General features: G+C 37.3%; 3 protein-coding genes across 5 annotated transcripts; all 3 read right to left on the bottom strand.

Moving 5' to 3' along the window:
- Positions 1–25988: 25988 nt before the first annotated feature.
- Golph3l (golgi phosphoprotein 3 like) lies at positions 25989–70184 on the bottom strand. 3 transcript variants are annotated; one of them, XM_046421922.2, is made up of 6 exons: positions 70004–70182; positions 69428–69564; positions 67968–68162; positions 42268–42399; positions 39910–40024; positions 25989–28129 (listed from the first exon to the last, which is right to left on the bottom strand). In XM_046421922.2, the coding sequence occupies exons 3-6, from the start codon at positions 68148–68150 to the stop codon at positions 27702–27704; spliced, it is 858 nt and encodes a 285-aa protein (XP_046277878.1). In that variant the 5' UTR covers positions 68151–68162; positions 69428–69564; positions 70004–70182; the 3' UTR covers positions 25989–27701. The 3 variants fall into 3 exon arrangements, with proteins under 3 accessions (XP_046277878.1, XP_046277877.1, XP_046277879.1); XM_046421921.1 differs by lacking the exon at positions 69428–69564 and having other exon boundaries at positions 70004–70180; XM_046421923.2 differs by lacking the exons at positions 42268–42399; positions 69428–69564 and having other exon boundaries at positions 70004–70184.
- Positions 70185–71322: 1138 nt separating this feature from the next.
- Hormad1 (HORMA domain containing 1) lies at positions 71323–92607 on the bottom strand. The gene is made up of 14 exons (XM_046421479.2): positions 92575–92607; positions 91297–91441; positions 89499–89562; positions 88100–88136; positions 85593–85613; positions 85292–85318; positions 82579–82646; positions 81955–82106; positions 79578–79837; positions 77781–77847; positions 77630–77706; positions 76670–76753; positions 74131–74202; positions 71323–71709 (listed from the first exon to the last, which is right to left on the bottom strand). Exons 1-14 carry the CDS (start codon positions 92605–92607, stop codon positions 71629–71631), a joined length of 1188 nt encoding a protein of 395 aa, XP_046277435.1. The 3' UTR covers positions 71323–71628.
- Positions 92608–99269: 6662 nt separating this feature from the next.
- Ctss (cathepsin S) lies at positions 99270–125842 on the bottom strand. The gene is made up of 8 exons (XM_046421945.1): positions 125741–125842; positions 123557–123683; positions 114506–114628; positions 112815–112964; positions 110538–110765; positions 108899–109064; positions 104880–104982; positions 99270–99707 (listed from the first exon to the last, which is right to left on the bottom strand). The coding sequence occupies exons 1-8, from the start codon at positions 125764–125766 to the stop codon at positions 99608–99610; spliced, it is 1023 nt and encodes a 340-aa protein (XP_046277901.1). The 5' UTR covers positions 125767–125842; the 3' UTR covers positions 99270–99607.
- Between the last annotated feature and the right edge of the window lie 15390 nt (positions 125843–141232).

Below are 141232 nucleotides of genomic sequence, written 5' to 3'. Positions count from 1 at the left end.
CGGATGTTGTGTCCGCCGGAAAAACTAAAAAATAAATATTAAAATTTAATCTCTCTCTCTCTCTCTCTCTCTCTCTCTCTCTCTCTCTCTCTCTCATAAAAAAAGAATTCTCTTTCTGTCTCTCTTTAAAAAAAAATTTGTGGGGGCTGGGGATGTGGCTCAAGCGTAATGCGCTCACCTGTCATGCGCGCAGGGCACTGGGTTGGATCCTCAGCACCACATAAAATAAAATAAAGACATTGTGTCCACCGAAAACTGAAAAGTAAATATTAGAAAACTCTCTCACTCTCTCTCTGTCTCTCTGTCTCTCTCTCTCTCTCTTTCAAAAAAAAAAAAAAATTGTGAACTGGGATTGTAGCTCAGTGGTAGGGTGCTCACCTAGCACATGTGAGGCAGTGGATTCAATCTTTATTTTATTTTTTTTTTAATATTTTTTTTTTAGGAGAGAGAGAAGAGAGAGAGAATTTTTTAATATTTATTTTTTAGTTATTGGCGGACACAGCATCTTTGTTTGTATGTGGTGCTGAGGATCGAACCCGGGCCGCACGCATGCCAGACGAGCGCGCTACCGCTTGAGCCACATCCCCAGCCCAAGATTGGGTATTTCTTTTCTTTTTTTTTTTAACTTTTGTTTTATTTATTTATTTATTTTATGTGGTGCTGAGAATTGAACCCAGCACCTCGAACGTGCTAGGTGAATGCTCTACCGCTGAGCCACAACCCCAGCCCCCAATCTTTATTTTATAAATAAATAAAATAAAGGCATTGTGTCCATCTACAACTAAAGTTATTTAAAAAAAATTGGCCTAATAAGGCTGCACGATTCACATTAATTTTTTTCACATTAAATTTTATTTATTTATGTATTTTTTTGGTGGTCCTGGGGATCAAACCCAGGGCCTCCTGTATGTGAGGTAAGGAGGCAAGCATGCTACCAACAGACCTATATCCCTAGCCCTAGATTTTAATTTTTTAGACAGCTTCTGTGACAGCTTTGGGGCTCTCTGTTCATTTTTCTATATAATTTTGTGCACTTCTAATGCAATAGTTTGAGAAACACTGGAATACACAGATTATTACCATAATTTATTGCCATAAAGCAAAATCTGGTAATCATAGAAATAAAAGTGTGTATAAAGTTCTATAAAGGTTCAAAGGAAGACTAATATTCAGTTTAAGGTCCTGTTGAACCACAACCACCAACTCCAATTTTAAATCAAAATTGGAGTATATTGAAAAACCAGCCTCTATCTCAGAGCAAAGCCTGTCCAAGGAAGGAACATGGCCTTTGTCCTTGGAAAAACCCACAGAGCACTCCTAAGCACATTTCCACCCTGCTAAGTTGTTTATCTACAAATAACAGATCTGCTGCACCAGGTGTCCCTGACTCAGTCAGGCTAGGTGGGGACCCATAGCAGCCCCCTAGCAGCCACCAATCAGCATGAGACAGGGAAATACCTGGGATGCCAGATGACCCTCCCAGTAGTTTATGGTGGTTGATAACATATTGGGAAACCATGTAGTTCAGCATGTACACCCCTCTTGGCTTAAACCAATCAGTTCAAATGAATACCCCTTTTGTACTGACCAATCACCCCTACCCAACTTGTTCCTGCCAGTGAATGTGCTAATCATGTTTTAGAGTTGTTATTTGATTTTCCGCGGTGTGTGATAATTTGCTAAAAGAGGCTATGATGTATGTGAAGTCCCTGCCCTCTCCAAAAAATGTATAAAACTGCTGCAAACCCTGGGCTCTGGGCTTCTCAGCGTCACCAGTTGCTGTGTGCACAGAGGACCAAGCTAGCTTGCAATAAATGCCTCTTTGCTGCTTACATCAATCTTGGTCTCTGGTGGTCTTTTGGGGGTCCCGAATTCGAGCATAACACAGGAACAAGGTTTTATTGCACAAAAAGTTGCAAAGGGGGGGGTGTCTTGAAAACTTACAGATAACAGGATTTTGATAAGTGTAATACAAAGACAGCTAGCAGGTTAAAGATCTACATAGCGTGATATTTCAAGATAGAAGTAAATTCAGATCCCAACATCAGAATTTATGAGGCGCCACTGAAGTTTCAAGGAGGGTTGTTATCTTGTCAAGGAAAGCCAGACATGGGTGAGTTCAGAGCATGGGCAGGACTTCCAAACAAGTGTAGAAATCTCAGTAATTTACAGTAAAACAGAAATTAACTTTTTATGGCTTTGTGATGCGATGGCTCTCAATCTTAAAATGGATTAGGCTGGGTTCATCAGTCCCCAAAAACACTTAATGACAGAAGTGATATTAAAAATGAGCTTTAGGGGTTAGAGTTGTGGCTCAGCAGTAGAGAGCTCACCTAGCATGTGTGAGGCCCTGGGTTTGATCCTCAGCAGCACATTAAATAAATAAAAGATATTTTTTTAAATGAGCTTTTAAGAAATTTAGGCATTTTTGGACTGCGGATGTTGCTCAAGTGGTAGCGTGCTTGCCTGGCATGCATGCGGCCTGGGTTCGATCCTCAGCACCACATACAAAGATGTTGTGTCCACCGAGAACTAAAAAATAAATATTAAAAAAATTCTCTCTCTCTCTCTCTCTCTCTCTCTCTCTCAAAAAAAAAAAAAAAAAGAATTTAGGCATTCTACAGATAAAGACAAGGGAAGAAAGAAGGGTATTCCCAGACATAAGAAAGAAAGAAAAAAAGAAAGAAAGATGTAAGGGTTCAGCGAAGCGTCGGAGGAAGAGACCACAAGAGACTGGCTTCACGCAATAAGCAGGAGGGAGTTTATTGAGGATCCAATTCAGCCCTGAGGCTCCGGGCAGGCTCGCTCAAGAAGGGAGGGCAGCCCAGAGCCCAGAGCAGAGGTCAAGCAGTGCTTAAGTACACTTCTTGGGGAGGGGGGGGGGGCTTTGTATACATCAGAACAAATCATCATGAGGCGCGGAAAAACTGAACAACAACTCCTAAACATGATTAGTTCATTCATTGGCGGGAACAGGTCTGATGGGGGTGATTAGTCACTCCTAAGTGGGGTACACATTCAAACTGATTGGTTTTAGGGCCTAAATGACTACGTGACAAGTTACACAGAGTCCCAGGTTATTAGACAACCAGGGAGTCAGTGGGAATATTTACTGGGCAGTTCCAGTATTGTCCTAACAGCTACAGGGATTTCAGGTTTTGCAGGTAGCATAGAAACCTAACAATACCTAATCCTTTACATTTTAACTCAGACCTTGCAGCTTAGAAACTTTACAATACCCGGTCTTTTACCCTTTAACTTTTACACTTTAACTTCAATTTCTTTTACCCTTACAAAGAGAGCTACAACTAAAAAAAATATTTTAGAGGAAGACCATGAGAAGAAGATTAACATTAAACAGGGAGGGAAAGGGAGAGAGAAGGGAAATTGCATGGAAATGGAAGGAGACCCTCATGGTTATACAAAATTACATACAAGAGGAAGTGAGGGGAAAGGGAAAAAAAAACAAGGGGGAGAAATGAATTACAGTAGATGGGGTAGAGAGAGAAGATGGGAGGGGAGGGGAGGAGAGAGGGGGATAGTAGAGGATAGGAAAGGCAGCAGACACTAGTATGGCAACATGTAAATCAGTGGATGTGTAACCAATGTGATTCTGCAAAGTTGTAAAAATGGGGGTTCATAACCCACTTAAATCAAAGTGTGAAATATGATATGTCAAGAACTATGTAATGTTTTGAACAACCAACAACAAAATTTAAAATATATATATATTTTAAATAACCAAAACAAAACATACTTGAGGCCAGAACAAGGAGGGTTTAGAATGCCAGTAAAGAACTTGTGAATACTTCAATAATCAATGAAAGATAATGTAGGACAGAGATTGGCAAAACAGAACTGCCCTTTAGGAGGATTACCTTGGTATAATGAATTTGAGAAATATTTAGAATTCCAAGCACGAAAATACTAGCAATAGGCAGCCTAGCCTGGACTCTCCTGCAAATTTTAGGTGGGAAATAATTGGGATTTTACTTAGAAATACTGTTGTTAGGAATACAAAACAGTAAACCTAATTGAGAGTGTCTGTGACAATGGGACCTACAAGATAGCAGCTGATTGAACATAGAAAAGTTGTTTGCCTCTAGGTGACTATTTGTGAAGCCAGATTTACAGATAGGTAGTTAGTGTGGTTAGGTAAATTGGGTCTAAATCGGGTAAAATAAATAAATAAAATGGAGGCCATTATTGAGATTGGAATCCAGGAAACCAGAGCAGCACTTGGGGAAATTGAAATGTTAATGTCCCCAAGGCCCCAGCCCATCCTAAGGAATTGTTAATGAAGCAGCTGCCAGCAAACTGGAGATGCTAATCCAAAAGCCGCCCCAGGCCCTTCTGCCTAGATTACTGCTTCAGCCCACCTATCCCCACCTACATTTCCATCACTGCAGGATAACGGAGAACAAAGGACAGGAATGTGGGGAAGCTGAAAGCAGACCTTAGCTATAAAAGAAGGAGACCTCCCCCTTCCATGAATCCCACCTCTTGGGTTCCCTTCTTCCTCCGGGTAGAAGTCTTTTCTGCTGTCCTTTAATAAAGCTTCCACTCTACACTCTACACTTGCCTCCGTGTGCTTCTCTGGTGTTAAACTTCAGCATTGGGGAAGCAAGGACTCATCACCCGTAAACAGGGGTAACATTTGTAGAAACAAATTGAAAAGGAGTTAATTTGGAATGGAAATGGACACAGAGAAAATGAACATCTCAGTTTCGAAAGCACTGATTCATTAAAAGACAATGACCTTGGTCAGGTGAGGTGGTGCAAACCAGTAATCCCAGTGGCTTGGGAGGCCAAGGCAGGAGTTCAAAGCCAGTCTCAGCAAAAGCTAGGTGCTAAGTAACTCAGTGAGACCCTGTCTCTAAGAGAAATACAAAATAGTGTTGTAGGGACAAAGGAGGCAAGGCACCGAAGACAGCAGGAAACAGTTTTATTTGGCTGCAGCCAGGTTCAGGGGGCACAGCTTTTGCTGTAATCAATCAATCCCCTGAACCCCATATTCAGGGAGTTTCAGAGTTTTATACCCAGTGTGTAAGGGGAGGGGCTCAGAAGTTCACAGTCTGCAGAAGTTCACATAAAAGCAGCTTTTTCTTTCACTGTTCTGGGCAAGTTAACTCTGAAAGGACCACACCTGAGAAGGGGAGAGCTTCTTCTCCCCTTTCTTTCCTCCCCCTGCCAGCTGTTATCATGGAGCCCAGTTGTAATTTATCTTAAAAATGCAGACATCTCTGTGAAGCCTTGTTTGCACATTTCTACAAAGTACTATACTGGATACATTTGTGGAAAACTAGTAAGTGGTGTCCAGCACCTGGAGTGCTGGTATCTTCCCGGCCAGTGGCCCAAGTAAACAGGGCAACACAAAAATAGGAAGTTTATCTCCATTGAACTCTTTTGCAGGGACTCTTTTGCTGACCTAAAGTCAGCCATGGTGAAGAGGGCTTTTCTGTGTAGAAGGGGGTGCCACTTCAATACCAGTGTCTTCCTCACAAAGTTCTGGTAACAGGGCAAGCCAAGAATAGGACAGTGAATGAGAGTGCTGGTATCTTCCCGGCTGGCCAGTGGCCCAAGTAAAAGGGCGACAAGAAAATAGGAAGTTTATCTACATTGAACTTTTTTGCAGAGACTCTTTTGCTGACAATCCTAAAATCAGCCATGGTGAAGGGGGCTTTTCTGTGGAGAAAGGGGGTGCCACTTCAATAGGGCTGGCTATGTGTCTCAGTGGCTGAGTGCCCCTGAGTTCAATCCCTTGTACCAGACCTTTTGGTGGAGATAATGAAGCAATGAAGACTTAGGACACATGGCCTCTGAGATCTCTTCCATATCTGAAATTTTAGGGTTGTAGGTGAAAGGGTAAAAGAAATTGAAGTTAAAGTGTAAAAGACGGGGCATTGTATAAAGTTTCTAGGCTGCAAGGCCTGAGTTAAAATGTAAAGGATTAGGTATTGTTAACCTGAAATTCCTGTAGTTGTTAAGACAATGCTTGGAACCGCCCAGTAAATATTCCCCCTGACTGCTTGGTTGTTTAATAATTCAGGGCTCTGTGTGATCTTGCAGGTAGGCATTGCAGGGTCTAGACCAATCAGTTTGAATGTGTACCCCGTTTAGAACTATCCTATCACCCCCGCCCGACCTGTTCCCGCCAATGAATGAACTAATCATGTTTAGGAATTGTTGTTTGATTTTCCCACGGTGTATGATGATTTGTTAAAGGAGACTGTGATGTATGTAAAGTTCCCGCCCTCCCCAAAAAAAGTGTACTTAAGCAGTGCTCAGCCCCTGCTCGGGGCTCTGGGCTGCTTTCCCTTCCTGGGTGAGCCTGGAGCCTCAGCGTGCTGAATCGGATCCTCAATAAATCCCCTTCTGCCAATTGCATGAGTGGTCACTTGGTGGTCTCTTTCTCCGACGCTTCGCCGGACCCTTACATAGGCAATGCAGATGTGGACTTTAGGAGAAAAGTAGAGGCTAAACGTGTATAAATTTTGGACTTTCACATGAATGTAAATAAAGTCATAGAAATAGATAGGATCACAATGGAGAAAGTTGAAGAAAGAGATCCCAAGACAGGAAGACTGGGAAAAGTTGGCAAGTGACACAAAGAAAAATAATCAGAGTGCTGAGGAGATAAACAAAAGAGAACAGAAGCATGGAACACAAATAAAAAAGAGGGGAGGTTGTCAATGTTAAGTGACATAGAAGGTTCAAGATGGAGAGGACAGGACTGGGGATAAAACTCAGTGACATAGTGCTTGCCTAGCCTGTGCAAGGCTCCGGGTTGGACCCCAGAACTTGTTTCCTGAAAAGGAGAGGTCAAAGGTCAACCAGAAGGGTTAAAGAGTGAGGCTGTATGGAGCGCTGAGGAAGAGCACTTTGATCGCCAGCACTATAGGAAAAAAGGGGGAAAAAGGCAGCAGATTTTTTTGGTGGGTGGGGGTGGTTGTCAGGACTGAAGCATGTTTTCAGAAAAATGAGCTGATTGAGAAAAACTAAAAATGAAAATGTAATTATCTACTTTAAAGAGGAGATGCCAAAAGAATTAAAGTCTGAGAGGTCATTGGTAGGTTGATCAAGAGGGAGAGAGGCAGACAGGTCGAGTTGCCAAATCTAAAGAAAGAGTGGGAAGGAAATGTATTGGGAGATTTTTAACTGACTAAAAATTCAGGGAAGTCACATTGAATGGTCTTGTTTTCCTAGGTAGAGCCAATCTTTTGAGAACAAAAATTGTGGGGGGCTGAGCGGTAGTGTATGCCTGTCATCCCAGTGAGGCCAGAGGCTGAGGCAGGAGGTTCACGAGTTCAAAGCCAGCCTTGGCAAAAAGCCAGGCGCTAAGCAACTCAGTGAGAGCCTGTCTCTAAATAAAATACAAAAACGGGGCTGCGGATGTGACTTAGTGGTTGAGTGCCCTCTGGGTTCCTAGGAAAGAAGGGAGGGAGGGAAAAAACAGCAAATTCATCAACAAAGTGCCCCTGGGTTCAATCTCTCGAATTGTTGCAGAAAGTTTGATCCTTGTCCCCATGCCAATCCAATAACAAGGACACAGTTTTGAGAAAAAGGAAAAAAAGATTTATTTGCTTTGCTAGCAAAGGAAAAACACAGAGGACTCCTGTCCCAGAGGCTGTGATTCTGCCCCTCAGCAGGAATGGGGCTGTGGTGGGGGGTATGGATGTGCTTTTAAAGAGGTGATTCAAAGGCTACATTCCACAGAATAGAGTTGTAATACACTTGTTAACTTGGGAGATAGTCATTTCTGAGATCTTCTGGAACCATCCTCAAAGTCTTATATTACTTCATTGGTATGGTGGGTGTGTACTTGGGTACTGGTAATTCTGTCTAGGATGGGGAAGAAAGGTATTCCTGTTTCCCCTGAGATTAGGGAGGGGGAGAGGTGAGAGAGGAGCTGGGAGAGAAGAAGAAAAATAAATATGTCCACTTTAAAAATGATTTGTAGGGCTGGGGATGTGGCTCAAGCGGTAGCGCGCTCGCCTGGCATGCGGGCCGTGCTGGGTTCGATCCTCAGCACCACATACAAACAAAGATGTTGTGTCCGCCGAAAACTGAAAAATAAATATTAAAAAAAAATTCTCTCTCTCTCTCTTAAAAAAAAAAATATAGATTGTAGTGTAAGGGTCCGGCGAACCTTGGAGGAAGAGACCACCAAGAGACCGGCTCATGCAACAGCAAAAGGGGATTTATTGAGGATCCAATCCAGCGTGCTGGGGCTCCAGGCTCACTCAACAAGGGAGAGCAGCCCAGAGCCCTGAGCAGGGGTTGAGCAGTGCTTAAGTACACTTTTTGGGGAGGGCGGGGGCTCTGCATACATCAGAGCAAATCATCATGAGGCGCGGGGAAAATCAAACAACAACTCTCAAACTTGATTAGCACATTCATTGGAGGGAACAGGTCGGGCGAGAGTGATAGGTGAGTTCTAAGGAGGGGGGTACATTCAAACTGATTGGTTTGGGCCCTGAGATGCCTACGTGCCAAGCTGCTGTCACAGGGTCCTAGGTTATTAAACAACTAGATGGTCAGGGGGAATATTTACTGGGCAGTCCGGGAATTGTCCTAACAGCTACAGGAATTTCAGGTTTTGGGTCCTTTACATTTTAACTCAGGCTTTGCAGCTTAGAAACTTTACAACACCCGGTCTTTTACACTTTAACTTCAATTTCTTTTACTCTTACAATAGGGCTGGGGTTGTGGCTCAGCTGCTCGCTTAGCATGTGCGAGGCCCTGGGTTCGATCCTCAGCACCACATAAAAATAAATAAAGATATTGTGTCCGACTAAAAATATAAATATTAAAAAAAGATATTGTAGATTATAGATGAAAGATTTTGACTCCATTTTGCTGCGTTCTATTAAAAAAAAAACTGTTACATGAGCTGTTTCTGAGAAACTGAAATGAAAGCTGTCTTATAAAAATTGTTTTTCTGTACCCCACAGAATGTACCCGACTCAGGATATATGGTGGTGGTCGTGGTGAGCTACATCCTGGGTTTGGGTACATTTATGGGTCTACAGGACTTTGAAATAGATTATTGCCCCCACTCAGCTGAAACTCAGGATATGGTTGTCCAACACTTGTTTGGACCAAAGTTGTGATTAAGCTAACTGCTTTTTTAGCCTCTGTAACTTGCCAGCTTGCATGATGCTGAGGAAAACCCCTGAGTTGTGATGTTTTTCATCCTTAAATTCCTAAGCCACAGGCCAGGAAGCTGAGTCCTCTCACAGAGCATCAGTCTCGACCGCTGGGAGAGAGTCCCTGGCCAGGTAAACAGAGCTCTCTTTTGTTTGTTTTCTGAGGGGGCTCCCCATGACAGCTATCATCCAGTAGATAGGAAGTCATGAGTGTTGCAGTCCCAGAGCACAATGAGGAAGCCGGAATGAGACGGACAGTCAGTATAGACAGGTAAATCTGGTTGATCTAGGAGGCCAATGTAAATCTGGGAAGTTGGAGCCTGCCCCCTGAGGAATCGAAATGCCTACAGAGCCCTTCCTGCACCCTTATCTAGATACCTGCCCTGCTCCAACCTGTTGCTAAGGTCACCTGTCCCAGGGATTGGCCCTCCTTACAGGGAGTTATAAAAGTTGTTAATTATGCCCCCTTCCTGCCTAGATCACTCCACCAAGGCCCCTCCTGCCCATCTGCTTCTCACATCTGCGCCCTCCCGCTGAACATCGCCTGGGCGAGTCAGGTAAGCAGGAAGGAGAGAGGTAACAGGAAGAGAGCAGGAGAACTAAGGACCCCAGGACACATAGAAAGGGCAGGATGCACTTACTGGTGGCACACCAGGACACGAGCTGTGGCCCCCTCCTCCCTCCCAGGAGGGAGATAAACCTGCTTTATAGGCTGGCCTCGGCTGCTGCTCTAATGTCCTACTTCAACATGTGGGGAGCAGGACTGTCACCCACAACCAGCTGTTTCGATGAAGCCACCGTATGACACTTACCACAGGAGTTGCATTGTAAGGGTTGAGAGGACCTTTCTAGCTGAGGAAGTGAAGGAGAGAGCAGCTAACCTGGGACTATGTCATCATTTGGATGTGAGGTGTCCCCTAAAAGCTCCTGTGTGAGACAGTGCAAGAAGGTTCCCAGGAGAGATGACTGGGTTGTTGAGTCTTCACCCAGTCAAGGGTTTAGTCCCCTGATAGGGATTAACTGAGTGGTAACTGAAGTGGTAGGGGGTGGCTGAAGGGGCTGGGAACTGGGGATTGGCTTTGAGTGTCTGTTTGTATGTGGCAAGAGGACTCTCCCTGATCACCCTGATGTGAGCTGCTTCCCTCCGCCACCTCTTCCCACCATGATGTTCAGCCTCACCTTGAGCCCCGAGGAATGGAGCCGGCCTTCTACGGACTAAGACCATGAGCCCTCAAATAAACTTTCCTCTTCTTCAATTGTTCTGGTCAGAGCCTTTAGTCACAGCAGCGAAAAAGCTGACTGAAGGAGCTGGGGTGGTGGCTCAGAGGTAGAGCGCTCACCTCGCATGCATGGGGCACTGGGTTCCATCCTCAGCACCACATAAAAACAATCTAATGTGCCCACCTAAAACTAAAGATACATACATAAATAAATATTTAAAAAAAAGCTGACTGAATCAGACTGTAAGGAGGAATGGGAAGGTTGGAAATTATCAGAGAGAGAAAGGAAACATTTAGAGGACCACCCTGTATGTAAAAGGCCAGAGAGGGACCCCTGACTGAGGATAATAGGAAAGAGAAAGAAAAACTTTGGCAGAATCACAATCCTCTAAAGGAGTGAGATCCTGCTAGCCACTAAACAAGCACTCATTATGCGTTATTATTTCTGGACACTGGTTGCAAAGATCAAGGACAGAGTAGTTTGTAGATGGGTGAGGAGACAAGAGATCAAGATTTGTACTGGAAAGTGGTATCAAAGGCAGCTTTCCGGAGGAGATTTTTTTTTTTAAATACTTATTATTATTTTTTTTAATGTGGTGTTGAGGATCGAACCCAGAGCCTCACACATATTAGGCAAGTGCTCCACTACTGAGCCACAATCCCAGCCCCTGGAGGAGAAGATGTTTGAAGGAAGTAATAGTAATCCTTAAGATTAAAAATAGAGGGCTGGGCTGGGGCTCGGGATGTGGCTCAAGCGGTAACGCGCTCGCCTGGCATGCGCGGGGCACTGGGTTTGATCCTCAGCACCACATAAAGTAAAATAGAGATGTTGTGTCTATCGAAAACTGAAAAATTAAAAAAAAAAAAGAGGGATGGGTTAGTGGCTCAGTGCACGCAAGAGCCACTCGGTTTGATCCTCAACTCACATAAAAATAAAATATTGTGTTCACCTAAAACTAAAAATTAAATATATATATTTTTAAAAGATTAAAAAATGAGGGTGGAGCAAGGCATGGTTGGGCACACCTATAATCACAGCAACTCAGGAGGCTAAGGCAGCAGGATGGCAAATTCAAGGTCAGCCCAGCAATTTACCAAGGCCCTAAGCAAATTAGTGAGATCCTGACTCAAAATGATGATGATGATGATGATGATGATGATAATAATAATAATAATAATAATAATAATAATAATAATAATAATAGGGCTGGGATGCAGCTCAGTAGTTAAGTGTCCCTGGGTTTGAAAGGTGGAGAAGCGCCTTTCAGGTACCCTTTCAGGGCTAAAGGAGCCTCCTCTGAGGACACAGAACTATAGAAATCTCCACATAATGGATCCCTGCGTGGTGGTTGTGAGGTACTCTACCACTGAGCTACATCCATGCCCTATGTATTTATTTATTTTTAAATTCTGAGACAGGGTTTCATCTGGGTAAGTTGCCAAGGTTGACCTCAAACTTAAAATCCTCCTGACTCAGTCTCTGGGATACAGGCATGAGTCATTCCATTTAGTATTGGGTCCCTGATTCTTTTTTGTAAATTGTTTTGGGGGTGCCAGGGATTGAATTCAGGGGCACTCAGCCACTGAGCCACATCCCCAGCCCCATTTTGTATTTTATTTAAAGACAGGGTCTCACTGAGTTGCTTAGGGCCTCGATTTTGCTGAGGCTGGCTTTGAATTTATGATCCTCCTGTCTCAGCCTCCAGAGACTGGGATTACAGGTGTGCGCTACCATGCCCAACAGGTCCCTGATTCTCTCTCTCTCTCTCTTTTTTAAAGAGAGAATGAGAGAGGGAGAGGATTTTTAATATTTATTTTTTAGTTATCCACGGACACAACATCTTTGTTTGTATGTGGTGCTGAGGATCGAACCCACTGCATGCATGCCAGGCGAGCGCACTACCGCTTGAGCCACATCCCCAGCCCTCTCTCTTTTTTTTTAACCCCTGTGGTGAGGGGGGGATTGAACCCAGGGCCTTGTGAATGTATGTTAGGCAAATGCTCTACATTGAACCACATCCCCAACCCAGAATCCCTGGTTCTTAAACCTGATTGATTGAATGTTCCCAGGGAACTTTACAAAAACAGATTTCCTTGGCCCTATTTCATTCCAGTAGTATTAGCAACTCTTGACTAGAGCCTGCAAATATGTATTTTTGTTTGTTTTTATATTTTTGAGATGAGGTCTGGCTATGTTGCCTAGGCTAACCTTGAACTCCTGGGTTCAACCTCCCAAGTGGTACTACAGGTGTGCACCACCAGGTCAACTGGGAAATATATAATACATATATATATATATATATATATATATATATATATATATATATATAATTTTATATACGGGTAAGTGAGAAATGAAACCAGGAGGCAGAGATACACACAAGAGTTTACTTGTCAGAGCTGACAAATAACGGACATCTGTTTATAGGAAAGAGAGGCAAAACAAGCTTGAGTTTGGGGACTTTTATGGGGGGAAGCTCAGGAATCAGAGCTGGGCGGGTCCTAAAACAGGCAGTTGGGGTGGGGTTGGTACAGGGAGTGGTGAGCCTTTCTAAGAAATGCCCTTGGGCAGGAAAGTGTAACTTTTTCCTTAAAATGGCAGCTGTCACTGAAGATGGCTGTCCAGATGCTAAGCAAGGACCTTATATATATGAATGACTTTTTTTTTCTTACAATGCTGGGGAATCAAAGTCAGGGCTTTGTGCATGCTAGGCAAGTGCTTCCACTGACCTATATTCCCCAGCCTGGAAATATGTATTTTTCAAAAGCTTCCTAAGGAAAGTCTGACAATACGTGATCTGGAAACCCCTGTGCATTAGTGGTACATGAGGTTTTCAGGTTGCTGGAATCTTGAGATTTATAAGTCACACTACAGTATTGGAGATTCATGAAGGCGAGAGGAAACTGCAATTCTAAGTAGGAAAATTATATCCTTAAAATTTGGGATTCAGAAACTTTTTTTTCTTTTTGTTTTAATTAGTTACACATGACAGTACAATGACCTTGACATATCATACATTTGAATCAGATGGGATATAATTTCTCATTTCTCTGAGTATACAGGTTGCAGAATCACATTGGTCATGCAGTCACCTATATACCCACAGCAATAATAATGTCTATTTTATTCTGCTGCCCTTCCGCCAATGAATGTACTAATCATGTTTGAGAGTTGTTGTTTGATTTTCCCTCGGTGTATGATGATTTGTTAAAGGGGACTGCGAGGTATGTAAAGCCCCTGCCCTGTCTAAAAATATGTATATAAACCCTGCACAAGTTGCTCTCGGGGCTCTTGGCCCGCTCTCCCTTCTTGAGTGAGCACGGAGCCCCAGCGCGCTGGATCTTCAATAAACCCCCTTTTGCTGTTGCATGAGTCGGTCTCTTGGTGGTCTCTTCCTCTGTCGTTCGCCGGTCCCTTACACCTTCCCCACTTCCCCTCCCCTCCCCTCCCCTCCCATCACTTCTCTCTACCCAGTCTAATGTGACCCACTTCTTTTTTTTTCCCCTCACATCGTCATACCTGTATTCTGTAAAACGAAAGGGGTCTCCTTCCCTCTTCCATGCAATTTTCCCTCTTCCATGCAATTCCCACTCTCCCTCCCTTTCCCTCCCACCTCTCTTCCCTATCTAGAGGTAATTTTCTTCTTATGCTCTTCCTCCCTACCCCATTTTGAGTTACCTTGTAAGGGTCCCGCGAAACGTCGGAGAAAGAGACCACCAAGTGACCACTCATGCAATTGGCAGAAGGGGATTTATTGAACCAGCATGCTGGGGCTCCGTGCCCACTCAAGAAGGGAAAGCAGCCAGAGCCCCGAGCTGGGGCTGAGCACTGCTTAAGTACACTTTTTGGGGAGGGCGGAGGGCTTTGTATATATATCAGAACAAATCATCATGAGGCGCGGGAAAATTGAATAACAACTCCTAAACATGATTGGTTCATTCATTGGCGGGAACAGGTCAGGCTGGAGTGATAGGTCATTCCTAAGGAGGGGGTTACATTTAAACTGATTGGTTTAGGCCCTGCAATGCCTTCGTGCGACCACACAGAGCCTTTATTAAACAACCAAATAGTCAGGGGAAATATTTACTGGGCAGTTCCAAGCATTGTCTTAACAGCTACAGAAATTTCAGGTTTTGCAGGTAGCATAGGAACCTAACAATACCTAACCCTTTACATTTTAACTCAGACCTTGCAGCTTAGAAACTTTACAACACCCGGTCTTTTACCCTTTAACTTCAATTTCTTTTACCCTTACAACCTCCCTGATATCAAAGAAGATATTTGGCATTTTTTTTGGGGGGGGGGGAATGGCTAACTTCACTTAGCATAATCTGCTCTAATGCCATCCATTTCCCTGCAAATGCCATGATCTTGTTATTTTTTAGTGCTGAGTAATATTCCATTGTGTTGGAAAGGTTTAATGGTGGAAGAGTGTAGAGATTGGACAAGAGAGGATAAGCAGAAGCTAGATCTCTGTGACTGATGATCCACTCAAGATTTGGGCAGCCTAACCAGAGGTGGAGACTGGGGGAATGAATAAGAACCTGAGCCAATATGATAATGGAGGTGATGATGTTACCGCTGTTGGCAGGTGACGAGTCCTTGCCGAGTCCTTGCTTCCCCCATGTTGAAGAATAACACCAGAAAAGCACACGCCGAGGCAAGGTCAGAGTAGAAATTAGAAGTTTATTAAAGGACAACAGAAAAGACTTCTCCTGGAGGAAGAAGGGGACCCAAGAGGTGGAATCCGTGGAAGTGCAGTTTTATAGTTTTGGTGATGGAATGTAGGTGGGAAGGCCCAAGGGGTGGGACACAGGTGGGCCAAAGAAGTAATCTGGGCTGGAAGGACTTCATTAACACTTCTTTGGGATGGGCTATCTTCAAATCTGCTGGGGGCTGTTTCCTGGGTTTCATTAACATTTCTTTGGGATGGACTTTGGCCTAGGGCCTTTTCGGGACTTTATTAACATTCCGTGAGTTGTCCTGCCTTTCCGGGAATCATTCTCAGCATGGCCTCCATTTTAGATTTCACTTGGTATTAGACCGATTTACCTAACTACACTGACTATCTAATTTTAAATCTGGCTTCAATGATAATGGTAAGGAGAGCAGTCATAAATCCTAGATTCCTGGGAGAATACCATTCACTGCAGAGCAAAGAGGATTGAGGGGTTAAGGAGAAACAAAGAACCTGAACTTCTTACATATTTATTTTCAGTCTTTTTCCTTTTTGTGGGCAGTGGGTAGTAGGAATTGAACCCAGGGGTGATTTACCGCTGAGATACACTCCCAGCGTCCACCCTTTGTTTCCCCTTGGCACAGGAGTTAAACCCAGGGTGTGTAACAGTGGTCCACTTTATGCTTTGAATACAGCCCTTGCTGCTCTGCCGCTGCACTGTCACGTGTAACTTATTTTTTAAATGGACATGTTTCTTTCTCTTCCTCTCCCTGCTCCTCCCTAATCTCTCCTTGTCCCTAATCTCAGGGGAAACAGGATTACCTTTCTTCCTGATCCTAGGCCCAGTTATCTGTCCCTGAGCACACACCCACCGTGGGAATGAAGTTATCCACACTTTGGGGAAGGTACCAGAAAATCTCAGAAATGACTATCTCCAAATTAACAAGTGAATTACAACTTCAGACAGAGAACAGGTGGAATGGACCCTCTAAGTTACCTCTGTAAAAGCCCTCTGTTCCTGCTGGGTTTCTCCTTTGCTAGCAAAGCAATAAATGTTTTTCCTTTTTAAAAAATATTTTTTAGTTGTCAATAAATCTTTTAGTTGATTAACCACTGAATCATATCCTGAGCCCTTTTTTAAATATTTTATTTAGAGGGAAGGTCTCAGTGAGTTGTTTAGGGCCTTGCTAAATTCTTAGGCTGGCTTTGAACTTTCAATCCTCCTGCCTCAGCCTCCCTGAACCGCTGGGAATACAAGCATGTGCCTGGCTCCAGCCCTTTTTATTTTGAGACCGGATCTCATCAAGTTGCTAAGGTTCTTGCTAAATTGCCCAGGCTAACCTTAAACTTTTAATCCTCCTGCCTTTCAGGCATGTGCCACCGCACCAGTCTTTCTGAGCAGATTCTAAATTATTCCAAGTTATAAACTGAAATATCTATAAAATTCAAGTAGCATTCTGCAGAAAAATGGCCATGAAAATAGTCATGCAGGGCTGGTGTTGTGGCTCGGTGGTAGAGAGCTCGCCTAGCAAGTGCGAGGCCCTGGGTTTGATCCTCAGCACCACATGAAAATAAATAAATAAAATATAAAGGTATTTAAAAAATAGTTATGCAGCTTCAGAAATAGCTGGGTTTAAACATCATTAGTTCCCTCTGGTGGGCCAGACTGAGAATACAAGGAAATTAACCAAGCTCTGTGCTGTCCTTGTCTCCTTCACAAATTTACACTTAGGTCTGGCTTTAAGTGTAGCCCAGGCTTTAAGTGTAGCCCAAGAAAATTAGTTTATATAAATAAGAGAACAAGTACCATGCTAAACTGGCTCAAAAGAGAATGCAGATGTATGCAAGGGATCAGAAGGCTGAGGAAGGAGGATCTCAAGTTTAAGGTCAGCCTGGGCAACATAATGAGCCCTGTCTTTAAAAAATGAGGATAGAGATGGGAATGTAGCTCAGTATTAGGGAGTCCCTGGGTTCAAATCCCAGCACTAAAAAAAAAAAAAAGGATAAATCAGTTTTCTAATATATGTGGTGTAAGGAACGGTGGAAAAAGCTCCGTAAACTCAACAAGCCAAAACAACCATTTACCTGTCCGAGATTTTATTAGCAGAACTGTAGCGGCCAGTCACAGAAGAGAAGGGGAGAGGGGGAGGGGGAGAGTAAGAGAGGGAGAGTAAAAGAGGGGGAGAGGAGAGGGAGAGTAAGAGAGGGAACAGGAACAGGGTATTGATATTTATGGGCTTAACGAAGGATGAGGAGGAACAGGGCGAGTGGGCTGCTACTTCTTCATTGGCTGAGAGTTCGTGCCACTTCAGGGATTGGAGGTGACGGTTTGCATGCCATTCAGTGCATCATGGACCTGAGTTCCTGGAAGAGAAGCGCTCCAGGCGCCGTGTTTACCAACATGTGGTCAGTATGTACAAGATATAAACTGTAACATTTAGGGGATGGGCACTCACCTAGAAAGTAGGAGGCACTGGATTCAATCCTCAGCACCACATAAAATAAATAAATAAAATAAAAGTATTACGTCCGGGCTGGGGATGTGGCTCAAGCGGTAGCGCGCTCGCCTGGCATGCGTGCGGCCCGGGTTTCGCTCCTCAGCACCACATACAAACAAGATGTTGTGTCTGCCAATAACTAAAAGAAATAAATAAATAAATAAAAATTCTCTCTCTTAAAAAAAAAGTATTATGTCCAACTACAAAGAGTGTGTGTGTATGTGTGTGTGTGTAACATTTATCTTTTACAGTGTGAAAATCAATTGTTTTTCACTTGACAAAATAATCTGTCACCATGTACAAACATCATTTGCATTGATCAGTTTTCCAGACCTAAGAAGTTAGTTTAACTGCTGTAACATCAGCTAACTCCTTGTTATTGCATTGTATTTTAAAAGCATTCAAAGGAGGGGCAACTATTACCCCCCAATAATGGATCACTTATAAAATTAAATGTGCTATCTAAAACACAGGAAGAGTTGGAGTCAAAGGTTTGCCACTTGAAAATCCTGTTAAATGGGGAGAGGTGGGAGGCTGATGGGGGTGTGAGAGAGACAAGCTTAAGAAGAATCACAGTTGGCATCTGGGGCAACCAACCAGGTAACATGATTCTCTCTTCTATTTATTCTCCCTCCCTTCCCTCATTCCCTTTGTTCCTCCTTCTGTTCTTTTGCTTATTTTTTTTTTCCTTCAGGCTTCTAAGAAGCACTTTTCCTCAATTGTTTGCCATCTATATCTTTTCCATTTACCTCAAAAACTGTTAAGGTAAGCTGTGTTCAGGTAAACACTGCCAAAGTTGTTAGAAGTAAGAACGGCTGGCCTTGGAGGGTAGTGACGGGAAGGGACAAGATGGGGTTTCTGAAGTTCTAGTAAGTTCTGTTTCTTACCTTGGTGCTCATTATGTGGGTGTGTTTAGTGTGCACAAATTGAGGTGTACACTTACGTCCATTTTTTATGTATATTTCAATAAAGGCTTAAACTAAAACAATACAATATAAAACAAAAATCCCATCAGTTTAAATTTCATCTCCTTCAAGGAAGTGAGTAGATGATAAAAGGAGGCATAAAGAATTGTAGGAAAAGATCTTCATATTTTGGCCCAGTATCACCAACTTCTGCTCATTTTCCATGGTCTGGTAACTCACCCCGGTTTTGGGTTTTGGTTTATTGACAAGGGCATTGGCAGTGGGAAGGGAAGGGCACAGAAGGATGAGGGATAGTAAGAAAGGTTGGCAGAACTTGATAACTGGTTGAATGTATGGCTATAGGAAAGGGATAAAAGAAAGCTGTTCAAGACAAGTTAAATGAAAAGAAAATGGAAACTATTAGTTGAATACAAGTTTAGGCAATTATGGTGAAAATATATATATTATGAGGGCAGGGGATATAGCTCAGTGGTAGAGTGCCTGCCTTGCACACACTAAGGACCTGGGTTCAATTCCTAGTTAAAAAAAAAAAAAAGTATACACACACACACACACAAACAATATGTTTATGAGTTTAAATGTTTAAAAGAACAATTCTTGGGCTGGGGTTGTAGCTCAGTGGTAGAGTACTTGCCTTACATGCATGAGGCCCTGGGTTGTTCCTCAGAACCACATAAATAAATAAATAAAATAAATAAATAAATATATTGTGTCCATCTACAATAACAACAAAAAATATTAAAATAAATAAAAGAACGATTCTTTTGGGACACACTGGCATAATATAAGCTGAGAATTTTTTTCCCCCAGTCCTGGGAATTGAACCCAGGCCTCCTGCTTGCTAGCCAAGTGCTCTATCACTGAGCTACATTCCCCAGCTCTTTTTATTTTAAGACAGGGTTTGGGTAAATTGCCCAGTCTGGCCTGGAACTTGGGATCCTTCTCCTCAGCCCTCAGGTAGCTAGGATTACAGGCATGCACCACAGGGTCCAATTTATTTATTTTGTTTTTATTCTGGTGCTGAGAATTGAACCGAGGGGCACTTTATCACTGAACTACATCCCCAGCTGTTTTTCCTTTTTGAGACAGGGCCTCACAAAGTTGCTGAGACTAGCCTTGAACTTGCCATCCTCCTGCTTCAGCCTCCTGACTCTCTGGGATTACAGGTGTATGCCAACCACATCCAGCCAGGGCCTAGTTTAAACTAAGAAACTTCTCATTCCAACTTTGCCTAAGAGTAATATTGAAAGAGTTGGATGCAGTACCTAAGGGGTTGGGGATGTAGCCCGGTGGCAGAGCTCTTGCTTAGCATGTGCAAGGTCCTGAGTTTCATTCCCTGAATTGCAGAAATATAAAATAGAGTAATGTATAACAACTACAATTGCTAAGGGAATGATTTATTAAATTATAAGCTAGGTGTGGTGGCACACACCTGTAATCCCAGTGGCTCAGGAGGCTGAGGCAGAAGGATTGAGAGGTCAAAGCCAGCCTCAGCAACTGGAGAGGTGCTAAGCAACTCAGTGAGACCCTGTCTCTAAATAAAATACAAAAATAGGGCTGGGGATGTGGCTCAGTAGTCGAGTGCCTCTGAGTTTAATCCCTGGTACTAAAGTAACTAAATAAATAATAGATTTATACTTGACATAGTTAGGAAGGATAGAACTTAGAATATAATAAAGCCAATAAAGAAAAACAGGAGTTTCACAAAAACTTGCACAATGTCTGGAGCATTAATTATTCTATTTGTGACTGAGTGATTAGATAGATTAGGAAAGACCTGAGATGTGTAATCCAACATCTGGGTGGTATGTGATTCAAGCAGTTACCTGGAGGAAAAATGCTCCAGGCAGAAGGGAACAGGAAAAGCAAAGATCCAAAATCAGGAGCAGTTTTTTAGGGTACAGTTGCCCTCCAACTCCCTTATCTGTAGTGGGTATATCTGAGTCAATTAGTGGATACTGGAAACTGAAGATTGTACCAACACTACATATATAATGATATATTTTCCCCATATATTTCTATGATAAAATTTAATTCATAATCTAAGAACATTAAAAGATTAATAAGGGGGGCTGGGACTGTGGCTCAGCGGCAAAGTGCTTGCCTAGTACGTGTGAGGCCCTGGGTTCGATCCTCAGCACCACATAAAAATAAAATAAAAATATTGTGTCCAACTACAACTAAAAAATAAATGAAAAAAAAAAAGATTAATAAGGACTGGGGTTGTGGCTCAGGGGTAGAGCACTTGCCTTGCATGCATAGGCTACTGGGTTCAGTCCCCAGCACCACATAAATAAAATAAAGGTATTGTGTCCAGCTACAACTAAAAAAATTTAAAAAGAGAGATTAATAAGTAGCATTAAAATCAAACAATGTATGGTAATGTAATTTATTTAAAATTTATGAAGAGGATGGGGATGTAGCTCCAATGGTAGAGTTCTTGCCTTGCTTGTGCATGGCTCTGGGTTCCATTTCCCAGCACTGCAAAACAAAAAACTTATGAATTATTTATTTCTGGAATTTTTCTTTCTTTCTTTCTTTTCTTTTTTTTTATGTAAGTAAATGTTTATTAGATAAAATTGTTAGCAGCAGAAAAGCAGGTCATAATCATTTATTACACTCAGTACAATCTCCTTTTTTGTTCCTCCTGATGCTTCAACCTCACCTTCCACAGAATGCTCTCTTTGTGCAGAGCAACAATACCCTGAAGGCATAACTAAGAGTCACCAGGCCAACTGATCATCCAAGGGCAACTCCAGGCCTGACCCTAACCCTCAGCACCCTTCTGAAAGGCAGAGGATGCAGAGTTCCCTGGATCTTACGCCTTGATCACAGGGAGGGGACTACTTCACACAGTTCACATCTGCCAAATCCCGTGATCTTTCTGATGAAATGCCCGCTGAGCACCCCAGATCAGTAAATAACAATTAGATTTGAGTTTAATACCGATTAGATTTTTAAAAAGAACAGCAAAGACCGAACAATCTCTACAAAGGAAAGAATTTTTGCCTGGCCTACAGCTATGTTTAAAATGCTGCGGCCAAAGAGGAGGGCTCTGCAGGATGAGTAAATATCACACTGTCAGCGGAGGTATTCAAGTAAGTTACAAGCATTATGAAAGCAAATGTTTTGGACACAAGCATACCTAATACAATAATTAAAAAACAAAAACAAACAAACAAACAAACAAAAAACAGGCTTGAAACATTCCTATTTCAGGGTACAGGCGGGCTTTCCACTATCTAATGCCATCTCCTTTGTGATCCTCACCCACAGGCATTTCAAAGGTCATGAAAAGACCATTTAAAAACTAAGCATGTGTAGAGCCAATATGTGGACTCTATTGTGTTAGTGACAGCCTCTACACAATCTCAGAACACCAATCCTTTTCTCTCTCCTGAATAACTTTGGGTTACAACTACCTCACCTCACCTAGTTACACACCCCCTTATGTGACTGAATTAAACCCAGACCAACCCTTACAACAGTAAAGACATTGCTGTCTTCTTGGTGAATATGCTAAGCTTTGAAGTACAAATTTTACTTCTACACTAGCCCGTATAAAGACATCAGGTGTTTGAAAAGAGTTTAAATGTGAAACACTGCATTTAGGTTTAGGAACTTGGCTATGAATGAGATCACTATTCATTTAGTAGTTCCCCAAATGAGTTAGAAGAATATGTAAAAAGAAAGGAAGATCCCTTGGAGACTTGGAATTCTGCAGTAGCGCAATCCCATCTTCTTTGTTCAAGAAGACTGTAGTTCATTTTCAGAATTCACTCCACAATCCAGTGATCTTGGGATGTCAGCAAACCCATCAGGGCAAGAGGTACACGAAGAGGAAGAGCAGCACGTCCAGGAGCACGAAGAGCCACAGGTCCAGCCAGCACGAGTGCTTCGGCAGCCCGTCGGTCCCGGCCTGCGGGGCCCCGGGCCCGCGCCGTCCCCGGCCGCCGTTCGCCGCGCGCGCCTCCATCCTGCCGCGAGCTCAGCGACCGTCACTGCCTCGCGCCACCGCTCAGGAAGCCCGACGCGGGCGGAACGCGGGACCGCGCCTCCGCCCAGGGAGGCGAACCCCCTCTTTTTTTTTTTTTTGAGAGAGAGAGAGAGAGAGAGAGAGAGAGAGAGAGAGAGAGAGAGAGAGAGAGAGAGAATGAATCCTTTTTGTAGATGGACACAACACAATGCCTTTTTTTTTATGTGTTGCCGAGAATCGAACCCAGGTCCGCCCGTGCTAGGCGAGCGCTCTACAGCTGAGCCACAATCCCAGCCCCAATTTCTGGAATTTTTCACTTAATATTTTCAGGCTAGGTGCAGTGGTACCCTCTTGTAGTTCCAGCTACTTGGGAGGTTGAGGCAGTAGGATTGCTTTGGCTTGGGACTTTGAAGCCAGCCTGGCCAATATAGGGGAACAATCTTAAAAAAAAAATCTAGGGTCTGGGGCTGGGGCTCAGTGGTAGAACACCTGCCTAGCGTGTGTGGGGCATTGGGTTCAATCCCCAGTACCATACAAAACAAAATAAAGGTATTGTGTCCATCTACAACTAAAAATTAAAAAAAAAAAATCTGGACTGCAGATGGTTGCAGGTAATAATTGAAAAACTATGAGTAAGGCAAGGACCACTAGCTAGAATAAGGGGAGGTATAGCTAAGGATGAGGTTGCTTTTGGCTTCTTGTGTGATGAGCAGCCAGGAGAGGGTGCTGAGGAGGGTAGTGACACAGATGAATTAGATATTAAAACAATCACTTTGGCTGTTGTAGAAAACCAAGTAGTCCTTTGCAATAGTTCAGGAGATAGATGATAGTGGCTTGGACCAGGATGTAATATGTATGCAGAAGGTTGAAAATGAATGCAAAATCACTGGGCACAGTGGCACACCCCTGTAATCTCATGGCTTGGGAGGCTGACAGGAGAATCACAAGTTCAAAGCCAGCCTCAGCAATGGCGCACAAAGCAACTCAGTGAGACCCTGTCTCTAAATAAAATACAAAATAGGGCTAGGGATGTGAATTTGCTGTAGTGAGAGTTGAGGATGATTTCAGCTTTTGGCCTGAACAACTTGGGGGAATGATGGCATCATTTACTACTGATAGTAGTATGAAGATGGAGAATATTTTGTTTTGGACACATATATTCTGTATAGAATTCATTTAAAATACCAAGTCCACAAACTCATAAATAAAATGTAGTATACCTATACAATGGAATATTTTTTGCTAATAAAGATAAATGAAGTACTGATGTATGTTCATCCATACAACATGGATAAACTTTGAAAACATGCCAACTGAAAGAACCAGTCATAAAGACCACATATTGTATGACTCCATTTATATGTCCAAAATTGTCAAATCTATAAAGAATGTACATTAGTGTTTGCCTACAGCTGGAGAAAATGAGGAATGACAGGGAACATGTATGGGGTTTCTTTCTGAGTTGATGAAACATTTATAGTGATTATGTAACAGCATAGTGCTATGAATATACTAAAAGTCATTTAATTATTCCTGTTGGGTGTAGTGGCACACACCTGGAATCCCAGCAGCTCAAGCTAAGGAATGGGGCTGGGGTTGTGGCTCAGTGGTACTGTACTTGCCTAGCATGTATGAAGCACTGGGTTCAATTCTCAGCACCGCATATAAATTAATAAAATAAAGGTCCATTGACAACTAAAACAATATTTTAAAAAAAGAAGCTGAGGCAGGAGGATAACAAGTTCAAAGCCAGCCTCAGCAACTCTGTCAGACCCCATCTCAAAAAAAAAAAAAAAAATATATATATATATATATATTTTTTTTTTAATTTATTTTTTTTTCTTTTAACAAAGGGATGAAGATGTAGCTCAGTGTTAAACTGCCCCTGGGTTAAATCTCCAGTAAACCTCCCATTAAATAAATGGACATATTGCTTGGCTGAATTTTATGTATGTCAATAAAGCCATTATAAAATAGCTAGTGCCAGGTATTGTAGCATATTTGTATCTCAGAAACTTTAAGAGGTTAGTGCAAAAGGATTGCAAATTTGAGGCCAGCCTCAGCAATTTATCCAGTCCCTAAACAACTTAGTAAGACCCTGTCTCAAAATTTAAAAAAAGGGGCTGGAGGTCTAGCTTAGTGGTAAAGTGCATCTGGGTTAAATCCTCAATACTCTCCACCAAAATAAATAAGACTGAAAACGTAGCTCAGTGGTAGAGCATCCCTGGCATTAAACCCCAGTATCTCAAAAAGCAAAACAACATAAACAGAAGGCATCACCTAGCAAAGCCTGTAATCCCAGTGGCTCGGGAGGCAAGGCTGGAGGATCCCACGTTCCAGGCCAGCCTGGGCAATTCAGTGAGACCCTGTCTCAAAATAAAAATATAAATAGGATGGGGATGCAGCTCAGTACTTTTGGATTACTGTACTTGGAGTAATTTTGGATTCAATCCCTAGAGCCACAAGCAATACAGTGTTCACTGTTTTAAATGTTCATAATGTTCCTGAAAAGAAAAAAAAAGTTCATGATTTCCTTAGTCAACTATTTTATTATGTTCTTTCTTTACCAGTTTCCCTTACACTATCATAACTACCTCTTCTTCCCTTTTTCCATATGCAAAGAAATCTAATTTGTATTATATAAATTGGTTTAAGCTAACTTTTTGGCCTTTATAAACTGGGAGTTCAAGAGACATGTTGAGGTAATAGAGCTGGAAAAAACAGTTATTAAGGCTAACCCACAAATATTTTGAGGTATTATGAATTTAAATATCCATAAATCTTCGAAAATATGGTTGTCTTCAGTTCAGGAGGAAAAACTTAAAATCTCTGAAATCCAAGAAAAACTGTGGCTTTAATTCCACCTCCCCATAAAAATCAGTAAAATTAAGTACTTCATTGTTGGCCTAGCTCTATGTGGTGAACATGTGAATTCATTCAGGGAGCCCTTATGAAGGGGTAGAAATCCCAAGATTTCAACTGTTTCTAAAAAAAAATTAGATAACATATGCTATTATACTTATGGAGGTTCAATTAGGTTAAGAAAAAAATGGTGGCCAGACTAATTATATTCAAAGGAAATAATCCTACATAAAATATATCTATTTGAAGAGCTTTTAGAGAGTATTTGCTCCCTCCTCCCTCAAGGTGAATATAATATATATATATATTTTACAATCTAGATGTAAAGGAAAATCAACAAAGCTGAGCTGTTAGAAAAAGTTTCCTTTCTCACTTTTTTTTTTCTTTCTTTTTCTGGTAGTGGTTTCTGAACCTGGGGATGCTCTACCACTGAACTACATTTCTAGCCCTTTTTTAGAAAATTTACTTTGAATGAGGGTGTCACTTAAGTTGCTCAGGCTGGCCTCGAATTTGTGATCCTCCGGCTTCAGCCTCCCAAGTATATGGGATTATAGGTGTAAAACAGGGACTGGCATGGTATATAAAGGGAGAGGCATTATTAGCTTTGTGTGAAAAGTTATTTTTTCTAACTAAAACAAATGAATACTGCTATTATATTATGCACAGAAAGACGAGAGATATAATAATTGATCTTTATTATATAGAAATGTGAAGGTCATATGAATTAAATAGGAAGGTGTTTGGCAATGAACATTATGCAGATTTGAACTCAAGACATCCTCATTTTATTGAGATACAAGATAAAAATAAACACTAAAGAGTCGCAAAGAAAGAACTCAACTTCTACCCCACAATCACACTGAAACATTCCACAGGAAAACGTGGTTTCAATTCATGCCGAATTGTTAATTAGAGAAAGAAAAGTTACTTCAGGTGGTACATGACTAGCTTTTGTAATTTTGGAGAGACAGACTGAAACTCTACTTAGCCTCTCATTTAAAATTTGTTTCATATTACAATTAAATCTTTATGCACCTAAGAAAAACCAGAAGTGAAAACAAAGTGTTGAGTTGAGGAATTATTAGGAATTTTACATTTGAGGGAGGAGATAAACTTTTCAATTTGTGTAGAAACCCAAAAAAGGGAACAAGAGCATGTGGAGTTTGGATATACAGCCTGGATTCAGAGTGCTGCTATTTGGTAACTGAAACAATTTCTCAGTTCAATCAGAGCAGAGACATATATACATTCATTTATTTGTAGTACTGGGGATTGAACCTAGGGCCTTGTGAGGCAAGCACTCAACCACTAAACTTTATCCTCAGACCACTACTTTGAGACAGGATCTAAGTTGATTAGGCTGGCCTTGAACTTGCCATTCTTTTACCTCAATCTCCCCAGTGTCTGGGATTACAGGTTTGTGCCACCATGTCAGGCTTATAGCAGACTAAGAGGAAATAGGACAGTCCTGTGCTAAAGGATGGAAATTCTTAGGCCACCTCTATCCTCTTCAAATTATAATGCTGATTCCATGAAGGTGGTGGTTGTGACACATTTTTTCTTTTCTTTTTTTTTTTTTTTAATATTTATTTATTTATCTTTTTTTTTAGTTATCGGTGGACACCACATCTTTGTTTGTATGTGGTGCTGAGGATCGAACCTGGGCCGCACGCATGCCAGGCCAGCGCGCTACCACTTGAGCCACATCCCCAGCCCCCACATTGAGTGAAGGAGCATGATTTCTAAAAGGGTGTATAGGATATATTTCTGGCTATAGGAGTGTAGGACCCAGGTAATCAAATGTGGGAAATTTTCATTAGGTTAGAAAAAGGAAGATAAAAAAATCAATGGCAGGACATACAATCTCAGAAACCATCTGCTTAAAAATTAGTTTGGTTTCCACTGCTACTCATTCAAAGACAATTAATTCAATAAGCTATATTATTTAGCTGAATCTGAGAGATAAAAGACTATGTAACATGTATTTAAGATAGAAAACAAACCTAGAAAAATATAATAAATGGTTTGCTCTTCATCTCATTCACATTCTGCTGTAGAAGAACATGAAACCCCACTTAGATATTCATAACCCTATTTATCCAAAAGTACAATGGATGAAATTAAACCAAGAAATGGGAGAAAAATGTTTATTGGGTGTGTGTGGGCTCACCCAGTGTATTCATCTATAGAGTGAAAGTTTAGGGAGAAATAACATCTGCTTATAATGGTCAAGGCATATGGAGAAGCCCTAAAATTGCTCTCCCCAAATCATGAATCTGACCAAAAGAAGGAGTAAAAAATGATGAAAACATTTCAGGACACCAAACTCAGTGATGGGGTCTCTGAAAGTCACCAGACAGCAGGTAAAATGAAAAAACCCATTGGCTGGCTCTAGGATTTATTGAAGGCAGCCAGCACAGCCCAGATCATCTCTGTAGCATTGTGCTTTGTCCCCTCCACTTCAGGGTCCAGTTCTACTAGGTCCTTGGCTCTATTCATTGCCACATCATATTTGTCATCTGTCAGAGAGGAGAAGACATTCTCTAGCACATCAGAGGAGTGGGCTAGCACCAGGAGTGCTAGCGTTCGTCTGTCCATCCGCTGAGGGTCATTTACCCACCGCTCTAGTACACTATCTTGAAGTTTTTTCACTAGTCGCTGTTTCTCTGTTGTATTGGTCACAGGATGAGTAGTCATGTCAAATAGCAGGAAATTCTGCTTCTCAGTGGTTAAAATACCCTTCTCTACTAGGTTCTTTGCAATTCGCTCTCGTACGTTTCTCAGCTGGTACTGTAATTTGAAGGGGTTCCAGGTCTCACCTATGGGGAAAAGAAATAGGACATAATGACCAGAAAAAGGAAAATAAAATGAAAAAAGCAAATTAGTTATTTGGAACTCTGAATGGTTAAAAATTTTAAAGTATAATTTTCACTTATTCATGAAGGAATAATCTTCCTTCCTCAATCTATTTTATCACTTGTCCTTTATACTATGTTTTTTTGTTTTTTACTCCAACTGTATTTCCCATTAAACCACCTTTTAAAAATATCATCAAGGGGGCTGGGGTTGTGGCTCAGTGGTAGACTACTTGCTTAGCACGTGTAAGACCCTGGGTTTGATTCTCAGCACCATATAAAAATAGATAAATTTAAAAATGTCATCAAGGACTTCCATATTGCTAGTGTTTATGAACTTTATTTCTATCCTTTTTTTATTTTTATTTTTTTGTACTGAGGATTGAACTCAGGGGAGCTTTACCACTGAGTTATATCCCTAGCCCTTTTTATTTATTTAAAAATATCTTTTAGTTGTCAATAGACCTTTATTTATTTATATGCAGTGCTAGGCAAGTACTCTGTACCACTAAGCCACAATCCCAGTCCTAATTTTTTTTTTTTTGGGGGGGGGAAGGATATGGCTAAGTTGCTTAGGTCCTTGGTAAGTTTCTGAGGCCAGCAATCTTCCTGCCTCAGCCTCCCAAGTTGAAGGATTATAGTATGTGCTACCATACCTGGTTTTATTTCTATTCTTATATGACTTCTCTGTGACACTGTTAATTATTCATGTATTTTTGAAATCCTTCTAGGCTGGGTGCAGGGGTGCTTGCCTAGAATCCCAGCGACACCCATGTTTATTGGGTGTGTGTGGGCTCACCCAGTTTATTCATCTATGGAGTGAAAGTTTAGGGAGAAATAACACCTGCTTATAATGGTCAAGGCACATGGAGAAACCCTAAAATTGCTCCCCTCAAATCATGAGTCTGACCCAAAAGAATGAATAAAAAATGATGAAAATATGGGAGGCTGAGGCATGAGGATCATAAATTTAAGGTCAGCCTGGGCAACTTAGCAAGACCCTTTTCAAAATACTACTGTTCATCCAAGAATAGTTACCCAAGAGCTGGTTACCCAAGAGCTCTCATGGAGATGTACAATGAGATTAATGTTGCTTTCATGCTGGCTAATACAATATTCATTCTGAAAGCCTATGGATCAAAGAGTAACTCTGACTTTCAAGACTTATTATTTAAGAATCATAATTATGTGGCTGGGTGTATACCTCAACAGTAGAGTGCTTGCTTATCATGTGTGAGGTCTTGGGTTTGATTCCTAGTGCTGTCAAAAAGGGGGGGGGCACTTTACCACTGAGCTACACCCCCAGCCCTTTTTATTATTAAATTTGAGACACAGTCTTGATAAATTGCTTAGGCCCTCACTAAATTTCTGAGGCTGGTCTTGAACTTGCAATCCTCCTGTTTCAGCCTTCTGAGTTGCTGGGATTATAGGCATGTGCCAATTTGCCCTACTAGGAAATGTATTCCATAAGACTATAGCTGCTACTGATAGTGATTCCTCTGATGATCTGGACAATTTAAATTGAAAATGTTCAGGGAAGAATTCACTATTCTATATGCCATTAAGAACATTTGTGGGGCTGGGGCTCAGTGGTAGAGTGCTCGCTGAGCATGCATGAGGCACTGGGTTCGATTCTCAGAACCACATAAATGTTAAATAAAGATATTGTTAAAAAAAAAAAAAAAAAAAGAACATTCGTGATAGATGGGCCTGGTGGTACACACTTGTAACCGTAGCAATTTGGGAGTCTGAAGTAGGAGAATTGTAAGTTTGAGGTCAGCCTTAGCAACTTAGTGAGACCCTGTTTCAAAATTAAAAAAAAAAAAAAAAAAAAGTGGGGGAGGCTAGGGATATATTTCAGTAGTAAAGTGCCCCTGGGTTAAATATTCAGTACCACAAAATAAAACAAAAACAACAGCAAGAGAAACAAACTCATGATTCATGGGAAGAGATAAAAATGTCAATATAAACAGAGTTTGGAAAAAGTTGATTTCTTTTTTTTTTGTTTTTTAATATATATATATTTTTAATCTTTATTATTTATTTTTCAGTTTTCGGCGGACACAACATCTTTGTTTGTATGTGGTGCTGAGGATCGAACCCAGGCCGCACGCATGCCAGGCGAGCGCGCTACCGCTTGAGCCACATCCCCAGCCCGAAAAAGTTGATTTCTAATGAATGACTTTGAGAGGATCAAGACTTCAGTAAAGGAAGTTGGGGCTGGGGATGTGGCTCAAGCGATAGCGCGCTCACCTAGCATGCATGCGGCCTGGGTTCGATCCTCAGCACCACATACAAACAAAGATGTTGTGTCCACTGAAAACTAAAAAATAAATATTGAAATTGTCTCTCTCTCTCTCTCTCTCTCTTAAAAAAAAAATAAAGGAAGTTAACCGCAGATGCAGTAGGAATAGCAAGAGAACTAGAATTATAAGTGGAGCCTAAAGATGTAACTGAATTGCTATAATTTTATGATAAAACTTTAATGGATGAAGAGTACCTTCTTGTGAATGAGCAAAGTAGTTTCTTCCTCAGCTCTCCTTTATTTTGTGGTGCTGAGGATTGAACCTATGACCTCACACATGCTAAGTAAGTGTTCTACTACTAAGCTAAACTCCCAGCCCTCTTTTTCTGTTTTCATCTTTCTCTGTCTCCTTTCTTTTCCTCTCTCTCAACTTCCCTCATTTCTTTTCTCTATTTTGGTACTGGAGATTGGGCCAAGGGGTACTTTAGCACTGAGACACATTCCCAACCCTTTTTATTTTGAGACAGGTTCTCACTAAGTTGCTTAGGGCCTTACTAATTTGCTGAGGCATGCCTCAAATGTGCCACCACATGCTACTGCATCTGCTGTTAACTTCTCTCTCTCTTACATGGGGTGTTGCTAAGTTTCCCAGGCTGGCCTTGAACTTCTGTGCTCCTGTCTCCCCCTCCCAAGTAGTTGGGACTAATATGCAATATGCCACTGTGCCCAGCAGAGAATGGTTTCTTGAAATTGAATCTGTTCCTGGTAAATATGCTGTGAACTTGTTGAAATGACAACAAAGGATCTACAACAATATGACATTAACTTGGTTGAGAAAGCAGCAGCAGAGTTTGAGAGAACCGACTCCAATTTTGTAAGAGGTTGTACTGTTTATTACACACTAACAGAGAAATCTTTTCATGAAAAGAATAATTAATTAATCAATGAAGCAAACTTTATTATTTTAAGAAATTGCTACAGCTAACCCAACTTCAGCAACCATCACCCTTATCAGTCAGCAGTCATCAACACTGAGGCAAGGCTACCAACAAAAGATTAAGTCTCAGATTATCATTAGCATCATTAGTGATTTTTAGTCATAGTGATGTGTTTGGGTGTGTGTGTGTGTTTGTGTGCGATATATATATATATAAATTTTTTTTTTTTTTTGGCCAGGCTGGGAATTGAGCCCTGTGTCTTGCACATGCTTGGCAAGTGTTCACTCATAAATTCTTTTTTGGTACCAGGGATTAACTCAGGGACATTTAACCCCTAAGCCACATCCCCGGCCCTTTTATTTTTTATTTTGAGACAGGGTCTTGCTAAATTGCTTACAGCCTCACTAAACTGCTGAGGCTGACTTTGACTTGTAGTTCTCCTCAGCCTTCCCAGTCACTGGGATTAGAGGCATGTACCTCCATGTCTAGTCCATAAAGTATTTTTAAAATAAGGTATATAATTTTTTTTTTTTTTTTTAGACATGATGTTAAGTGCTGGTGTCACTCAGTGGTAGAGCCTCTTCCTGGGATGTCCCTGGGTTTAATCCCTCTGCATTTCCCTGAGTTTGATCCCAGTACTACAAAACAACAACAAATAGTCATAATTCTATTGCAAACTTTTTTTTTTGTACTAGGGATTGAACCCAGGGTGCTCTCCTCTGAGGTACATCCCCAGATCTTTTGATTAATTTTTAAATTTTGAGATGGGGGGCTGAGACTGGGGCTCAGTGGTAGAGCGCTTGCCTAGCACATGTGAGGCCCTAGGTTCGATCCTCAGCACCAGACATTTAAAAAAAAATTTGAGACAGGTTCTTGCTTAATTGTTTAGGACTTAACTAGGTTGCCGAAGCTGTTCTTGAACTTTTGATCCTCCTGTCTTTTTTTTTTTTTTTTGTGATGCTGGGGATTGAACCCATGGCCTTGTACATGTGAGGCAAGCACTGTACCAACTGAGCTAGATCCTCAGACCTTAATCCTCCTGTTTCAGCCTCCTGAGTTGCTATGATTACAGGCATGTGCCGTTATGCCTGGCACTGAAAACTATAGCACAGTGCAAACTTTTGTGTGACTTTTTTTATTTAATTTTTTAAATAAAATCTACAACTAAAAAAATTTTTATTTATTTTAAGAAATTGCTACAGCTACTCTAACTTCAGCTGTAGATGGGCACAATACCTTTATTTATTTATATGTGGCACTGAGGATGGAACCCAGTGCCTCACCCACGCAAGGCACTCTACCACTGAGCCACAACCCCAGTCCCTATGTGACTTCTTTTATTATAATATTCAATTTACTGTGGAGATTTGGAAAGATAGTAAAGGAGATAGACCTATCGAAGGAAAATATAAGATGTAAATTGAATCATCTCAGTAATAATATTAGATATGAATAAATCAAAATACTCTAAGCAGCCTGGGGCAGTAGAATATGCTTGTAATCTCAGCAACTTGGGCAGGCCCTAAAAAACTTAGTAAGACCCTGTCTCAAAATAAAAAGTAAAAATGGCTGAAATGTAGCTCAGTGACAAACTGCCCCTGGGTTCAGTACTCAAAAAACCCAAATCAAACCAAACCAAGAAACAATAAAAATAACAACAACAATCTAAGCAAAGATAGAAACTGTTAGATTGAATGATAAAACAAGATGCAATTGTGCGCTAGCTACTTTCTACAATTTTTTAAAAAATATTTTTTTTAGTTGTCTATGGACCTTTATTTTATTTATTTATATTAAGTGTAGAGAATTGAACCCAGTGCCTCACACATGCTAGTCAATCGCTCTGCCACCGAGCCACAACCCTAGCCCAACTTTCTATACTTTATATTCAAATATAAATAGGATGACACTAAAAGGATGAAAAAAAAAGTGTTGTGTAAACAGTAACTATAAGAGAGCTGGAGTGACTAGATAGGCTTTAAAAAGTGCTACTAGAGGTGCTGCGGTTGTGGCTCAGTGGTAGAGTGCTTGCTTAGCATGCATGAGGATCAGGGTTCAATCCTCAGCACCACATAAAAATAAAGATACTATGTCCACCTAAAACTAAAAAATAAACATTAAAAAAAAGAAGCGCTACTAAATTGGAGGAATATTATCTTAATAATTCAAAGTTCAATTTCTCAGAAAGACATAAAGATTATAAATGCATATGCAACTAATGACAGTCCATCTTAAAATATATGAAGCAAAAATGGTGAGAACTCACAAGAGATGATTCAATACTAATCAGAGAATTTGATATGCTATTTTCCATACAACTAGGTAGAAGATCAACAAGGAAACAGAAGACTCGAACAAAAGTATAAGCCAATAAAATCTAATGAGACATCTTTTTTTTTTGTGTGTGGGTTTATATGATCATGAGTATCAAACTTGGGGCCTCACACATGTCAGGCAAGCGCTACACCACTGAGTTATACCCCTAGCCCTCTAACAAGACATCTTTACAACATTCTACCTCCAGTAAGACATGTCTTAAATTGCATAACATTCTGAGCATAACCTTCCTGTGCCATCCCATTCCATGTTTCAGGTCTTTGTCTAGCATACCCATACTGTAATACCACCCACCCATTAGTCACTTAATAGCCATTTTAGTTGTCAGACTGACTGTATCACAGTGCATGTGTTCAAGCTTAATAGAAGCTTCATGCTATGTCACAATGCCAATGTCATTCACTTCAATTCATCTCATCAGGTGGGCATTGTATTATCTTTAAATGATCACAATGAATGAGTACAAGATTTTTTTTTTTTTTCTCATGGTGCTGGGGATCAAATGCAGGCTCTCTCACATGCCAGGCAAATGCTCTACCACTAAACCACATTTGTAGCCCACATTAAGAGAAACATACCACATGTTCAGTAACTCAGCACGACCTTGTCTCAAAATAAAAAACTGAAAAGGGCTGGTGATATAGCTCAGCGATACAGTGTCCCTAGATTCAATCCCCATACTTCCAAAAGCCCCCAAAATATAAAAACAAAAAACATCAAAACAAAGAAATGGACAAATTCCTGAAAAAACACAAATCACCTAAACTGAGTGAAGAATAAAAAAATTTCAACAGGGCTGGGGATGTGGCTCAAGTGGTAGCGCGCTCGTCTGGCATGCATTCGGCCTGGGTTCGATCCTCAACACCATATACAAAGATGTTGTGTCCGCTGAAAACTAAAAAATAAATATTTTTAAAAAAAAAAAATCTCAACAGATGGATGACAAGAGACTGAATTAGTAACCAAAAACCTCCTGACATAGAGGACCAGATGGGTTTACCAGTGAATTTTACCTAACAGTGTGTTAGTCTGTTTTTTTTGTTGCTGGGACCAAAATACCTGACAAGAACAATTTAGAGGAGGAAATGTTTATTTTGGCTTATAGTGTTTCAGTGGTTCAGTCCATGGTCAGCTGACTCCATTGCTCTGGGCCCAAGGTGAGGCAGAACTTCATGGTAGAAGGGTATATGGGAGAAGCACTGCTTATCTCATGGCAGATAAGAAGCAGGTAGGGTAGAGTTTGGGAGCACCACAGGATAGATGAACCCTTCTAGGAAAGGCCTTCCTCCAGTGACCCACCTCCTTCAGCCATACCCCAACTGCCTACAGTTACTACCCGGTTAGCCTATTCAAACTAGAACGGACTGATTAGATCATAACTCTCCTAATTCAATCATTTCACCTTTGAACATTCCTGCATTAACACAGGAGCTTTTGGGGAACACCTTATATACAAACCATATAAAGAATTAACACCAGGGCTGGGGTTGTGGCTCAGTGGCAGAGCACTTGCCTAAGCATGTGTGAGGCACTGGCTCAATTCTCTGTACCACAAAAAATAAATAAAGCTATTGTTCCCATCTACAATGAAAAATTTTTTTAAAATCAAATAAAATTTATCATAGGAATTCAGCATAAGAAAATGAAAGAAAGTAATATATCACGTTAATTAGCAAAAGGAAAAAAACACTCACATACATAAAACACCCTTTCTTGATAAAAATTCTCAGAAAATTAGGAAAAATTATATTTATTTATGAAGAACCCACACCTGATAGCATATTCAATGGTGACAGAAAGCTTTTTCCAAAGGTCAGAAAAAATACAAGGATGCTTGCTTTTATGATTACTACTCAATAATGCAGTAGAAGTTTTAGCCAGAGGTATTAGAAGATCAGTCAATAAATAATTGAGTAAATAAATAAATAAATAAATGCATCCAATTTGGAAAGGAAAAGGTCAAACTAATTCTATTTAAGATGACATAATTCTATATATAGAAAATCCAAAAGAAACATGGATGAAAAAGTACCAAAGCTAATAAATTCAGCTATGTCTGTAGGGTACAAGATCAACACACAAACATCAATTGAATTTCTAAACATGAGATTTGAACAATTTGAAAAGGAAATTAAGAAAGCAATTCCAGAGCTGGGATTGTGGCTCAGCGGTAGAGGCTTGCCTAGCACATGTGAGCCCCTGGGTTCGATCCTCAGCACAACATAAAAAAAATAAATAAAATAAAGATATTGTGTCCAACTACAACTAAAAGACAAATATTAAAAAGAAAAAAGAAAGCAATTCCATTTCCAATAGCATCTCAAAAAAAAAAAATGCTTAGGAATAAGCTGAACCACAGGGATGAAAGATTTGTACACTGAGGGCACGGTTGTAGTTCAGTGGTGGAGCACTTGCCTAGCATGTGCGAGGTACTGGATTTAATCCTCAGCATCACATAAAAATAAATAAAAGTATTGTGTCCATTTATAACTAAAAAAATAAAAAAAAAGATTTGTACACTGAAAACCACAAAACATTGCTAAAAGAAATTAAAGAAGGGCTGGGTTTGAGGCTCAGAGGTAGAGTGCTAGCCTAGCACGTGTGAGGCCCTGGATTCATTCCTCAGCACTACATAAAAATAAATAAATGAAATGAAGGTATTGTGTCCAATTGCAACTAAAAAATAAATATTAAAAAAAAAAAGAAATTTGGGCTGAGGATGTGGCTCAAGTGGTAGCGCGCTTGCCTGGCATGCGTGCGGCCCGGGTGAGATCCTCAGCACCACATACAAACAAAGATGTTGTGTCCACCAAAAACTAAAAAATATTAAAATTCTCTCTCTCTCTCTCTTAAAAAGAAATTAAAGAAGACTGAAAAATGGGAAGATATCCCATATTAATGAATATTAACATTAACATTATTAAGATATCAATACTATTCAAAGTGATCTACAAGTTCAACACAGGTCCCATCAGATTCTAAGAGTCTTTTCTGAAGAAATGGAAGAGCCATTCCTCAAATTCATTTAGAATTGCAAAGGGCCCAGAGTAGCCCAAACATTCTTCAAAAAGAATGAAGTTGGTAGAATCACACTTCCTACCTTAGAAACTTACTAAAAAGCTATAGTAATTAAAACAGTATGATACAACATTCAGACAGACATATAGACCAAAGCAATATAATACAGAGCCCAGAAATAAACCTTCACATATATGATTGATTTACTTTTTTTTTTTAAAAGCTGGGGTCTTGCTATGTTATGTTGCCCAAGCTGGCCTTGAACTTTTAGACTCAAGCATCCCTCTGCTTCAGTCTCCTGAACAGCTGGGACCACAGATGTCTGACACCACATTTGGCTTGGTCAATTTTTATTTTATTTTTTTCCTTTTTTGGGTAGTAGGGGCATTTAACTACTGAGCCACATCCACAGATCTTTTTATTTTTTATTATTATTATTATTTTTAATATTTAAGATGGACACAACATCTTTATTTTATCCTTTTTTTTTTTTATGTGGTGCTGAGGATGGAACCCAGCGCCCCATGCATGCCAGGCGAGTGCGCTACCGCTTGAGCCACATCCCCAGCCTTTTTTTTTTAGTTTTTATTTTGAGACAGGGTCTTACTAAATTGCTTAGGACCCCCTGAATTGCTGAGTCTGGCCTCAAACTTGCAATCCTCCTGACTCAGCCTCCTGAGTCACTGGGATCATAGGCATGCACCATCACACCTAGCTGATAACTTTTTTTGTTTATTTTTTATTCAGTGCTAAGGATTTGCCTCACACCTGGTAGGAGAGCACTCAGATACTTAGCTACAGCCCCAGACCTTGATCACTTGGTTTTTAACAATGCTGCCAAGACCATTCAACAAGTACAGTTTTTTTTTTTTTTTTCTCAATAAAAAGTGCTGAGAAATCAGAACGCAGCTGATATCCACATGCACAAGAATGAAGATACACCTTTATTTTGCACCATATATGGTAATTTTTATTAACTTAAAATGAAATCAGTGAATCTGGCGATGGAGCTCAGTGATATAGTGCTTTTTGCCTAGCACACATGAGGTACTGGATTCAATTCCTCGGCACCAAAACAAACAAACAAAAAAAGATCTCAAGGACTAAAATTTAATACTCTTAGAAGAAAACAGGAAAAATATTCTTTAAACTGAATTTAGCAATGATTTCACACAAGCAATAAGAGCAAAAATAATTGATCTTTATCAAAATTAAGAACTTTTGTACATTAAAGGGTATAATCAAGAAAATAAGAATATTGTCATCCATGAAAATATCTGCAAATTATACATTTGATAAAGGATTGATAAAAGAACTTCTAAACTGGGTATGATGGTGCACGCCTATAATCCCAGCTAAGGCAGAAGGATCACAAGTTCAAAGGCAACCTTAGCAAATTTGAAGGCCCTAAGCAACTTAGTGAGACTTATCTCAAAAAAAGAGAGAGAAAAAAAAAAAAGCTGGGTGCAGTGGGTGGCACATGCTTGTAATCCCAGTGTCTAGGGAGGCTGAGATGGGAAGATCACAAGTTCGAGGCCAGCCTTAGCATATTAGTGAGGCCCTAAGCAAGTTAGTGAGATCCTGTCTCAAAATAAATAAAAAGAGATGGGAATGTAGCTCAGGGTTAAAAGCATCCTTAGATTCAATCTCCAGTACCAAAATAAAAATAATAATAATTATTATAATATAGTAATGTAATAAATAATAAGAGCTGGGGATATAGCTTAGTGGTAGAGTGTCTCTGGGTTCAATACCCAGCACCATTAAAAAAAAAAAAATGTAAAGAGCCTTTAAAACCCAATAACAACAACAACAACAACAAAAACAATTTAAAAATGAAAAAGGGGACTGGGGCTGTAGCTCTATGATAGTGCAATTGCCTTGCATGTGTGAGGCACTGGGTTCGATCCCCAGCACCATAAAAATTAAGGTACTGTGTGTCCATCTACAACTTAAAAAAAAGGGCTTGAATAGATGTTTTTCTAAAGAAGTTGGACACATCCAATAAGCACATGAAAAGATGCTCCATATCACCAGTCATTTGTCAAATGCAAATCAAAATCATAATGAGATATTATTTTAAACCAATGGAATGGCTATAATAAAGGGGGGGGGGAATAAAAAACAGAAAAGAACTAGTATTGACCAGGATATGGAGAAATTAGAACCTTGGTACGTTGCTGGTGGAACTCTAAAATGGTAGAGTTTGGTGGTTTCCCAAAGGTTAAACATACTCATTCCTTTTTAAGACTGATTAATATTCCTTGGTATGTATTCATTCATTTTTGTTTATTCATTCATCAGCTGATGCACATTTGTGTTGTTCTCACCTTTTGACTACTATGAACATGCTACTTTGAACATTGGGGTTCAAATACCTATCAGGTCCCTGCTTTCAGTACTTTTGGATATATACCTAGCAGTACAACTGCTGGTCATATAGTATACATTCTCTTGCCATAAGTATTGTATGTTCACAGCAGCATTATTCACAATTGCTAAAAAGTGAAAATACCTCAACTGTCCATCAGCTGGTGAACTGATAAATAAATGTGGTATATTCATACAATGAAATACTATTTGGCATATTTGGCAATAAAGAGAGTCAAGTTAAAACTGGGAAAAATTCCCTGACCATGGTGATGCATACCTGTAATCCCAGTGGCTCAGGAGGCTGAGGCAGGAGGATTATGAGCTCAAAGCCAGCCTCAGCAATTTAGTGAGGTGAGAAGCAACTTAGTGAGACCCTGTCTCTAATAAAATACAAAAAGGGCTGGGGATGTGACTCAGTGGTTAAGCATCCTGGGTTCAATCTCTAGTACCAAAAAAATAAATAAAACAAAACTGGGAAAAATTCAATTTTGGTGGAGTGTATCAATGTCAATATTCTGATTATCATCTCTTTTTCTTCTTTTTTTTTTTGTGGTTCTGGGGATTTAACCCAGGGCTTTGTGTGTGTGAGGGAAGTACTCTACCAACTGAGCTATATCCCCAGCCCTCTGGTTATCATCTTAATAAAGATGTTAGAAAAATTTCTTGTGAAGAACACTGTTAAAAGAGCTTTTCAGAGGAGGGTGGCAGAACATAAGATGAAGCTTTGTATGTATCTTACCCAGCACGTTGAATTTCTGTACTTCTTATCTCAACCTTAAGAGAAGGACAAAGATAATCAAGTGTGGAATTGTGATCATTTTGAGTAATTTTACCAGTGAGAAGCTCTATCCATGTTTGGACAGTTTCTGTGGGTTCGGTTGCTTTGATGTGTTTGAGAGTTTCATCCAGTAAAACATCACCTGTTGGGCTGTCTGACTTTAGCAGCACCTTTGAGAAAAGAAGAAACAAAAAACCTTGAGTTGTTTACTTCATTTAAATTAAAATCTTTCAGTACTATAGTTTCATAATACACTTTTCCCTGTCCTGAGAAAAGGTGGTTTTGGTTTTTTGGGGGTACCAGGGATGAACCTAGGGGTGCTTAACCACTGAGCCACATCCCCAGCCCTTTTTATTTTTTTATTTTGAGACAGGGTCTTGCTAAGTTGCTTAGGGCCTTGCAAAATTGCGGAAGCTGGCTTTGAACTTGTAATCCTCCTCCCTCAGCCTCCATAGCCACTGGGATTATAGGCTTGTGCCTCTGTGCCCAGCCTGAAGAAAGTTTAAAATATGATGTGTTAGGGAGAAGAGAAAAATAACATTTGAAGTGGACCCTAGAGACAAAAGAGATATAAATAATAACGAAGGGAAGATTTAATAATTTCCTTGAGTCTGAACAACCACCTGTGAAACTGTTAACAAAGGTAGGAAAAAGCCAGGAAAGAAAGCCAGTTTTGGAGAAAAGCTGATTTTTAAAAAAATTTTATTTTTAATTTTTACAGTGCTAGAGATTGAACCCAGGGACTTGCTCATGGTAGGCAAGTACTTTACCACTGATCTATAGCCCTGGACCAATAAATCTGGTTTTCTTTTTTTAGTACCAGTGATTGAACCTAGAGACAGACCCTTAACCACTGAGCTACCTCTTCAGCTCTTTTTATTTTTGGAGATAGTCTTGGTAAGTTACTTAGAACCTCACTGACAAGTTAGTTAAGTGAGGCTGGCTTTGAATTTTGATCCTTCTGCCTCAGACTCCCAAGTTGCTGGAATTATAGGCATGCACCACCACACCAGGCTCAATAAGCACAGTTTTAACTGATATTGGACAGCCAAGTGGAATTGTCCAGACAAACCAGGCATGGCAGCATATATCTACAACCCCAGCTACTTGGGAAGCTGAGGCAGGAGTATTGCAAGTATGAGGCTACCCTCAGCACCTTAGTAAGGGTGTCTCAAAATAAAATTTTTAAAAATGGCTGAAGGGCTGGGGCTGTAGTTCAATGGCAGAGTGCTTGCCTAGCATGTGTGAGGTACTGGAGTCAATCCTCAGCCCTGCATAAAATAAACAAATAAAAAAAAATGCATGTTGTCCATATACAACTACAAAAAAAAAAAAAAAAAAGGCTCAGGATGTAGTTCAGTGGAAGTTTAGAGCACCCCTGGATTCAACACCTAATAGTAAAACAAAAAGAAAGAAAAAGGTGGGGGATGAGGAGGAGGTAAAAAAGCAGTGGAGGACAAGAAGGAAGAAGAGGAAGAGGAGGAGGATTTTCCTGGAGGATGAATAAGACATGCCTAGAAATTTGGGAGTTAATTTCACGTAGGTGATAGATACAGCTGCAAAGTTAAGTGGTATTTTCAAAAGGATAGAAAATCATATAACAGAATACAAACTGAGACTTTTATGCTAAGGAATGGAGAAGTAAAGGAAATGGGGTATAGTACAATATAAAGAAAGACCAATAATGGTGAAAGTTTCAAGTAGGAGGGGGTGCTCAAAAATGTCAAATGCCACACACAGGTTAAAGGAGAAAAATAAAGAAAGGAAGCTGGTTCTACCTAAGGATGTAGGTTTTAGAAGAGAGCTTAGAAGTTGTAAGCAGAAAAAATTAGTAAGAAAATGAATACAGAAATATAATTCCGGAAGAAAAAAAGGAATATAGTTTTTATGTTGGAATAGACTTGTAGTATATGGAAGAACTGAACACAAAATAACCAAAAAAACTGACCCACTCAGATGATTCCCTCTGCTATATAATATTATATTTCATAATGTTATAACTATAGAAATAGAGGGAGAAATAACACCATTCTAAATGTAATTTTCTGTATAAAAAAGACAAAACTCATGAGCTTTCTATGACTTTTTTAAAAAAATATTTTTAGTTGTAGATGGACACAATACCCTTATGTATTTAATTTTATGTGGTGCTGAGGATCAAACCCAGGGCCTCCCATGTGCTGGACAAGCACTCTACCATTGAGCTATACCCCCAACCCCCTATGACTCTTTAGACTAAGGTTAGTTAGGTTACTCCCTCTGCTACAGGAAAATTAAACCTGTTTATTCATGGGACAGCTGAGTCAGAGATATTTATCATGTCTTACTATTCAAATCTTCTTATTCTTCCAAAATGTACTCTTGGTATTTGCCTTTCCATAAGTTTAGAGGATGTTCATAGAAGATGCTGTACCTTTCTGTCTAGTAGTCGCTTCTTACGCATGGTGGGGGGTTCCAGAGAGATTCGACCCCGCATGGCTAGTTCTATCAGGATGCCCCCTCGCAGGCCAGATGATATACAGTCATTCCAGAAAGATGTATAACCCTAGGAAAGAGGAAAAGAACAGAAACAGTGTTCTGAAATGGGTACTGACTTCTAGCCAGCATCCTAAGTATAAGATGTGGTTTTTGTGAATCATTTCAAATCACTTGAACTTAAAGCAAAGTAGACAATGGAATGTTTCTTTAATCTCCTTAATCTAAACTTCCCCAAATATTATTTTCTGTCTAACTTCAAGCTCTTTAGTGAATTCCTATAGCTTGGCTGCTAATTAACTGGCATGCTAAATTTTAATTTTTGAAAAGAACTTTGACTTTTTTTTTTTAGAATTTTTTTTAATATTTATTTTTAGTTTTCGGCGGACACAACATCTTTGTTTGTATGTGGTGCTGAGGATCAAACCCAGGCCGCAAGCATGCCAGGTGAGTGCGCTACCGCTTGAGCCACATCCCAGCCCTGGCTTTTTTTTTTTCCAATATATTTTGTTTTTGGTACTGAGCTACTTCCCTAGCCCTTTTTATATTTTACTTAGAGATAGGGTCTCACTGAGTTCTTAGGGCCTTGCTAAGTTGCTGAGGCTGGCTTTGAACTCTTTGTCCAACTTATCTCAGCCTCCCAAACCACTGGGATTATTATAGGTGTGTACCACCACACCCAGCTTTTTTTCTTTTTTTGGTATCAGGAATTGAACCCAGTGGACCTTTACCACTGAGTCACATCTCCAGCCCTTTTTAAAAAAAGTATTTTATTTAGAGACAAGGTCTCGCTGAGGCTGGCTTTGAACTTGCAAAACTACTGCCTCAGCCTCCCAAACCACTGGGATTATAGGCATGTACCACTGCATCCAGAGAATTTTGGCTTTCTAGAAGTGTTTCCATGATACACTAAATTTCAGACTAGGGTAAAAATACGACATAAAGGAAAAAAGTTAAACCATTTAGGTCTTTTACTTCCCCTAAATATGCTTTATATACAATTTTTGTTGTTGTTGTTGTTTTTCCAGGGCTGGGAATGGAACCCAGGACCTTGCACATGCTAGGCAAGCTCTCTACCTTGAAATTACATTTCTAACCAAGCAGGCTAATCTGACGGGAAGCTACAGAAACCCCACTGACTAGTTAAGGTGTCTTGGATATGTTATTTTAACCTTTCTTTCTTTCTTTCTTTTTGAGTTTGGTAAGTGTGGTTTTATTTTATTTTATTTTTTGTTACTTAACCTTTCTCAAGTGCAATATCCTCATCTGAAAAATGGGGACACTAGTATCCATTTTCATGCTTGCTGTGAGGATTAAATGAGATGAAATATATGAGAAAGCATTTAGCATAGTGCCTAGAATATTGGAGGTGTTTAAATGCTAGTTCCTCTTCCTTAGAAGCTACAGGGAATATATAAAAACATAAGAAGGGTTGGGTTGTGGCTCAGTGGTAGAGTGCCCGCTAGCACATGCAGGGCCCTGGGTTTGATCCTCAGCACAACATATAATAGATAAAATAAAAGTATTTTGTATAACTATAATTTAAAAAATAAATAAACATTTAAAAAAAACAGAAGAAGTTATTGTCTTAAGAAGCTAAAAGTCTAGCTGGAAAACCATGTAAGCTTGATGAAAATTGTTACAATATAAAGCAAATAAAAATTCATTTGAAAAAGCAGTAGAAGAGAGGCATAAATCACTTTTAGAGTAGTTGGGAACTCCTATAGGACTTTTACTGGGGGACTGAAGAATAAATAGGTTGAACCTGGCAAAGAGGGATGGTTTTCCAGGTGGAAGAAATCATCCAAATTCTACTTATTTTTCTTTTTTTTTTTTTTTTTTTAATTTTTTATTGTGGGTTGTTCAAAACATTACAAATTTCTTGACATATCATATTCCACACTTTGATTCTAGTGGGTTCTACTTATTTTTCAAAATGGTATCCTTAGCAAAATGTCAAGAAGGGAGATCACAAATATGTTTATAGACTCTAACTCAAAAGTTTAAAGAAAAATTATCAGATCAAGTTGGTTGGGATCAAGTGTGAAAAGCTTTGATGTTTTGAACTTTTAAATGAAAGGCAGATAGTGAATTCTGAAGATTATAAGGAAAGGGTTATGATTAACACAAGGAAGATCTATCAGTTATCAAAGCTGTTCAATATTTTCTGGTACTGGGGATTGAGCCCGGGGGCTCTACCACTGAGCTACATCCCCAGAACTAATTAACTTACTATCTATCTATCCATCCATCCATCTATGTTTTTCTTCTTCATTTTGTTATTATTATTATTTTGGTACCAGGGGCGCTTAGCCATGGAGCCACATTCCCAGCCCTTTTTATTTTTATTTATTTATTTTTTTTGAGACATAGTCTTGCTAAGTTGGTTAGGGTCTCACTAAATTGCTGAGGCTGGCTTTGAACTTGCAATCCCCCTGCCCCAGCCTCCTGAGTTGCTGGGATTACAGGTGTGCACTATAACACTCGGCTTTATTTTTTTTAATTTTGAGACAGGGTCTTGCTAAGTTGCTGAGGCAGGTCTTGAACTTGCAACTTTCCTGCCTCAGCCCTCAGGCATGCACCACTGTAACTGGCTCAACTTTTCAATACTCTTTAGCTGTATTTGGCTGTAGCTTTGTCCTTGGAGAGAAGCTGGGTGAAAGGTTAGCAGGTAGGGTCTAGCATGATTTTACACATTAGCAAGAGTTGTCCTAAAATAATCTTTTATCAATAGCAGTCATGTCTAATATTTATTGAGCATTTATTTATTGAATTACAAAGCTAACTTTAATACTTTGGGTTGTGCCCCACAGGAATAAAAACTACTGTGAAGGGGGCTGGGGTTGTGGCTCAGTGGTAGAGCACTTGCCTTGCATGTGTGAGGTACTGGGTTCATTTCTCAGTTCCATATATAAATAAATGAATAAAATAAAGGTCTATCAACAACCACTCCCCCAAAATTAAAAAAAAACAAACAAAACAACACTCCGAAGGGATAAGCCTCTCATTTCTAGGAGTGGCTCAGGGGGAAAGAGGCTACCTTAGAGACAGGAAGCATAAAAGGGATCAGCTGCAGATTCAGGGGAAAGGGAATGTCATGGATGATGAGACCTGTGAGCACTACCAGAGGAAATATGAGCCTGGTGGAACTGGTTCCAGGCACACAGACAGAGAGCAAGAGGGTTAGATATGCAGCCACAAAGTTATTTGGGTTCCTTCTTCTTGTTTGCCTTTTCTGCTTCTTAATGATCTCCAAGTTTCTCTGCTTGAAGACAGTCGCGAAAAGCTCTGGGCACCTTATATGAATCACTCTGCTTTTTTATATTCTTCTGGTAGCGGGTGGTGGCAAAAGAAGGAGCCTCACTGAACAATTTTTACGTGTGAGATTGTGCTAAGCTTTCTTAATCCCTTACCTGATTATATCTTCATAACAACCCTGTAAGAAAGGTAGTAGTAACTACTACTAACCCACAACTTAAAAATGAGGAAACTAAAGCTTACAGAGGTTATTTAGCAAAACAGAGGTAAATAAAAATTAAAGTGGCACAGATTTCAAAATCTTTTAAAATTCTGTTTTCCCTTTTTATTAGCTTAGAAGTTATGCATTTGTTTATTTTTTAAAAATACCTTTTATTATTTTTTCATGTGGTGCTAAGGATGGAACCCAGTGCTCTACCACTGAGCTACACCCCTACCCCTGCATTTGTTTCCCATTGATTTATTTACTGATACTGGGGAGTGAAAACAGGGGTGGCTTAACTACTGAGCCACATTCCCAGTCATCTTCTGTATTTTATTTAGAGACAGGGTCTCACTGAGTTACTTAGGGCCTTGCTAAATTGCTGAGGCTGGCTTTGAATTCAAGAACCTCAGCCTCCGAAGCTGCTGGGTAGGTAGGATTACAGGTGTGCACCACCATGCCTGGTGCATTTGTTTCTTTCAGAAGTTACCTGGTGACATTTTATTATGCATGGCAATTAATTTAAAATTAACATAAAATCTAGCCAGGCATGGTGGCTCACACCTGTAATCCCAGCAACTCAGGAAGCTGAGGCAGGAAGATCGCAAGTTCAAAGTCTCACCAATTTAGCAAGGCCCTAAGCCACTTACTGACACCCTGTCTCACTATAAAAACAAATAAATAAAAAAGCTGGAAATGTGGCTCAGTGGTTAAGTGCCTCAGAGTTCAACCTCCAGTACAAAAAAATTAAAAATAAATGAAATTAACATAAAATCTAAATATGAAAAACTAATATATTTACCACTCTCCTAGTTGTCCAATACTTTATCTTTTTTAAAAAAAATATTTATTTTTTAGTTTTAGGTAGACACAACATCTTTGGTTTTTTTTTTTTAACGTGGTGCTAAGAATCGAACCCAGTACCTCATGCATGCTATGCGAGCGTGCTACCACTTGAGCCACATCCCCAGTCCTACTTTATCTTTCTTTATCTCACAAATAAGATATTAATGATCATCATTATTATTTTATAAGGGTAGCAATTGTTTAGATTTACTCAGATGATTACCATCTGAGTAAATACTCATATGATTACCATTTTTTTTCTTTTTTTAAAATGTCCTTTTATTAACTTTTTTTTTTTTTTTAGAGAGAGAGAGAGAGAGAGAGAGAGAGAGAGAGAGATAATTTTAATATTTATTTTTTGGTTTTCGGCGGACACAACATCTTTGTTTGTATGTGGTGCTGAGGATCTCACCCGGGCCGCATGCATGCCAGGCGAGCGCGCTACCACTTGAGCCACATCCGCAGCCCCAATTACCATTTTCTTTGCTCACCATTCCTTCTTGTATATCAGACCTCCTTTCTCATACTACTTTCCTTGTATCTAAATTTGAACTTTTAAAAAATATTTAATTTATTTTTTGTTTTTAGTTATAGGTGGACACAATGTCTCTATTTTTTTTCTTTCTTTTTAACGGACTTTAATAGAGGAATCAGGAGTATAGAAAACAAAAACTGCAATGATTTCCCACACAATCAAAAATGTCTCTATTTTACTTTATGTGGTGCTGAGGATGGAACCAAGTGCCTCACACATGCTAGGCGAGTGCTCTACCTCTGAGCCACAACTCTAGCCCTAAACTTGAATTTCATTAAGTGAAAGTCTGCTGGAAGCAAATTCTACTTTATCTGAAATGTCCTTATTTCACTACTATCATTCCTCTTTTTGTTTTTGGGGTATTTGTTTGTTTTTGGTACTGGGATTCAGATGTGTGCCACTGCTTCTGGCTCACCTATTAGATTTCAATTTTTGTGTTTTGTTTGGGAGCCCTTGGAAATTACCTTCTACTTTCCAAGGTTCAAGAATATATTATAAATTAAGGTTGTTCAAGATTTAAGGTCTGACCACCATACTGCTGGGGTAGGGGGCCTCTAATTCCAGTGTTCCCACTATAGCTAAGATGGTCTTTCAGATCAAGTATAATTCTTTATCTTTCTGATGTTCCTCCCAATCTTCAGGATTGAGTCTAAGTGGCATAGTATAGTATTCAACTCTCATCTTTCCTCCAGAACACTATGCTTAGATATCCTGAATTATTTTAAGTGCTTTTAATGTATTATTTTGCTATTGGCCTTTGTACACACTTTCTTCTAGACCTGGTAATCAATTCTCCTTCTTGTGATTAAGGATTATGTACAGAGGTCACATCTTCCATGTAACCATTGTTTCTAGCTCCACTTCACCCTCTGGGTATGCCTATATATACTTTTCTCTCATATCATCTATTGTATCACCTTGCAATCAACTGTCCTCATTAGACTATAAATTCCATTAAGGAGAGAGTATCCCTTATGAAGACTCATAGTATCTACTCAATAACTATCTCTTCTCTCTGTTTCTCTCTCTCTTTGGTACTAGGAATTGAGACCAGGAGTGTTTTACCACTGAGCTACATTCCCAGTCCTATTTATTTATTTATTTATTTGAGGTGATGGGGATTGAGCTCTGGCCTCATGCACTCTAATACTAAGCCACATATCCAGCCCTTTATTTTTTGAGATAGGGTGTCACTAAGTTGTCAAGGTTGGCCTTGAACTTGAAATCTTCCTGCCTCAGCCTCCTGAGATGACACAGGCATGCACCACCATGCTGTTGCTCAAAAAGTATTTCTTGAACACATAAATGTATAAGTGAAAGTAAGTGACAGGCATGGGGCCACACATTAATCCCAGCAACTCGAGAGGCTGAGGAAGGAGGCTCGCAAATTTGAGGCCAGCCTCAGCAACTTAGAGGCCCTAATTGGTGAGAAGTTGTCTCAAAATAAAAAAATCAAAAGGGCTGGGGATGTGTCGTAGTGGTTAAGCACGAGAGAGAGAGAGAGAGAGAGAGGAAGAGAAGAGAAGAGAAGAGAAGAGAAGAGAAGAGAAGAGGAGAGGAGAGGAGAGGAGAGGAGAGGAAGAAGACAAGAGAAGAGAAGGAGAAAGAGAAAGAGAAAGAGAGAGAGAGAAAGAAGTAAAATAAGTTAACCTGGCAAAAGCTCAGCTTGAGCCATAAACATCCCTTAAACATCTCCAAATTTCCTGAGGGCCTGAACATAACACTAGGATTAGTTTCCTCCCCTCTCTGACTCATGGGCTGCTTGAAGAGTCATATTTGTGACTCCTCTTTAAGGAGGAGATAGATTTTTTTTTTTGGTTTAATATTTGATTTCGTACAATTCAGCTGCCCAATTAAGGTTAAACTATAACTTACTTCAGAACATACAATTTATTCAGGCACATAACATACATATTCCGGGTAACTATAAATTTCCACAGGTGTGCAAACATTTCAGCCAGCATTAAAACATTTGGAGGAAAATTTCCTTTGTTTTTTCATTTCTTCCTGACATAAAACTTCTGTTTCAGTGATGTCAGATTGTCAACAGAACTGTAAATGAGAAGCACTGTAAATAAAGAAGCAATGAAGACCAGGATGTAGAAACTATGATTTTGAATATTACCCTTTCCCATCATAGCATCTTAAAACAAGTAAAACTCTACAAATGAGTTTTCAAACTTTTTTTTTTATTGAGTAATATCCAATAATAGGAAGAAGTATAACAACACATGTAGAGGGCTGGGGTTGTAGCTCAGTGGTACAGTGCTTGCCTACAACATGTGAGGCACTGGGCTTGATCCTCAACACCACAGAAAAATAAATAAAAAAAAGGTACTGTGTCCATCTAAAAATTATATACATATATGTATATATATGTATACATACATATATATATATGTATATATACACACATATATTAAAAACATGTAGAACTTAAAAAATAATTATAAAATAAATACCTTTACAACTTTAAGAAAGAGACAGGAGGGCTGGGGTTGAGGCTCAGTGGTGGAGCACTCGCTTGGCACGTACAGGGTGCTGGGTTCAATCCTCAGCACCACATAAAAATAAATAAATAAAATGAAGGCATTGTGTTCAACTACTACAACAACAACAACAAAAATTAAATAAATAAAAAAGAAAAAAAGAAAAGAGGCAGGATTTAGAAAAAGATAATCACTAAGAAAGAGATGACAGTACATAATAGTAATGTTTCCCGTGCACTATGGCTACAGATGACCAATAGAGGCTTGATGCTGTCATCTAGGGTAGTATCTTAGAACAGATTAATGATATGAATCCAGGTATAGAATAGCCTGCAGGCAAGGGAAGATAAAGAGTTATTTAATTTTCTAAGTTTCTTTTTCTATATGTCTAGCTTGTGAATTCTCAAACTATTCTCAGGCACTCCAAATAGTAGTAGTTTTTATCATTTTCTTTCTTACAATCTGTTACTTAGGAGAAAAAGGAATTTTCATTGTTATAACTGTCCAGGGCTATCTCCCTACAACTACTTAATTGAATTAAAATTTATTTATTTAAAATTTAAAATTAAGGAGTCTGTTAAAGGGCCAATAGTTTGGTATATCTGAGGAAGAAGTCCTAGCACAAACAGAGAAATATTTATCATTCAGTCACTAAATTTCATTATCAGAGGTTATATATATGAGGAAAAGTATATTTTCGGGCCTACTAAAAACAGACTTTCACATTATCTCATGAGCAACAGTCTTGGAAGATTGGTAGAATGACATCTTTGGATAGTGGATTTTGTTCTGCCTGATTTAAAAAATATGACTATATAAAAAAGAAAAAAAAAGATCACATTAGAGAATGTATAATTTATACAGTGAAAAACTCCTGGAATCTTATGTCCTCCAGATGACTACTATAAACAGCTTTGTGGGTATTTTTCCTAGATTTTTATTATATTTATATTTATATATATATATTAATTCAGATTATATTTAGAAATGAAATTACACATGATGGGTTTGGTGGCACATTCCTGTAATCCCAGCAGCTCGGGAGGCTGAGGCAGAAAGATCACAAATTAAGACCAGACTCAGCAATTTAGTTATTCCCTATCTCATGAGTTACTCCAAAAACAAAACAACAAAACAAACTGACAACAAAAAGCAAACTGGGATGTAGCTCAGTGGTAAAATGCCCCTGATTCAATCCCCAGTACCCAGTACCAAAAGAGAAATGAGATTATACTGAATGACAACATTTTTCACTTACCCATTATTTTGCATATCTTTCTTTTTTTTTTAACTTCATATTTTTCCACATTTTTTCATCAATGCATTATAGCTGTACTATTTTACATATATTTCCACATTAGTAAATACAGATGCACTATAATTTATCTAACATTCTGTTTATGTATATTTCAGTTAATAATAATTTTTTGTTATAAAAAATACTCATTTGTATGTGTTGAATAAATTCCTAAAAAAAATTTTTGGGTCAAAGATTATACATATTTGGGGCTGGGGATGTGGCTCAAGCGGTAGTGCGCTCGCCTGGCATGCATGCGGCCCGGGTGAGATCCTCAGCACCACATACAAACAAAGATGTTGTGTCCGCCAAAAACTAAAAAAATAAATATTAAAAAATTCTAAAAAAAAAAAAGATTATACATATTTTATGTGTAATAATGTCATTTTTCTCTTGTAAAATGTTGGGCAATGCAAATTCTATGAATACAGTCAGTCAACACTTTATACTGAATTCTTGCTTAGTTAAGCATTCAAAGTGTTCTTCCTTATTTGAACTTCCTTGAAGACATACCTTAAAACAACTTTGAACACTGACGATCATAAAGTTGGCTGCTTGGGGTAAAAAGAGGAAAAAAATCCAGGTGCAGTGGTGCATACCATACCTATAATCCTAGTGATTAGGGAGGCTGAGACAGGAGGATCACAAGTTCCAGGCCAGCCTTAGCAACTTAGCAAGGATCTAAACAATTTAGTGAGACCCTGTCTCAAAATTAAAAATAAAAATTGCTGGGGATGTGGTTCAGTGGTTAAGTATCCCTGGGTTCAATCACCAGTACTATTAAAAAAAAATTAGTTTTTGTTTTTTAAAATTTTTTGTAGTTACAGATGAACAGATCGCCTTTATTTTATCTGTTCATTTTTATGTGGTGCTAAAGATTGAACCCAGTGCCCCATACACATTAGGCAAGAGCTTTGTCACTGAGCCACAACCCCACCCCGAAAAATTAGTTTTACTATATTAAAAAAAATGATTTCTTGTTGGTGTGGTGTCACACACTTGTACTTCCAGATACTCAAGACATTGAAGCAGGAGGATTGCCAGTTCAAGGCCAGTCTGGGCAAACGAGCAAGACCTTGTCTCAAAATAAATTAAATTGGTTAAGGACATAGCTCAGTAGTAGAAGGCCCTTGATTAGTTCCCCAGCACTAGAAAAAAGAATTTTTTTTTTCCCTTTAACCTAAGCAATTCCACAGTAATAATCTATTTGCAAAGGCAGAGGGAAGTAAAATCTGGAGAAAATAGAGAGTTTCAATAAGATACTTCTGCAACAAGTTAAAATTAAAGTTAACTAAATTAAAAAAAGCAAAAGTCGAAATGGAAATGAAGCATCAAATGAAAAAGAGTGCAAAACTAAGACTGCAAGAATCCTGTTATATACCTCAAAATCTGGAAATGTCACCAGAATCCAAAGAGCAAAATACATTTTCCTTGAGGAAAAGTTTTTAATTAATTTATTTTTGTGTTTTCTTCTTCCTTTCTTTCAATATGAAAGAAAAGTCATATATATATAAATATATATATGAATGATATATATATATCAACTAGTTCCCCTTCCTTTATACCTCAGTAATTAATCTGAATTTTGTTTTTGTTTTTTTTTGTGGTGCTGGGAATTGAACCCAGGGCATGTGAGGTAAGCACTCTATCAACTGACCTATATCCCCAGCCCCTGAATTTTCTAACAGTCATGTACAACTAATTCAGATATGGGATTTCTATTCCCAGATTATATCATCAAGTAAATTAAGCATTCTTTTGAGGTACAGTATGCAATCCACATAAGAAAACTGTGAATCATCTTATTTACCTTTTTTTTTCATTCTATGTAAACCGAAACATAAAAATCAAAGAATAATAAGAATAGTAAATTATGAGCTCTCTTACAGAAAATAGATTTTTTAGGACACTTGTGTTCTGATAGTAATATTAGTCCACTTGTTGCTCAATTTTAAGAGCTAATTCAAGTGATCATTTTTTAAGTCTAGCAAATTGGAAACCAGTGTTTTAAAGACTTAAGGCTACATTATAGATGTTTATTTATTTATTAGTTGCACACAACACCTTTATTTTGTTTATTTATTTTTATGTGGTGTGAGGATTGAACCCAGGGCCTCACACAAGCTAGACGAGTGCTCTACCACTGAGCCACAACCCCAGCCCTAGATGTTTATTCTAAAGAACAGAAGAGGGTTTTATGCTGAGCATCCAAATAACATCTCTCTTTTTAGAATAAAAATCTCTTTTTATTTATTTATTTTTATGTGGTGCTGAGGATCAAACCCAGTGCCTCACACATGCTAGGCACGCGCTCTGCCATTAAGCTACAACCATAGCCCCCTAACTAAGGTCTCTTTGAGCACAAGAAAATTACCATTTGAGAGCCAAGACTGACAGAGTTTTAACAACAACAAAATAATAGTAGTAGTTACTATATATTGACCATTTATATTTACAGGTTCTGAGCTTAAAATTTTATATAATTAGTTAATTTAATTCTTAATAACAGTATTAATAAAATCCATATTATCTCTATTAAATAGGAATAATGTTTTATAGGATATGAAACCAACTTATAAAAATCAATAGCTTTCTTATATACCTATAATGAATTTGCTGATAAAGAAATAAGGGGAAAAAAAAAAAGCAGAGGACTAAATCTAACCATGGAGGTAAAAGACCTCTACTATTAAATTAGAGAACACTGGGCCTGGGGTTGTAGCTTAGTGGTAGAGCACTTGCCTGGAATGCTTAAGGCACTGGGTTCTATCCTCAGCACTGGGGTGGTGGCTCAGTGGTAGCGTACTTGTCTTACATGTGTGAGGCACTGGGTTTGATGTGCACTCAGCCCTCAGCCCCACATAAAAAATAAACAAAATCAAGTCATAAAAATAAAAATTAATTAATTAAATGAAGTTATTGTGTCCATCTACAACTAAAAAAAGAAAAGAAAAGAAAAAGAAATTATAGAACACTGAAGAAAGAAATAAAAGAAGACATTAGAAGATGGAAAGACCTCCCATGTTCATGGATAGGCAGAATTAATATTATTAAAAAGAGCCATATTAACAAAACAATATACAGACTCAGGGCTGGAGTTGTGGCTCAGGGGTAGAGTGCTTGCCTACCACATGTGGGGCACTGGGTTCAATTCTCAGCACAACTTATATAAATAAGTAAATAAAATAAAGGTCTATCAACAACTAAAACATATTAAAAAAACAATATACAGATTCGGTACAATCCCTATCAATATACTAAAGATATTTTTTATAGAACTAAAAAAAAAAAAAAAAAAAAGAAGGAAAAAAGTCCTAAAATTCATTTGGAAGATAGCCAAAGCAATTCTAAGTCAAAAAAGCAATGTCAGAGGCATCATAATTCTTGGCTTCAAATTAATTACTGACCTAGAGTAAAAAAAAAAAAAAAAAAACAAACTTCATGGTGCCAGCAGCAGTGGCACATGCCTGGGATCCCCGTGGCTCAGGAGGCTGAGACAAGATGATCAGAAGTTCAAAGCTAGCCTCAGCAAATTAGTGTGGGCCTAGGCAACTTAGTGAGATCCTGTCTCAAAATAAAAAACAAAAAGGGCTGTGGATGTGGCTCAGTGGTTAAATGCCCCTGGGTCCAATACCCAGTAACAAAACAAGACAAAAACAAGAACAATAAAAACCTGCATGGTATTGGCATAAAAACAGACACATGTAATAGAAGACACAGAGACAAACCCAGAGATATACGGTCATCTGATCCTTGCTAAAAAACATGTGTTGGAACTGGGTATGGTGATGGACACCTGTCATCCCAGTAGCTCAGGAGACTGAGGCAGGAGGATTGTGAGTTCAAAGCCAGCCTCAGCAAATTAGTGACATGCTAAGCAACTTAGTGAGACCCTGTCTCTAAATAAAATACAAAACAGGGCTGCAGATGTGGCACTGGTGGTTGAATGCACCTGAGTTCAATCCCCAGTACACACACACACACACACACACACAAAAAATATGTTGGAGACAAGAAAGACTTTTTTAACAACTTGTGATGGGAAAACTGAATATCTATATGTAGAAGAATGAAACTAGATCTCTATCTCTCACTCTGCACAAAAGTCAACTCAAAATTGATCAAAGACTTTGGAATTAGACCAGAAACTTGGCCATTGCCTCAAGAAAACATAGGGCCAACACTCCAACATATAGGTGCAGGCAATGACTTTTTCAATAGAACTACTAAAACTTAGGAAATAATACCAAGAATTAATACAAAGTATGGCATTAAATAAAAAAGCTTCTGCACAGCAAAAGAAACAAGAATATGGAGAACCTATAGAAAGGGAGAATATCTTTGTTAGCTACTCTTCTGAGACAGGATTAACATCCAGAATATATAAAGAACTCAAAAAATTTACTACCCAAAAAAGCAAGTAATCCAATCTATAGATGATCAAATTAACTAAACAGACACTTCTCAAAAGAACAAATATAAATGACAGGCAGATACATTTAAAAATTCCAATGTCTTTAGCAATTAGGGAAATGCAAATCAAAACTACACTGAGATTTCATCTCACTCCAGTTAGAATGACAGCCATCAAGAAAACAAATATAATAAACCCTGTAGAGGATGCAGGGAAAAAGGAACATTTTTTACATTGTTGGTGGGATTGTGAATTAGTACAACCACTATGAAAATCGGTAAGGAGGTTCCACAACACCACCATATGACCCAGCTATATAATATTCCCCAGTATTCATCCTAAAGAATTAGTCAGCATAATATAGGAATACTACATGTTTATAGCAGCACAATTCACTATTGCGAAATTATGGAACTGGCCTAGATGTCCATCAACAGATGAATAGATAGAGCAAATGTAGTATTTATACTAAGATTTTTATTTATCCATAAAGATGAAATTATGTCAATTGCTGGTAAAAGGAAAAAACTGAAGAACATCATGCTGGAAGTCAAAGGTTGTATGTTTTCTCTCACATGTGAAAGCTAGAGAGATAAAAAGGCCACTGAAAGTAGAAGTGAGTCAGGCGGAGTGGAGAAGAGTAGGAGAGAAGAGGTGCTAGGAAATGAAACTAACCAAATTATACATGCACACAATAAAACAGTATAATTACACTGTTGGTGGGATTACTAATTACAATCCCACCACCAAAATAAATATACCATTATACTGTGTGCATGTATAAATACGGAACAATGAATCCCATTTTTGTGCATAATTATGATAGACCAATAAAGAAAACTAGAAAATAAAAGGTGGTAACCAAGCATCATCCAGCGGCATGATAAATGAAAGGGAATTCTAAGAAAGTACTGGATGAACTTTGTAAAGAAATACAAAATTTAAAGTAAAACAAACCAGGGGGGTAGGTAATATGGCGGGAATATAAAAGATAAGGACAGATAAATAAGGTGGGGTTAGAGAGCCAGGAAAACATTGTCCTGCCTTCAAGGAGGCTGTAGTTTGGCCTTAAAAGTAACTGCCTGGGGTTGGGGCTGGGGCTGAGGCTCAGTGGTGGAGCACTTGCCTAGCATGTGTAAGGCCCTGGGCTCAATCCCCAGAACCACATAAAACTAAATAAACAAAATAAAGGTATTGTGTCCATCTACAACTAAAAATATTTTTTAAAAAAAGTAATGGGCTGGGTGCAGTGACTCATATCTCTAATCCCAGCTACTCAGGAGGCTGAAGCAGGAGTATCTCAAGTTTGGGGATAGCCTGAGCTATTTATTTATAAAAAATAAAAAGGTCTGGGGATATAGCTCAGAGTGCCCCTGAGTTCAATCTCTAGTACCCCCCAAAAAACAACAACAACAAAAATTTATTTAACAGAATCCAGTGAAACCATTAAAAAAGGATGGGGTATGTTTATATTATTGATATGAAAGATGTCTACATTATCTATCTATTTTTACTTTTGGGGTACCAGGGATTGAATGCAGGGGTGCTATATTCCCAGCCCTTTTTATTTTTATTATTTTTTTTTTTTTTAAGAGAATTTTTTTCATATTTATTTTTAGTTTTCGGCAGACACAACATCTTTGTTTGTATGTGGTGCTGAGGCTCGAACCCGGGCCACACGCATGCCAGGCGAGCGCGCTACCGCTTGAGCCATATCCCCAGCCCTTATTTTTATTTTTTTAAAGAGAGAGAGGGAGAGAGAGAGAGAGAGAGAATTTAATATTTATTTTTTTTTTTCGTTTTCGGCGGACACAACATCTTTATTTGTACGTGGTGCTGAGGATCGAACCCAGGCCGCACGCATGCCAGGCAAGCGCGCTACCGCTTGAGCAACATCCCTAGCCCCCTTTTTATTTTTTATTTTGAGATAGGGCCTTGCTAAATTGCTTAGTGCCTTGCTAAGTTGCTGAGGATGGCTTTGAACTCATGATCCTTCTGCCTCAGACTCCCAAGCTGCTAAGAATACAGGTCTGTGCCTGGCCTCCACATTACCTTAAATGAAAAAAGGACTGCAAAATAATTTGCCTGGTATGATCGATTTTTTTTGTAATTATTAATTTACAAACAAAAAAATCTCTAAGGATATATACTACAATTTTAACAGTAGTTATCTTTGAGTCATAAGATTATGGGTAATTTTTATTTTATTCTTTACATCTTTTTTTTACAAAACAGGTATATATAATTTACAGAGTAAAATGCACAGTTGTTAAATTCAATCCATTTTGACAAATGCAGATATTCATGTTATTTATACCTCTCTTATCAGGACATTTCTATCACTCCAGTAAATGTTCATGTATATAAATCTGTCTGCATTTCTTAAACATATTCTACTTTAAAAATAATAAAAAGTAACAAAGATACTCTTAGGCAAAATTTTAAAAAGAAGTAAAAATGCAACTCCCAAAAGGGAGAGGATAGTCTACCAATTAATTAATACCTTTGTAACCTCAAACCCTATGATTCATTATTTTTTTCTATTTGCCATTCTCACCTTAAACCTTTTGGACAACTATTGAGGAATTTCTTCCTCTCCTGTGTTCTTATAGCACTTTTTAAATTTTTTTTTTAAGTTATAGATGGACACAATATCTTCATTTTATTTATTTATTTTATGTGGTGCTGATGATCGAACCCAATGCCTCACCCATGCTAAGCAAGGGCTCTACCACTGAGCTACAACTCCACCTTCACTATTTTTTATTTTGAGATGGTCTTGCTAAGTTCCCCAGGTTGGCCTCAAACTTGTTTTTTTTTTTTAAAGATAGAGTGAGAGAGGGAGGGAGGGAGGGGTGGAGGGAGAGAGAGAGAGACAGAGAGAGAGAGAGAGAGAGAGAATCTTTAATATTTATTTTTTAGTTTTCGGCGGACACAACATCTTTGTATGTGGTGCTGAGGATCGAACCCGGGCCGCACGCATGCCAGGCGAGCGCGCTACCACTTGAGCCACATCCCCAGCCCTGGCCTCAAACTTGTGATCCTCCTGCTTCATCCTCCTGAGTAGCTGGGATTACAAGTGTGCACTACCACGCCTGGTATCATTAAACAATTTTAATGACATTTTCTGAGGGTGAACTGCACTCCAGATGGCTATAAGTTACTATACAATTATTTCCAAAATCTTTATAAATCTTTTTTTTTTTATAAGAGTAGGCTAATTTTTTTTTTTTTTAAAGAGAGAGAGAGAGAGAGAATTTTAACATTTATTTTTTTAGTTTTTTTTCGGCGGACACAACATCTTTGTATGTGGTGCTGAGGATCGAACCCGGGCCGCACGCATGCCAGGCGAGCGCGCTACCACTTGAGCCACATCCCCAGCCCAATATAAATCTTTGTTATAGGATGAACTATATCTCCTTAAATTTCATTTGTTGAAGCTGTAACCTCCAGTACCTCAGAATATGACTATCTGGAGACAGGGCCTGAGAAAGGGTGATTAAGGCCAGGTGCCATTCACACACCTATAATCCCAGCACCTTGGAAAGCTGAGACAGGAGAATTTCGAGTTCAAAGCCAGTCTCAGCAATTTAGTGAGGTCCTAAGTAACTTTGTAGGACCCTGTCTTCAAAATAAAAAAAATATATAAACAGGGTTAGGGAGGTGGCTCAGTTGTAAAGCCCCATTCAAACCCTGGTACTTTAAAAAAAATGTTTAATAGCAAGACTGTGGAACCAACCTAGATGCTCTTCAATAGACGAATGGATAAAAAAAAATGTGGCATTTATACACAATGGAGTATTACTCTGCATTAAAAAATGACAAAATCATAGAATTTGCAGGGAAATGGATGGCATTAGAGCAGATTATGCTAAGTGAAGCTAGCCAATCCCTAAAAAACAAATGCCAAATGTCTTCTTTGATATAAGGAGAGTAACTAAGAACAGAGTAGGGACGAAGAGCAGGAGAAGAAGATTAACATTAAACAGGGATGAGAGGTGGGAGGGAAAGGGAGAGAGAAGGGAAATTGCATGAAAATGGAAGGAGACCCTCAGGGTTATACAAAAGTACATACAAGAGGAAGTGAGGGGAAAGGGGAAAAATAATACAAGGGGGAGAAATGAATGACAGTAGAGAGGGTAGAGAGAGAAGAGGGGAGGCGAGGGGTGGGGAGGGGAGGGGGGATAGTAGAGGATAGGAAAGACAGCAGAACACAACAGACACTAGTATGGCAATATGTACATCAATGGATGTGTAACTGATGTAATTCTGCAATCTGTATATGGGGTAAAAATGGGAGTTCATAACCCACTTAAATCAAAGTGTGAAATATGATATATCAAGAAATTTGTAATGTTTTGAACAACCAACAATAAAAAATTAAAAAAAAAATAAAAATAAAAAAATGTTTAAATTAAAATGAGTTATTAAAGTGGGCCTTAATCCAATAGGACTGGTGTCCTCATGGGGGCAGAAATTTGAACACACAGAAAGATTAGGGATGCAGGCACACAGCGCTATAAGTCTATAAGGCAAGGAGAGAGACCTTAGAAGAACCAAACTGTCATCTTTAATCTTGGATTTCTAACTTCAAGAACTGTAAGAAAATTATTTTCTGTTGTTTAAGCCACCCACCTGTGGTATTCAGATCTAACCAGTTATTATAATCATACTCTAACAGAAAAATCTAGAAGAGGACTATTTATTCATTTGGTCTCTCTTTTTTTTTTTTTTGGTAAAGATGATTTTTTTAAAAACGTGTGTGTGTGTGTGTGTGTGTGTCTGTGTATCGTAGGTGGACACAATACTTTTTTTTTTTTTTTTTAATCTTTATGTGGTACTGAGGATCGAACCCAGTGCCTTCATGTGCCAGGCAAGTGCTCTACCACTGAGTCACAAATCCAGGCCCTCATTTGGTCTTAAGCTTAACATACAAGAAAAAAGGGTTGGGGATGTAGTTCAGTGGTACAGCATTTGTCTAGGATGTTTGAAGTCTTTGGCCCTGGGTTTAATCCTCAGCATCATTTAAAAAAAAAAAAAAAGAGAAAGAGAGAGATACCTATCTACCCATATTATCTCTTTTTAGTTTCTTCCTCATTCCATAAAGAGAATATATGCCATGAGTTCTAATTTATGGCTAAAGTGAACTGAAAATAAAAATGAATAGGGCTGGGGATGTAGCTGAAGCGGTAGCGTGCTCGCCTGGCATGCGTGCGGCCTGGGTTCGATCCTCAGCAAGTAAAATAAAGTTATTTAAAAAATGACTTATTTCTATACTAATCCTTCTGAAGATGTAGTTATAATTTAAATTATTTACTACCTCTAAACATTTTTCATTTTTCAAATTGGGTTACTTAAACTTCTTACTTACTTGGTCCTGTTGCCCTTTATGATCAAAATATCTAATCTGAAGAAAGGAGAAAATAATGTACAGAAATTTCATATTACTACCTTCTTAATATCCAAAGTAACAGTATGGAATATTATATGTAAAAATAAAACTAAAAAAAAAATCATTCAGAATTGTTTGTAATACTTTCCCCTTCCCTCCCTTTTTTCCTATATACTTTCTTTTCCTTTCCCTTTCTTTCTTTTGCACTGGGGGTTGAATGGAGGAATGTTTTACCAATGAGCTATATTCCCAGTCTTATTTATTTACTTGGCAGTGCTGTGGATCAAACTCAGAGGCTCATGAATACGACGAGGCAAACACTCTACCACTGAAACATAATCTCAGTTCCCTTTTTATTTTTTGAGACAAGTTCTCACTAAATTACTGAGGCTGTTCTTGAACATTTGTAATCCTCCTGACTCAGCTTCCTTAGTTGTGGGATTACAGGCATGTGCCACCATGCCCAGCTCTTTTCCTTTTTCTCACGTTATTATTTATTTATTTATTTATTTATTTGTAGTTGTAGATGGATAGAATGCCTTTATTTTATTTGTTTATTTTTATGTGGAGCTGATGATGGAACCAAGTGCCTCATGCATGCTAGGCAAGCACTCTACCACTGAACTACAGCCCCAGCCCCTTTTTTCTCACATTATTGATGGCCACTTGAAATCTTATGGAATCCCCAAATCTCTTTCCAAGAGTGAGCTTTGCTAGGGTATTAAAACATCTGAACAAGAAACACATGACTGAGACTTAAAAAATAACTTGTGACAAACAGTACTGTGGAGCACAATCTTTTATGTTAATAGGAGGCATAATTTAAAATCCGTATGAAGTTACCCAAAGAGTTGAAATTCTTGGGATCACACTAAACAATTAACAACCCTAAACAACTCTCTCAGGAAGAAATACAGAAAAATACATAATACCTCTTTGCAAGCATGTCCTTTGTTAATCTCAGTCAGTTTTAATGTAAATTTTACAAATTATTGCTCAATGAATCATATTATTTTGACTCCCATAAAGAGAGGATGATACTTGCCTTCTAGGATTAAGCACGAAATGGTGCAAAATCTTTTCAAAACTCTAAGTTACAGAAACATAAAATATGAATAAGGAGACAAGAGAGATGAAAAGGCTCAGTAAGTTTAAAGGCTCAGTCATTATAGTCAATGCCCAAATTTAAGTGGGTGGCTTTGTCTTAATATTAGTATCAGATATTTTAGAACAGTATGTATCTTGGAGTTGGGAAGAACAGGGAGAGGTTCTTAATTATATAGCTTAAATTATGTTTTTCTACTGTCAAAATAAGATTTAAGTCTCCCAGTTTATTTCCTTTTATATAATAGTAAATAATTCTTTGGAGTTATATGGCTGGATAAAACAAAGCACAAAACAAACGTTCTTTTTGTTTTTCAATAGTTTGTTAAACACAAAATATTAAATAAAAAAACCTGACAAACAAGTCCTTCTGGTACATTTGCCCAGTTACAATGAAAATAACTACTTATAAGATTTATTATTCATATTGTGCAATCAGGAAACTAAAAGGTAAAACCAGGTAGTGACCTAAATTAGACTTTTAATCCTTTAATTTTAAAAAAATGCATTAGGACTGAGTCAACTTAAGAGAAGCAATTTCTTCATCTATAGGCAATAAGTGAAAACTATATTGACTTATTGTAACTTTTAGAATTTTTTGGTTAGTTCACTGAAATTTTTTTACCAGTTTAAAAGTTTTTACTTCTAATCTCCCATTGCTAATAAATGATGATGAACTATAGCTGATAGAGGACTGTCAGTAGCTTGAAAAAGCATAGCATTAACACACTTTATAATTAAACATAAAAGTTTTACTCAGTCTGATTTATCATTTTTTTCTATATATGAATAGTGGCATTGTTTGAAAAAATGTGACTGACAGGTACAAGGATATTATTAACAGTAGTGTTCATAATGGATTCCTGAGTGTCCATTAACCCATAGAATAAATGAATAGCATTATATTAATATAATGAAACACTGTATCCCAATGAAACAGATTAAATTAAATTATATACTACAATATGGGTGAGTCTCACCATTGACCAAAGGAATATATAACATTATTAACCCAATAATGTAAGTTTAAAAATAGGCAAAACTAAATATATTCTTACACACACACACAGACACACACACATACATTAAAACTACGGAGGTGGAGGAGGCTCGTGGTAGAGCACTTGCTTGGCATGTGTGAGGCCCTGGGTTTGATCCTCAACATCACATATAAGTAAATAAAAGATTCAATGATAACTAAAAAAATATTAGAAAAAAAAAAAACTACAGGGAGGGGCTGGGGCTGTAGCTCAGTGGTATAGCACTTGCCTAGCACAGGTGAGGCACTGTGTTCTATCCTGAGCACCATATAAAAATAAATAAATAAAAAAAGATATTGTGTCTCTCTGTAACTTAAATAAATAAATAAATAAATAATACAAACTATAAGAAGGTGGGCAACATGTGATTAGGGAAGGGCATAAGAGGAGACATTGGTTACTGATATTGTTCTGCTGCTAGGTTTGTTTTTTTTTAAAGATATTTTATTAGCTATTGATGGACCTTTATTTATTTGTCTACACGTGGTGCTAAGAATAAACCCAGTGCCTCACACATTTGAGGCAAGCACTGCACCACTGAGCCACAATCCCAGCCCTGTTTTTTTTTGGGGGGGGGATTGGATTTCTACTAGTAGTTACATAAGTTACATCATTTAAAGCATTTATTGCTTGTGAGGCAATAAGATTTATATTAAAACTCTTACCAAAACTAAGCAATACCCTGTCTCAAAATTAAAATAAATAAATAAATAAAAGCCTGGGCCAGTGTGGCTCAGTGGTAAAGCGCCTCTGGGTTTAATCCCTGGTACAAAAAAAAAAAAAAAAAGCCAGGTGCAAATTCACAATAGCTAGACTGTGGAACCAACCTAGATGCCCTTCAATAGATGAATGGATTAAAAAAATGTGGCATTTATATACAATGGAATATTACTCAGCATTAAAAAATAACAAAATCATGGCATTTGCAGAGAAATGGATGGCATTAGAGCAGATTATGCTAAGTGAAGTTAGCCAATCCCTAAAAAACAAATGCCCAATGTCTTCTTTGATATAAGGGGGGTGACTCAAAACAGAGTAGGGAGGAAGAGCATGAGAAGAAGATTACCACTAAATAGGGACGAGAGTTGGGAGGGAATGGGAGGGAGAAGGGGAATTGCACGGAAGATGGAAGGAGACCCTCATTGTTATACAAAATTACATATAAGATGGTGTGAGGGGGAATTAAAAAAAAGAGAGAGAAATGTGTCACAGTAGATTGGGTAGAGAGAGGTGAGGGGAGGGGAGGGGGGGATAGGAAGGGCAGCAGAATACAATAGACACTAGTATGGCTGTATGTATAAATGTGATCCTGCAATCTGTACACATGGAAAAATAATAATTCATACCCCCATTTGAATCAAATATATGATATGTCAAGATAATTGTATTGTCTTGAGCAACTAAAAAAAAAAAAAAAAAAAGCCAGGTGCAGTGGCACACATCTCTAATCCCAGTGGCTCGGGAGGCTGAGACAGGAGCATTATGAGTTCAAAGCCAGCCTCAGCAAAAAGCAAGGTGCTAAGCAACTTAGTGAGAACCTGTCTCGAAATAAAATACAAAATAGGGCTGGGGATGTGACACAGTGGTTGTGTGCCCCTGAGTTCAATCCCTGGTACAAAAAAAAAAAACAAACCAAACCAAACCAAAACAAAAAAACTCTTACCAAAAATAATAATGATAAATAAATAGGTTCCTGGTTTCAATGGAAATAAATCTATTTTATTTTAGTCAGGATACTATTATATTTTCTCATCTATTAAACTGAGGTCAGTTATTAAACCAAGATAATATCTAATTTTAAATATGCTCGAAAGGTTAGAGTCTTCAAAGTTATATTTAAATGAAGGCCTATGAAACTAACTCTAGGTGCAGAAACAAAAAACTATTAGTATCTAGAAATTCCCCTCATGCTCCTTTCTTATCTCTAACAACCTTTTCCTTCTCCCATTCCCCACACAAAAATAACAACTATCTTAACAACTACATTCATCCTTTCCTTGCTTTTCTTTGTAGTTTTACCACCTAAACACACAATGCCAAAAAATTACAGTATTTTGAATTTCATATAAATGGAATTATTCACTATGTATTCTCTTATGTCCGGTTTCCTTTACTGAACATTGTGTGAGAAATAGATGTTGTGTAACAATGTTCATTTTCATTCACTATTTAAAACATATTTATAGGTCAGGCACAGTGGTGCACATCTGTATTTCCAACCACTTTGGAGGCTGAGGCAGGAGAATCACAAGTGCAAGGCCAGCCTCAGCAACCCAGTGTGTCAAAAATGAGAATTAAAAAGGGATGAGGATGTAGCTCAGTGGTGGAGTGCATGCCCAGCATGTGTGAGGCTCTGGGTTCAAATCCTAGTATTGCTTATTTCTATCCATTCTGCTGTTGATGGACATTTAAGTTCCCTATTTTTAAAAAGTATGTATCTTTTGTCTTTTTAGCTAGAAGAGTTTCTTGTGGACAAGGACCTTATATTAAATTTTTTAATTTTTTTTTTAGTTGTAGATAAACACAACACCTTTATTTTGTTTATTTACTTTTTTTTTTTTTTGCATGCTGCTGAGGATCAAACCCAGTGCCTCATACATGCCAGGCAAGTACTCTACTGCTGAGCTACAACCCAGCCTATTACATATTTTTAAAATTTATTTTGGTACCAGGGATTGAACTCAGGGGTGTTTTAGAACTGAACTATATCCTCAGCCTTTTTTTTTTTTTTTTTTTTAAATACAGGGGCACTTGAGCACTAAACCACATCCCCAGCCCCCCCCCCCAATTTTTTTTCTTGTTTCTTATTTAGAGAGAGGGTCTCATTGAGATGTTTAGTACCTCACCATTGCTGAGGCTGGCTCTGAACTTATGATCCTCCTGCCTTAGCCTCCTGAGTCACTAGAATCACAGGTATGCACCACTGAGCCCGGCCCTTTTTGTTTTTTATTTTAAGACAGGGTCTTGCTTAGTTACTTAGGACCTCAAACTTTCAATCCTTCTGCCTCAACCTCCCAAGCCACTGGGATTACAGGTGTGTGCTACCACCCCCAGATTTACTTTAGTATTTTAAATAATGATAAGCACATAATGGGTATCCTCAATTACATTAAGTATCAACTAAGCAAATAGGCTAATAGTTTAGGAGTTGAGTAGAAAATAACTAGAATTGGAAATCAATTTAATATATCTAAAGGTATAGTTATGCAACCAGCATTTTGTAACTAGTAGTACTTAAATAAATCAGAAGGTCTGACCTCTCTTATTCATCTAAGTGTTAAGTATTTATCACCTTTGTCAGATGTGGTGATGTATGCCTATAATCACAGTAACTCACAGGACTGAGAAAGGATGATCACAAGTTCGAGACCAGCCTCAGGAAATTAATGAGGCCCTAAACAACTTAGTGAGATCCTGTCTCGAAATAAAAAAAAAAAAAAAAAAAGAATTTATCATCTCTTATGCTTGCTGAGCCAAATGGAAGCTATAATTTTTTCAACTGTCTACAAAAGTAAAATTAGAACAATTTAAATGGTGGTTAATTATTATCCGCCCATTTTGTACAATAAATCACCCATATGCTAAATAATCACTATGATGAATAATAAAAACCATAAAGTCCAAGAAACAAGTGTATTCCCAAGTCATGAAATAAATGTAAATGTGTCAAAATATACTCTACTGTCATGTATACATAAAAAGAACAAATAAAATAAAAAAAGAAATATAAAAAAGAAGAGATTTTAATAGATGTGTGTAGCGTTTTCTAGTTAAGAACAATTATCGAAGCCAAATTTAATATTTTTCTATGTAAAATAACATTTTACTTTTTTATAAATTTTCAAAAGTGAGGTCAGTTATAAAAAGACACTTTCATGATATTTTATCAAAATTTTCTTGCAAAGGGAAAAATATTTAAAATATTACATCTATATGCTTTTAAAAATATTTTTAATATTTTAATTTTTAAAAAATTATTTTTTAGTTGTTGATGGACCTTTATTTTGTTTATTTGTATGTGGTGCTGAGAATCGAACCTAGTGCTTCATGCATGCTAGGCAAGCGTGCTACCACTGAGCCACAACCCTAGTCCCATCTATATGCTTCTTTATGTGGGAAGAGTGATGGGAAAACATAGTAAAAAGTTAAATTACAAATAGAGGATAATGTATACTACTAGAAAAAAAAAGCCAGAAAAAATTTTTTTAAATTTCTAAAATTAAAATAACCTTCAACTATTGATTTAAATTCTAACAATCCACAGAAGAGAATGTAAACTATTTCTGCTACAAAAAACCTACTGGTAGCCAGTGTGGTGGTGCAACCTGTAATTCTAGCAGCTTGGGGGGCTAAGGCAAGAGGATTTCGAGTTCAAAACCAGCTCAGCAAAAGTGAGGCACTTAGCAACTCAGTGAGACCCTGTCTCTAAATAAAATACAAAATAGGGCAGAGGTTATGGCTCAGTGGTAGAGTGCTCCTAAGTTCAATCCCTGGTACTAAAAAAGAAAAAAAAAAAAAGCCAACTCATCACCTATTTTTCTGTAAGACAGTGTAATTAACACACATTTTTTGTCTTTTAAGAATTTTTGCCCCCAAAGTTCAAGAAGATTTGAGTCAGGGCATGGTGGCACACGCAAGTAATCCCAGCCACCTGGAAGGCTACAGTGGTAAACTGCCCCATCAAGAAAAAAGGAGGGTCAGGGAGGTCACCCCCAGCAAAAGAAGAATGTGTGGGTTCTCTTTCTTATTTTAATAAGAGGTTACTATTTCACCATGAAACTGACTTTGAAAAGTACAAGTGCAAAACTTAACACTGCATTATCCTCTCTTATATCCTCTACAATTTTGTAATTAAACTATACTTCAAGTAATCATACTTCTCGATTTTACTCTACAAGTATATCAGACACCAACTTAAATTCCTCTATTTCCAAGATGATTTGAATTCATTTTTAAGGCCAATTTAGTCAAAACATTAATAAAAATATTTCATCAGATTACTTCCTAGTACATTCTAATATTTCAATATTTGAGACAGCCTAGCAAATGTAACTGCATTACCTCTTTATCTTTTAGTCCCAGGAGCAATACTTCTTCCATAAGGGTGAGGCGAATATCCTTAGAGTCTCCAGAATCTTCATTTTCTGGACTCCTCTCTTGATTAGTATCTTCCTCACTTTCTACCTTCTTTTCAGAGTTCTTGCTTATTTCAGTGCGACGGGTTCGGTGAGTTAATGTGGTCATTCTCACTTGTTTCTGGAGGGAATAATGAAAAACATCCATATATGTGCTTATGCAAATAAATACAGATATTCATACATACATACTAAAAATGTATATGAATAGGAAATATTTATAAACTTATAGAAGAAAGTAATGACTAGAAAAATTGGGTGTGAGACACAATATCTTTTCCAACTTTTTTACCAGATGGCAATGACAAGAAATCAAATCAATAATTCTACAGTCCTATAGAAATGATCACTGTTTAAATGTGCTTATTTTTTATGCATAAAAACTATAACTAAGGAGGAAATGTCCAGTGATACTCTTCTTCCACAAGATGGATCCCCATGTTAAATAAGACAAAATAGCAAAAAAATATGAGCATTCAGCATCAAAATGAACACAATAATTTATCTAATTTCTGAAAACATTCAATGGTACTATAGCATAAAACGCAAATAAACCGAAAATAAAAAACGAAAAAAAATAGAAATATGTGTTTTAATATTTTCTTCCTATACCCTAATGACTTATTTCATGCACTTACTTTGGAGACCACTAGGCTAGAGAATAACATTCAGAAAATCATGTGCAATAATTTCACATAGCCCTAGTTAGCCATCTTGGGAGTACACAAATAGCTGCTACCAAAAAACACTAGCAAAAATGTTTAAAACATTAGCGAATTCTTTCTCATTTACAAAAAAAGGGGTGTTGGGATATAGCTCAGTGTTAGAGAATGTACTAAGTTAGCGAGTTCAAGACTCTAGACTCAATCCCCAGCATTGGGGAAAAAAAATCAAAGCACATGTCTTTTTTTTAATACCATGCACTACAGTTGTTTAAAAATTTTAAATCATCTGTGGTAAAGTTTACAAGTTAGCCTATTTTACTTTATACAAATCTAGGTGTCAGTTTTGAAGATGATATACAATAAATATTTAAAATCAGGCACTATATTAAGGTATCTTTCAGATCAAAAGAAAAAATAGTATTTAAGAATTGTTAATGACTAGATCTGGTTCTACCTTCTAGCAATACTTCCCAATACTCTTAACATGTACTGCTGTCAAATCTTTTCTCAAATATATCTCATGCTTTTTTTCTGCCTCTGCTCCTTTGTCTTGCTGGGATTCTAACCCTTTTCCCTTCCTCTCTATATTTACCCATTCTTCAATGACCTACTGCCCCACCAGGAAGCCTTAAGTGAAATCTATCTCTATTACCCATATGCCCCATGGCCAGAATTGTTCGTTCCCTCCGCTGTACTTTCACAGAACTTTATTTATACTTACTTCCTTTAAAGTATTTAATATAGTTTCTCTTTTGGTATGGCTGTCTCTCAACTGTAAACTTCTTGAGGGCAGGAATAATGTCTTCTTGGGTTTTTATATTCTCCATAGCAACTAGCACAATGTCTTTAACGTTGTAACTGCTCAATAAATATATACTGATTAAAACGAATACTCAGAAATGCATGAGAACATTTAAAATAGAAATACAAATGAAGTGAGTTACAAAAGATTCTTTGTGCAAAAGTATATTTCAAATATAATCTTTGATGGGAGATGAGAAGAGTAAAGGAGGAACAGAACCATAAAATAAGTGCTTTAGGGCACTAACTCTTTCTGGCACTGAACTGGGATTAGTTCCTAACCCAATCCAAGAAACTTTAAACCTTCAGGGATGAAAAATAAAGGGGAATTTTCTTTGAGGAATCAATTTCCCTTGAACATTTACTAGTTAAAAATCCTACATGAAAAAACAAATGGCCAAGAATAAATAAATGAATAAATATTTAAAACCACCCTGTCCCCATAAAATAAAAAAAAATTATTGACGTTAGGAAATATAATTTTCCCGTTGCTTACCTGATGTTACCCCTGGGTTACAGTTGGACTCTGGCTGCAGCTTGTGCTCTATTTCAGGAGGACACCTGTTTTCCCCACCCCACCCCCGTCCTAGTAGGTGAAAAACTTCTCAGCCACGCAGAGAGCACAAACTTCCTGATCCTTCGATGCAGAAAAGGAATAACACATCAGCTTCCTCAGGATCACTAGGCAACCTACCTTGGTGTTTCTTCATTGGACCAATCAGAAACCCCCAAGGTTGATTCCAGCCAATCGGAGCTTATGAGGGGAGGCTCTCCCCAGGCTATTGTTGCGATCCAGACAAACATCACCAAAAGGAGGCAGGTTTGGGTTCAACCTGACAGCTGGTCAATCCAATGAAGGAACCTTGGTAGAAGAGAGGAAAGAGAGCTGCGCTCCCCACATCCACTAAAGTGGCCAATCAAAGCGTCCAGTAAGCTAACTAGAGCTGCCAATCGTAAAAGGTTTCTGTTGGGCATTTTCAATGTAGCAGGTGTGTTAAGAGTAGTAGCGTATACTGGGACAATTGGATGAAAAGCATTGGTATCCAAGCAATAAAGCTAAGACCGAGTAAAACATTTTAAAATTGGGTTGTTTTCTGATAGCTTAACCCTAACCTGACTGTTCCCAGAAAAACCTGATCTGAATTGGTTTGTAGACGTTTATTTGGTTTACATTTAACAGGTTGGGCACATTCCTAGCATGGCTTATATACCAAAATTCCCTATTCAGCGCTTGTTACTGACAAGCCCATAGCCAATGAATGTTTTTGGAATATGGCCCCTGAAATTACAAGAGGCTAACAGACTTAACTCTTCCTTTTCTAAGGGAAAGGAAATCGCAAGACTGGAACTAGGTCTCAGGTTTCTCATTAAAAGCAGTCTTTCACACTACCACTCAAAAGTTCTATGAAGTGTGCTCAACTGTTGCAAAATAATATCTACCGAAATGATCTCAAAATTAATACATAAACACTTTCTAATTAAATAAAAATTGGAGCCATGAAAGAGCCTACATACTGAACAACATTTTATTTATGCTGGTAAAAATATCAGTCTTTAAAAACCAGTCATCTTTTTTGTCCTATAGTAAAAAAATGTAAAAAAAAAAAATAGGTAAAGTACCAAATTTAAATTGTACATTATATATTACCATGTTAATACACTATTTCAAAGTATTGAAAAACATTGTTTAAATAACAACACAATGACAAACATCCAGTTAAATGGTAGTTTTAACATAGGTAAAAAGTGAATCCCTATAAAATTTTAATATGAAAATAAACATTATTTGCTTCAAAAATGGCTTTAGAGGGTTTAACAGTTAATATATATTTTTGTTCACTAAAATGGAAGGTAGATCAATATGTAGATAATAAACAGAATAATTATGGTATTTGTACTTTTGGTTTTATTCAAAAGTCCTCTTGAATTTATCTCAGGTTTACTAAGATTAAAGACAACAATACAATAGTTAGCTAGAAACTTCATTTCAGTGAATGAACTTCTTAAAACTACATATAAATGTTCAGAGGTAGGAAAAATACACCTTAAAATACTAATATAGCGTCTTTTAATTTAAATGTTGAGAAGAACTTTGCAAATGTGTAGTAGAAAAAGTAATTTTTACATATGTTCCTTTGGTTCACTAAATTTCCTCCTTTTTGGCACTGACTCTTGACTAGAAGAATCAAAGTGATGGAGAACCTGTCAAAAGAAGAAAACTACTTAGAATACTTTCCAGTGTTAATGTCTTTATCTTTTGTCATGTCTCTAAGGTTTCTTTAAAAAAAAATACCTAGCATACCAACCATAACTATTTTCAACTATGGTAAAGATATCTAGGGTATTTAAAAGTAAGGTAAAATTTATTACTGAACATATGTACATCTTTTTTTCTGGGGTGTATGTGGCCAATAGGGATTGAACCCAGAAGTGCTTTACCACTGAGCTACATCTCCAGACTTTTTTCATTTTTTAAGACCAGGTCTCACTAAGTTACTTAGGGCCTTGGTGAGGCTGTCCTCAAATCTGGGATCCTACTGTCTTAGCCTCTCAGGTTGCTGGGATTACAGGCAATTGTCACTGTGCCCAGCTTATAAGTACATATCTGATGGCTGCTGAAAAGTAAATACTTTCAAAGTATAAGATCTTCATTAAGGTTGTCATAGAGGTTAGAAGATAGATATACATGGTATCTTCAAAACAGTCAAACTTTTTGGGGTGATGAGAACGGAAAATATTTTCATTTACAAATACAAAAACCTTCTACCTTGGTACTTCTGTAAGATTTAAATCATGTCTTGATTTTGTACTTCTGGTACTTAGCAGTGCCTGCTAGATATTAGAAACACACACACACACACACACATTTTGTGCGTGTGGTATTTAAAATTGAACCCAGGACCTCGTGAATGCCAAGCAAACACTCTACCATTGAGCTACATACATACCTGGCCCTAGTGTACCTTTTAAGTGAATGGAAAGATGAATTAGGAAATTACTAATAAGAGCCCCTGAGTTATTGAAGTTTGATTTTGATGGGAAAAGTTGGACTGACTATGCATAACAAATTTAATTTTGATTTTGCCAAAAAAATGAGGCTTAATACATTTGGAAAAATTGAAGAACCAAATGTATTGAGGTTATTCCAGTTCATTCTTATGTAAATTGAAAATAGCATTAATCAAGTATATTTGATATTACCTATTTTATGTGTGGTACTGAGGATTGAACCAGGGGTACTTTTTACAACTGAGTCACATCCCCAGTCCTTTCTATTTTTTAAAACATTTTTTTAAATTGTTGATGGACTTTTACTTTATTATTTGTATGTGGTGCTGAGAATCGAACCCAGTGCCTCACACATGCTAGAGCCACAACCCCAGCCCTCTACTTTTTGAGATATGTTTTCACTAAGTAGCTGAGGGTGTTACTAGGTTACTAAGATTGGTCTCTAACTTGTGATCTTCCTGCCTCAGCCTCCTGAGTTGCTGGGATTACAGGCATGTGCCACTGTACCCAGCCTTTAATATTACCCTAATTTTAACATTTGATTTTTAAAAAATAGTCTTTAAGTTTTTAGTTGTCTAATTCTAACCTACTAATGGTATGAAAATTTTTAGTTGAAAAAATATGAGCAAGTATCCCAAAAAAGACAAATACTTTATCTGATTTGGTATAATAAAGTTCTGATTATGCAGCAACTATATACAATTTACGTCAAGAAAAGTTTTCATTCTCCTGAGATACTAGAAAATGCTATATTTTTTGGTAACTTTCTAAAGTTTCTAGTTTAGTTTTGATATGTAGAAAGCTCAGACGAATTTGTGATCCAATTTCAGTTCCATATAAACAACATGACTTGGATATTATATCATTTTTTTCATTCTATTCAAATTTTCCTGACACCAATTTTTATTTATTTTATAAATTTCTCTAATAACTTTAAATCATTCATGGAATGAGTCAATAGCTATTTACGTGGAAAATATCAATACACTGAAATACTGCATCTTATTTGATTATGTGTGTGTGTGGGGGGGTGGAGGTGTGTGTATGTATATGTGTATGTATGTGTGGGTGTGGGTGTGTATATACATATATATACATTTTTTAAAACCCAGATGCACTTTACCACTGAGCTATATCCCCATCCCTTTTAATTTTGAGACAGGTCTCTTTACCTTACTTAGGGCCTCACTAAGTTGCTAAGGCTGGCTTTGAACTTGTGATCCTCTGCCTCCAAATCACTGAGATTCCAGGTGTGTGCCACCATGACTGGCTTGTATCTTATTTTAAAATCACCTCATTTTTAGAACAAAATATTTTTGAACAAGATCTGAATATCAGAGCTCTGAGGTCTATTTAGGGATATGATCAAATTTTTTTAAATATTTATTTTTTAGTTGTAGTGGAACACAATATCTTTATTTATTTTTATGTGGTGCTGAGGATTGAACCCACAGGGCCTTGCACGTGCAAGGCGCACTCTACCACTGAGCCACAACTCTAGCCACATGATCAAATTTATTATGTTAATCTATAGTAGTGATATTCTGATACTTGGATTTTTAACATAGGTTAAATTTTATTCACAATAGGTATGAACATTATCATAAGACTTACTGTTTTCCCAGATTCAGGTTGACTTCTCTTCCGATTTTCTTTAGAAGATTTTACTGGTGGATTTCCATTTGCCTCCACAAAGATAGAGTAATTACTAATTGGTTATTTCTCAAAGAGCAACCAATAGTTGATTTTTCTTTAAATGAATGACTACATGCATTTTTTTTAAAAAAAAAAACAGCCTTATTTAGATGTAATTCAGATATTATACAATTAACCTATTTAAAAGGATACAACTAAATGATTTTAAGTATATCCAGAGTTTTACAAAAGTATCTCAATTTTAGAATATTTTCATCATCCTCAAAAGAAGCCCTAATATCCTTTAGTTAATACTGTTATTCCTCTATCCTCCCACCAGCCCTAAGGCTTTTCTTTCTCAACAGCTTTCCCAATTGTGACTTTAACATGAATGGAACAGATGATATGTGAACTTTTGTGAATGGCTTCTTTCAATTGACATCATATTTTCAAGGTTCATCCAAGTTATTGCATTGTACAGTTAATTCCATTCCTTTTTATGGCTGACTATTTCTTTGTAGGATTTAAGAAAATTCATTTTATCCATTCATCTGCTACTGGACACTTAGATTTTTCCTACCTTTCAGCTATTGTGAATAATGCTGTACATACAGTTATTAAAATGAATACTGGAAGACAGCAAATTATTAACTGACATAATACTATTCTTTAAAAGGACATATTTCTTTCCTCATGCTTGAATAATCCTTCCCAATGATAACCTCCTTTATATATTTATTATCAAATATTTTAATTTCTTGACATTTCCTAGCCCCAATTCAGCCATGATTCTCAAAATTTCAAGTATCCTAAGACTTCATCTCCAAAAACATGTGAAATTGAAGAAATGAATTTATGTCCTTAAAGTATCTTTTTTTTTTTTTTAGCATTTTTTAGTTATAGATGGACAGAATACCTTTATTTTGTTTATTTATTTTTATTTTTAAAGGAGAGAGGCTAGTTTTTTATTTCATTCATTTATATTTTTAATATTTAATTTTTAGTTGAAGTTGGACACAATACCTTTATTCATTTATTTTTATGTGGTGCTGAGGATGGAACCTAGGGCCTCCATAATTTAGGCTTGCACTCTACCACTGAGCCACAACCCCAGCCCTATTTGTTTATTTTTTTGTGGTGCCGGGGATCAAATCCAGTGCTTCATGCACGCAAGGCAAGTGCTCTACCACTGAGCCACAAACCCAGCCCCATCCTTAAAGTTTCTTAATGTTATATTACAAGGAAATCTTGCCTACTAATTTTGTAAAATGTTTGCCTCGCTCCTTATATCCTAGTAAAGAATACTCATCCTAAATGGAAGCTGGCTAGGAAGAACATTTTGCTGCTGGAAGTAGAAATTCTTGGCATTTCTTTATTTCTTGTTTTCATCAGCATACTGGTTTGCATGTTGCCATCTGCCAATTCTAACTTCCTATTGAGAATGTGGGGAAAAAAAGACCCCTAAAAAGGGCACCATAATCAGTGGTGTTCTGGTAAAGGTTTAACCACCAACTATGTGCCAGAAACAAACCCTGAGGCATTTGTTGATTTCCAATCAGTCAATACTCTGTTCATGTCCAATATCAAGCTACCAACATGATATTACCAGATGAGGGGTTGGGGACAAATGTTCTAGCACACCATTGATAGAGTACCCTAACTTTGGATATATTATTTCATATTTTACAAATGCTTTTTCTTTACCCTTAACCTTGAGAGTAACTTAAAGGTATATACATTCACATATGCATTTCAAGATGAGCGTCTTACTAAGTTGCCTAGGCTGGTCTCAAACTCACAACTGCCTCAGCCTCCTGAGTAAAAGGGTTTAAACATGTACCATAGTACCCAGTTCAAATGTAAATTCCTATTTAGTATAATTCATACACAAAACTAAAACTCATTTTGTTTTTGCTTAAGAACATGACATTCATTTAGTACAAGACATATATATATATATGTTAATCTTTTATGTATGTAAAATATTAATTTGTATGTCATTAAAAATACAATCAATTTATAAGACAGAACATGGGAATGTTCTGATAGTTTACGAAACTCCCTTGGGAGATTCTGAACAAGAGTATCACTCTCAAAGTTTTTTTTGGATTCTCCTCTCTAATGTACATTCAGTAAAATTAACTATTCTTTCCTTTGTGCTTCCTATGTATTCTATTAAGATTTCTAGCCTCGCAAGTGTGAGGTACTGGGTTCAATCCTCAGCACCACATAAAAAAGTAAATAAAGACATTGTGTCCAATGTTTAAAAAAAAAAAAAAAAAAAAAAAGATTTCTATGATAGTCATTTCTTGTTTGCTTCCAATTACCAAACTTTCAGCTAAAATTAGGAACTATGTGTTAACTAGGTTATATCCTCTGCATCTAGTAAAGTACCTGCCATATAATAGGTACATATTAAATATATTCCAGTAAATGAAATAGTAAAATAAACTCATATGTGGGGGGAAATTACAAGGTTAGAATGGAAAACAAACCTAAAACCTAAAAAGGCATTTACCATTTTATTCTGAAAGACTTTTCCACTTCTTGTTTTGCTTTCAGACACATCAAGTTCAGATGTTTTACTAACTAACTGCTCAACCTAGAAAATAAGTTACATAAAATTATATAACATAACAAAACACTTTCATATCATAATAAAATGGAGTCTAAAATTCAATCACATAAAATTTAGGGGCTTATTATATTAAGTTAATGAAAATCAATAATTTTGACTTGGCTTATACTGTTACAAACGGCACCAAAGTAAAGTTAGTAAGCTGACACTGTGCATAACTGACAATGTACTGAACTGAGACCGCTCAAATGATCACGAAGCACTACCCTTCCAGAAGATACGAACTTTAGCTCACTCCAATTTGAGAAAGGAGCTAGATAAAGGAAGGTAGGTAATTAATTATCAATCCATTATTTCCAGGTTCATATTATCTAAATCTGTTATTTCAGAATTTCACTGTATTTTACATGGAAAACAAAATTAAACATGTTCTGCTCCAAGGCAACAAAAAATGTATTTTACAGTCCATATATAATACAAAGGAGGGTGGAATTAATAATTGCATAAGATTCTATCTAGCTCTGAAATTCTATGAATAGTTTAAGGTTTATTTAAACAAAATCATGTAATAAACTCAAAAATTTTCAACATGTAACAGGCAGTTTTTGTTAACAATAACAAGTTCTAAATACTTATTTTCTAAAAGACCCAGAAAATAGAATATATGAAAAATCAAATAGTCTTATAAACAACAATCTCTTTTTAATATATGTATTTTTAATTGTAGCTGGACACAATACCTTTATTTATTATTTTTATGTGGGCTGGGAATTGAATCCAGTGCCTTGCATGTGCTAGGTGAGTGCTCTATGGCTGAGCCACAACCCCAGCCCCATAAGCAACCATCTTTAAAAAACAAACAAACTAAAAGTTAGATGGAACTTAATATTAAGTTTATACCTGAGAATGAGAAATTGAAAGATCTGGACTTTCTTTACACCTCATAATTTCATCTTCCTCACAAACCAAATTTGGTTCTGTAAGGGAAAAAAATGTTAAAATAGTATAAAATTGAATTAATAGTTAATCTACATTTTTGTTAACTTCTTACCGCCAACTTCAGAAACTCCAGAGTTTTTTTTCTGCTCTTCCATTTTAGTTTCAAAGTCAAAATCATCCTACATAATTATGTGAAGAAAAAAAAATGAACACATTTCAAAAAGAAATTTAAAAAATTGTGAAGTATTTATGAACAAATTTATTTTATGTGAAGGCTACATATAAAACTACTACTTTGCTCACTAGAAATAAAAGTAATCCTAGAATTTATATCACAAGGCAAGTTATTGATCCAAAAAAATATATATAATATATATATATATATATATATATATATAGAGAGAGAGAGAGAGAGAGAGAGAGAGAGAGAGAGAGAGAGAGAGAATTTTTTTAATATTTAGTTTTCGGCAGACACAACATCTTTGTATGTGGTGCTGAGGATCGAACCCGGGCTGCACGCATTCCAGGCGAGCGCGCTACCGCTTGAGCCACATCCCCAGCCCAATATATTTTTCTTTACTTTGTACTACTATTTTTCTTTACTTTGAAAGATTGCTTTAAGGACAAATGATAAAAATATACAACTTTCACTAAAATGCATGATGATTCCAAGAACCTTTAAATTTTATTATACGTATTATTTGAAAGCACTGAATGAGACATGTTGTACAACAAGCTATCACTTCTGTGCATCTAGAATTTTCTTTTTTTTTTGAGAGAGAGAATTTTTTAATATTTATTTTTCAGTTCTCAGTGGACACAACATCTTTGTTTGTATGTGGTGCTGAGGATCGAACCTGGGCCGCACGCATGCCAGGCGAGTGCGCTACCACTTGAGCCACATCCCCAGCCCTCTAGAATTTTCATACAATGTTAGGATATACTCTGATTATGCCTCAACTTTCCTCAGGAAGTTATTAATGAAGGATAAGCTCAGTCATGGTATGGTAGATATATCTATAACAGGTTTAAAGTCCAAATTATAATTATTGTTCCCTTTGTGACATATGTGAAAGAGATACAAATATTTTAAAGAATGCTACAAAAATCCCAGCCATATTTGTGTTTAAAGCAAGACTAGGATTTAGGCTTTAGGAAAAAGTTTTCTTCTTTGAATTGGTTGAAAATTTAATTTTCTATGTGTACAGATGTGGCCATAGAGCCTAGTTCAGAATAGTGATCCTTTATACATAAGTACTACAGTCATCATTTTGAATGAAAGAAAACATGAGGTAAGATTAGACATAATGTTAACTTTTGAAAAGAATAAAGTAAGATTACTTTCACTTTTGCTGGGAATGAGGCAACCAAAAAGGCTCTTTTATATTTTTCCCATTCATTCAATACTGAGAATACAATCTAAATGCTAGGCACTAAAGGATTATAAAATGTACAAGACACTTTTCCTGCCTTGCAGGAATTCTAAGATGCTTCAGGATCGTGACTTTACAGGCTCTGGAAAAATTAAAGTACTGGCTATACAAGTACTTAGTAGGGATATTGTAGAAAGGATTCTATCATTAGTTGGGGAACTGGACTAGTACAATGGTTTTCAAATTATGCCCTATAATCCTTGGGGTTTCCTCAGAGTACAATTCCAGAGTAGGTGAGGTGATGAGTGGCTGGGCCTCCAGGACTTTAATCAGAATAGTGTTTTTAAATTCTAAGAATAATGTTTGGACCAAGGTAAAAAATTTTAAAACTACAGACCTAGACTTTAAGGTGCCTTCAAACCTTGAGTTTATGATGATAATACAGTACTCATTAATGAAAGCTATTAAATTCCTTTCTTAGAATTAAGTCAAACATTTGTTACTATTGTACTTTGTAACTACTTTTAAACACTCACACTTATGTAATGTTCTTGGTCATCTTCTAAATCATCTTTGTCCATTAGGATTTTTTGAAGTGGTGTTTTCAATTGTTTTGGTGATAGTATAGCTGAATCAATATTTTCCATTCGTTCTTTCTCAGTGGTCACTTTTACTTTGAAGGTGTGAAAAGGTGTTGGAACTTCTCCCACATTTAAGTACATAGGCTCCCCTTCAAATATTACTCCTTCACAATCACCATCCTTAAAACCAGGAGGCTGGTAGTCTGGGGGTGTAACTGCAAAAAAGTTAAGTATAAACTGTCCTGTTAAGATTGAAAAAATTTTATTACTATTAAAATACACATACAGATTAAATTTCAAAGAGCATGGAAGGACATAAACTGAAAAATACAAAGTCATCCTCCTACTATTCACATTTTTTGGTACCAGGGATTGAACTCAGGGGCACTTGGCCACTGAGCCACAACCCCAGTCCTATTTTGTATTTTATTTAGAGACAGGATCTCACTGAGTTGCTTACTGCCTCACTTTTGCTGAGGCTGGCTTTGAACTTGCAATCTTCCTACCTCAGCCTCCCAAGCTTCTGGGATTACAGGTATGCACCACTGCACGGGCCTGTGCACATTTTATTTCCTAAAGGTAACTTTTCCTTCCTAGGACTGAAGGTAGGGACACTCTACCAGTGAGCTACATCCTTGGTTCTATTTATTTATTTATTTGTTGTGCTGGGAATCAAACCCAGAGCCTTATGCATGCCATACACACATTCTACCACTGAGCCACAATCTTAGCCCTTGTTCTTTTTATTTTTATTTTGAGACAGGGTCTCACTAAAGTTGCTGAGGCTGACTTAAACTTGTGATCCTTCAGCTTCAGTCTTTTTTTTTTTTTTTTTTTTGTAGTTGTAAATGGACAGAATGTTTTTTTTGTTGTTGTTGTTGTTGTTTATTTTTTTATGGTGCTGAGGATTGAACCCAGTGCCTCACACATGTTAGGCAAGCGTTCTTCCACTGAGCTACAGCTCCAATCCTGTCTCAGTCTTTTGAGACTCTGGGATCAAAGGGATGGGCCACCATGCCTGTGTAACTTTTAGCAAATTATTTTTCATCCCTGATTTGGTTTCTTTATCTGTCAAATGAGGAAAATAAGTTACCTACCCTCATAGATTCACTGTTTATAAAACAAATTAAAGCATTGTAAAATGTTCAGAAGAGAACTGGCAGAGTTAGTATTTTCTAAATGTTGTTATTATAGTTACCTTATGTTCTACAAAACATTATGAATGTAATAAAAGAATGCTTCATATTTACACAGGTTTTAGGAAATGCATATCCTTAAAAAACAAAATGAGACATATAATTCTGTACCTAGTTCTTATTTTTTATTTTTTGGTACTAGGGATTGAACCTAGGGGCACTTAACCACATCCCCAGCCTTTTTAAATACTTTATTTAAAGACAGGGTCTCACTGAGTTGCTTAGGGCCTCACTAAATTGCTAAGGCTGGCTTTGATCTTCCTGCCTCAGTTTCCCAAGTCACTGGGATTATAGGCATGTGCCACCACACCTTCTTCATTTAATAATCTCTCTTAGACAATTTACCAGAACATCCTTTGTTACCACTTGCACAGTATTCTATTCTACAGATGTATCATTATTTATTTATTTATTCATACCTAAGAAAGGACACTCAAGTTGATTCCAGTTTGTTCCTCTTTTAGTCAAATGAAAATTCTTATAAATATATAGTGTTACATATACAAGTATATTCTCAAATTTTTTTTAACTATAGATCTTTTAATTTAAAATTTTGATACTGCCAAATTGTCTTCTGAAAATGTTGCACTTATATGCATTCCCTCAAGAATGTATAAAAGTACCTGCTTTCCCACACCTTTGTCAATAAAGGATTTACAAATTTTACCAATTTGATAAGTGAAAATTGGCATATCACTGTTTTATTTCCTTAATTATGAGGCAAGTTATACATTAACATGTTCCTATCACTAGAAAAGTGTATATTTTCATATATTTAAAGAAGTGTAATTCTGGCAACTTGGGAGACTGAGACAGGAGGATCACGAGTTCAAGGCCAGCCTGGGCAACTTTGTGAGATTCTTTCTCAAAATAAAATAAAAAGGGGCAAGGGTTGTGGCTCAGTGGTAGAGGGCTTTGAGTTCAATCCCCAGTACAACAAAACAAAAAAATGAAAACAAAAGACTATTTTTTTCAAATCTTTCCTTTTCAAATAATGCTGTTATATGCGAAATTTATAATTTCAAAAAATATATAAAAATTAAGGTGCTAAAAACATTTGGAATGGTACCCAGACTGTTTTAATAATGGTATAGCACACAGGTACTGACTAAAACAGGACATATTGCAAATAATACCTTCATCGTAGTAAAAAAGTTTCATGGTCAAACAAACATCATTAGGTAAAGGTCCCAGATTTTGCATTAGAATATAAATCTTTCGAATGAGGAGAATACTTGCTTTCTTGGTATCGGCAGATGACATGCTAGATTCATTACTTTGATTTTTACTAGAAGAGAATCAGATATTAATTTCTTTCACAAAACTTGTGGCTTCTAATATCATAACTTCACATTTTAACTAATTGAGACTCTTATTATAGCACCATGTTAAGCAGAAAGTTACTACAAAATGTGTTTTAATGTCACTATTATAAAATTTTTAAATCACTATTAATCTCATTATTATAATCTCACAGTTAATTTTATGTAATATGCATTTTATGTAAGGTGTTTAAAGGAAACGATGGATTTTAATTATATTTCTAATCACTCAAGTTCCTCTTCACAATTGAAAATAGAATATAATTAGCTATATAATCTTCTTTGTAGCCACTCCAAGTCACTACTCCATTTGTATAGTCACATCTTGGAGGCTAATTAGGGGTTTGACAAATTTTAGAATTAATACTGAAATTTAGTTTTATAGTATTAATGAACAAATAATCTGTAAAATTAAAAAAAAAAACTACAGAACAGTACCTTATAAAGTCCATGATTGGTCCATTTTTTGTGTACTTGAACTTAAACTGGTAACATTCTGAAATTGTCTTAAATAGAAAACATTGCCATTATGTAACTGGTACATAGTTGTGGCTGCCAAATAGTTATATATGCTTTTTTATGACTCTTAACATTTAGTTAACAGTTTTTTCCAACATGTTGACCCCTATTGGTCCATTGACACTCTCAAGTCTTCATAGTCAATTCCTATGATCTGGATTTCGAGTTTTAGTCTAATTCTCCCAGTCATTGCAATGTGTTATGTGTATCAAGTGTTAAGAACTCTTTAGTAAGCAGGCAAGAGGGAGATAATACCTCAACAGAATGTGTTCCCCAAAGTTCTTGTATTAAACACAATCCCTAATACAACAGTGCTGAGGGGTGAGATTTTTAAGAGAGAATTAGGTCCAGAGAGCCTTTATTAATGGATTAATGCTGTTTTATCACAGGACATATTGCAAATAATACCTTCATCATAGTAAAAAAGTTTCATCTATTGTGGCAGTGGGTTCCTGATAAAAGGATGAGAGTTTGAGCTTTTTTTTTTTCCCCCTCTTTCTGTCTCTTTGGGCTTTTTCTTCCCTTTCTTTGTCTCTTTGACCCATGCTCTCTTGTCCTTCCATCTTCCACCATAGGATGATGCAGCAAGAAAGCCTTTACCAAATGCCAGTGGCCCCTAGATCTTGGACTTTGCAGTCTCCAGAATTGCAAAAAAATTAATCTCTCTTTTCTTATAAATTTTCCAATTTCAAGTATTCTGCTATAGCAGCATAAAACATTAAGACACTGCCATAGCCATGTGGTAGCATATGCCTGTAATCCCAGTAACTCAGGACACTGAGGCAGGATGATCACATGTTCAAGGCCAGCCTCAGCAATTTAGTGAGAACCCTGTCTTAAAATAAAAAATAAAAAAGGGTGGTGGGCTTAAGAGTGGCCCCAGGTCCAATCCCCAGTATCAGATGGAAAAAAAAAAAACAATTATTATGGTTTGAAAGTCACTATTAGAACTCAGAACTCAAACTGAAATTTAATCTTCAACCTGAGGTATTAAGAGGTGGGACCACGAAGGTCCTTTAAAAAGGGATTAGATCACGAGGCCTCTGCCCTCATGAATAGACTGGTCCATTCATGGGTTAATGGATTAATGGGTTAATAGATTATCTCCAGAGCTGGTCTGTTATAAAAGACAGTTTGACTCTGTCTCTTGTATGAGACTGTCTCTTTTCATTATTTGATGTGTGTGCCACCTTAGGATTCAACATAGAGTCCCCAACAGCAGGAAGGCCCTCATCTGATGTGGCCCCTCAATCTTAGATCCAAGTCTCCAGAACTATAAACTGACTAGGCCTTTATTCTTTTACAAGTATCCCATTTTTGCTATTTAGTTACAGCAACAGAAAATGAACTAAGATATACACTAAGCACAGGGTTTAAATCTTTACCATACTGTAACCATATGCAAGCCATTTAAACTTTGTTTTCCAACCTAAAAAACGGTTGGAGACAGTACCTAGCTAATTGGTAATGGTAAATTTTATCAAATGGGATAATTTATACAAAGCCCTTAATAAAGTTCCTGACATACATTAAATATTCCATAATATCATTAGTACATCAGTAAAGTTGTTTATTTACTGATAGAAAAGTACACAACTATAAAACATATGGTAATAAACATTTTCAGAACAATTAATTAGTTTTCTGAACAATCAACTAATTTATATCCTTTGCGAAAATCATGTGCTTTGTCACTATGGGCGTATATTAAGCATTGATAGCCAGAATGACTATCAGAGAAGATATATTCCTAATCCTCCTGAAGCTTGGAATACTTTGCTTTCTTTACATGTCAGTGCTCACATAAAGAAAGGAAACAGTTCTCTTTTTTAAAAAAAATAATTTTATTTATTTATTTATTTTTATGTGGTGCTGAGGATCAAACTCAGTGCCTTATGTGTGAGAGTGTTCTACCACTGAGCCACAAAAACCCAGCGCCCCATCTTTGTTTTTTTAATAAGTTTAAATCTGCTTTTCCATGACTGTGTGAAACATTATATTTTAACACCTGTAATGTAATGGTTAAGCACTTAGAGACCATGGACAAGAAACCTTGTACCTAGATTTCCTAATCTATAAAGTGGAGATGATAATGGTAATTACCACATGAAGGCGATGATGAATAAATGAAAGTGCTCACAAAGTCTAAGAATAGGCACTACTATAAAATATGCATTCAGTCATTCCCTCTTGTTTCTTCTCATTTTCCCTTTCATTTCTTGTTCTGCCTCTCTCCTTTAACTGTAGTAGATGTGCCTCAATTGAGATGAATAGTCAAAGTTTAAGGATGAGTTCATTTTTTCTCAAAACTCATGTCTTTTGATAATTGCAGATAAGGAATATTGTAATTAAATAAGGATCAGGCAATTTAGGTCATATCTAACAGTTTGTAAGTTTTGTGGGCTAGGATCAGTTACATAATTTCGCATAGTAACTGTATTTATCTGTTTAAACAGAATGATACAGGCCCTGACTCACTTCAGAAGACCTTTACAAGGTTTAAACATGAAAATACATACAAAACATGTTGATTAAAGCACAATTAAAAGCATAAAATATAAATATATTGTAGTTTTGAGTTATTTTTGACATTAGAAGCATTATGTTTCTTTACTAACTCAAGAACACGCACCTGAGGGTCTTCTGGATTGGTGTATACCTATTTAAAAATAATTTATAGTTGAGTTATCTGAGGTTAAGTATTCAAGAAAAAGTAAATTGGACATTTAAAGTAAAAGTATTAAGTGAACTCAGCAAAGCAAAACAAAAACAAAAATGACCACCCAAAATATTAGTTTATTACTTTTTTCCCATTGAATAGATCAGTTGTTTGAATAAAGTAACATAAACAATTCATAGTTTTAGTGTCATTAATAAAGCCAGGCTAAATTGACAGTCTTTAAAAAAATAACATACAACTTAAAAATACTTACAGCTAGAACGACCATCCTTAGCTGAAATACAACAAAGAACAAAAACCTTATTTGTATCCTATAAAATTAGTTTTTCATGATGGAGCACAAAAATTCTGTGAACTAATTTAGGAGCTGGAAATGTAGGTTGGTTATAGAGCAAAAGCTTAATATGTGAGTGGCCCTGGGTTCAATCTCTAGCATCAAAATATCTAAAACAAATAAATACAAAAAAACTTTGTCTTATTTATTAAAGATACACTTTATATCATATCTGAGGCAACACTTTCCCTATGCTTCTCTATTCCCCAAAATATCTATTTCTGCTAGAAATGATGGCTGAAATTCATGTCAGCATATTATTTGTTTTAAGAAAAACAGGACATTACTGCCAGTTAGAAGAAAAATATATATTGTGAGACAACATGTTAAAAGTTAGCAACATGAGTATGATTTTTTGGTCAGGGGATCCTGGGGCTCAAACTCAAGGCCTCATGAATGCTAGGCAAGCACTCTACCATTGAGTTATAACCACAGTCCCTAAGTTCTGATTGTGAAAAGAGCAAAAGTAGAGAGCTCAGGGTCCTATGCATTTAATAAAGGGGAGAGGCTTTGGAGACCATAGGAACAAGAACAACAAAAAATCATAGAAATTATTCACCTAACTGATCTACCAAAAAATCTAGAATCATCATTGATTCTAATTTTTTCCTTATATTTCACAACCAATTCATCAACCAATCCAATCAGTTCTACTCCCTTATCTATTCTGAATCTCCTCTTCTGTCATCCTAAGTCATCATTAGTTCTCATCATTACTATAGTAATATCCTAAGTGCTATTCCTCCTACTCCCAACATTATTCTCCTTCTATACATATTCTCTAAACAGTAGACACATTTTTAAACAATGTAAAACATAAACCAAATGATGTTATATTTCTATTTAAAATCTTCAATGACTTTTCTTTGCCTCTGAAATGCAAACTATTTACCTATATAACATTGAATGCTCAGACTCAAAATTATTTTCTAAGGCTCATCTCATGCCATTCTTTCCCATGGCATTATGACCCAGTCATTATGACCCTCATTTTCTTCCTGTAACTCAAATTGCTCTATAATTCTTTGCTGATCATCCAGGAATATTCTCTCCCCAAATCAATGTCTGGCTGATTTCTTCTCATTCAGGTCTCAGTTCAAAAGTCATCTCCTCAGAGAAGTTCCTCTGATTATCCCATCTAAAGTATGTTCTCTACATTTATCGCATACTTTTCCTAAAAAAATTAATGGCATCTAACACTATTGGAAAGTATCTATTGACTATTTTCCTACTATAAAAGGGACCCTCTTTGTTTTGTTGACCACTATTACCTTACCCTGGTCCTACCTAGAATATGCATCTTGCATATAGTAGGCACTAAATATTTACTATGTCTTCATGAGAAAGGTTAGGGACTATGGATAAAAATTCACCCTCACAATTTTGCTAGAACTGGATCTCTTTATAGATGTAGTATAAAATTACATTAAGTATGTAAAAAGGCTTAGTCTATTTAAAAAAACTTCATTAAAATTTCATTAATTCAGAATTTGTTGGGCTGGGGTTGTGGCTCAGTGGTAGAGCGCTTCCCTAGCGTGTGTGAGGCCCTGGGTTCGATCCTTAGCACCACATAAAATAAATAAATAAAACATAGGTATTGTGTCCAACTACAACTAAAAAATAAATATCTTTTTAAAAGTATTTATTCTTAAGTTTTATATGGACATAACATCTTTATTTTACATTTATGTGGTGCTGAGGATTGAACTCAGTGCCTCGTTTACGGTAGGCGAGCACTCTACCACTGAGCCACAACCCCAGCCCCATAAATATCTTTTTTAAAAAAATAAATTATGGGGTTGGGAATGTGGCTCAAGCGGTAGCGCGCTCGCCTGGCATGCGCGGGACGCTGGGTTCGATCCTCAGCACCACATAAAATAAAATAAAGATGTTGTGTCCACCGAAAACTATAAAATAAATATTTAAAAAAAAAATAAAAATAAAAATAAATTATTTATTTGTAGTCCTGGGGATTGAACTAGAAAAATGAACTACTTCATTTTTGAGATAAACCAGGGCATATGAGATAAGCACCCTGTCACTGAATTACATCTTGAGGCCAAGGAAATTTGTTTCTGAACCCTAATTAAGAAATAATTTATTAAATTATTAGTGTAAAGAAGATTGTAAAATGCATGTGAAACTAATAAATGGACTATAAGTTCATTAATTCTTTAAGTTAGTATGTGCTACTAGTACCAATGAATATTAATTAACCAAAACCAGCTTGGCAAAATTTCTTTGGTATTAATTATATTAGGCTTAAAATGAGTTGAAGATTAGGTTTTAAAATATTCAAATGTTCAAACTTTTCAGTAACTCAAACTGGCCTATGCCCAAGTTAATTTAATGTTTTACTACATGTCAATTCCTATCAAATTTATAGAATATAAAATAAAGAAGTAAATTTGTACTGAAAGACTTACATATTTTTTCTGTAAAGCATCATAGCATCCTAGCATCCTAAGAAAGCCAAAAATTCATTTTAGATTAAATACATTTCTAGAAAATAGATATTTTCATAAATCTCTATACTAGCTCATTACTAAATAATACCCAAATTTCTTTTTTTAAATATTTTTTTAGTTGTAGATGGATACACAATATCTTTATTTTTATGTAGTGCTGAGGATCGAACCCAGTGCTTCATTGATGCAAGGCAAGCACACTACCAGAGCCCCAGCTCCAGCCTCCAAATTTTTTATTAAAGCACTCTGCTATGTTTTTTGTTTTTTTGTTTTGATATTGAGGATTGAATCCAGGGGCTCTTTGTCATTAAACTATGTTTCTAGGCCTTTACTTTTTTTTTTTTTTTTAATTTTAGACAGGTTCTTACTAAATTGCTGAGGCAGGCTTTGAAGTTGAGATCCTCTAGAGTTGCTGAGATCAGAGGTGTGTGCCACTGTGCCCAGCAAAGCAACCTCCTTATCAAAGAGCTTAAAACAAAACAAGAAGATGAATAGGTTGGTGCACATCTGTAATCCCAGTAACTCAGGAGGATGAGGCAGGAAGTCTAGAAGTTCAAAGCTAGCCTCAGCAATTTAGCAGACCCTGTTTCAAAATAAAAAATATAGGGCTGGAGTTGTGGCTCAGTAGTAGAGCACTCGGCCTAGCATGTGCAAGGCCCTGGGTTCGATCCTCAGCACCACGTTAAAAAATATAAATGAATAAAGGTATTGTGTCCAACTACAACTAATATATATTTAAAAAAAAAAAATATATATATATATATATATATATATATATATATATATGATAAAAAAATAAATAAAAAATATAAAGGGCTGAGGATGTGACTCAGTTGTTAAGGGGGCCCTGAATTCAATCACTGGTACCAAAAAGAAAAACAAAACAAAAACAAAAACCAAGATAAAACATAAGAAACAATATGGCAGAAATATAAAATGATGATGGGGATGGAAGGCAACTATAACATATTTGACAGCTATTTAGAGGAGCGATAATAAGAAAATGAAGCTCCTCATTTCAGGCATGAAATAAAAGAAAAATTAAATGCATAAATCCAAAGATCTGAAAAAACCATACCCAGTGTTGGGGCTGGGGCTATAGCTCAGTAGCAGAGCACTTGCCTAGCATGTGTAAGGCAATGGGTTCAACCCTTAGCATCACATAAAAGAAACAAATAAAGGCATTCTGTCCCTCTACACCTACAAAAAACATTAATAAATTTTTTTTTAAATGTTACCCAGTGTTAATTGGTTAATCACAAAAATCTGGTTAAACACTGAAAGGTATTTAATGTATATAAAAATGTGATTTTGAAAAATCATTATTTATCTTTAGGAATTTTTTTTTTTTACTTACCACTTCACTAACTGTGTTGATCCTGGACAATTTTTATCTTCTCTCAGAATTTTGACACAAAGATCTAAATCCAAAAACAAATAAACTCAAGAGTTATAGTATAAACTGGCATGTTATTTTTATTGCCTTAAAATAGCACAAGAACATACACTACCACAAAGTTTTCAAGGCTAACCTTTAACTTGTGATCCTCCTGCCTCAGCCTTCCAAGTTGATGGGATTACAGACTTGTGTCACTGTGCCTGGCCAAAATGTTTTTTATCTATTTACTTCATCTTTGTAAATGTAATGTCAGGTGAAATTACACTAGAGAAACTGAAAAAAATTTTTAAAAGTAAGTTTTTTCAAAAGTATTGAATATACTTCTTTAAAACCCACTTAGAGGGCTAGGGGTGTACCTCAATGGCAGAGCAATTGCCTAGTATGTGTGAGGTCCTGGCTTTGATCTCTGCACTTCAAAAAAACAAAACAAAACAAAAACCATTTAGTTGCCCAAACAAAAAATTTGAACATGAATGTGGTGTCATATATGACAGCCAAAGAGAGAAAACAACCCACATGTTCAACTGTTACAGCCACTTACATAGTCACTGAATAATGGTACATTATTCAGTAACTTGGGGAATAAAGTACTAACATATGCTACTGGGGTTGTAACTCAGTGGTAGAGTGCTTGTTTAGCATGTGTGAGGTACTGGGTTTGGTTCTCAGCACTGCATATAAATAAATAAACAAAGGTCCATTGACAAATCACACTAAAAAAAAATATTAAAAAGAAAGGCAAGCCAAAATAAGCATGTATGGTGGGGGGCTGGGCTGTGGCTGGCTCAGCGGTAGAGCACTCGCCTAGCACATGCGAGGCCCTGGGTTTGATCCTCAGCACCACATAAAAATAAATAAATGAAATAAAGGTATTGTGTCCAACTATAGCTAAAAAATAAATATTTTTTTTAAAAAAGCATGTATGGACATCATAAACATTAGGCTAAGTAAAAGAATCCAGTCATGAAGGACCATATATTATAGGATTCCTTTCATATGAAGAGTCTGGAATAGGTAAATGCATAGATCAGAAAGCAGATTGGTGGTTGCCTATGACTGGGAAGGCAGGGGGAAAGACAATAGTGACTTAATGGGTATGGAGTTTCTTTTGGGGGTGATGAAGATATTCTACCATTGACTGTGGTGACAGTTGCACAATTTGGTGAACATACTAAAATTAATAAATTGTACACTTTAAATTTGTAAATTATTGGATATATGAATTATATTAATAAAATTTCTACTAAAATCACAATCTTTAAATCAAAAGTTACAGTTGTAAGGGCTGGGGATGAAGCTCAGTGGTTGAATGCTTGCTTAGAATGTGTGAAGTACTGGGATTAATACCCAGGACCAAGGAAAAAAAAGTTAGTTTAAGAGCAAACCAAGGGGTCTGGGGTTGTAACTCAGTGGTAGAGTGTTTGTCTAGCATGTGTGAGGTACTGGGTTTGGTTCTCAACACTGCATATAAATAAATAAACAAAGGTCCACTGACAACTAAAATATTTTTTTTAAAAAAGGCAAGCCAAAATAAAATCTTTTTCTTTTTCGTACTGGGGATTGTATCCAGGGGTGCTTTACTACTGTACTACATCCCCAGTTTTTATTTATTTTTTAACTTTGTTTGAGAAAGAGTCTCACTAAATTGCTGATGGGGGCCTCAAACTTCCAATCCTCTCTCTTCAGCCTCCCAAGATGCTGGGACTACAGGCCCAGCCAACAACATGTTTAAAAGAAAGTCTTAATATTACATTACCATCTAGATATCTTGTTCCATAAGCACACTCGGGAAATATTCCTCTCAAATACGTGATGCAGGATACTGAAACTGCTAACAGTCTCTTCACTAATACCAAAGACTGCTGCTCAGTTGATATCTTACTGGGAAATACCAATGCACTCTACAATTCAAAGGAAATTAAAACATCTTATTTACATTTATTGAAAATAAAGTTTCCTTGCACTTAAGAACAGATCTAATTTTGCATAAACATGATGATGTTCTCCCTATGAATTCCTCCCCATAGTGTTTAGAAATCCTGAGAATATTGGAATAGGTTATAAAATGTAAGGATGTACTAGAGTAACCGCATAAAGGTACATGCAAAAAGTACTTAATAATCTCCTTGCAAATTAACTGTAAATGCATAATACAGAGATAGATAAGATTTTCACTTTAGTCATTGACTAATTTAATATAAGCTAACTATGATGCATCATCCCCCAAATGACAATTTTATATTTTTCTTTTGAGTCATGAATATTTTCTAGTAGTAGACTGGTATGAACAATAATTTCATCAAAACAATTGAACAGCATTCATTAATACCTACTATAAATTAAATTTGAGCCTATAATGTAAAGTAATATACCAAATATATGACAGAATTCTACATTAGTTGAAAATTTTAGCAAATTTTTTTTTTTGGTACCAGGGATTGAACCCAAGGGCACTTGATCACTGAGCCACATCCCTACCCTATTTTGTATTTTATTTAGAGTCTCACTGAGTTGCTTAGTCCCTTGCCATTGCTGAGGCTGGCTTTTAACTCTTTTTTTTTTTTTTTTTTTTTAGCTACACATGACATTAGAATGATCTCGGCAATTCATACATTTGAATCAATTGGGGTATAATTTCTCATTTTTCTGATTGTACAGATTGCAGAATCACATTTTGAGTAAGGTTCTCATTTTGAGCCATTTGATAGCAGATCTCACATAAATGGATTATTAATTTATTTAGTGCTGGAGATTGAACCCATAGTCTGTACATACAGCAATCATAATGTCTATTATATTCTGCTGCCCAGCTTTTAACTCTTGATCCTCCTATCTCAGCCTCCCAAACTGCTGGGATTACACGTGTGCACCACCGCACCGGCAAATTTCTTCTATTCTTAAAACAGGTATTATTAAACCCTCAAAAATAAAGTACCTAAGGCTTTAAGAAACAATAAAATCCATATATGTGTACTCATATGCATATACACATCTACACACACACACACACACACAGAAATAGAAGAACTCATACCATGGAAGTCCTCTGCAATTGTGCAGTGGCCATCTTCTGACAAAATACTTTAAATTCAACCCTGTGACACAAATATTAACTTTAACTTCAGATTTTATTTCTTACATTCTAAACCAGAATTTTATTTGAACAAATTTCAGAATTTATTAAAAAGAAACATAAAAATTCCCATAGTGTGTTCATTGCTAAGCACTTGCTCTACCAGGTTATACCCTACCCCAAGAAACTAGGTTTTTTCTTTTTTTTTTTTTTTTGGTGTGTGTGTGTGTGTGTTTAGGTGCATCTCCCTATGTTGCCTAGGATGGTTCTGAACTCCTGGGATGAAATGATACTTCTGCCTCAACCATCCCAAGTAACTGGGATTACAGGCAAGCACCATCATGACCAGCAAATAGAAGAAAAAAATAAATTTAGCTCTTTTTACTTTTTATTTTTGAGACTCAGTCACACTAAGTTGCCGAGATCTTCCCTCAAGCTTTTGATGTTCCTGCTTCAGCCTTTCGGGTGCCTGGAATGAAAGGTGGTCACCACCGCGACCAAACTAATAGAAAATTTTAAGAAGGTACAAAAATTCTGATTTTTCTTCACGGTATAGTATTCAAGCATTAACGATGTTGGTCAGGTTTACCAGTCATGAAAAACTATCTCTGGGAAGCCCTTTTTTAAATTAAAACACGTGGTGTCGCGCGCCTGTCATCCCAGCAGCTCAGGAGGCTGAGGAGGATCCCGAGTTCAAAGCCAGCTCAGCAAAAGCGAGGCGCTAAGCAACTCAGTGAGACCTGCCTCTAAATGAAATTCTAAATATAGCTGGGGTGTGGTCAGTGGTCAGTGCCCCTGGGTTCAATCCCCGGTACCAAAAAAAAAAAAAGTATATCTAGCTTCAAAATATTCGCATCAGGTTTCTCTCAATGGCTTTAGAAAGGCGTGTGGCCGCCCCTGCGGACGCCCCAGGAGGGCGGCGGGAAGGCCCTAGGCGGCATGACCCAGTCGGTTTCTCAGTTACAGCGGCCCAGGGCCGGGGACGTGGATGTCGTTTGGCAGCAGTTCTGTCTTTCGTGCAGACAGAGCGGCCAGAATCGCCAGGCTTCGCGGGGTCTGGTCACGGCGGGGCTGGCCTTCAGGCTCCTCGAGCGCGACCGGAGGCGCCCGCGTTCGCACGCCCTCAGGGGCCTCTAGCGAAAGGAGCAGGCGCACATTTCCCCCACGTGTTTCGCCATGAAGACCTCAAGAAACTTAAAAGTAGGCGGGAGGCGACAGAAAAAAGATTAAAAGGTAAAAACACAAAACCAAGAACAAACACACATATATATTACGTAACGTCTGAGGGTAGCACGCCAGCGACCAGAACCTCACCGCCCGGCACGCGCTTCGACACACGCGCTTCGACACACGCGCATGCGCTCTCCGACACATGCGCATGCGCTCTCCTTCAACGGTCGCCGGGGCGCTACAGCGGCGCTTGGACTCCGGAAGAACGTCCCCTTTCCCGCCAGAGCTGCGCAAGGCGCTCTGGGAACTCTGCGAGCCGGAAGTCCGCCGCGGTGGTAGCGGCCTGCCGCGGCTCTGGGCCGGTAGGCATTCGGATGGGGTTAAGCAGAGGCACGTGGCGAGCTTTCTCAGCATGCTAGCGCCGCTGCCGTGGCCCAAATGACGCCAGCCACTGTGTAATTCACCCCTCCATTTCTGGTTGTTTCCGATGGCGCCTCGACTTCCCAGCTTTTCGTGTCTTCAGGAAGGCAGTTCCCCAACAGTTCCCTACTTATAGTTTCCACCGAGCTGTAACCGTACGTCTCATTTACAAACAAAATCAGAACGGATGGTAATTGCAGTCTTTCCAGGAGCACAAGATCCTTACTTTTCAGATTCTTACATATCCAAATAAACTGTGTTGCTGGTATAAACAACATAAATTTTGATGTCTTCGTTATGGAGGAAGTGACCACCCCAATATGAATATACTTTACGTGATCATTTAATTAGGCAAAGGAGACTAGAATCCTATTTCCAGGATTAAAAGTAGTGAAGACCTTGGTCAAATAATTATTTTGCCTTACATTTCTCTAACATTTATTTGGCACCAGGGATTGAACCCAGGGGTACCGAACCACTGAGCTACATCCCCAGTCCATTTTTACTTTTAGTTTGAGACAGGGTCTCCCTGAGTTGCTTAGGGCCTTCTTAAATTGTTGAGGCTGGCTTTGAACCTCAGCCTCCCCAGCCAGGCATGCACCACTGTGCCCCACATTTTTTTCATGTTCAAAGTTTACAAAAGGTTTTCTCATTCACTGTCCTATTCTTGGCTTGCCCTGTTACCAGAACTTTGTGAGGAAGACACTGGTATTGAAGTGGCACCCCCTTCTCCACAGAAAAGCCCTCTTCACCATGGCTGACTTTAGGTCAGCAAAAGAGTCTCTGCAAAAGAGTTCAATGGAGATAAACTTCCTATTTTCGTGTTGCCCTGTTTACTTGGGCCACTGGCGGGGAAGATACCAGCACTCCAGGTGCTGGACACCCCTTACTAGTTTTTCACAAATGTATCCTGTATAGTAGTTTGTAAAAATCCTGGTCTTGAGCTGGGCTTCACAGAGATGTCTACATTTTTAAGATGTTACAAATGGGCTCCATGGTAACAGTTGGCAGCGGAAGAAAGAAAGGGGAGATGAAGGTCTCCCCTTCTCAGGTGTTGTCCTTGAAGAGTTAACTTGCCCAGAACAGTGAAAGAAAAAACTGCTTTTATGTGAACTTCTGCAGACTGAATTTCTGAGCCCCCCCCTTACACGCTGTGTATAAAATTCTGAAACTCCCTGAACTCCGGGCTCAGGGGATTGATTGATTACAGCAAAAGCTGTGCCCTCTGAACCTGGCTGCAGCCAAATAAAACTGTTTCCTGCTATCTTTGGTGCTTTGCCTTGTTTGTCCTTGCAACAGTATTGCCCCTAATTTATTTTCCTCTTTCCTTCATTCCTTTGTTCCTCCTTCCCTCTCCCCTTTCTTCCTTCCTTCCTTTCTTCCTTCCTTTACTCTTTTGTTCTATACAATCCTCCAAGATAGGGATCAAACTTCTACTTTAAAAATAATAAAACAGATTTAGGAAAATTTGTTTTCCCAAGATCACCACAAACTTCAGTGTTAGCAGAGGGGGCCACTACACCATCCAATGATGTCACATAAAATTTAAGATATAGTGCTGCATATTAAATTTATTTATAGTTTTCATTAATAACTATAGAATAAGGAAAAAACAGTTCATCCATCATTCATAGAATCATAACAATGCAATCACTATCTACTGATTTCTATATCATTAACTATACTTTTGAGGATGAGAGTGGAGAACTGGGTGGTATTAGTGCAAGAGATCTGAAACTTCAATTATAGAATAAATCTATAGGTACCATATAAAATCAAGATTCAAAAAACGGCAATGTGTATATATTGGAAACCTGAAGATGAATTCCAGAAGAAACAGACAAAACAATTATTGTTGATTCAAAAATGTTACTGATTTTAAAAATATTGGTTAATAGAATGTGACATCATGCAAAAAACTTATAATAAGCTTACATCATGCAATAAACAACTGTCCATTATACATAGTATTAATCATAGTACATGTTGAATTTGCTTCTTGAGTTTTTTAATAAAGGCTTCTAGGCACTGTATCCAACAAAGCATTTCTTTTTTTGAGAAAAAGCAAAAAGGTTTGCTTTGCTGGCAAAGGAGAAACATTGAACATAACATTTTTCGTTGTATAGAAATCAGTAAATTCTTAGTTGTTTTATGCAAGCACTGTCAAGATACACATACATCTGTAAACTATGGATCAACTCAACTTCTCATTTGCTATTTGAAATTAGTGTTTAAATGTAACATTTTAAAATGTGCTTGTATATACATAAAAAATTCTAGAAATATATACAAATACTAATAGCAGTGGTTACTTCTAAGGATTAGGCATCTGAGCCTATAAGGGAAATTAGTGGGATAGAGATTTTTCACTTTCTTTTATGTGCACACGCATGCACACACACACACAACACACACGACAATCCTTATTATTCACAAATCTCACATTTGTGAATTTACCCATTTACTAAATTTATTTGTAAACCCCAAATTAGTGATAAGTTCAATAGGGCTTTTTCAGCTTGCAGACATGTTCAGAATAGCAAAAACATGAGCCTGGTTACACTCTGCCCTTCTTGTTTTAGCTCTCATTGTAAACAAGCATCTTTTCCGAGTGCTAGTTAGTGCCACACTTTTTGCTTCTTTGTGTTTCATGCTTCATATGTGTGTGATTTTGCTGTGTAATGCTGAGGCAGGAGGATCAAGAGTTCAAAGCCAGCCTCAGCAATGGCGAGGGCTAAGCAACTCAGTGAGACCCAGTCTCTAAATAAAATACAAAATAGGGCTGAGGATGTGGCTCACTGGTTGAATGCCTCTGAGTTCAGTCCCCAGTACCAAAAAAAAAAAAAAAAAAAGAGATCGTTTGTGCTGTGTAGTTTTCCTAACTGTAAGGTTGTGATGTGCCTTACAGAGAAATTATATATGTTAAATAAGTTTCCTTTAGGCATGAGTTACTGAGCATTTGACTGTGAATTCAATGTTAATGAATCAACAATATATATTAAATAATTATTTTAAGGAGAAACACACAAAATAAATTTGGATATTGATTCAGTTGATGAAAATATGGTGACCAGAGACTCATAAGAACCTATCCCTGTATTATTCCTTGAAGTAATATTTCAGTATTTGTTAATTCAGTGTTCATGATGATTTTCTAGAACATGACTAGTGCAAATAATGAGAATTAACTATTATATACTTTTAATTTTTGAGCCATGTGAATATAGTAGCTATACTAAAAAGTAGTTAAATTTTAAAAACATTCAAGAACTGATTGTGACTTGACTATTATATAATTTTCACTTACTATTTTATTTAAGCAACTTCATTAGTTATCTTTATCTTAGTGAAGGAGAAAGGAAAGGTAAAGAATCCAGATCAAAGTATAGGCTTCCCAGGGACCGGGAAGAGAGAAGCACAAGGAGAGACAAATTTTTATTTTATATTATTTATTTATTTTTCACTATGCTAAGCAAACCCAGAGCCCTGTGCATACTTGAGGTGAGCACTTTATGACTGAGCTACATGCCCAGCCCAAGAAAAAAGTTTTGCATAATGCTTTCCTTTAAATTTTAAAAGGAATTTTAAAATGGCATCTAATATTTAGATTTTTTCATTATTATGAAGAATTATTAGGACATATTTTGACTTCTAACACTCATAATATACTGGTCATTAATTTGCATTGTTTGAATTAATAGTGGTTGACTACTTTTTTTGTGTGCGTGATGTTGGGGCTCTAACAAAGGCAAGCACTCTACCACTGAACTGTATCCCCTCCACAGCAATTGAATACTTTAAAGCAGGCACTATGCTGTGTTCTAGGTACAAGGTGGTAAAAAAAAGACTCATGGTTTTTGTTCCCATTGGGTTTACAATCTGTTCCCATTGGGTTTACATTGAAGGGGATCAATGTTATATAAATAAGACATAAATACATAAGTAGTTACAACCTGATAGGTGTATGGAAAAAATAAAGCACTGATTCATTGAGAAAGTCAGAGGTAGAAAAACTAACTTTAGATGGGAAGGTGAGTCATGAAAGACTTCTCTAAGGAAATTCCACTTGAGTTACAGCCAGAGGATGAGAAGGAGTTATTAAAGAAGAGGGAGAAAGTTAGGGAGATGGTGGCAGGAGTATTTTGGACAAAGAGAATGATACTTTCAATGTGCCTAAAGTGGAAGTGTTTCAAAAATTTAAAGGAAGAACTGAGTACGTGGTACATGCCTGTAAATCAGTGACTGGGGAGGCCGAGGAAGGAAAATTGCAAGTTCAAGGCCAGCCTCTGCAGCTTTGAGGGGCCATAAGAAACTTAGCCAGACTCTGCTGCCTGTTCAGAACCCACCTATTAATCTAGAGCAGTTGTGAAGAAGATTCATCAACTTAGATAAAAATACAAATGATGGAGTGGCTGGGGTTGTGGCTCAGCGGTAGAGCGCTTGCCTAGCATGTGTGAGGCACTGGGTTCGATTCTCAGTATCACATAAAAAATAAATAAAGATATTGTGTTCATCTATAGCCAAAAGTATTTTTTAAAAAATACAAATGATGGCATAATTTTAAGGAAATGCAATTTAGTTTTTTTTTTTCACATTGACTCAATTATTTGCCAAAAGATGGTCTTGGTCGGCTTATTGATGACTAGGTAAAAATAATTTGAATTAGTAAATTAAATTGTTGATCATCTGAAGTGCTTAAAAACAGACTATCTTTTAAGTATTTGTCTTTAATATCATTTTATTTAAAAAAATCATTGAATCCTGTTATGTACAGAGATAATAATTTGAGCCCTCAGGATATTTGTAACCTAATATTCTCTTCTATGGAAGTTATTATAGCCCATCACCAGCATACCACAATTAACATTTCCATGATAGAATATTATAGTTAGCTAAGAATCATTTTAAAAGAATGATATATAGTGAAGCCAGGCACAGTGGCACGTGCCTATAGTACCAACTACTTAGGAAGATCACTTGAACCCATGAGTTTGAAGACAGCCTAGGCAACATATTGAGATCTCGTGTTAAAAAATAAAATAAATAAATAAAATGATGCAGTCATAGAAATTTGAAATAGATTTATTAAGCTCTTTTAGACCACCAAGTTACAAAAGGCTATTGAAAGAAAAAAAATAAAGAGTGCAAAATAAAACAAGGACAAACTTCTCAGATTGTCCTTGGTGGACCAATTCTAATACAGTGACATCTATGGTACATTATTCATTTACTTTGCAAGCTTTTTTCAGAAATATGCAAAGCTTTATAAAGTGAAAGCAAAATTTTCTAATTAGAAATGGTAAATATATATTGATGTTGATACATTTCATCTTTATTTCTACAGCAGGTAAAATTAAGAGAAAGTATTTCATCTTCTTGACTTGTTATAAAATGAAGAGGTCCTCTAAATTTCCGGGTAAGAGCAATAACTGGCAATCCCACAATGATTTTTACTATTTCTTGCCATCCGAATATATCCTTGTTCACCAAAGTGGAGGCCCCAGCTTTAGAAAAAGAAACGACACAAAATTACAAATGAAAAAAAATCAAAAACATATTATCAACTTTTTATTTTTTTGGTTGTTTTTATTCTAAAATAATTATATGTGAAAAGCTATAAGACAATTTGAATGAAATAACATAATAATTTCCCCAGAGATGCAGGCAATTTTCAAATGACAGTTTGGAAGGCTTTAGTTCTATAGTGTTGAATAGACTTATTACTTAAGGAAAAAATGGACGTTTACCTTCTATAGGGAAAGAGTGGTAGAGTGGTATTATCCTTTATAACCAATCTCTAAATTTGCATAGTAGGATCATGGCTGATGATTTTCTAACAAATTAAAATTCATCTGGAGAATATCTTTTTAAAAAATATTTATTTAGTTGTAGATGAACACACAATATCTTTATTTATTTTTATGTGGTGCTGAGGATCGAACCCAGAGCCTCACACACGCAAGGCAGGCACTTTACCAGTGAGCTCAGCCTCAGCCCCTGGAAATAGCTTTTTTTTTTTTTTTTGGAGAATAGCTTTTTAAGAAATACTTTTGAGTAACTACTGTGAAAATGTCAGGTCAGGGGATTCTAAAGTAAATGATAAACAGTGCAGTTCTGAAAGAGCTTTTTGATCTGGAAGCGGATGTGAGATAAGACTTTATCATAGGTAAAGCTATAAAAAATGATACGTTACCCTGTGAGAAGGTGAGCTCCCTGACGCTTGTTTAATCAGAAGTTTGTTGCCTAAGTTAAAGATTTACAGAGAGAATTCATAAGCCAGCTAATGGTTAGAGAAAACCAATGGTTCACTCACTTTTTGGTTCCATGGATGTGGAGGATTTAATTTTTTTTTTTTTTTTGCAGCTTGACATAAAGATACCAATTTAAAAGTTATCATGTGTGAACAAAAATATATTCTAACCTGTCCGGCACAGAGTAAGCAGGCAATAAATGGTAATTAATATTAATAATATCTTGGCAAGAGCTTATTGTTATTGCTTTTGCTTATCAAAATAGATACTGAACAATACATTCCTTTATAAGCAGTGACAATGGGGTTTGAATTTTAGTGTAAAAGGTTTTTTGTGCAAAATCATTAGAGGTTTTTAAGGAGAGCATAACGAATAAGTAAAAGGAAGAACAAGAAGGGAAAAAAGGAGCCTATGAAAGTATTTGAGAAGGAATGACCAAGAGACCAAAAAATCAGGACATAATGATGTCTTAAAGCCAAGAGAGAAGTGAAGTGGAGTAGGCTACTGTATCAAATGATGCAGAGATAAAAATAAGACCCGAAAAGTGTCCAGTGAGGACTGACACAAAGAATATTTAAAACCTCTTAAAGCACAGTCCCTTTAAATTATGCTGCTTGATTTCCAGCAGTAAAGCAGCACTTCTTCTCTCGGCCACGTGTAAAAATCACAATCTTCTTCTGAATCCCTGTGCAAAAAGTTTGCAATAGCTTCCCTTTGCCTAAGAAACTGAAGTTTCTCATTTTGCTATCCTCTGCTATTCACAACTTGGCCCCAAACCAACTTTCTGCCCTTTTCTTTCCCTCCACTCTTTCACTGAAGATATCCAATTTTCCTTTCAACTAAATTTCTTGCTGCTTTCCCAATACATTAGGTATTTTCTCTATTTTATGTTTTTATCTGTGCCCTAGTTACAGCACTCAGTCATCATCCTGTGAGGTATTATCACTGTCAAAAGTAACACAGATGGTAAATTATGAAGCCGAGGTTCAGATCTAGACTTGTTTTATTGCAAAGGCAACTCTAACTGTACCATCCCTATCCCTGTGTTATCCCTGCAAGTGAAGTAGTACAGGGAAGGAAATTGAGACCAGAACATTCAGGATCTTTTATAATTCATAATTTTTGTTAGTATTTGCTGCCTTAAAAACTAGGTAAAATAAATCACTTTTTCTGAGCTGAGTTTGGACCTGAATTCTGGTAGTGAAAACTGAATTTATAGATATTGTTGCAGTCATATGCCGCATAAAAACATTTCAGTGAGCAATGGATCACATATATAAAGTGGTCAAATAAGATTATAATGGAGCTGCAAAATTCCATCACCCAGTGATGTTGTAGCTATCATAATGTTATAGCACTAGGCATTATGTGTGTGTGGTGATGCTAGTGTAAACAATTCTGCTATATTGCCACTTGTATGAAAACATAGCACAGGGCTGGGAATTTAGCTCAGTGGTAGAGCATTTACCTAGCATGTATGAAGCCCTGGGATTGATCACCAGCAAACCCGTCACCCCCTCCACAAACACAAATTATATAGCACATACAATTGTGATGATGGCAAACAACTATATTACTGGTTTATGTGTCTACTAGACTTTTGGGGGCTGCACTGGGGATTGAACCCAGGGCTGCTGTACCACGGAGTCACATCCACAGCACTTTTTACTCTTTGAGACAGGGTCTCACTAAGTTGTGTAGGGTCTCACTAAGTAGCTGAGGCTAGCTTTGAATTGGGCAATCCTCCTGCCTCATCCTCTACAATGGCTGGAATGATAGGTATGTGCCACTGTGTCAAGCCTGAGGACAGAATATTAGACACAGCAAACAGGGGGAATGTCATGTGAAATCGGAGGCAGAAATCAGACTGATGTTTCCATAGGCCAAGGAAAACCAAAACCAGCAAACCTTCAGAAGCTAGGGGAAAGGTGTGGAGCATTTTTTAAAAATATTTATTTTTTAGTTGTAGTTGGACACACTACCTTTATTTAATTTATTTATTTATATGTGGTGCTGAGGATCGAACCCAGGGTCTCACACGTGCTAGGTGAGCACTCTGCCGCTGAGCCACAACCCCAGCCCCAAGCATTCTTTTAAAAATTAAAATATATAGTGAGGCACAGTGGTGCACACCTGTAATCCCAGCAGCTCAGGAGGCTGAGACAGGAGGATAGCAAGTTCAAAGCCAGCCTCAGCAATGGCGAGGTGCTAAGCAACTCAGTGAGACCTGTCTCTAAATAAAATACAAAAAAGGGCTGGGGATGTGTGTGGCTCAGGGGTCGAGTGCCCCTGAGTTCAATCCCCCATCCCCCCCAAAAATATATTTAATTAACAAATATTATATATTCAGGGTGTACAATGATTATCATAATCAAATTAAGTAACACATCTATTTCCACCTATGCTGTACATTAGATCCCCAGAACTTTTTCATGTTATAATTGAAAGTCTGTACCTTTTGGTCAACATCTCCTCATATTCCCCATCCCTATCTCCTGGCAACTACTGTCCTGCCCTCTATTTCTATGAGTTTGACTTTTTTAGATCTCACATATAACTACAATTATATAGTATTCTTTTTGTGCCTGTGAACATTTTCTTCCTCATAAACCTTATGATCATAAACCTAACCCTGATGATATCTTTATCTCTGACATCTGTCCTTTAGAACTGGAAGACATATATTCTTGTGGGTTTGTTTTTTATTTTGTTTTGTTTTGGGTACCAGGGATTGAATCCAGGGACACTAAACCACTGAGACCATTCTTAGCCCTTTTTTGTATTTTATTTATAGACAGGGTCTCACTGAGTTGCTTAGGGTCTACTAAATTGCTGAGGCTGGCTTTGAACTTGCAATCTTCCTGCCTCAGCCTCCCAAGTTGCTGGTATTACAGGTGTGTGCCACTGTGCCTGGCCTAAACTTTTGTTTTTCAAGTCACTCAATTTGGGGCTGGGGTTGTGGCTCAGAGATAGAGCACTCACCTAGCATATGCGAGGCACTGAGTTCGATCCTCAGCACCACATAAAAATAAATAAAATAAAGGCATGTGTCCCAACAACAACTTAAAAAAAGTTTTTAAAAAAGTCACTCAATTTGTGGTACTTTGTTATGGCAACCATAGGAATATAATATAAGAAGATGCTTTGAGTATGTGTGAGTCTTAACTCTTCATATTCCTCCCATTTTACCCTTCTAAAAGTCACATTCCTTTTGTTTATGAATTATATAGATGTAATTTTAATATGTATATTGAGGGGCCATTAGGTGCTGCTCATACTGTACGGAGGATAAAAGACAAGACATAATCTCTATCCCAAAGGCATATACAGAATATTGGAATGACAGGAAGTGTACACATAATGTACAGCATGCTGTGACTCCCTAGTCATAGGACATTTGGTCAGCATAGAAGAAAGACATTTTACTTGGCACAAAGATTCCAAGATTTTCTGGAATAGATAATGCCTGAGCTGCTTTTGAAGGCAAAGAAAGAATAAAGAAGAAGACATGAAGATATGAAGGATAAAATGGTAGAATGAAGATTTTAACTACAAATCGTTCAATGTAACTGGAGTGGAAAGTATGGGACAATAAATGCCAGGATTTGAGACTGGCGAGACAGGTAAGGATTACAACATGGAAGACTTTTCATTATGCAGGAAACATTAATTTTACATTGAATAGTACTAAGTAGAAGCACTATAAGTTCAGACTCCTACCTTAAATCAGTTTGGCAGCAGTAAGAAAGACAGGTTTACAAGTAAAGGAGGTGAGTTAGAAGGCTGCAGCAGTAGTCCAGGTCGGAGATGTCTGAACTAGAGGAGTAATAGAAGAAGAGAGGAGACAGAACCAAGGATGGGTGCCAGGTAAAATCAGTTTGACTTGTTGCTTGATTGGAACTGGAAGGCTCTAGGATGGTTCTGTAGCATCTTATTAGGTGACTGTATTGTGTGATGTTGCCATTTATTGATATGGGAAATTCTGGAGAGAACAGTATGGTGGAGAAGGTACTGAGTTCTTAGGCAGGTTGAGTTTGGAGAGACTAAAATATAGGAAAAGTGTATATAACTAGATAAGTCTGAAGTTCTGGGTGGATGTCAGAGCTAGAGCTAGAGACAGAGAAGGCATCAGTTTATAGATTATGTTTAAGGTCACAATGACGTAGAAAAATGTAGAATAAGAAGAGTAATGGGCAGATGGTGGAGCTCTAGTATTGTAGAAGGTAAATGATGAAAACAGAGATGAAGGCAAGACAGTAAGTGGAGAAATAGGGGCACTGAGTAATTCAGAATGTCACTTTGTAAGAAGCTATAAATATTCATCATTGTAAGTATCATGATTGTCATCATAATCGTAAGAGCACATTTATCGAGGCTCCCTTGAATTCCTGATTTAATTAAATATACTAATGTGAAATACGTTACCTATTTTTCACAAGCCAATAGTCTTTCCCATTAAGGTTACCATAGCCAACCACTAGTACACCATGATTCACATTCTGAGTACAGGATGAGTCATAGTAGACACCTGCAAATAAAGTATGGGTAGAGAAAGATAGTGAATGATATATGATAATAAAGGGCATTAGAAAATTCTATTATTTTTATTAGACTCCTCTGGATATATGGCAGGATTCGTTAAGACATCAGGAATATATATTCTCATGCTTCAGCTACGTAGAGCTCACCACTCTTTGCCATCAGTGCTGTATTTGTCAGGTTCTTGCCAAGTTTGGCACCAATCCATATTTCCCTCAGAAACCTCTGATAAACCAGCACCTTTGTCTAATTATTTAAAACTTATATATGGTTATTGTATTTCTTTGTATGTATATGCCTAAATTGCTTCATACATTTTCATTCTTTATTAAATGTGATGTTCTGATTTTTTATGTTCTTCAAAGTGAGGTTTAAAATATATTTACTCAGTTGGTAGAGTGCTTGCCTCACATGCACAAGGCCCTGGGTTCAATCCCCAGCACCACACACACACAAAATAATATATATATAAAGCATATATTTTATTTATATAATTATATGTTTTTAAAAATATATATATTTATATATTTGGATGGATGTCAGTACATTATATAATATTATATATATAATGAACATTATACAATGTTCTACCTTTAGTGGATACTCAGAAAATATGTTATTGAGTTTTGTATGACTGTGTATTTTTTTTAAGTATTAACTTATAAAATAGTGTTAGGTGCCCTCCTTATACACTGCTGTGCTACACCTACACTGCAAAGTCTCTCCAGGGGTTAAACGCACAGGCTTAGGAATGAAGTTGAGTACTTGTTGTTGTTGTTGAAATCCTTTATTTTTTAAAAAATATTTATTTATTTTTTAGTTGTAGTTGGACACAATACCTTTATTTTATTTATTCATTTTTATGTGGTGCTGAGCATGGAACCCAGGGCTTCACCCATGCTAGTCGAGCGCTTTACCACTGAGCCACAACTTCAGCCCTGAAATCCTTTATTTTTTAAAATTTAGATTTCTTTTTAACTGATACATAAAACAAAATAGTTCATATTTATGGGCAACCATGTGATAGTTAACATATCTGTTTCCTCAAACATTTATCATTTCTTTTTTTCTTTTTTTTGAGAAGTTTTTAAAAAATATTTATTTTTCAGTTGTAGTTGGACACAATACTTTCATTTTATTTATTTATTTATTTTTATGTGGTGCTAAGGATAAAACCCAGGGCCTCACATGTGCTAGGCTATCTCTCTACCACTGAGCCACAACCCCAGCCCCATTTATCATTTCTTTATGGTGAAAACATTCCAATTCTTTTCTTCTATGTTTTTGAAATATACACTACATTATCATCACCTTTTTTTAAATATCATCATTATCTTTTTTTTGAGAAAATCACTTGTTTATTTAAATATTGTACTTATGAAAAATCCCAGAATGAGAAACACGAGCATTTGTAATAATAATCAAATAAACATTATCATTATCTTAATGTGTTACTTATGTGCAATAGCACACTCCTTTTAACTATAAGTTAGTACCCTTGGATCAACTTGTCACCATCCCTCTCACTTCCTGCTCTTTCTAGTCCCTGATAACCACCATTCTATTCTCAACTGATATGAGATCAACTTTTTTATATTCCACATGAGTGGAATCAAGTGGTACCTGTCTTTCTGTGTGTGATTTATTTCACTTAGCATAATGATCTTCAGTTCCATTCATGTTGTTGTAAATGTCCAGATTTCATTCTTTTTTTATGGCTGAATAGCATTCCATGTTGTATATATGTACCACATTTTCTTAATCCATTCATCAGTTGATGGACACCTAGGTTGTTTCCATTTCTTGTCTATTGTGAATAGTGCTGCAATAAACATGGGAATGCCGATATCTCTTCAACATACTGATATCATTTTCTTTGAATATATATCCAGTAATGGTATTGCTGGATCATATGTTATATGGTAGTTTTGATTTTAAGGAACCACCATACTGTTTTCAATAATGACTGTATTAATTTTTTTTTCAGTACCAAGTATTGAACCCAGGGGCACTTAACCACTGAGCCATATCCCAGTCCTTTTTAAATATTTTATTTAGAGGCAGTGCCTTTCTGAGTTGCTTAGGGCCTCCCTGAATTGCTGAGGTTGGCTGTATTATCCTGCCCTCAGCCTCCTGAGCCACTGGGATTACAGACTTGTGCCACCATACCCAGCAACTGTATTAATTTATATTCCCACCAAAGAGTGTACAGGATTTCCATTTCTGCATATCTTCATCAGCACTTGTTATATTTTGTCTTTTTGGAAATAACCTTTCTTACCGGAGCAAGGAGGTATTTCATGCAGTTTTGATTTGCATTTCCTTGATGATTAGTGATGTTGAACTTTTTTTTTTTTTCACATACTGGTTGGCTATTTGTCTATTTAGGTCTGTTGTTCCAACCCTCAACCCCCCATTCCTTTGAGATATTTCTTTGTCTAGCTTGGTCTTAAACTTGTAGGTTCAAGCAATCCTCAGTCTCCCAAATAGCTGGGGTGATGAGAATGCACCCCTGGGCCCAGCTTGGATTGCCCATTTTTAAATCAGGTTGTTTATTTACTATTGAATTGTTTAAGGTCCTTACATATTCTGAATATTAACCCCTTATCAGTTTAAAGTTTTCATATATTTTCTCCCATTTTGTAGGTCATCTTTCCACTCTGTTGATTCACTCAGCTTTGCTGAGCAGAAACTTTTTAGTTTGATGAAACCCTACTTGTCTACTTTTGCTTTTTTTTCCCCTTGTGCTTGTGAAGTCTTGTCCAAAAACTATTGGCCAATTCCAGTGTCCACAGGCATTTTTCCTATGCTTTCTTCTAGTAGTTTCAGGTCTCAAGCTGCTTAAGTCTTTAGTTCATTTTAAGTTGATTTTTGTAACCCATTAGAGGCAGGGGTCTCATTTCATAGGATATCCTCTGCATATATATCCAGTTTCCCAACACCATTATTGAGAAGACTGTCTTTTCTCTGTTTGTTCTTAGCACCTTTGTCAAGAATCAGTTGACTATGGATGTGTGGGTTTACTGTAGGATCTCTATTCTGTTCCAGTGGTCAATGTGTCTGTTTTTAAGCCAATACCATGCTGTTTTGTTTATTATAGTTTTGTAGTTTATTTTGAAGCCAGGTTGTATAACGCCTCATGCTTTGTTCTTTTTGCTTAAGACGGCTTTGGCTATTCTGAGTATTTCATGGTTCCATACAAATTTTAGGATTTTTTTCTAGTTATTGAAAAATGGCTTTGGTATTTTGATAGAAATTGCATTAAATCTGTAGCTCACTTTGGGTAGCATGGACATTTTAGCTATATTGACTTCTCCAGTGAACCTGGGAACACAGGATAGCCTTCATGTGTGTGTGTGTGTGTGTGTGTGTATTCTCTTCCATTTATTTCATCAGTTTTATTTTCATTATAGAGATCTTTCCCCTCTTAAGCTAAACTTATTCATAGGGATTTTTTTTTTTTGGTAATTATTGTAAATGGGATTGCTTTCTTGATTTCTAGTTCAGATAATTGGCTATTTGATATATAAAAGAGCAACTGATTTTTGTATGTTGACTTTGTTTCCTGCAACTTTGCTGAATTTGTTGCATAATTTTTAGTACTAGATCAATCACTTTCAAGTTATGTGACTTTAAGCAAATTAACCCCTCTCGAGTGACTTTTTCATCTGTAAGTTTGAGTTATTTTGAAGATTTAAATAAAATAATATATCTAAATGATTTACTATAGTACCTGTCTTATAGTGTTAATAAGCTTTAATAAGTATATTAGAAATAGATACAAAAAGGTTATATGAAATGAAGATTTTGTTTAAGCTATCTAAACACTCAGAGGGGGAGATGGGGAAGAATAATCTTATAGTACAGGGCAGCATAAAACAAGAGGATAAAATATCTGTTTTTACCACTTTTGTAGAGGAAGAAAGAAGGATGACTTGCATCTATAGCAACAGACACAGGTCCTTTATTGGCCACAGCTTCTTTCAGGACATCTTCATCACCATAGGGAAGTTGCGTGTACCTTGAACACGTGGCGGCACGATTTTTTGAGTCATATTGGCACTTTCCATCCTGCCAAAAAAAAAAAAAAGATAATTCAGATAAATAGTGTATTTTGACTTTCTTTATAAATCACTAATATTCTAAGTCTGGTTTTCAAATATTTTCTTTGCCTTTCTTTCTCCCCCGCACCCCTGCAATTTATAGCACTGAACCCAGGGAACTGTACCGCAGAGTTATGTTCCTAGCCCTTTTTGTTTTTTAATTTTGAGACAGGATTTGGCTAAGTTGCTTAAGACCTTGCTAAACTGCTGAGGCTGGCCTTGAACTTGAGATCTTCCTGCCTCAGCCTCCCAAGTTGCTAGAATTACAGTAATCCACCTATGTCCTGTGAAATATGTTTTCTTTGCTCAATTTAACCTTTTTAAAAAAATATTTATTTTTTATTTTTGGTGGACACAATATCTTTATTTTATTTTTATGTGATGCAGAGAATCAAACCCAGTGCCTCACGCATGCTAGGCAAGCATGCTACCACTTGAGCCACATCCCCAACCCCTCACTTTAACCTTTTCAAGTGTCTAAGACACCCTCTAATTTTTAAAGAAAGAAAATCTAAATTGTCTGAGTCCTAATGGTTCCAGATTTCACCTATGACAGAGGTAATATAGAATTATTTTATGGTTTTAAATTGTGAACATATTCATACATGCAAAACTTGCCAGGCAATGTCTCCTCATACTCTGAGGTGTATTGTAGTGGTAATACTACATCATAAACTTTAGATTGAAACCTTAAAGTCTTTTTGATGATATAATACGTGCAAAATGATTTGCAGTTAAAATGATGGTTTAGAAGATCATATAATATGGAAAACAGTATATTTTAAGTAGGAAAATGGAGATTATGAATTCATGGTTGTGGTACATGCAACTATATTTTAGGTGCTTCACAGGAAAAGAGCTTGAGAGAAATAAACCAAAATAATAGTAGTTAAGATAGGGAGATTTTTGAGTGATATTTCTCTTTTTTAAATTTTCTGCAATATGCACATGACTTATTTAACAATATATGTAACAAACTTGCAAGAAAAACAGAACATTATTGAGTTTCTTAGTAGATAGAAGAATGATCTGGTTATGGTTTGAGAGAATAAGGTTGAATATGGTAGGCTGCGGAACAAGAAAGTTTAAATATTAGGCAGATACACAAAGAATTTTAAGGATGGTATGCTTAAAGTCTGTGTTTAAGTATGAATGCTACTTGTTTGTTTAATAAACTGTGCAACTAATAAATTAAAAAGGCTACTGCATAAAGGATGGGGATATAGTACAAGGTCCTGGGTTTGATTCCCAGTGCCTCTTTAGAAAAACAAAAAAAGGTTATTGCATAAGAAAGAGAAGTCTTGAGAACTGGAGGGTTCCCGATTGGAGTTCTCTTTCTTTTACACCCACACTGCTTCTCCATCAGTTGGCTTGGTGGTGTAGTCAGTACACAGATAATATGAGGTCATGGGGCAGCAACCAGAGTTTGCCTGTGACACACCATGGCCTTGTAGGGATAGGAAGCTTCTGAATCAATGCCGTTGTTATCAATGATGTATTGGAAAGCCTCCGTCATGAAGCCACCATTGCAGCCTTTATTCTCATATTTTTCAGTTGAACAATCCACCAGATTCTGGGCACTGAGAGAGACCAGATTTCCTGTTTTCATCTTCACTTGTGCTTCTAGGGCTCCCACAGCACTGAAAGCCCAGCAAGCACCACAGGAACCCTAAAACAGAGACAATGACACACTGCATTAATAGAAAGTAAGGATGGCTATTGCCATCTATCCTAGCTGGCAACCTGTGCTGGGTTCACAAATCTGACTATTCCAATAACTTAAGAAAACGGTGAAGAAAGCACGCAAACACACAGAAGTGCCTTTTCAAAATCCGGGACAGCTCTCTGACCGTAGGGGTCCATGGAAAAAGAGAGAGCTACTGGAATTCTTTATTCTTATATAGAGACACACAAGGGGAGGTGCCCTATCCCCAAAAGGGCAAAGGGGTAGGATTACAAAGGAGCAGGTGAGTGTAACTCATCCCCACCAGGTGACACCTTCTCTGGAGCCACGCCTCATCATCCCAGTGGAGGTAAAGCCCAAGTTATTGCAGGGCACTGTTCAGTATCTCTCATTCAGGACTTAAGGGCGAGTATTTCCAGAGCAGCTCCTGATAGATGGCTTCCATAACAAAAATTGGGCAACTCCAAGTTAGGTTAGCTCTGTCAATAGTTCCCAAGAAGGGATCCTCTACTTTACTTTCCTTCTCTCTTAGATAATGGGAATGAAAGCAAAATATTTGATTGTCCTCTAGATAAGATCCAACCTTGACGGAGACTTACAAATGGCTGAGCTAAGAACATAATGGGCATAATCAAATATATTAAGAATTAATATTCACTGAGCATGTGCCAGATCTCACCTGTCTCCACCTATGAAGAAGGGGGTTACATGTCCACAATAAAGTGATTTTTTAAAAGAATTTAACCATTATTTTATTTATTTGTTTTTTGTTTTTAATGTGGTGCTGAGGATCGAACCACAGCCTCACCCATCCTAGGAAAGGGCTCTATACCACTGAGCTATAAGCCCAGCCCAGTTAAGTGATTTTGAGTGACTTAATGATTTTTTTGCCTTAGGGTACCCTCCCTCCTGCCAAATAATGCCTGAAAGCAAGACCTTTAATACTAGGTAAACATTTTACATTATTATCCTTAGAAATGTTTTCAGAAGCTATTTTTTAGGGAGGTATAAACAAACAGAAAACCACAAATCTGCTTTAGTTAACAGAAGGTATAGAGGATATAGAGTTCCATCACAATTGCTTGTGTTTCTCTCTCTCTGTCTCCCTCTCTCTTTTCTCCTCCCCTCCCTCCTTGATGTTTATGCAATAGAACAGATTGAAATTGCTTTGGGTTAAAGAAAATTTGGTCATTAAAATGCAAGCACCCAGGGAAAGGAGCTCATACTCAGAGTTAATACCTAAAAATGTAGGTCTTTGGGTTTTCCCAAACTTCTATTTTTAGAGAAATTTGAGTAAGAAACCCAAAACTAGTTGAAAGAAAAATATATGAGTGGGAAAGAATACAAGTAGTACCTTTTACTTTCTTCATTTGTCACAAGCTCGGGCAGCTGCTTAGAATGCTGTTTCTTCTCCTTTACCCTAACTTCTAAGGTGACACGTGTTCTACCCGTAGTTACCTATGACTAACTTAGGATTTTTGTAGGTTTAAAAAAAAAAAAAACTCATGGAAAATACAACATAGGAACATCAATTTAACAAAACACAGATTTCTTATTTTAACAATGCAAACCTAGCTTTGAATTAACTTGACTGTACAATCTGTAGGTCAGTCTAACTCTAGTTCTTTCCTCACCTTCAACCCTGAAATTCAGAAGTTAGATGGAGAGTGAAACTTCTTGGTCAGGGTTTTCTCACACTCCTGGTGACTCTCAAGCAAATGGCTTGATGGTGGGTCTAGTGCAATCAATGAATGTCATGAGCACTAAAAGTTTGTTTGATAAATCTAATGACATAGTTCATAGTTTTTGTCTAAGGTAGCTGTATTACCACTGTGTTCGAAGAGCTGTGGGGACAACAAATAGAGTACAGTAAGTGACCCTTGCCTTCGGGGGCTTAAAATTTAGTTGGGGAAACAAGTACAGAAACAATTGGAAAGACACATAAGAGACTTTGGAGAGTCACTGCCAGATTGTGCAGCTAGACAGAAAGAGAGAGCTCTCTTGAGGGGCAGAGGCCGGGGTGGTAAAACTCACCTGGGATTTGACTTCAGTAACACACCCCTTCTCTCTCCAGTCGAAAGACTCTGGCAATTTCTGATTAGGGTTTGACTTGTAAGTGTCATTTCTGTGCCATTTACTGGGAATCTTCAGGGAACTCATTAAAGACACCACTTCTTCACTGGTCTACAAAGCAAACATATGTCCCCCTTTACTTAATTCTTCTTTTTAATACCCTATAAACTGTAAATGTGAATATATTCTCAAACTGAGAAATATCATAATGGTAGTGATCAACTTAGGTACTATTGGCTAGTAGAGTGGATTATCTGGGTTTTTGGTCTTGCACTTTACATTAGCATCCCAGTTAGCTAAGCACCTGCATTGGGAAGAAGAGAAAGAAAATGGTAAAAACTAGAAGTTACACGGAGTCAGATGTTTGGTTCAAACTAAGACATAATTTTATAAAAATGCTGTCTAAAAAGCAGGCCAAATTTGGTTTTCCTTGTGAGAAAGCATTACAAAGGAAATTCCTGCAGTTAAGTAGGAATTTGGTCTACGAGGGGGATTCCTTCCAAAAAGTATTGCGATTCTTAATTCTGACCCAAATGGTAGTTTCCTAGGGTAAAAAAGGAGATAAAAACTAGTGGAGAGCTGGGTGCAAAAACACGCGCCTGTCATCCTAGCCGCTGGGCAGGCTGAGACAGGAGGATTGCAAGTTCGCAGCCAGCCTCAGCACACGCAAAGCGCTAAGCAACTCAGTGAGACCCTGTCTCTAAATAAAAAATACAAAAGAGGGCTGGGGATGTGCCTCAGTGGTTGAATTCCCCTGAGTTCAATCCCTGGTACCAAAAAAAAAAAAAAAAGAAAAGAGAAGAAAAAATAAACTAAGGGAGGGCTATGGAGGTGGCTCAGTAATCGAGTGCCTGCTTAGTATGCACAGGGCCCTGGGTTTAGTTCACAGCGCTACAAAATCTAAAAAATAAAAGCCTAACAAGAGATTATTTATGACACTAAGTTCTCACATGCTCCCACTAAGAAAGCAAGGGATCAGGGGGCTGGGATGTGGCTCAAGCTGTAGCGCGCTCGCCTGGCATGCGTGCGGCCCGGGTTCCATCCTCAGCACCACATACAAACAAAGATGTTGTGTCTGCCGAAAACTAAAAAATAAATATTAAAAAAAAAAATTAAAAAAAAAGAAAGCAAGGGATCATATTAGCCAATTTAGACTTTCATAAATATGTTAAGTTACTATAAAAGACTGAATAATCTTTAGAAAATGCCTTCTAGAATCCATTAAAAAAAAACATAGTGGGCTAGGATAGAGCGCTTGCCTAGCATGTGTGAGGCACTGGGTTCCATCCTCAGCACCACATGAAATACAAGTAAATAAAAAATAAAGGTTAAATTCTTAAAAAAAAATCCATTGAAGACTGTGAGTTTAAAATTCCTCTAAACAAGGACGTGGTTACAGTCAATTCTACTGTTTTCACACTTGGAATGCATGTGGCTATATTCTCTTGCCTTTTTTTTTTTTTTTTTTTTTCTTGCAGGGTTAGGGATTGAAGCAAGGACTCATGAATGCTGGGCAAGAGCTCTCCCACTGAACTGCACCTGCAGCCTTGGCTACACTCACCTTTGTGGCTGTTTACCTTCAAATTGCTTTTGGAGAGATAGAAATTCTGCTTACCTGGACATGAAAGTAGGGTTATTTGTAATTTACTTACCATGTCTCCCAAGTGGTTCATGCCTAGATCATATGAATGCATTCCCATTGAATGCTCCAGATTGTGAAGCGTAACAAACTTGAGATTCTTTTCCCAGATGAGACGCCTTGCTGCCTCTTCATTCTAAAATACAAGGAAAGAGAACGCAATTATACTGAATCTTGGACAAATAACTGTTCAATAATGAAAATAGCATTTTACAAGTCATTATACTAAATATGGATCTGTCTAGGAGCACAAAAATGAATGAATATATTCAATATAACTGCTAAAATTACTAATTAATCATAATTTTTGTTTTTAATTGCTTTGATGATTATTAATATTATCTTGTGGTATACATTATGAATTTCTCCTTAACATGCTAAAAAGTTTCTTTCTGGAAACTGTTGTTTATTGAAAAGTTTCTTTTATTTTTTATTTATTTATTTTTGAAAATTTTTTTTAGTTGTAGATGGACACAATATCTTTGTTTTACTTACTTATTTTTTTTTATGTGGTGCTGAGAATCGAACCCAGGGCCTCGTACATGTGAGGCAAGTGCTCTACCACTGAGCCACAGCCTCAGCCTGAAAAGTATCTTTTATAAGATGTTTTTATCCTAAGTGGCAAATATCCTTAACTGGAAACATCCTTCAGTGGTAAACTCACTTAATCATTCATATATATATATATATATATATATATATATATATATATATATATATATATGATTTAGTTGTTGATGGACCTTTATTTTATTTATTTATATGCAGTGCTAAGAATTGAACCCAGTGCCTCACACATGCTAGGCAAGCACTCTACCACTGAGCCACAAACCCAGCCCATCCCTTAATCTTTATATATCTTTATATAAAATATTTGTTTACTCTCATTCTTGAAAATAAATTTAGCTGATTATAAATTTCCAGCTACTTATCTCCAGCTATTTGAAGATATGGCTTCAATGTCTTCTGGTACCTATTATTGCAGATAAAAGGTCATTGTAATAATCATACCACTGATTTTTGTTTCTGTGGGTTTTTTGTTTTTTTGTAGATGGACACAATGTATTTATTTTATTTAATTATTTTTATGTGGTGCTGAGGATCCAACCTAGTGCCTCACATGTGCTAGGCAAGCACTATACCACTGAGGTACAGTCCTAGCCCCAACCTCTATTTTTTTTTTGTTTAAATTTCTATTCATTTTCATTTCTCTTTAATGTATTTTTATAACCTCTGTTGTTAACTCTGGTAGTTTTTGTGATTTTTCTTTCTCCTGGGTCTGGTTGTGGGCTTCTTTATTTACCTTCTGCTGGGTATTCTTGATTGGATGACTTGGGACTTTTTATCATATCAGGAAATCCTCAACCAATATCTTTTCATATGTTTTTTTTCTCCAACATTCCATTTAGTTCTTGTCTTCAAAATCACCTCTCAAATGTATTTTGGAGCCTCAAAATCTCTTTCATCTCTCTTCCTTGCATTTTCATAAAATTTTCTTTTTATTTCTGTGAGCTGTTTCTGGGTGAATGCCTCAGTATTGTCTTTCAGATTATTATTTTTTAAAATATTTATTTTTGGTTTTAGGTGGACACAATATCTTTATTTTATTTTTTTAATGCGGTGCTGAGAATCAAACCCAGTGCCTCACGCCTGCTAGGCAAGCGCACTACCACTTGAGCCCCAAGTGGGGCTTTTAGATTATTGACTCTTTCAGATTATTGACTCTATCCAACTGTTTCCATTCTGGAATTTATTCCTTTGATTGAATTTTCATTGAAATAACTTTTATTTTCCATTTCTAAGACTTCTCTTTTAGTTCATGATTTAATGTTCCATAGTGTGGTTGTTTTTTTTTTTTCTTTTACATATAGTTTTAAAAAGTCATAGAGTTTTGGTTCTATTATTTAAATTTCTGTTTTTGTTGATAGTGCTAGGGATTGAACCCAGGGCTTCGTGCATGTTAGGCTAGTACCCTACCACTGTTCTATTATTTGAATTTCATCCAGAGTGAATTGATTAAGCTGACTGTTGGTTTACTTGTCCTCCAGGAGATTCATTTACATAGAATAAAATATAACATACAATGTACTTCCTAGAATAACTAACAACCAAAGCCGGAATAAGCCTTAGGTCTAGTAATCAGTCAACAACACCTGTTCTGCCTCATTTTATTGAGTAGGGTAAGCCCCAGGGCAGAACCTGATTTTAGGCAGCAAGTCTATGCAACCCCCTCTCATTGGGAACATGTTTTTTGTTGTTTCCTTCCTCTTTCCCTTCCTTTCATCTTTTCTTCCTTCCTTCTTTCTCCCTTTCTTTTTGGTGTCTAGGATTGAGCCCAGGCACTTTACCACTGGGCTACATCCCCAGTCCTTTTTATTTTTGATTTTTAGACAGTGTCTCGCTAAATTGCTCAGAGCCTCACTAAATTGCTGAGGTTGGCCTCAAACTTGCAGTCCTCCTGCCTCAGCCTCCTGAGCTGCTGGGATTACAGGTATCCACAACCACACCCAGCTTAAATCACTTTTAGATTACTTATAATGCCTCATAAAGGAGCTGGGGTTGTGGCTCAGAGGTAGAGCACTTGCCTAGTACGTGCGAGGCCCTAGGTTCGACCCTCAGTACCACATAAAAATAAATACATAAAATAAAGGTATTGTGTCCAACTACAACTAAAAAACAAATATTAAAAAAATGTAAATGCTACATAAATAACAGTTTTACTGTGTTATTCTGAGAATGATGATAAGGGGGGAATATTTGTACATATTCGTGTTGGAATTTTAAAAAGAGACCACCCTGGTTTGGGGAAAATAAAATAAAAATAAACAAGTGTCCATTCATTCATGGCCTCATGGGGCCTGGAAAGTTTGAGGAAAAGAAAACAACAATAAACAAGTATCCAAAATCTCCCTGTGGCTACCATGCTCTGCTCCTTCCAATCCACAACAAATCATTGCTTATGTTCAACCATCTTTGGAAACTACTACAAGCAAGATTTGCAAGGTTTAAAACTAAAAGAAAAAAGAAAAGAACAACTCTCGAGAAAAATTATAAACTGCAACATCATGCTCTAAGGAAATAATCTTATAAAAGAATGGTTACAACAGTTTTCCTTACTTTTTAACTTCTGCTGGATTTCTAATTTTCCTAGCCTTGTATTTAAATGTGAATTACAGCCCCTATATGATTTAATAGGATTGTAAAAAACCGTTTTATACAAAAGAAGAAAAAAAAAGTGTTTTTTTAAAATCCACGCTGTTTGGCTGGCTATCTTATCTGTTTTTAGCTAGCGTTCTTAGCCAGCTCCTTCCCCTCCCTAATGCTGCATCACATATAGAAATAAAAAAATTTAAAAAAAAAGCAGAAAAACTGCAATCTGTATACGGGGTAAAAATGGGAGTTCATAACCCACTTGAATCAAATGTATGAAATATGATATGTCATGAACTATGTAATGTTTTGAACAACCAATAATAAAAATTTTAAAAAAAGCAGAAAATTTTCAAATGTGCAAGTTTTCTTTTTTCAAAAAAAAAAGTTGTTTTTTGTTTTTTTTTAAGAATTTCACAGGCTTCCAAATGATTCTGGTCTGAGTTTTTAAGGTATGCTCTGACCTGATTAAAAAAAGTTGATATTACTACAATGTAAGTTTTTAAATATTCTATGTAAGCTGATGGGGTTTTTCTGATTAGTCTTGTTTTTTCTAACTATAAAAGTTTTTACATTCTGTCTTTATGCAAAGGCCAATTTCTCTGGTGTTAACTCTTAAATACATTCAAAGGATTTCTTTTAATAAAACATGGTTATGTTGGAAATGAGTCTGATAACCATCAGGGACAAAAATTCGAGCTATACGAAACCATTGATTTCAATGTCCATCATGGTTATTGGATTTTATACCTGACATTTCCAATTACACAGGCCTGTCTTATTTCTATATATTATATACTTGGTATTGAATTGACACTTAGACAAATGAGTACTCACCTATTAAATTTAAAGAATTAAATGGATCCAGATAACTTAATTCAAATCAAATAATTAAATAAATATATAGATGTCTTTAAGGTTATGTATGGCTCATGGGTTTTTCTAGGTGGCCAAATAATAAAATCTTAATTTCTAAAAACTATCTGAGATATAATGTAATATCCATTACTTCAAAAACTTTTCTTCAACAGAAAAAGGATGATTAATATGATTAATCATGTTTTTCTTGTGTTTTTACATTACAATTAAAATGAGTAAATTAAACATAAATGGGATTAGTCTTCATAAATATGGTTTCTTAAATAAATTAATTAAAAATTATAGTTGGTGCCAAGCTGATCTCTCCTTTTGTTTCCAGTTGTTAAAGAAACAGGATGCTGCCTCCTTCCTTTATTTGACTCCTTCTTTATAACAGGCTTTACAGAGAATTAATGAAAAGTTATCGACAGTGATGGTGGATTGACTTCCTGTATCTAATGTGCCATTATCATTGATAGTTCTTGTTGGAAAGCCTTATGCTTTTGCAGGAGTATTTGCTATTCTTAATAAGAAGTTATATATAATAAAATGGTTATATTTTTTCTCATTTTTCAGATATTTTGTCTGAAAATATTTTATCTGTAATATTTTATCTTTTTTTTTAGTTGTAGGTGGACACAATATCTTTATTTTACATTTATGTGGTGCTGAGGATCGAACCCAGTGCTTCATGCATGCTAGGCGAGCATGCTACCACTGAGCCACAACCACAGCCCTTGTCTTTTTTTGCTGTTGTTGTTTTAATATTTGTTTTAGTTGTAGGTGGACATAATAACCTTTATTTTATTTTTATGTGGTGCCGAGTATTGAACCCAGTGCTTCATGTGTGCTAGATGAGAGCTCTACCACTGAGCCACAACCCCAGCCCCAATATTTTGTCTTTTACTGATATGTATGCTCAATTAATTGCTGATGATTATACTAAAATTTTATCCTTAACAGGCATGGATATTCATGTTTTATACCTTGCTTATGAAAAAAAACTTTATATATCTCTAATAATTACAGTTCATACTATTATCAAGTTATATTAACAGATTTTTTAGCACCTGTTGATTTTCACATGCTTCATAATGGACAATTCTCTCTGTTATATCAGTTTCCTTAATTATATCCCTTTTCCTTAATTTCTACTGTTCCACTTGTAGATGAAATAATGGTGTATACAGATGGAAGTAAACAAAGAGGAATAAAGTCTGTTTTTATTAATGGAGAATGGGCTGACTATTATACCCTACCTCAAATTTCTCCACAGTGAGCTGAGTTAGCTACCATTATCCTAATGTTAAAACTGTTTTCTACTATTTTAAATGTTATTACAAATTCTCAATGTATAGCTAAGCTTGTGCCTCATATTTCCATGGCTGTGTTATGCCCTCATTTGGTTTCCAATTTACTGTCTCTAAAACCCTTTAAACTCTTTTACAGCATCGTATGTCTCCCATCTTCCTTGCTTATGTACACAGCCACACCAAGATTTCTAGACCTTTGATGGAGAGTGACGCTTACACAGATGAAGCTATAAAATCCCTTTATCCTTTGTTTTCAGGTGCTGTGAGATCCCATGGATTTTTTTTCATCAAAATGTTCAATCACTAATAAAAATGTTTTCCATCTCTTCTCAACAGGCTCATGCTATAGTTAACAATTGTTCTGACTGTGTACTCTTATGGGCCCCTATGTAAAAAATTATGAATCCACAGAGCCTCCATTCTAATGCACTTTGGCAAATAGATGTTACTCATTTTCCTCCTTTTCATCCTTACTCCTTTCTTCGTGTTTTTATTAATCCCCATTCTGGGTTTATTTGAGCTAGGTATCTGCTTATATTTCTCATTTATTTCTTTGTTTTGCCACCAGGGGCAAGCCTATTCATTTAAAGATGGATAATGCCCCTGCATATACATCTTTTGCTTTTGCACAATTTTGTAATCAATGTAATATAATTTTAAATCATAAAATTCCTCATAATCCTACTGGACAAACTTTGGTTAAATGAGCACATTGTACTCTTAAAATTTGCCTTTTAAAACTAAAACGAAAAAGGGGTAATCTAGCATCTCTCATATTAATAATGCTTTAAATATTATTTTATTTACAGTTAATATGCTCAATATGCAATGCAAAGTTAACACTCACAATTAGTTGTCTGCTTTGGATAGACATTTTATTCCCAAACAGCCATTACTAAAAATTTATGTAAAATATAGGGTTCCAGACCCAGGATGACAAGACCTATGCCTCTGATCACATGGGGAAAAGGATAGACTGCTGTGCTTACACCAACAGGTCCTGCTTGGACTCCAGCTCCATGTATGAGATCTATTGATTGTGAATGGACAGCAGGAACTTCACAACCTGATTCCCAAGTTTCGTTTGATCTTGGATGAGGAGAGTCCCATCAAACAAAAGGACAATTATTACTCTCCTCGATAGAGAAGAAACATTAAAGGAGGACAGATACGGAACACAAAAGAGAATCCCAAGCTGCTAGACTTTCACTGACTTGGGGGGATATAAAATCATTAACAGCCTCAGCTCAACAGCTGTTGGCTCAAAGGGAGTTAAAATGTGCTCTGGAAAACTTAGTTACTGCTTTGTTTGCTAAACTCACACAAAACTCTGTAAATGTTTTGATCCTTATTATAATGTTTTTCTGCTGTTGTACCCCAGCTGTGGGAAATTTAGTACAGTCAGACTTCTGGACTTCTAGAACCTATTATAATATCTGGGTTGCTTGGCTAAAATTGTTATATACCTGCAAGAATGTCGCATGGTACTCATTGTTGTCTCAACAAATTAACTGTGTTCTCACCATCCTCGCAGGATTTAATGGGCCACCATCCTGCACAACATATTCATAAGAGTTCTATTCCCCTTGATGAGAACTGTGATGATTCCATACATCTTCTCTCTAAGGCAGAATTTGATGCTTTGGCATTTTCCTTAGTGGGTATCCCTGGACTAACTGTCGGGACTTATAAAACCACTATGAAGCTGGCCTGTGCTGTGGTAAAAAGTATTAATCCTACTTCTCTGGCCATGAATATGCTTAATGAGAACAAATACAGCACTGTCCAGCCATTCTTGACAATCAAGCTGCTATTGATTATCTGTTGTTGTTATATCATAAAGGATGTCAGGAGTCTAATAATATGTGTTGCTTTAATTTGAGTGATAACAGTTAATTCCATTTCAAAGGAGCTAGACCACCTTAGGGACATTGTTAATAAGGTCCAACAAGATGATGGAGGTTTAGACTTGTAGGATTGGCTAACTACATGTCTGCCCAATTTCACCTGGGTCAAATAATTATTCATAGGTGGATGTCTATTGCTATTGGAATTGTTGTGCTGCACTTGCTGTTATCAATGCCTTTGCTATTTTTTTGCCCCCACCAGCATTAAGAAGGAAACCGACATTATTCATCCAAAAAGCCTTAAAAAACAAAAGAGGGGAGCTGTAGGAATTCTGTGTTTGGGATTGGGATCTACAAACTTCATCCCTGTTTCATGCTTGGTGACTAGGAAGTTTCTGTGCAAAGACACAGATGCCTGGCTGCTAGGTAAAACCTGGTGACTGGGAAGCTCCTTGCAAAGGCACAGGACGCCTGGCTGCCACAGCACTGTCCTTCACAGGTTTACCCCGCTTCCCAGACCTGGGGTGTCCTGCTCCTCCCTCTGAGCTAGTAAGAAAACTCCGCTGGTGCACTACCTGGTTTCCATAGTGACATACTTTGAAGGAGAGAGGCTCTGTGTTTGTGTTAACCTGGACCTTCTCAACCAGCTAGCACTCAGGGTTAAAGGAATACCGGTTACAGTGTAGTCATTTTTTGGGTTATTAAAGAGGACAGTAGAGAGGAGTAGACACCCTTTTGTTTACCATCCTTCTGTCTGTCTGCAGCTTCCCTGTGTGTCTGTGTCTGCCCTTTATGTGTCTCCTTCACAGATCTCCCCGCACAGGAGTTCCTTTTCATAAATGAATAAATAAGAAGAGAACTTAGAGGGCTTGGGCTGTGGCTCAGAGGTAGAGCACTTGCCTAGCACGTGTGAGGCCTTGGGTTCATTCCTCAGCACCACCTAAAAATAAATAAAATAAAGGTATTGTGTCCAACTACAACTAAAAACCAAAATATTTTTTTTAAAAAGAGAGAACTTAGAATGCATGACTTACTAAGCATATCATTTTTATACAAAGCAATACATCAAATAAACATTATCCTAACTTAGAAGTATTACATAGTTATAGGACTTAGTTATTCTAAACAACGCAGCTAAAATTTTAAAAACAATCAACAAATATACTTTGAAATATAAACAAAAAGTACAAAGTGGGAAGTGAGAGTTAGGAAACAACAGTTATTAGCAATTCTAAGTTCCAGGAATGGGGTAATTGCAGTTTTTACGACTTTTTGTTCCTCAAATGTACCAAATGTGCTCCTTCCTTAGAGCTTTGCATTCATTTTCCATTGACTTGAAACCTTTACTACATTACCTATTTTGCTTGCTCCCTGACTTCTATCAATTCTCTGCTCAAATATCACATTATTTATGAGGACTTCCCTCACCATTCTAACACACACAGACCCCTCAGTGCAGCCACCACCCAGGGCCCTTCCAATCCCTCATGCCTTGCTTTATTTTTCTCTATTGCACTTCTCACCATTTAGCATACCATACATCTGCTTATTTATTTACTTATTTCTCATCTCTCCCACTATAAAATAAACTCCATAATAACTGGAAGTTCATTTTGTCTCCTGCTGTATACTACCCAAAAGAGCATTAGGCAAGAAGTAATTGCATAATATTTGTGGAAAACACAGTTTGTAAAGAATATAATTTCAAAAGGAAGCATTTTGCTCCAGTAAGAACCCCATCTAGGGCTGGGGATGTGGCTCAAGCGGTAGCGCGCTTGCCTGGCATGCGTGAGGCCTGGGTTCGATCCTCAGCACCACATACAAACAAAGATGTTGTGTCTGCCGAAAACTAAAAAAAAATAAATAAATATTAAAAAAAAAAAGAACCCCATCTACCTTTTGTCTGTATTGTTTGCCATAGGTTTTCTTCCAGAGCTGCCAGTGGTGATCCAGGGCAGGGTCTTTATGCAGCTGTGCCATTGCAGAGAAGCACACCAAGGACACATAAAGCAGCCACTTCATTCTGTTTAAGGGAAGCCTCACTGTTAGCTACATATGTTGTGACCATGTATTTTCAAAACAGAAAGTAGCAATGCAGAATCTACCAAAGGAACACACTCCTACAAATCAGAATTCTACAGGCAACTTCCTGAAGTACACAGTCAGGAGGAATATGTGTAGAATTATGTCTAAAATATTATTTCCAATACTTAGTAGCACTTTAAGAAATGATTTTCAGAAATTCCTCAGTATCTGGTAAACCAAACACACTTAGGGGTTAAAAAGACGGGACTTTTTAGGATTTGCCAATACATCTAATCTAATTTTCTAAGGGAAAATTTCCTCTTACTTTCCAAAACAGAAAATCATGCTAAAGAGGAGGATAAGGGCTGGGTGCGATGGCACACACCTGTAATCCCAGCAGCTTGGGAGGCTGAGGCAGGAGGATCACAAGTTCAAAGCCAGGCTCAGCAACCCCGTGAGGCCCTAAGCAATTCAGCAAGACCCTGTCTAAATAAAATATAAAGGGCTGAAGATGTGGGCTCTTTTAAGCACCCCTGGGTTCAATTCCCTGAACCCAAAACAAAAGAACCAAATCAAACCTAAACAAAACAAAAAGAAGAGCTGAGGGTTCTGTGTGTAGCTCAGTGGTGGAGTGCCTGCCTAGCTGCCTAGCATGTGCAAGGCCCTGGTTTGATTCCCAGCACCAGAAGGCGGGGTGGGGGAAACCCTTACAAAAAATCAATTCATCTTCTGAATTTTTGAATACCTGAGCTCATCTTAACTTCTATTTAAATATCCACAATCCAGGGCTGGGAATGTGGCTCAAGCGGTAGCGCGCTTGCCTGGCATGCGTGCAGCCCAGGTTCGAAACTCAGCACCACATACAAAAACTAAAAAATAATATTAAAATTCTCTCTCTCTTTAAAAAAAAATTAAAAAAATAAAATATCCACAATCCAATGTGTATATGTATCAAAACATCAGATTATACCCCATTAATACGTACAAATTGTATGGTTTGGTTTTTTTAATATTTATTTTTTAGGAATAGATGGACACAACACAATGCCTTTATTTTTATGTGGTGCTGAGGATCGAACCGGGGTTCTGCCCGTGCTAGGCGATCTCTCTACTGCTGAGCCACAATCCCAGCCCAAAATTGTATGTTTTTATGTAACAGTTAAAAATGCATTTAATTAAAAAATAAGTCAGGTGCAGTGGTCAGGCAGGAGGATTGTGAGTTCAAAGCCAACCTCAGCAATTTAATGAGACCCTGTCTCTCAAGAAAATATTAAAAAGCCTGGGCGTGGCTGGGTGTGGTGGTGCACGCCTGTAATCCCAGCAGTTTGTGAGACTGAGGCAGGAGGATGGAGAGTTCAAAGCCAGCCTCAGCAATAGCAATGCGCTAAGCAACTCAGTGAGACCCTGTCTCTAAATAAAATACAAAATAGGGCTGAGAATGTGGCTCAGTGGCCAAGTGCACCTGAGTTCAATCCCCTCCCCCCAAAAAGGCTGAGAATGTGGCTCAGTGATTGAGCACCCCTAGGTTCAATCCCCAGTAGCTAAATAAATAAATAAACAAAATGCCCCAAACCTTTGAAGATAGTTAAAAGGTAACTGCCATCTATTGGTTTCAAATCCTCAGGGCATTTTCCTTTTATAACTTTTTCAACAATCAAATATATATTTCAAAGAAAGTAATTATGTACTCTTTAAAACACCATTACTATATTTAATTCAAAGAACTTCAACAGAAGTTCAGTGACTAATTGCCTCAATCTGGATTCTACTTTCTTTCTCATTTCTTTTTTAATTCAAAACAGTTGGAATTTTAAACACATGAACCTTCAAATATATCCCAGAGAAAGCTAGGGTTTAGCCTCAAGCTTAGATGTTCAAGCAAATATTAACTTTTCAAAAATAGATTCTTTTAAATCAGAAAGACCAGAGACTGAGAAACATGTTTTTGGTCTACTTCCTGAAACCAAAGATTTAAAATCTGGCAGGTAGAGCAAGCTAAAATCATAAATGAGAGTGTTCAAAGACCAAATGGGGGGAAAAGAACAGACTACATACGTGATAGAATCAGCAGGTGTTCCCATAGAAAGAATTCCTGAATTGATGTGATCGCTTCCAAGATTTCAGAGTAGCAAGGAGACTTTAGTTAACTGACTTTAAAAAGAAATTGGAACTTGTCACATGAGGTATGCACAATGAGGAAGTAAACTTTGATTTCAGTTTCATTTAAAATATTGTAAGATCAACTACCTCTAGCCTGCTCCCTATTGTCTTAGGGACAGAGTGGGACAGAAAGCCATCAAGAAGAGCTCCCAACTAGAAGAGATCAATAAAACAAACTCAGTAAAGTAAGAAAAGCAGTACAAATTTACCCTTTAATTTTGTTTATGTCAACTCTTCCTCATGAAATTTTGAGTCAGTTATCAATTTCCCTGGAAAATTCTGTCAAGTTACATGTTTGGGGAGTCTGAACATAATTACTGAAAGGAAAGTGACCACAATGCTCTGAGCGACAGAGATCTGTACTGCAGCAGTGAGAAAGAGGAGAAAAGACAAAGAACGTGGGAAAGAGAGAAGAACGAGAGAGAGAGAGAGAGAGAGAGAGAGAGAGAGAGAGAGAGAGAGAGAGAGAGAGGGAGGAGCGGAGAGCAAAGTGCAAGAGAGAGAGAGGGAAAGTGAGAGAGAGGGTGAGACAGAGGGTGAGAGAGAGGGAGGGAGGGCAAAGCAAGAGAGAGCCAGAGTAAGACAGGGGGGGCAGGCAGGACAGTTTTTATAGTCAAAATCTAACGAGGTCTCTGGGTCTGCAGGCTGCCTTGTTGGCGTTCAGTTGCTAAGGGTGTCACCTTCTGCCTTCATGCAGACTGGGCGGGGCCAGATGTGGATTTCCATTGCACCCTTGAGTGGGGCTGAGGGTTCAGCCTTGAGGCAAACAATCCATAAGGAACCAGATGGGTGAGGGTCGAGTGTCCAGGCTACCCTGCTGCTACCATTTGTTCAGTCTGCTCCTCAACTAACAACACAATGTTGGATTTTCTCATTTGTAGTAGACATTTTCATGTTTGTGGCCATCTAGATTTTTCTTTTAAAGACATTTTATTATGGAAAAATGTAAGCATATGTAAAAGTAGAGATAATAGCATAATGAACCTCAATGAAACCATTATTTTATTTCAACAATTATAAATAAATGACCAATCTTTATTTATGCTCTCACTTTTTAAATTTTTATTTATTTATACTCTCATTTATTTATTCAGATTATTTTGAAATAAATCCTAGACACCATATCATTTCATATGTGAATGTTCTTGAATGCATCTCTAAAGGTTGACTTTCTTTTATAAGAACCTCAAACATGATAGGTATGTGCTCTATAACTGAGCTATATCCCAGAGCCTCTAAAAGATAAAGACTATCAATTTTTTTAAAAGAGAGAGAGAGAGAGAGAGAGAGAGAATTTTTAGTATTTATTTATTTATTTATTTTTCTGGTGGACACAACATCTTTGTTTGTATGTGGTGCTGAGGATCGAACCCGGCCAATGCATGCATGCTACCACTTGAGCCACATCCCCAGCTCAAGACCATTAAATTTAATCACAATAGTGTTATCAGATCTAAAACAGATGACAACAAATTCTTTTCTTCCTCTCTCTCTCTCTCCCCCCCTCCCCTCCCCCCTCTTTCTTTCAGAACTGGGGATTGAACCCAGGGCAGCTAGCCACTGAGCTACATTCCCAGCCCATTTTATTTTTTAATTTGAGATAGGTTCTCACTAAGTTACACAGGGCCTTGCTAAATTGCTGAAACTGGTTTGGAATTTATGATTTTCCTGCCTCCACCTCTCAAATTGATTGGCTTACAGATGTGAGCCACCACACCCAGCTATCTCTCTTTTGAAACGTGGTAAAAATTTCAGTTCTCTAAAATACCAACAAAACACCCAATTTATCCTATATTTCAGAATAACAACAAACCTGCCACCAATAAGATTATTACTGAGAACAATTTTCAGATTCTAATGGAGACATATTTAACCTCACTTAGGCCATATCCTATTAAGGATGTAAGTCAATAATTATGCTTTAAAGTCACTCAGAATCGTTTATTGTACATTTATGCCACACCTCTATACACAGGTTTATTTGTTTCCTTTTTATTTCTGATTTTTAGGGATTCTTTTACATGTTTGTTGCCGCGTCCGGCTAACGGAGCCGAGTCCGGCGAGGGACGGCGGGGTTAAAAATACACAGGACACCAAGGTTCTTCATCCAGGAGGGAGCGTGTGCGCGCTTTATTGCCAGATTTGTTCCCCTTATATATCTTTTTAACAGCTGCGGGAAATTACTCAAAAGTGAGGAGGGAAGAGTAATAACTGCGTCCTTGGGTTACCGTCACGTCACCGTCCCCTATCAGGAGGCTCGAACAGGTCAAGATGTTCCCGAGAGACACATATGTGCGAGGCAGATAAACAGGGAACCGCAAGCCCGCGTCATGGCCTTGTGAGCTGGCCACATTGACATGCATAACAAAGAACTGGGGGTTGAGTCCCCAGGGGCCAGGGCTGGCCTGCTACCAGCAGTTTGTAACTTTATTTTATTATTTTATTTTTAATTTTTTGGTTCCAGGGGCGCTCAACAACTGAGCTATATCCCCAGGCTTTTTTATTGTTTTATTTTAAGACAGGTTCCCGTGAGTTGCTTAGAGCCTTGATAAATTGCTGAGGCTGGTCTCGAACTTGCGATCCTCCTGCTTTAGGCTGCCTAGCCGCTGGGATTACAAGGCATGCACCACCGTGCCAAGTAGTAACTTTATTTTATAATTATGTGAAATATTTATTTAGACCTTAATAAAAATCAGCAAAATAAGGTATTTTCAAAGAAGTCTTGCCTGTATTTCCATCCTCTCTTCACTTTTCCCTTTCTCCTTTGATAACCATTTAAAATTCTTCCTTCCACTTAAAAAATGTGTGTGTGTGTGTATATATATATATTCCTCCTTTCTTAAATGAATAATAACATATTACACACATACTTTTTTCTTTTTTTTTCCACTTAACATTATGTTAAGAAAAATTAGGGGGCTGGGGATGTGGCTCAAGCGGTAGCGCGCTTACCTGGCATGCGTGCGGCCCGGGTTCGATCCTCAGCACCACATACAAACAAAGATGTTATATCCGCCGAAAACTAAAAAATAAATACTAAAAAAAAAAAAAAAAGAAAAATTAGGGGCTGAGGCTAGGGCTCAGTGGTAGGGCACCCGCCATGTACGTGTGAGGCCCTGGGTTCGATCCTCAGCACCACATAAAAATAAATAAAGATATTTTTTTAAAAGTTATTCAGTACTTAGAAATAGGCATAATAGATTATTAGGTATCCTTTTAGGGGAGTGCTGGGAGTTGTTCAGTGCACACTTGGGGGAGTCGTTTGATTCTATTCAACTCCAATAGGGTAGAATTAAATTGTAAAACACTGCAACTAGGCACATGATTCCTGTTTATAGCAATGCAAACAATTTTGTCTAGTAGATTTTACTGAGAATGTAAATCACTAAAATTCTTGTTTAAACCAGTTTCAATCTCTCACTGATTCCTTATTAATTAATAAGTTGAATAAAATCTTTGACATGCTCATTGTATATTTATACAAGAGTAATGTTCTCAACTTTTTGGAAACTATTTAGCAATGAAACCTTGAGATAACATATATATATATTTTTTTTTTTCTAATTTCTAATTTATTCTAATTTTCTTATGTCCTCCTAGCATCTTCTAAATAATCTTCCTATGTTTGCAGAATTTCCCACATAATAAATTTTGCTTCTCCAAGTTGAAGCCAAAACTCTGTCTCCAAACTTTCACTGCAGTTAAGGCACAGACATGGTCAACCTTTCTTAACAAGACACACCTTTAAGACATCATTGTGGCCACGTGCCATGGCACAGGTTCTTCACAGAATCCTAGCTCTTTGGGAGACCGAGGTAGGAGGATTGGAAGTTTGAGGTGAGCTGAATAACTTAGTGATGAACTGTTTCAAAATAAAAAGTAAAAATGGCTGAGGATATATGGGCTGGGGTTGTGGCTCAGCGGTAGAGCACTTACCTTGCACGTGCGAGACCCTGGCATCGTTTTTGGAGCTGGTATGTGAGAAACTAGACCCATGTGGATTCTTCCTGTTGGTCAGGAATGTCCCCAGGGGTGATATCTCCCAGCAGCAGATCTGGCATCTAGTCCCCAATATCGTGTGTGCTCAGTGGCATCATAAGATGAACAACCAGTCCACTTGATAAGGTTTGGGTTCCTAGTTACCTAATTTCCAAGCCTGACTAATTCTGGTCTTTTAGAGATTCTGGGAACCTTCCATAAGTTCTAAACAAATTATAGTACTCAAATAAATGGGCCTGGTAATGACACACACACAGGAGTGTTGAATTTGAAAAAAAAAGGCTGAGTCTCAGAAGGAAAAGGTGGTTTTCTCAGGCTGTGAACAGAAAAAAACTCAAGAAGTTGTGGAACTCTCAAGAACTTCAGATTCTCTTCTGTGTCCTTCTTTTACACATCTGATGTTTCAGCTGATTTTTTTTTTTTTTTTGCTTTTTTAGCCTTGATACATTTATATGTATTTGTACTCTCTAATATAAATGGTTCAACTTCCTTAATAAGTAAATGAGCATAAAACAATTTCTTTTCGTTAAGATAAAAATTGCAGACATCTGTTTTTACAAGGAACCATGTGTTTTTCTTGACATTATTTCTCTGCCTGGCAGAGCCTATAAACCTATGCTTAGTGCAGAGCATGAATGTGGTAAATGGGCAACATTTTCTGAGAATCACACACACACACAAAAAGCAAAAAAGGCTTCAGCCTCCATTATTGGATAGTGCCTAAACAGAACTGTGTATGAAATTATCCCTCTAGCTGTTTCAGAAAATCCTGTACCAAGTGGGGACGGAAATGAGCAGTTTTATTGCCCAGGGATGTTCTTCATAGAATGCAGAGCAGCGACTTCCCTTTAAATGTCCTCCCAGGCTTGTTTCTAAAGTTATAAATGAATAATAAATTTAGCCTGAAAGTCGAGTTGGTCCCAAAATGAACAGGCCACTTCTTTCCCGCCTACCTTTGGATTCAATAATTAAACATAGAAAAATATGGGTTTGATCACACACACCTATAATCCCAGCCTCTTAAGAAGAAGAGGTGGGAGGATCACTTGAGTCTAACAGCTGGAGGCCAACCTGAGCGACATAGAGAGAGACCTGTTTCAAGAAGAAGGAGGAGGAGGGGTAGGAGGAGGAGGGAGAAGAAGGGACATTTATTTCATTTTGATATTCATGTGAATTAATGTCATTTATATACATGTGAATTAAACCCAATTCATGTATAGGGTTTAAAAGAAACCAAAGTTTGCAAAATTTGACTGATGGAAGGCAGGGAGAATGCAAATAAATTTCCTTTTATGGAAAAAAAAAAAAAAAACAAGTGAAATTGCATTAGTCAATTTTGTGTCCCTATAATGAAATGCTTGACACAGGCTACTTATGAGAGGTTTTGTTGGTCACATGGTTTTAAAAACTCAAGTTTCAAGATTGGGCAACTCCATTAGTTTGGTGGGAGAATGTATAGAAACAAACTGTTCACATCATGAACCAGGAACAGAGAAAGAAAGGGTGAGGTCCCATAATCCCTTTCAGGAGCACAGCCCAATGACTCAAGGACTATGTCCCACTCCTAAGTGCTCCACTACCTCCCAATGGCACCTCCCGGAGAGCCAAGCCTTTAATACTTGGACCTTTGGGGGACATTATTCATATTCAAACCACAGCAGGCATATTAACTGCCATTGTTTCTTCTGTTGCCACATCATGAGTAAACACTTAAAAACTTTTGCATTTGTCTTGGTTATGCTGCTTATTGGTTATGTGACCTAGAGCAAAAAATCCCTTTGGCTTACTTTGCCTACACCTTAAGTAATTCAGAAATACTGACTCTACGGCAGCTTAACAGTGGCAGACACCAGCAACAGAACATAATTACAAATCTCCATGAGGTGATAAGATTTTATGGTTCCAGTTAAGTACTCTTAGATGTGTTCTCTTTGCAGAACAAGATTCTAATGATGTAGTTATTGTTAAGATAAATGGTTATGGGTTGGGATTGTGGCTTAGTAGTAGAGAGCTTGCCTAGCACATAGGAGCACTGGGTTTGATGCTCAGCACTGCAAATAAATAAATGTATTGTGTCCACATACAACTAAATTAAAAAAAAAAAACAACTCTATAAATGTAATAAGAATTGTAATACATTCCACTGTCATATATAAAATCTGAAAAAAGAATAGTTGGTTATGAGCAAGAGCTATCATTTGGGAGATTTATTTGAAATAGAAATATTCATGGCACTCATTTATCCACATTCCACTGTGCATCATTCTGTCTTTACAAGTGAGACAGGCCTAAGTACCACCACTTACACACACACACACACACACAAAAAAAAAAGTTTATTGTAGGAAACAAACACTTAAGATTTTTTTTGCTATTTACGCACTTTTTAAGCATTATTTAGCACAGTACTGATTCTAGGCATAGCCTCAGAAGGAGTTGGTGGCATAATGATCTGCAGGAACCTTGATCTCTCTTTAGCTGAAAGTTTATCTCTTAACACTACCAAGTCTATCTCCTTCCCCAATTATTTTTCTGTCACAAAAAGTGAGAAAGGGTACATGAAGCTAAATTGGTCTACACTTCTAATATCATTGGGAATGTGGTAAAGATAAAGATGTATGTTAGATTCTACTACAGTTTGGATAAATGTTTTTCAAAAGTCCACATGTATTTAAGGCTTGACCAGCCTGCTGTGTTGTTGGGAAATGTTGGAATCTTGAAGAGGTGGGGCCTGCTGAGAAAGTGAGTTCATGGGGTGGTGTGGCACGCCCTTGGACCCTGGCCACTCCCCTTCCTCTCTCATTGCTTCCTGGTCACCAAGAGGCCAGGAGCTTCCTCTGCCTTGTGATGTACTACTGCCTCACCACAGGCCCCAAAGCAATGGAGCTGATCCATTATGAACTGAAATCTCTAAAACTGAGAGCCAAAATAAACTCCTCCTTCCTTTACCTCAGGTGTTTTGTCACAGTGATGGAAAGTTGATGAACAGATTCTGATAAATCAAGGATAAATTTATGATCCTTAGGATAATTATTAGAAGAATAGTGACAGGATATAAAACAGGCTGACAGAGGAGGAAAATGAAGAAATAAAAATATATGACTATTCTAAAACAAGGCAGTAAAAGAGAGGGAGAAATAAAACAGGTGGGTCAATAATGACACCGAATAGGGGCTGGGGTTGGGGCTTAGTGGCAGAGTGCTTGCTTATCATGTGTGAGGCACTGGGTTGGATCCTCAGCACCACATATAAATAAATAAAAAATAAAGGTACATCAACAACTAAATTTTTTTTTAATCTTAAAAAAAATGACACCAAATAAATCTAGACTTGACAAGATTGTCAGACTGAATAACAAAAGCAAAATACAAGAAAAACATCTTAAATACAATAAGCTATGCCAGGTGTGGTGGCACACATCTGTAATCCCAGTGGCCTGGGAGGCTAAGATAGGAAGATCACAAGTTCAATGCTGCACGAAGTTAACGAGGCCCTAAGCAACTTACTAGACTCTGTCTCAAAATAAAAAATGAAGAAATGTCTGGGTATGTAGCTCAGTGGTAAATTGCCACTGGATTAAATCTCTAGTACCAAAAACAAAACAGAAAAACACCGAAAGGTTGAAAATAATAGGAAAGTAAAAGATGATATTGTTAGACCAGGATGCAAGAAAAGACCACTGACTCCAATTGAAATCAAATTAAAGTAAGATTATTATTTCGACCGGCCGGGCTGCGTCTCCCACCCAAAACCACGGGAACAAGACAGTAGCCACAGATTTCTTGCAGCCCAGCTTTACAGCCCAGAAAGTTACACAAAGGGGGGTTACAGATAACAGAACTCTGACAAGCATAACACTAATGGTAGTTTACATTTTTGCTGGCCCAGACATCAGAATTTATGAAGGTCATTAGAGCCTCAGAGAGGGTTGTTATCTGGCCAGGGAAGGCCAAGATTGATGAGGCCTCACTAAAGTTTGAGAGAGGGCTGCTATCTGGTCAGAGAGCCAGGCATGGGTGAGTTCAAGGCCTGGGCAGGCATTCCAAGCAGGTTCAGAATTTGCAGTAATTTATAGTAGAGCCAAAATTATCTTTTCATGGCTTTGTGGCGAGATGGCTCCCAATTTTAAGAGAAAATCAGGTTGGGTCTATCAGATATAAATGCTAACTGCAACAAAAACCTGGTATATATGGGCTGGGGCTCAGTGGTAGAGCTCTTGTCTAGCACATGTAAAGCACTGGGTTTGATCCTCAGCATCACATTAATAAAAATAAATTTATTGTGCCCATCTACAACTAAAAAATAAAAAACCTGGTATAGTTATTCAAATATCAGTCAAAGTAGATTTTAAAATCAGAAGCATTACTAAAGAAAAAGAGAACTTTCATAATGCTAAAATAAATCCCCATAAAGAGATTAGAATCTTAAATCTGTATGTTCCTTGGGCTGGGGATGTGGCTCAAGCGGTAGCGCGCTCGCCTGGCCTGCGTGCGGCCTGGGTTCGATCCTCAGCACCACGTACAAATAAAGATGTTGTGTCCGCCGAAAACGAAAAAATAAATATTAAAAATTCTTTCTCTCTCTCCCTCCCTCTCTCACTCTATCTTTAAAAAAAAAAAAATCTGTATGTTCCTTAAAAGAAGCCCTCAGTGTATATAAAGCAAGGATTGACAAAACCGAAAGGAGAAACACACAAATCTGCAATCATAGTCAGAGGCTTCAAGATACCTATTTTGATAGTTATTGGAACAAGTAAGTAGAGTGAACCAGAAAAGATAACAGAAGATCTGAAGGACACAATTAGCAAACTTTTTTTCTTTTCTTTCTTTTTCTTTTCTTTTCTTTTTTTTTTTTTTTTTGGTACTGGGAATCAAACCCAGGGGTGCTTAACCACTTGGATATAACCCCAGAACTTTTTATTTTTTATTTTGAGACAGGATCTTGTTAAGTTGCTTAGGGTCTTGCAAATGACTGAGTCTGGCTTTGAACTCGCAATTCTCCTGACTCAGACCCCCATGTCCCTGGGATTATAGGCGTGCACCACCGCATGCAGCAACAGACTTGTCTTAATTGAGATACATAAAGTATATTCTCAACAACAAAGGAATACCTATTTATTGAAGGTACATGAAATATTTACCAAAATTGTCTACATATGTGCTGGGCCACTAAGTATTAAAGTTATTCAGTGTATGTACTCTCTGACCACAGTGAGATTATCCTGGGGTACCAGTAACAAAATGATAACTAGAAAATCTCCCATTAAATTGATACACTGCTTAATAACCCATGGGTCAGAGAAGAAATCACAATGGCAATTAGAAAACATTTAAAAATTTTTTAAATTGCTAAAAACATAAAAGCATAAAAATTATACATTTATGGGTTACCATATGGTGTTTTGATATTTGAACATCTTGTGTTCATGTTTTTTTTTTTAATATTTATTTTTTAGTTTTCGGTGGACACAACATCTTTATTTTATTTTATGTGGTGCTGTGGATCGAACCCAGCTACCCACGCATGCCAGGCGAGCGCGCTACCGCTTGAGCCACATCCCCAGCCCTTGTATTCATGTTTAAATCAGAATAAATATATCTGTCTCCTCATTTGTCATTTCTTCATGATGAAAACATTACAAATCATTTATTTTAGCTTTTTGAAATATACATTATTGTTACAAAATATTTTGAACTGAACAAAAATAAAAATATAACATCAAAACGTGTGGAATACAACTGAAGCTGTGCTTAGAAAGAAATTTAGATTTTTCAATGCATTATATTAGAAAAGAAGAATGGCTGAAAAATCAATGGTCTAAGGTGCTAATTCAAGAAGCAAAGGAAAGAACTTAGAGGTTATATTTTTGGTTTTATTGGTTTACTTTGTTTGATGACAGTGCTGGAGGTTGAACCTCATGCATGCTAAATAATCACTGTACCACTGAGCCACATCCCTAGTCTAAAGGATATGTTTTATATTTCTTTTTTCTTTTATTTATTTTTTAGTTTTGGGTGGATACAGTATCCTTTATTTTATATTTAGATGGTGCTGAGAATCAAACCCAGTGCCTCATGCATGCTAGGTGAACGCCGTACCACTGAGCCACAACCCCAGCCCTATTGTATATTTCTCTTGGATTTAATAAAGGCTGTTGAACCTCTTTGGCAGTATTCTTTTTTGAAAAGAAATTGCAGCAAAAATTGATAGTGCTTTCTAGAAACCATATTAAATTGGCTTTCTTCTCTCAAAATGTTATTTTCCCTCCAAATAGGAACCTTCCAGTAGATATATAAATGGGAAGTGCCAAAGTGGACATATTTTAATGAATTACAAATAGATATTGTGCATCTTCCGTACCAGGCAAAGTACAAGTCACTGAAGCTCTCTCAAACACATTATTATTTCTTTTGATCTTTACAATGACCTATGAAGTGGTAGTGGTAGCAGGGATATCACTAGTCTATGAATGAGGAAACTGGAACTTGGAAAGGCAAGATCATTGAGGAAGGAAGTGATGGAAAGGTGGGCACTGTGACATAGACATTAGAAACAGGAACACATGAGCACAGCGTCCCATCCGGAGAGACCAACTTTCCTCTAAATAATTTCTCCTTTTCACATTTTACCAAACCTAGTAAGTAAATCAGCAAAACCAAAAGGCAGAGGAAGGTCCTTAAAGTGCTTTTAAGGCTATAGATGAATGACAACAACTTCATTTTATTTGTGAAATTTAAATGCTGGAACAGTAATACCTTTCTTTAACTCAGTGTATTTTAGGTCCTGTTGATACAATAGTTTCCAACTTGTAAAAATGTGTTCTAAAAGACATTGTAAGGAGGTTGTTTAGGACCAGAATACACTGGCCTACAGAGGTATCAGAATGTTGCGATTAGTGTGTTAGACATGCTAATAAAAGCCTATCTAAGCACCATGTTCAGCCAGAGGGAGAAGGTGTGCTTCATGTGTATACAATGTGTCAAAATGCATTCTACTGTCATGTTTAACTAATCAAAACAAATTTTATGTATGTATGTATGTATGTATGGGTACTAGGGATTGAACTCAGGGGCACTCGACCACTGAGCCACATCCCCAGCTCTTTTTTTGTATTTTATTTAGAGACAGGGTCTCACTGAGTTGCTTAGCTCCTTGCTGTTGCTGAGGCTGGCTTTGAACTCCCAATTCTCCTGTCTCAACCTCCTGAGCAGTTGAGATTACAGGCATGCACCACCGCGTCCGGCTTAGAACAAATTTTTTAAAAATTAAAATAAAATTTAAAAACCTATCTAATCCATAATGCAGCTGGAAAACTACACTTATACAACGAAAAACAGTAGAAGAAATGCTACTCCAAGCATAATAGATTCAACTTCAATGTTTCCTCAGCTCCCTAGACTCCGTCTCAATTGACTGAATTTTGGATCTGAATTCCAATCTCATGGATACAACAGTGGTAGCAAACTCTTATAAATCTGACACTGGCTAGGCATTGTTCAAGTGCTTTACATATATTAACTCATTTCATCATCACAAAAGTTCTGTGAGTTAGAGATTATCATTTTCCATATTTTACAATTTCCTTGTCCTAGCCCAAGAACACCCTGCTAGTTGAATGGAAAAGGCAGATTAAAAATCTAGGCAGTTTGGCATGAGAGTTCATGCTCTTAGTCACTATATTATGTTGTCTTTCACTAAAACACACCCGGCTTTTATCATTATCAATCTTTAATTCAATAGAGAGGATATGAAAAGTAACTGATTCCTGAGGCTGCTGGTGTGGCAGGCAAAAAGATACTTTTTCAGGGTGGGGATATGGGGGATTGAACCCAGGGACACTGTACTACTGAGTTACATCCCCCCATTTTTTTTAATATTTATTTTTTAGTTTTTCGGTGGACCCAACATCTTTGTTTGTATGTGGAGCTGAGGATCGAACCCGGGCCGCATGCATGCCAGGCGAGCGCTCTACCGCTTGAGCCACATCCCCAGCCCACATCCCCCCGTTTAAAAAAAAAAAATTTGGTACCAGGAATTGAACCCAGGGGTGCGTAACCTCTGAGTCACATCCCCAGCCCTTTTTATATTTTATTTTGAGACAGGGTCTTGCTAAGTTACTCAGGGCCTCACTAGTTGCTGAGACTGGCTTTGAATTTTTGCTCCTCCTACCTCAGTCTCCCCAGACACTGGATTATTGGTGTGTGCCACAGTGCCCGGCCCTAACTCTTTTTAATTTATTTTGAGACTAGATTTTACTAAATTGCCCAGGCTGTAGATGTCCACCAACAGATGAATGGATAAAGAAAAAGTGGCATATATTCACAATGGAGTTTTATTCATCAATAAAGAAAAATGAAATTATGTCACGGGAAAATGGATGGAACTTGAGACCATATGTTAAGGGAAATAGCCAAACTCAGAAGGTCAAGGGTCGTATGTTTTCTCTCATATGTGGAAAACTAGAGAGGAAAAAAGCAAAGAAAGATGGGGGGGATGGGGATCTCATGAAAATCAAAGGGAGATCAATAGAGGAAAGAGAACAGGTGGTGGGAAGAAGGGAGGGTTAGGGTTAGCAGGTGGTGGGAAAAGATATTGGTCAGATTATATTATTATCATATTGTGTGCATGAATAAATATGTAACAACAAATCCCAGCATTATGTACAATTATAACACACCAATAAAAAATGTGGAAAGAAAAAAATAAAAATAAATTGCCTAGGCTGCCCTACACTTCAATCCTCTTGCTTTAGGCTCCCCAGTTGCTGGGATTATGGACATGTGCCACTTCCCCCAGTGAGAAAACTTTCTTAAGCTAAAACCAAACCTGGTATAGAGGAGATACTAAAAATATTTCTTCATTGAATGCAAGCAATAAATTATGATGATGATGATGATGATGATGATGATGAAAAACTTAAGGATTCATTTTTGTAAGTTTACTATAGCTAGAGTGAAAAAATATTGTACAGAAAAATCCATATGGAATTTTCTACTAGATCTAGGGAGGTACTGGCTATCCCCTGATCAAATATCTCATGATCACTGTTCAAAACTGCAATGCCATTCAAGCTTTTGGATTTTTAATGTTTTTATTAATTCATTATAGTTATACATAATAGTGAGGTACAATTCAAGCCATTAATCTATCTCAAATAGTCCTCATTGCTCTTTTAAGTCTCCGAGAGCTTTTTAAAATTTTGTCCAGCTTTTCTACTTGCCCTCAATGTGCAGGCTGGTCTGAATTACCTAGTTTATTATATTCTAAGGGCAAATTTCTGAATGCCTATTTACTATTTTATCATCTTCTACCACTTGTAGAACAGTGCTATCCAATAGAAATATAGTGCGAGCCAATTTTAATTTCTTAGGTAGGCTATTTAAATGGTTAAAAAAAAGAAAAAAGCAAGTAAAAATTTTTATTTAATTCAATATAACTGAAATATTATCATTTGTACACAGAATCAATAAATTATCAGTGAGATTCTTTTTGTTCTGTCTTCAAAATCCTGTTGTACATTTTAAATTTATAACCTATCTCAATTTGGACTTTTTAAGTGCTCACTAGCTATTTGTATTTAATGGCTACTATATCAGACAAACAGGTCTAAATCTTCATCATTTCTCCCAAAATAGAAGTCTGACCAAAATATTTTCTGTCTTAAGAATTCTTCACTGGGGCTGGGGATGTGGCTCAAACGGTAGCGCGCTCACCTGGCATGCGTGCGGCCCGGGTTCGATCCTCAGCACCACATACAAACAAAGATGTTGTGTCCGCTGAAAACTAAAAAAAATAAATATTAAAAAAAAAAAAAAAAAAGAATTCTTCACTGAGCTGGGTGCAGTGGTGCATACCTGTAATCCTAGCACTTCTGGAGACTGAGGTAGAAGGATGGGGAGTTCAAAGCCAGCCTCAGCAACTTAGTGAGGCCCTAAGCAACTCAGTGAGACCCTCTTTCTAAATAAAATATAAAAAAGGGCTGGGGATGTAGTTCAGTGCCCCTGGGTTCAACCCCTGTACCAAAATAAAATAATAAATAAAATTAAAAATTAAAAAAAAAGAACTCTTCAATGATTCCACATTGCCAACTAATTTAAGAACAAATTCCTACCAGGTGTGGATGTGCACACCTATAATCTCAGTACTTGGAAAGTGGAGACAGGGGGATTGCAAGTATGAGGTCAGCTTCAGTAATTTAGTGAGACCCTATCTCAAAACAACAACAAAAAATAATTTTAAAAGGGCGTGAGGTGGGGGGGAATGCAGCTCAGTGACACAGCACCCCTAGGTTCAATGTACAGTATGAGAAAACAACAAAAAGTTCTTATTCTAGCATTCCAGATTCTTTAACAAAAAAGCATCACCCTGTATTTTATAGCCTCACTTCACTACCCTCACACATGAATTTTATACATAAAGCAACTGAACTTCTTCATGTTCCCAGATCATCTATTCTTATCACCCTCTACACGTTTTTTTAAATACGTGTATTTTATTTACTTATTTTTACGTGATGCTGATGATGGAACCCAATGCTGCACACATGCTAGGCAAGCGCTCTACCACCAGCCCCAGCCCCAGCCTACCTTCTGCACTATTTACTCACCTTATTATAACAGTCCTAGCTAACATTTGTTGGATGACCAGTATATGCCAGTGAACATGCTATACTCTTCCTGCATTATTGTTCACAATAGTTGCACAACTCTATGAAGTAGGGACACTAATTATCCTCATTTTACAGAAGAGAAATTAAAGTTCTAAGAGATTATATAAACTGTCCAACAGGACAGAACTGATCTCTGACCTGGGAGTGAACCTACTTTAAAAGAGGTAGTTTCCCAACAGTGTCATGTTGCCTGCCCCCTCTGGAATGTCCTTCTTTCTTTTTTTTTTTTAATTTTTTTTTTTTTTTTTAGTTGTTGATTGACCTTTATTTACTTACTTATATGTGGTGCTGAGAATCGAACCCAGTGCCTCACGCGTGCTAGGCCAGCGCTCTACCACTGAGCTACGACCCCAGCCCATGGAATTTCCTTCTTTCATCTCTGTCTCTTGAAATCCTCCTCTCCTCCTTCATGGCCCATCTCAGAAAACATCTCTGAAAAAACCCTTCATCCCCTTCTGGATGTCACTCTTGAGCCTCTACAGTGCTTTGAGGCTTTCTTCTAGCAGACTCATAACTCTGAAAACAGAAAAATTATTGTCTTAATTTTCTGCCCCATACAATTATTTGTGTCTTTGACTTACATGGTATACATCCACTAGCTCTTTAAGAACCAGAGTTGTGTATATCTTACTCACCTTTTCATCTTCTGCAGTATAAAATGAAATGATACTATAGGTACTCAATAAATATTTGCTGACTTATTTCAACAGCCTTCAATT

The sequence above is a fragment of the Marmota monax genome, unplaced genomic scaffold (genome assembly GCF_021218885.2).
Source record: "Marmota monax isolate L192 unplaced genomic scaffold, Marmota_monax_Labrador192_F-V1.1 WCK01_AAM20220418_F8-fsc00108, whole genome shotgun sequence".
NCBI lineage: Eukaryota > Metazoa > Chordata > Mammalia > Rodentia > Sciuridae > Marmota > Marmota monax.
The sequence above is the reverse complement of the archived record's forward strand: the minus strand, read 5'-3'. Positions and strand labels throughout refer to the sequence as shown.

Bases quoted from the DNA above. Each gene is read 5' to 3' on its own strand.
- Golph3l (XM_046421922.2), bottom strand. From the start codon at position 68,150: ATGACCACATTAACTCACCGAACCCGTCGCACTGAAATAAGCAAGAAC. The intron at 42,400-67,967 runs GTAATGCAGTTA...CCTCTTTCCTAG, and splicing joins TGGGACTAAAAGATAAAGAG to GGTTATACATCTTTCTGGAA. The intron at 40,025-42,267 runs GTACAGCATCTT...CTTTTCTCAAAG, and splicing joins AGCGACTACTAGACAGAAAG to GTGCTGCTAAAGTCAGACAG.
- Hormad1 (XM_046421479.2), bottom strand. From the start codon at position 92,607: ATGGCCACTGCACAATTGCAGAGGACTTCCATG. The intron at 85,319-85,592 runs GTAAGTATTTTT...ATTTTTAAATAG, and splicing joins TAAGGATGGTCGTTCTAGCT to GTATACACCAATCCAGAAGA. The intron at 76,754-77,629 runs GTATAAACTTAA...CTTATTTTCTAG, and splicing joins TTTCAATTTCTCATTCTCAG to GTTGAGCAGTTAGTTAGTAA.
- Ctss (XM_046421945.1), bottom strand. From the start codon at position 125,766: ATGGGAACACCTGCTGATTCTATCAC. The intron at 123,684-125,740 runs GTATGTAGTCTG...TCCCTTAAACAG, and splicing joins ACACCTGCTGATTCTATCAC to AATGAAGTGGCTGCTTTATG. The intron at 99,708-104,879 runs GTAACGTATTTC...CTTTTTCTAAAG, and splicing joins TATTGGCTTGTGAAAAATAG to CTGGGGCCTCCACTTTGGTG.